The sequence below is a fragment of the Phycodurus eques genome, chromosome 9 (genome assembly GCF_024500275.1).
Source record: "Phycodurus eques isolate BA_2022a chromosome 9, UOR_Pequ_1.1, whole genome shotgun sequence".
Taxonomy (NCBI): domain Eukaryota; kingdom Metazoa; phylum Chordata; class Actinopteri; order Syngnathiformes; family Syngnathidae; genus Phycodurus; species Phycodurus eques.
In genome coordinates, this window is record NC_084533.1 from 24,643,421 (window position 1) to 24,787,599 (window position 144,179).

General features: G+C 41.0%; 5 protein-coding genes across 11 annotated transcripts; 4 read left to right on the top strand and 1 right to left on the bottom strand.

Annotated features, from left to right (window-relative positions):
- The first annotated feature begins 2,829 nt into the window (after window positions 1–2,829).
- On the top strand, window positions 2,830–20,749 carry tlx2 (T cell leukemia homeobox 2). 4 transcript variants are annotated; one of them, XM_061686659.1, is made up of 5 exons: window positions 2,831–3,749; window positions 10,916–11,149; window positions 13,030–13,267; window positions 18,682–18,862; window positions 19,103–20,749. In XM_061686659.1, exons 1-5 carry the CDS (start codon window positions 3,122–3,124, stop codon window positions 19,112–19,114), a joined length of 1,293 nt encoding a protein of 430 aa, XP_061542643.1. In that variant the 5' UTR covers window positions 2,831–3,121; the 3' UTR covers window positions 19,115–20,749. The 4 variants fall into 4 exon arrangements, 3 of the variants coding, with proteins under 3 accessions (XP_061542642.1, XP_061542645.1, XP_061542643.1); XR_009769241.1 differs by lacking the exon at window positions 19,103–20,749 and having other exon boundaries at window positions 2,830–3,749; window positions 13,030–13,328; window positions 18,682–18,761; XM_061686658.1 differs by lacking the exon at window positions 19,103–20,749 and having other exon boundaries at window positions 2,830–3,749; window positions 18,682–18,880.
- Window positions 20,750–27,062: 6,313 nt separating this feature from the next.
- Window positions 27,063–51,756, top strand: npm1b (nucleophosmin 1b). The gene is made up of 11 exons (XM_061686023.1): window positions 27,063–27,147; window positions 27,425–27,507; window positions 28,184–28,303; window positions 29,021–29,114; window positions 30,005–30,096; window positions 30,810–30,865; window positions 30,942–31,002; window positions 34,402–34,497; window positions 44,320–44,415; window positions 44,509–44,583; window positions 48,094–51,756. Exons 1-11 carry the CDS (start codon window positions 27,099–27,101, stop codon window positions 48,145–48,147), a joined length of 876 nt encoding a protein of 291 aa, XP_061542007.1. The 5' UTR covers window positions 27,063–27,098; the 3' UTR covers window positions 48,148–51,756.
- Window positions 51,757–70,906: 19,150 nt separating this feature from the next.
- fgf24 (fibroblast growth factor 24) lies at window positions 70,907–87,870 on the top strand. 2 transcript variants are annotated; one of them, XM_061685600.1, is made up of 5 exons: window positions 70,907–71,543; window positions 71,705–71,741; window positions 80,142–80,319; window positions 85,318–85,424; window positions 86,818–87,870. In XM_061685600.1, exons 1-5 carry the CDS (start codon window positions 71,512–71,514, stop codon window positions 87,088–87,090), a joined length of 627 nt encoding a protein of 208 aa, XP_061541584.1. In that variant the 5' UTR covers window positions 70,907–71,511; the 3' UTR covers window positions 87,091–87,870. The 2 variants fall into 2 exon arrangements, with proteins under 2 accessions (XP_061541584.1, XP_061541585.1); XM_061685601.1 differs by having other exon boundaries at window positions 80,142–80,310.
- Window positions 87,871–119,817: 31,947 nt separating this feature from the next.
- Window positions 119,818–128,067, top strand: pcgf1 (polycomb group ring finger 1). Of its 3 annotated transcripts, none has more exons than XM_061686142.1 (9): window positions 119,818–119,907; window positions 122,191–122,296; window positions 124,596–124,748; window positions 124,830–124,901; window positions 125,855–125,960; window positions 126,066–126,108; window positions 126,717–126,800; window positions 126,898–126,978; window positions 127,877–128,067. In XM_061686142.1, exons 1-9 carry the CDS (start codon window positions 119,821–119,823, stop codon window positions 127,925–127,927), a joined length of 783 nt encoding a protein of 260 aa, XP_061542126.1. In that variant the 5' UTR covers window positions 119,818–119,820; the 3' UTR covers window positions 127,928–128,067. The 3 variants fall into 3 exon arrangements, with proteins under 3 accessions (XP_061542126.1, XP_061542124.1, XP_061542125.1); XM_061686140.1 differs by having other exon boundaries at window positions 119,821–119,907; window positions 126,714–126,800; XM_061686141.1 differs by having other exon boundaries at window positions 119,829–119,907; window positions 122,194–122,296; window positions 126,714–126,800.
- A 4,732-nt stretch (window positions 128,068–132,799) lies between these two features.
- Window positions 132,800–135,090, bottom strand: lbx2 (ladybird homeobox 2). Its single transcript, XM_061686144.1, has 2 exons — window positions 134,530–135,090; window positions 132,800–133,541 (listed from the first exon to the last, which is right to left on the bottom strand). The coding sequence occupies exons 1-2, from the start codon at window positions 134,864–134,866 to the stop codon at window positions 133,060–133,062; spliced, it is 819 nt and encodes a 272-aa protein (XP_061542128.1). The 5' UTR covers window positions 134,867–135,090; the 3' UTR covers window positions 132,800–133,059.
- Window positions 135,091–144,179: the final 9,089 nt, after the last annotated feature.

The window sequence follows — 144,179 nt, forward strand, 5'->3', positions numbered from 1 at the left end:
AAAAAATCACAAAATATTTTTTATTTACTTCCTCTGATGAACAAAATAGTTTAAAAAAAGGCGAAATATTATTTTTTCAAACAAACAAAATATTGAGTTGGATTTTAGTCACGAAAAAAACACAATATACTTTTTAAAAACAATTATCAGAAAAATAAATATTTTACTCCCAAAAAGCACAAAATATTTTGAATTTTATATTGTTAGATATTGTTTGTTTTTATCAAAAAAAATATTATTTTTATATTAATATTTTTTTCTTTTTGTTTCAAATTTTAGAAAATATAACATCGATGTTTCTTGTTGTTGTTGTGCAGTTAAATTAATAGCTCAAGAAAAATGGCCAATGGCCTTCTTTAGAACCCCTTTGAAACGAGGTTACTAACCTCACATAATGACAGTGACTCCTCTCAGGCAAAAGCCAAATTTGGGTGTAAACTCTTAACTTAAAGCCAAATCTTAATTGTTTTATTTCATAATGCATATGCATGAAAACCATATCCGCCATGCTTTGAAATATGCTAACAATAAATGATGATAACTGATTTTTGGACTGAACTACCGAAATAGTATCTGCAGGGAAAAAAAAACCAAAAACCTTTTCTATGTTACATCCATCAATTCATTTATTACATTTGAAAGCACGTGTGCAAATGGAAATAAAGTGCAGGAGGCGGGGGGTGGGGGTGGGGGGGGGGGAGTGGATAGCACGAAAACTCACCTTTGCGCTTAAATAGCACACAAATATTGCACATGTGCCTCGTTTGTCTCGCTCAAATCGTGTTGATGCCCACAAAAGCGACACATGGCATATGATGTTTTCATTGAATTCATTTGCAGCATGTAAACAGCGCCCACCCCCATCATCATCATCATCCCCTTCCCCTTCGTCCTCATCATCAGCAGCAGCACCAGCATCATAACAATAACCATAGCAGTCACCAGTGTTATGGATATGGTCCGCAGCATGCACACAATTGATTTTTATGCTTCCCCTGCAGCCACCTCTTGCAGCGGAGACATATCTCCATTCGCGCCCAAAGTGAAATAAGTGCGTAATAAAACGCTGATATATTAAATTTGTTTACCCCTCACCCCCACCCACCCACCTCCTGTTTCTTCTCCTCCCTCACAGCGCGTGCCGTGCTTTTATTATGACTCATTTCTCATATTTATTGAATTGCACACGGCGCTTAGGGCATCTATCTATTTATCTATCTATCTATCTATCTATCTATCTATCTATCTATCTATCTATCTATCTATCTATCTATCTATCTATCTATCTACCCCCCAGCGTTGATGACGTCGCCACGCGCCGTAAACAAGATTCATTTAACAAAAAAACATTTGCAAACTTTAAGGAATATGTTCGCATTTCTGCATTTCTTAGATGATTTGACATCTTTTTACAATACAACATTTGAACAAGCAATAAAGATAGACAGATAAATAAATGCAAAAAAAAAATTTAAAAAATCACATTGCTGTGTATGTTTTTCCCACACAGAAACATTACATTTTGCCCATCTAGCTATCGATTGATGTCTTCCATCATAAATAATTGATTTCAAAGTTTAACACAATACAAATAAATTATTTACAGTCAATATTAGGGTTTAAATGCTGGTGAATTGCTATTTTGACAAGCTAAACTGTTTGTTTCTGTCGCTCATTTATGACGTCACAATCCATAATTGCTTACGTTTGCTCTGTTCGAATGCTTAATTTCAAACATTTTTTTTTTACTAACTTGTAGTTTCTTTAAAATACACAGTTCTGAACAAACAATATAATACGTTGTAGGAGAATATTTCATATTCATATTTTTGTATTGATCGAATTGGTCAAGTTCCAATCGTATGGCAAGGAAATGCCCCTTCTTCATGTAAAGATTGATTTATTTTGACGTTTGAATACATTGTAGTACTTTTATAATATATTTTTAAACTTAAAAACGAACTAGACACATTTTAAAATTAAATATATATATATATATATATATATATATATATATATATATATATATAATTCCAGTCCATTTTCTATATTAAAGATGTCATCCTGCTCGGTAATGCCTTCTACAAATAATGTTTTTTTTTTTTTTTTTTCCAACTCACAGTTTTTATGATTGAATGTTGACTCCAATTTATAAATCAGGCATTATTAGGCACAGGGGCGTGGCTACGTTTTGACGTTTGGGGTAGCGTATAAAATTAGGCCTTGCAACGCCACCGATTAGGTGGCTGTTTTTACATTACATTTTATATGCTGAAATTTGACACCCAATGACGTCACGCACCAATATACACCGGTAACATTTTTTGGGAGGGTGTGGGGGAGGGGGGGGGGGGTGGGGGTTTGGGGACTTTGTTGGTAATTTATGTAATTAAAAAAATATATAAAATAAAAATATTTTTTTATTTATAAAGTCAGTGTTTTACGTAAACCATATTTGTTAAGTTCAAACTGTATATTTGGAAGCTAAAAGTAGCTCTTTTTTTCGAAATCTACTTATAAAAATGGACAATGCACTTCATACGTTAATTCTAACTATTTTTTCCCGTTTGTTTTGTTTTGTTTTTTAAAGATCGTAACCTTTGTGTATTCCAAATGAAAGTCCCGAAAGGACGAATTGTGGCGTTCCATCGCGGCCTCGGGCATCATTTAAAGACACAAACGCCCCAGTTGAGCTTTTGAACGCCAGAAAAGCTGCTGTCTCTTTAAGAGACGCGAGCACCGTCCAACTAACGAGGAACGGAGAAGAGGAAGAGGAGGAGGATGAAGAAAAGGAGGAGGAGGAGGAAGGAGAGGGCTCGGCCGAATGGCAGCATTTACGCAGAGGCTGGTCTCACCTGCACGTGAACGCAACACGAGCGCTCGCCCCGATCCGGCCGGGCTTCGGCTCGCTTTTGTCGCACATGGATCCCCACCGGCAGCGGCATCCCCACCCGCGGGCCCTCGCAGGCTCTCCGGGGGCCCGACGCGCGGATTTGTGTCACTAAGTGATTTGTCACACTCCTGCCGTGCGCGCGTAAAATGGAATACGCTCTGGACGCAAACGATGGCACCATTTGGGTCGTTTTACGCACCGGATCTATTGTGATGACTATTATAATGGATGCTTGAAAGCAAACAGACTGAATATAGTGAGAGGACGGGGAAGAAGAAGAAGAAAAAGAAAGAAAAAAAACCCACTGTGGTGCGCGTTAATTGTAATTCTAAGAACAATATGGAGCACACGGGCATCGAGGAGGTGAGCCAAACTCACCAGCAGCAGCAGCAGCAGCAGCAGCAGCAGCACGAACCCATCAGTTTCGGCATCGACCAGATCCTCAACAGCTCGGAGCAGTCCCAAGCCGGCTGCATGCTGCCCAACCGGACCGGGGAGCCCGAGTACGCCGCGCTGGCCGCCGCCTCCAACGCCGTCTACGGCAACGGCTACGGCGGCGTGTACAACCCGGCCTGCTCGGTGGGCCTGCACGCCGGCTCCTACAACGTCAACATGAACATGAACGTCAGCATGAACATGAACGTCAACGTCAACTCGGCGGCGGCCGGAGCCGGCGGGGTCATCCGAGTCCCCGCGCACAGGCCCGTGCCGCCGCCGCCGCCCCCGCCGCCCAACACCGGCGCCGGCGGGGCCCATCAGCAGCCGCCCGGCCTCGGCCTGGGGCCGATGGGCAACGCCAACTTTACCTTCCCCTGGATGGAGAGCAGCAGGAGGTTTGCCAAGGACAGACTAACAGGTGAATGACATTTTGAAAATGTTTTCCATTTTTTTTAATTCCATGTCAATGACATTTCAAAGGCACAAAATGCTCATAAAATGTCTTTGCACATGATATTTTTACACCAATTTCGTATTCAAGTAAAGCCCACCCCAACAAAAAAAATATGCACACAAATACTCATAACATTTTATTTTAATCATTTCTAATTACATTTAGTATTCCATAAAAATGTAAATCCCAAGAGTAAGTCTCGTTCAATAGAAGGCCCCAAAATGTGCACAAAATTTTCTCTTTTATTTTATTTTTTTTTAACAGAAAAGAAATAAAAATTACCCTTGCATCATATTTTGGCATAAATTGAGTACATTATTTTAAAAAGCTGATGCAACAAGATGGGTTAAAAAGCCACGCAAATATGCACGAAAAATGCTTATAAAATGGGGTTTTGCGTCGTATCCTTGCTTAGTATCCTAAAAAGAAGTCAAACCCAAGAGGAACTGTTATTTAAAAGAAAAAGCCCCCCCCCCCCCCCAAAAAAAAGCACATATAAATACCATCTGTGTATCATATTTTTACAAAATATGACAACAAGTGAGACCCAACAGCAACTGTTAGTCCAAACAAATGTACGCCTCGTAAAATGTGTCTTGGCATCAAATTTGAGCGTAAATGTAATATTCTAGAAACAAGTCAAAGCCAAATATGATTTTGCGCTCATAATCACGTCTGCATCATGTTTTGCACCATTTCGGCGTTTTCAAAACCAGTCAAAGCCAATATGATCCGTTGTTCAAATAAGGCTGCCAAATATGCACAGAATGCACATGAAATGTGTTTTTGCAACACTGTTTTGCATAAATGCAGTGTGGCACGCAACTGCAAGAACAAGAAAAAGAAAACATGAAACAATTCAAAACATGCTGCGAATGAGGTCTCGTGTGCTTCTTGTGTATATTTCGTAAATGTCAAACTTCGATTTTTCGGTTTTGAATATTGCACGTTGCAACGTCTCAGTTCGCAACCACCCACGTGACATTGTTCTGTTGATACAGTAAAAAAAAAAAAAACTGCAATAACCCCAAAATATGCACACAAATGCTCATACAAATACGTTTTATTTGCGTCATATTGACGGCAAACATTGATTTCAAAGAAAAAGAGGCTTCGTGTGGTCGCTAAAGGCAAATAAATTATATTCATATTTACTTTTCTTACATGGAAAATTAGACCTGCCACGAATTCTGAGAGTGACTGAGCAATATAATTTCAAATACACTCATTTTATTTTATTTTTGCCAAATGTATTTGACCAAAAAGGAATATCAATGTCTTTATTATTTCTATAATTCTTATCAATATATGAGTATCTAACGAAATCAAGTGCATACTGCAAAACAGAAAAAAGCATAAAAAGCTTAAAAAGTAAACAAATATCTATCTAGCCATATTTTCACTTTATTCCCATTATTCCAAATTTATGAACTATTGCACATTATTTTATTCTCATGCCTTTTTAAATGTATTTTTTTTTTGTATGAAAAAACTGCAGCACCACTTTAAAAAAATATGTGGGTCATTTTTTTAGCATAATAGTGACAAATATGAATCCTTTCCATTATTGTATATGAATCATATCAATGGCTTTTGCACGCAGTGTATGAGGCCACATGACTGTATTACTTACATTAAAATGCATACTTTGATTACAGTTTGTATACATTATTCATATTCCAATACAGCTTGAACCAAAATGTTTGGTAATACATTTAAAAAAAGCATATTTAATAAGGGGGTGTAATGTGGGGAGGTGGGGGGGGGGGGGGGACATCATTCATATTTTGAACGTTTTTTAATGATGCTATTAATTAGTATTGTGTTTGTGTGTGTGTCACATAATCTCACAGTTAGAAGAGGAATATGGCCGCCCCCCATGTCCCCCCCCCCCACACACACACACTCCCCTCCCATTCGTTGTGATGAATTATTAATATAAAAATGGGAGGGGGGATGACGTCAGATGCAAAAGGCTCCACAGTGTAAAGAGTCAGTGATGATCAATAGGCCTCTCTCCCTTTTTAATTCCTCCATTTTGTCGCCGTAATCATGACGTGGCTCGTCGTATTGATCACAAAATGGCGTCCAATTGAAAAAAAAAAAAAAAGAAAAAAAAGGAAAAAGGCACAAAACGAATTATTATTATTATATTTTTGGGGGGGGGGGGGGGTTTGCAGAAAATGGAGTTTTGTCACGCACAACGTGTTTTTATGCGGAAAGGAAGTTGGTGAATGCATTTCAAGTGGCTCAGGATACTTTTGCAATCAGTCACGTGTTAAATGCTGCAAATGATGTCATCGTTTCAATGCATTTCGGCACGTTTTTCCTTTCACGTTTTAATACAACACGTTATTTTCTTCTATTTTTATTGTAACATGCAAATGTTATAGACACACGTTTTTAAATGTTAACGCCATCAATTGAGAAATACGTGATTTCTAAATGTCCACATATAAATTATTTAACGTTTGTTGCATTATTTTATTGTCATGTTTTACTACAACATGTTATTTTATTATTTTGGATGTTTTTAACATAGTCATTTTAAACCAAAATACTAGTTTTAGCTTCGTACAAATAACAAAAAGATACAATGATTTAAAATGATGTACCTTTTCTTGCATACTTTTTGTTTTCATGTTTTGATATATGATATGTTTTCTCGTGTCTCTTTAAAAAAACAAAACAAAACAAAAACATTGTATTGCAGTATTTGCTTGTTTATCAGTCATTTTAGACGAAAAAAAGAAATCAATATTAAAACAATATATACGTCACAAAATAATTTCAGGTCAGAATTTTAATTTATTTCACTTATTTTTGTTATTATGGCTGTGCTACAATTTTTTTTATGTTCCTCATATCGTAATTTTTATACATTATTATTATTATTATACATGATAACAAGTTCCCTTGTTTATTTAAAATACCCACATTATTGTCATGATATTTATTAAGCCTTGTATATAGCAATTATGAATGAGATTGTACACGCCGGGCTTGCAGTCCAAGCAAGACTCGTCGTCATAAAAAGACAAGCGACAATAAACAGAGCAGCCATCACGTCATTTTTCCTCGCCATAAATTAAAAGCAGAAAAAGACGAAGCAGCAGCCGTCGTCATAAACGCCATCCCCCTTTCTGCCTTTCGTCTCGCGCCTGAACGCCGCACGGTAATAAATTGCACCGTACAATATGTTCATGTTCTATTTCAATATCCCCGTTCGAATCCTTCACGGATTTATTTATTAGATTGCCGGAGAAAAGGTAATATCCGCAGTGGGGTGGGGGGGGGGGGGGGCCTGTCACCGAAAAGTGTTATTAAGTACACCACGCGTGCTTTTATTATACACGCCATATTCTCTGCGGTGGCATTTTGCTTTTAGTGATATGGTAAATTGTTGTAGCCAAAAAACACGCACGTTTTGTCTTATGGAAGAACAAGCTTTGATTTTTTTTTTTTCATGCAGCTGCATTTATTTATTTATTTATTTATTGGGGGGGGGGGGGGGATTAATTCATATTCCATATACTCTGCTTTGAGTGTTTTATCACAGCTTTAGTGAGGATTCTTAATATTTATAAGACAGTCATATGTATTGATTAGAGGGTTGTTTTCATCAGGCTGTGTAGTGACAATACAGTGCATCAATTCTGCAAATTATATTTTATGTGGGTGCGAAAATTTGGAGTTTGCAATTTTAAAAGTTGGTATAAATCCGGGGTGTGCGAAAACTACGGTTTGGCAATTGTCAAATTTTACATTTTTTTTCTTGGGCTGAAAATGTATACAAGTCTCCCATATTTCATTTCAAATACTTAGAATCCTACTAATTCTTCGGGGTGCGGCGCAGAGTTTTCCAATGTGTTGGACCCTTGCGTCGACCGTAATGGCATTGGAGGTAGGAAGTGCGAAAAGTTTTAGTTCGACATTTTAAAATTTGGTGGTGTGAAAACTTGGCCTTTTGCAAATTTTCAATGAAATGCTTCAATGGATATTAATGATCATTTCTTTTCCAATTCGATGACTTTTGTCAGGGATGCAAGGACATCTTAAAAGATTTATTGGGGTGGAGCACATGGAAAAGTTATTAATAGAATGATATTTGTGTGTGATTTATAACAGTGTTGGACCCCTGGATTCATCAGTTTTTATTTTTTGTCTGAAAATATCAGTTTTTATTTTTTGTCTGAAAATGTATCTTCAAATAATTCTGTATGGGGTGGAAAATATTGCTTTTTTAGGGGTGCGGCGCATAAAAAAAGGTAGCGACAGGATATGAGTTGGGGATTTTTTTTCAATCTGTCAGACCTTGCAATTATAATTTTGGGTCAAGTATAATTGCATTGGGATATTTAAGGGGATGCGTAAACTAGGATTTAGCTTTTTAAAAATATGGTATAAATTTGGGGTTGGTCATTTTCAACTGTAATTTGTAGCGCTGAACATGGCTATGTATTTCATATTTCTCTTGATGAGTAATGAGATCCGACTTTGTGGAGAATGCAAAAATATGAAATCGATTTTTGAGGGTGTGGCGCGTAGAAATGGAAAGGAATAATAGCGGTGTAATGGCACTGGAAATATGAAAGTGTGCAAGAACATAATAAGCAGTTTCTTGAGGGTGTTCAAACCTTAGGTGACTCTTTCATTGTTGCTCGGAGGTACGGCATTAAGCTCAGATTTTTGACACTGGGACTAAAGTATTAGCTGTTCCGCGTCTGTGGATCAGCAATGCATTTATCCGGTTGCATTTAAATTCCAGTCACCCATTCAAGCTTTTCCAGCAGCGGGGCTGAGGCTAATATTCCTTTCCGCGCGCCTGGTTCATAATTTAGCACGCAGATGAGCCGAAATAGCATCGAACGCCGGGCATTATGTGGGCAGACGCGCCGCTTGTGAGCCTCAACAGCTGTTCTGTGAAATTTAGGTTTGTAGACCACTGTAATGACTAAAATATCCCCGTAGATGGCGCCATGGCTTGCTTGGATTTCAGATCCGCACAGCTTTTGAGGACAAGATAAAGATTAGGGTTTAAGTCTTGGCTTGTTATGTCGATTGCGTGGGAGAGAAATGCCAACACGTTGGAAGTTAGACAAGTTTAGGTACCTCCCCCTCAAAGAATAATACAAATAAATAAAAAAAGGAGTATGTGCCGCGGCGGTTGGTAGAAAGTGTGTGTTGCAATCGCGAGAAGATTTTCGTGATAGCGGAGGTTCACTGGATGCGCAGATTGGCGCAAATAGCTGTTACGTTTTACAGGAAAATGTGCAAATAGCAATTCGCGAATCAAACTTGTGAGTCTCGCATGACGGTCGCAAATGTTAAAATGTGGATTTGAAACCCCAAAGTAGGTCACGGGTGAACATCTTGAGCATGACAGCATCAAGGCCGTTCACACTAATGATAAAAATCCCACCCCCAAAGAAATCTTTTAGCTCGGGATACAATTACCATTCTCAGAATTACGGACTGTGAAACCTGATGCCGATGTTCATATTAAAAAAGAAAAAAGTGCAGGAGATTAGGGAGAGTAATTACAAAGCAATATGCGTCCACATGTGCTAGTCATTTACACGACGGCCTTCAAATTGCGGCAATTGGTCTTTAAATCACAAAGCTCGGGAGCGCCTCGAATGCATCGCGCTGTTGCCAAATAGCATCCGTGACGCTCAGGGGGACGCCTGAACAGATGTTTACACTCATTTGGGCTCCAGGTGAGCTTTTTTCATTTCATTTTCTTTTTTCTTTTGGTGGCAAACATCAGCAAATAAACAGCAAAGGAAGCAGGTCATTTCAGATTCTGTTGCTTTCCGTCACAGTAAGAGTGTTGTCGTTGGGCGGGCAAGTGGATCTATGGCCAAAAACGATCTCCTTACACCCGTATTGATGGCGTGTTTACCCCACGCCTGACAAAATAGACAGGATTCACACATAATTTCATGATGCAGATGATAAGTGGTTATTAATACTCGGTCGGGACAGTGAAAGCGAACCCCTTTTTACTCATAAAATTCCACACAAACATCCGTTACTCTGTGGTGCTTAGATTATTATTATTATTTGTTTTTTTTTTAAGTTTTGCATACATCTGTGGGGGAGCAAAAACTTGGGTTTTGTCCATTTTAAAAGCGATTATAATATGATACTGTATACAATTTGTAGATAAATAAGTGTTTGTTTTACATGTAAAATGAATCCACATTTTATCAACCTGGACCCAAAAGTGGTTCGTGGACCCATGTTGGGTGGGTTTAATAGCTGTCTGCGACACGGAACATAGTAAGAAAGCGACAAACGTTTTTTTCCCATGTTCCCGAGCTACTACTAATTTACTCCGTAAACAAGTACAGTGCAGTTCAGCCGTTGGCTGGCGGACATCATGGCAAGCAGTACGCCTTTGGGGGTACAGCCAACTCATTCTTCTGATTTTAAAATGAAACTCAAAATACATTTTATTCTTTTTGACACTACAAAACCCCTGTAGAGAAAAACATTGTTTTGTTTTTTTATTTGAAAATGTTAGCGTTCCAATTTTGAGAAAAACGTCCATCAAAGCATAATTGCATAGTCGTACTTGAACGTTTTCAGACAAGAAAAACAAATTTTAGCAAGCACCCCAGTATTTTATTACCAACTTGATAACATTACATGTAGGCCATTATGGTTTTAATGGAACAATTTGTGCATGTACTTGCATGCATGATGTTAACTTTTCTACTTTGTATAATCCAATAATGTTTCAGGGTTGTTGTATTTATCTGCATTTATTGAGTGTAAATATGATTATTCACATCATTTTTTCTTTTTTTTTTAGCATTAAATCTTCTACGGTGATGTTTATTCGTTTACCTGCAACCCCCCCACCCCCTCTCCCGAGTATCATGATGCTGATTGGCTGGTTTGATTTATCATCCGCAGCAATGCTACCTGTCACTTGTGTTACTAAACAGCAGACGTGCCATGTTTCAAATTTAAAGCGTAAATGTCATTAAAGTAGCCGGTGTTCATCATTCAGGCTTCTGCCTCATGTGATTAGCCACCCTGGGTCGCCTCTGGCCGCGTGCCTGGCCGGCTGGCCGCTGCGCTCCAGATGTGGGACCTCACTGTGTCTCCCTTTGCTTTAGGGGAGCAGGCAGAAGAGAGCCGAGCACGAGAGGCCGCGGGGGGGCCGGGGGCCGGGGCGGCGGCGGCGGCGGCTGCCGGGCCCCTCTGCCCTCTCCCCAAGGGGGATATCGGCAGGGTCCCCGTCTGGAGCACGGTGGAGACCTTAGCTAAATGCTATTACCCCGAGCTCGCGCACCTGCGAGACGGCAATGGCCTCCTCGCAGACTATTCTTTCCCAAAGGGCGCTTGCTCAGGTGAGTCACCGCCTCGCCCAAATGCACAACAAATGGCGCACCCCACACAGCCTGAAAAAGGCATCGTGTCTCACACAAAAAAAAACATTTTGCCTTCACAAGCTTTTACGTCACAGAGCAGCGCACCCCCCTCACTTTTAGGCGCAACCTAAAACAAAAATTTGCATGATAAAATATTTGCGAACACAAGCTAGGCGCACAATGTCGTACTTTATTAGGTATCAATGTTTCATCTTGCAAACATAATCAAAATGTGAGAAAATAATTGACGAAAATAGTGACCGCAAGATAGACGGGGCACCATTTATCCCCTGTACCCAACTGTTAAAAAAAAGACAAAACGATACCGATTCTAAAGGCATTGTTTAATTGTGCCAACTTGATAAAACAAGTGAGAAAATCTTTGCAAAAATTTGCGACCACAAACTAGATGGCGCACCCCCTCTGCCTTGTACACAACCTCAAAAAAAGCAGAACAAAGTCCATTACAATGCATCAATGTGCTAAAATAAAAAGCGTCAGCTAACAGCGCATATAGCTACACTAAATGTACATTACAGCGAAAACGCACCACAGCTCCCCCGTGCACAACCTTGTAAAAAAAAGGTCAAATGAAGCACAGTTAAAAAGCATTGTGTTTAATCACGTAAACTTCATAAAACAAGTGACAAAATATGAGCATTTGCCTACACAAACTGGATGGTGCACTCCTTGTCCCCCGTAAACAAGCTCAAAAAAAAAAAGACAGCGCAAAGTCCATTTAAAGGCATCGACATGATAACCTAAGATCACATGAAAGATGGCGCACCACCGCTCCCCCTTAAACAACCTCAAAAAAAAAAAAAAAAAATCCAAGCAAAGCCCATTTAAAGGCATAAATGTTTAATCATATATGATTAAAACATGAGACAAAATCATTTCAAATAATAGCGACCACAAGCTAGATGGGGCATCTCTCTCCCCCATGCTCAACCTAAAAGAGTATGAAGATTATCATCATAATAGTAATATTGATAATAAATAACAAAACTATTAGCTACCACATGCTAGCCGCGCGTTTTGCGACGTTGCTTTTAGCTGACAGAGAAGGCACAGCCTCGATCTCTCAACCTTCCATCAAGGCAAGAAATACAAATCTGACCAAGTAACCATGACATTGATTTAGCTTGATTTATTTATTATTATTATTTTTTTTAAATCGCATATGGAGGGAGGATAAAAAGGCAAGTTTGTATTATATACTACGAGTACTATTGCAGTTTTAACATTGTGCACCACATTTTGGGAATCCTTGATTGAATTCACGATAAATCATGCCACAAACATGGCCGACACAATCTATTATGAAAGAAAACGATGTATTTTTTTATTGAATTGAATCGCATCGAAGGATCTCATTTCTGAATGTCCTTAACTTCTGTTTCCATGCTGCTCCCCACATTTGGCTCCACTTGTTTTTCTCCATCTCGATTTTTTTGAGCAATGTGATTTTATTGATTTCCTGACAATCGTAATTACAATCGCCCCCCTCAACTGGCAGCTCGCTCCGAGGTCCGAAATGTACCACAAAATTGGCAATCACTTCATCCAGCTAAAGACTGCAAAACAAACCAGATCTCCAGGGAAATCTTTTCTGTCTGGGTTTCGATGGTAATAAATGATCCAGGACATCAATCGCCAGAGGTGGGAGAAAGTCGAGTCTTTCATGAGTTTTAGCTAGGCAAGTCTTAAAACCGGCGACCCAAGTCTGACTCCAATCAAGTCGTGTGACTGCAGTAACTTACCTCTGTCAATCACCACAATGATTTGATCCGTTTTCCTTGTGTGTGATCACAAAGAAAACAAAACACCACCTGTTTCCGTGTTTTCCCGTTTTCCAGCCGCCCTATCGCCCTTCTCCGTGACCCGCCGCATCGGCCACCCGTACCAGAACCGCACGCCGCCCAAGAGGAAAAAGCCCCGCACGTCCTTCAGCCGGGTGCAGATCTGCGAGCTGGAGAAGCGCTTCCACCGGCAGAAGTACTTGGCGTCGGCCGAGCGTGCCACCCTGGCCAAGGCCCTCAAAATGACCGACGCCCAAGTCAAGACGTGGTTTCAGAACAGGCGGACAAAATGGCGGTAAGACTGGAAATTCTTCGCCGCTGACCTCGTACGAGATGCGGGCGTTCCCAGAACTGTGGTGCGTGAGATTAAAAGCATTATATTGTTTATGTGCCACTGTCGTTGCTACTGTTTTGGTTAACAAGAGAGCAAATAGTTGGAGAGGAGTGAACGGTGACTGATTTAAAAATAAATGATTGCCCATCCTGTCCACAATGGGAAAACGTTCAGAGCTCACTGGAAATGGAAAGAATGCACATTAAAGCACTTCAGGATGCCGGATGGCCTGTTATTTTCTTCGAGGTGGTCGCAAGTGATACAGTTGCAGGAGAATTCAGTTGGAAATTTGCCATTCCTATTAAGTTGGTAAAATGCAGAGAGCTCATTGAAAATTGAAAGAGTCTGCATCAAAGTCAAATCATAAGTCATATGATGACCAGTTTGAAAATGCAAACCAAAACCGAAGCAAAATGGTAAACTGTTGAGAGCTCACTGAAAATTGAAAGACACCGCATTAAAGCTGAATAGCCACTTATTATGTTTTATGAGATATGGTCATAAGGCATATGGTTAAAGGAGAATTCTGTTTGAAATTTCAAAATGGTAAAATGGCGACAGATCATTGAACGTGTGAAGACTCCGCATAAAAGCACTTCATGATGTTGGATCCTCCTCTTCTTTTTTTTTTTGTTGCTCACAAAAGTGGTCATAAGTCATACGGTTGACAGAGAATGCAGTTTAAAAGTTTTCATTCCTGTTCAAAATGGTAAAATGGCAAGTTGAAAATAGACAGAATCCGCATTAAAGCACTTCATGATGCTAGATGGTCTCTTATTGACATTTGCCAAGCACTGCATAGAATTATACTAGAACTAATGAAGGAGAGCCCTAAGGTGATCCATCAAAACAGCCTGTGCACTTTTATCCAGCCTAAATGGACACTTCTTGTTTTGCCCTCAGAGCCAAAGTAGCTTCTGATGTTGCACAAAATGGCCGTCGCGGTCGAAGCGTCGGAAGCGCCTCGCAACACGGCGTGCCTCTTTTTATTTTGCTTAGCTGGGCGGCCGGCGGAGGCCAGTTCGCTTGACCAAGCAGAATTACCGGAGCCCCCCTAAAAGGCTTTTTAGAAAGCTGCTGTCCGCAGCAATACTCAAACCCTCTCACTGGAGTGAGGCTCCCTGCACGCGTGCATTCCCCTGCACTCGATTCTCGCCGCTGCTGGCCATCGTTTGGCGGCGAACGTGATAAATCCAATTACACCACGCCTTTAAAGTGACAGCGCCTTTTCAAAGCATATTTGAAAGCACTTTTGTGTGTCTGTTTATATTTCACTGCCCCTAGTTGGCCAAAGTGCACACACAAGAAGGAGCAACATAATGTCCATTGAATCGAAGCAAAAAAAAATGCATTTAGCGACACGAGCTAGCCAGCTCCAGCTAGTAGTTAGCCGGAGTGGGTAAGATGTGTCGATTTCATTGTACTTATTTGTTAAATTTGTACTGGTCCAGTGGGGTCAGCGTCTATAAGGTACGTTGTGGCCAGACATTACGTCATACTGGCCCCGGCCGGGCCACCGAGTGCACGATACGTCTTCTCTGCAACATTTTGTTTATGTATACGTAATAGCGGAACATATAGCAACTGCCTGCAACAAATACGGAGAAATCGAAATACATACATACATATACATAGATACATACCTTATTTTAACACTACATCCCCATTCTAACACAAACGCTGGAGTCAAATTCTATGCAACAAACGTTTTTTTTTAATGCCTATAACTAAAATAAGCATTGACAAAATGTCGCGTCACAACAAATAAGCACCCAGGCCTTAAGCCGCTCCCTCGTTGGACCGAGATTGATGCCGCCGCCGTCGTCGTGGCAGTGCGCACCTGCTAGCCTCGACATGAGGGATGTGCTCGCGTGACGAGCACGCTAACTAACAAGATGCTGATCGAATAAGCAGGCAGCCAACCAAATTATGATAATGCTGTTAGCAATAACGTGTGGCTAATGGCTGCAGGTTGCTGCGCGCGCCTGAGTGAGGTCCATACCTGCGGTAATCATTTTCTTCTTGTTGCGACTAGCACAGCATTTCACGCAGGCCACATTTATGTTTTTTTTATATGGATATTGATCAAAGCATCCGATAGACTTAAATGGAGGGCACATTTGATATGTCTTAACTTTTATACAGTTCATGTTAAACCCTGTATTGATTTTAACTTAAATGTTTTATGTTTTGATTTAATAAGTTGTACATTTCAATTCAATCATTTGTACGATTTCACTTAATATATGTTACATTTAAAATTGTGTCGTACGCTTTGAGTTTAACCTAAATATGTTTTACATTTTAATTCAGGTTGGAACTCAAGTTTTACGTTTTTACCTCAGTAATAACTTTTGACTTGAGTTTTACATTTCTGAATCAAGTATGCACATGTAAGAAGATGAAATAGTCCATTCCATGACAGCACTTTCGACTGAGCGGTTGTGTGCTGCTGTTTTGGTGAGCAACAAACAGGTTCACGTGTTCAGGAGCGTGTAATTCCAGCACCTCCTGACGAGCTGTAGAAGATGCGCGTCTCCATGTTAACACGTGTAACGCTGTGCCGCCCACCTGCCTACCCGCCGGTCACGTTCCCCGCTCGCTAACACCTGCCACTCAGCCAGATCAGCTATCATCCCGGCAGCCCCCAATTCCCCGGCTCATCCACACAGGTGGCGAGGAAATATAAATGCTAATGTGCAGCTTTCTCGATATGGCGCGTCAGCTTCCAAACAATACTTTTCATTTCAACATGGCTGCCAGTGATTTCTCTCTTCACCTGTCATCTGCTGTTTGATGAGACCCTTACAAACAGTACTTTAGGTACATTACCACAACTGCGACTGCCTCGTAGGCCCCTTTCACACTGCCTGTGAAAACACCTCTTTCACCTTGTCGCCATTGTTCATGGAGGTAACTTGAGGTATTTTGTTGGCACCTGTCTGTGAGGTTATTTTACAATGCTGGGACCATCGCTGATGTCAATGAATTCATCTGATGGAAGGATGCCGTATCACTGTGTGAAAGCATACATACAGTAGTTGCGGGAATACTCACGTTTTGCTGAGCTCTGTATGAAACGCAAAGGCTGTTTCTGTCTACTGTTACCTGTGTGAATTAAACCCCTTTTCACACTGCCGACGAAAGTATCTTTTTGTGTCACTGCTCTGTGTGAAAGGTACTGACACAGAATGGGAATATCACAGTCATAACTGAGGTGGGACACCACGTGTGTGGGTATTTTGCAATGCTAGGATGCCATATTGCTCAGTTTACGTCACTGCAATATCCCACTTTGCTGGCTCGGCGGATACCGTTCCGATCTACTGTTACGGCTTGGATGCATCCATTTTGAGAGATCTCTGTGTGGAAGAGTTTACTTTTCTTCCCATATTTTCCTGTGTCGCTGTGTGAAGTGTGAAAGCTACTAACACAAAATTGTGGGGTGCGGGGGGTGACATTGGCCTGACAACTTTCAAACTTCAGAGTAGTATCAGAGCCATAACAGAGACTGAGCGCTGCCTGTGTGTAAGGGTATTCGGCATGCTGTGACAGGTGTGTGAAGTTTAACACATGACAGCTCACTTCTTACACCCTATCGTGTTGAAAATTCTTGTCACTGTCCAACGCGCTGATATGTTGCATATTTTTGGGTTTGTTTTCGAAATAGCAGTTGGAAGTGTATGCGCCCTGTGCAGGGGTGGGCGGGCGGGGGGCTCAGGTGGGTGCCGTCCCCCCACAGAATCCCGCCCTGGGCGGTTGCCCATATCACTCATATCAGAAACCGCCCCTGCGTTCACCTCTTTGTTAACAACTGCGTGACCAAATAGTCCAACAGTTTAAGATCTTTTCTCAATGTACAATTGTAAGGAATTTATTGATTTCATCATATGTGGTCAGTAATATCATCAAAGGATTCGGAGAATCTGCCCAATGATAGCCGGGAGAGGCTCCAACACTCCCGCGACCCTTGTGAGGATAAGCGGCTCAGAAAATGGATGGATGGATGGAGAACTCTCCGCATGTAAGCGGGAAAGCCGAAAACCAACATTGAATGCCCATGACCTTCGATCCCACAGGCGGCACTGCTTTAAAAACCGGCCTCATTGTTCTTTCAGTTCACCATTCACCAATTTCAGTGAACGCAATTTGTTGCTACATCTACAAATGCAAGTTAAAACTCTACCATGCAAAGCAAAAGCCATTGCTCAACAACACTCAGAAACGCCGCCGGCCATTTGAGATGGACTGACACAAAGTGGACAGATGTTCTGTGGTCTGATTTCAATTTCGTTTTGGAAATCATGGACCTCATGTCCTCCAGGTCAAAGAGGAAAAGTACCATCTGGATTGTTATTAGCACAAAGTTCAAAAGCCAGCATCTGTGATGGTATGAGGGTGTGTTAGTGCCCATGACATGGGTAACTTGCACATCTGTGACGGCACCATTATTGCTGAAAAGTACATCCAGGTTTTGGAGCAACATATGCTGCCATCCAAGCAACGTCTTTTTCAGGGACGTCCCTGCTTATTTCAGCAAGACAATGCCAAGCCACATTCTGCACCTGTTACAACAACGTGGCTTGTAGTCAGAGTGTGAGTACTTGACTGGCCTGCAACAAAATGCGCCTATAGCCCTGGCTAGTAAGAGAGTAGTAAGTGGTGTCAAGGAAGTATGTTTAAGTGATTACATCTCGACTGTTCTAAGATCTTTATATGTTGGGGAGGAGCTAAGTTTAGCCTAGGTTGTTAGCGGAAGACATTCTGGAAAGTTTCGCTGCTGAGTGGCTATAAACAGGGATGGCAAGTTAACAAATGACAGATGTCTCGTTACTGTTTGACAATTTGTTAGCTTGATAGCATAATAACCTAGTTCATTTTTAACTTACTTCATCAGTATGATTGCTAAAAAATGTTTTATTTATTTTGTAGTTTTTTTTTTTGTTTCTTAATGTGTGTGTAAATTCTCAGTCATCCAGGTCATGGTAATCTCCCAAAATTGAATCTAGGACAGGAATTTTTTGTTTTCCAAAAACATCATCTGCAAGCCATTTATTTTAAAGGGTAAAGTTAAGCTTAAAATAAAGTATTGCAGTTTTTGTTACATTGCACTCCTGCTCTTCATAAGGAAGAGAGACCGAGCCGTGCCCCGGCCGAATAGCCCAAAAAATGTGAGTGATTGGTGCCCAACTAAAAATACTTAGAACTGCTTATATTGATAGTACAATCTTTAAATATACCACAAACCGTGACTCCAAAACACTTAAATATAATGTTCCCATATTATCCAGTTTTTTGGTGCCATCCTGTGCTGTACCTTACCCAATATGGCTCCTAGCCTCTCTACCAACATCTGGTCTCTGCTACCCGACCAGGAGACAAACGGCGGAGGAGCGCGAGGCCGAGAGGCAGCAGGCCAACCGGCTCATGCTTCAGCTCCAGCAGGAAGCCTTCCAGAAGACCCTGAGCCAGCCCCTGCAGCCCGACCCGCTGTGCCTGCACAACTCCTCCCTGTACGCCCTGCAGAACCTGCAGCCCTGGGCGGATGACAATAAGGTGACGTCCGTCGTGTGAATGTGTGTGTTTGCGTGTGTGTGTGTGGGTAGGATTCTGGTACGTACAAGCCAATGACTCCTGAATGGACGCAGTATGGACAAAGTATGCACAGTGCACTACTCACAAAAAGTTCAGGATATTAGGCTTTCGGATGAAGGCGTATAGTACAGCCTTAACTTTTTGTGAGTAGTGTCTTGAGTCATTTTCCTGCCTTACACCACATTTCCGCTTTCCCTTCAGCTGACGGTCTAAAAAGGCAGAAGGGACCCCCCCACTAACTAACGGACACCTCTGTACATGCCTACCTATCAAGACTGATCCCCCTTCTATCTTCCATTTTTACTGCTGGAAACTTCAAGAGGATGCAGAGACTTTTCTGCCCATGTCTGCAAAAAAAAAAGCAAAAGATACACATGGATTATTCCTTTGACTTTGTACAATGTAGTAATTATAAAAAAAAAAAAAAAAAAAAAATGCATGTTTAAAGTCCTTTTCTGTATGCACTGGCTGGGAGTTCTTCTGATTGGCGGCGCTCCTCCTCGGTCCATTTAAAAGGGTGTTTTATATTAAATGATTGTCACTTGTTGGGGGGGGGGGGGGGAACGATGACAAAACTTCTCTTGTTTTTCTTCTATCTTTGTTTCCTGGGTCCCGGCAATTTGAGCTGAGCATTAAACGAAAAGGGTAACCATTACCGGGCAAGTAACTCAATTTGATTCAGAAGACAACTGAACACTGAAGATAATTGATAAACAATAAAACACGGAAAAAGTTCAAAACAAATAAGACACTAAAATAAGGGTGCAAGTAGAGGGTTAGGGTCCCTCGTATGTGTTGCAGTTAAAATGATAATTGATTGGTTCTCTGAATGTTCTGAACGGTTTCCTGCTTTTCTACAACGGATGTCATGTTGGCATATACACGTTTCAGTTTTTTACCATCTTACTTGATTTTTGAAATGTGAGCGATGCCACACATGATGATGAGAGGAAAAAAAAAATCTTAGTGAAAAATGTGTGTGTACCCTGCTTTTGTCAACAAACCGGTTGTGATTGAATGATCCTTTTATTTTTCCAAAATGTAAATCCTGAATTAACCAAATGCTTTACGACCAGTTACGATCATCCCTTCTGCAGTGATGACGGAGATATATTATGCATTTTTGTCACAATTTAAAATAGTTCCCAGATGTCTTCATAACATGTCTGATACGTGCCTTCGTCAACATACCCCAAGGATCAAGAATTACAGCATACTTCACCCATTATATTACGCCTTAGACTATTCTGAGAGGGCGGTCCCGTCTCATGCAAATAACCCACTGTTTACCCCACCCTCCATACTGCGGGGCCAATGCTGCTTTTGTTACCGTGCCAACTAGGGGCACGGCCAGAGGGTGGCAACTTGAGTGTTAAAAAAGCAAGCTGCGAACTGCTGAGCGCACGTGAGCCCCAATAAACGCGGACTCCACTATCTGAAACACGACATGCAAGCCGAAAGGTAAGCATAGCTGCACTGAGTTTTATTGGATGAGTGGCGCTTCTGGGGGTGGTATTTGCAGCTGCACTTATTGAGAAGTGTAATTAAGTAGTTTGGTGATGAAGTGCTGCCTCCGCGAGGGAAAATAAGAGTCCAGGCTGTCTTGTACGGGCTCGTGCGCGATTTGCAGTTTTTGTAAATTTCTAGATTCAGGGCCCTAAGTGCAGTCACCCTTCGCTCCAAATTCACTTGCGTGATGCAAAAATAGGGTGTGGAAAGTTTGCTATGATTCTTGATTCTAAGATATTTTGACGACAGAGACATTTAGACACCTGAAAACGTTTACATTGTGAAAAGAAAATGCATTATAGGCTGAAAACCTTTACATTGTGAAATAAAAAATGCATAATAGGTCTCCTTTAAGAAGACAGGGTTCAGCTTTTGGATGACTGTTATTATTAGCCTTCCGTCGTCGCCAAGGTAACCTAAAAAAAAAAGGACAGAGGTGAGCCGCAAACATTCCGTTATCAGCGCATCCACACTATCGGCCAAATGCTTTTTCAGCCGAGTCATAACAAAAGATTAGCGATCTGGAAGGTGCAGTAAACACCTCATTCAGGTTCCTTGCTCGTAAATGAGCCCTCGTCCTTGTGACATCACGCCAAACGGGCCACGCCTTGGCCTCCTCTTAACTAAACCTCAGGTTTACCTTTCTGTTTATGTTAGCGGACCAGAGGTTTTTGAACTGAAAATGGATTTGGATCCTGAATTGGGTCTTAAAGTGGACACATGTTTTTAATATGACACCTTTATCAAGGAACTTAATAGATAATTACAGTGCTCCTTCATAGAAAAAGGGAGTGTGTACTTGAGCGTTGCATTCAGTGTTTCTTTTAAAATGTGACATCACCAACTTCTGGTCTGGCATACACAGTAATAGTGCATTTTATTTTGGGTGCCCGTGGCAGCACGGTGCCGTAGCGGTTAGCACGTCAAGAGTTTCACCTCGTGCTTGCGCGGGTTTTCTCCGGGTACTCTGGTTTCCTCCCACATTCCAAAAACGTGCATGTTAAGTTCATCGGAGACTACAAAATTGTCCATAGGTGTGACTGTTTGTTTCGGCTACACTTTTTGCATAACCTGCTTTTTTTGACACATGAGTCGGCCAATACATTTCCTGGTTCAATTGGAATTGGTATTTCAACAGTACTCTTCATCATCCTGTTCATATTTTGGCATCATGAGACTCAGACGACGCCCGACGGATCAACAGTACAAATCTGACGAGAACAGGTGGGGACAAGAACCAAAATGAGCGCACGAGACGTGAACAACATGGGACACAGGAAAACATGAAACAAATATAAATGTAATCTAAACTAAAACAGAGACCATGACAGACCAACCTTTTTAAAACTTGAGTGCTGATACTTGGGTACTAATTTATGGAAACGGCTACCACTTTGATGCGCATTTCTGAAATGACAAATTTGCTCGAATGACCTTTAATTATGCTATTAATAATTAACGGTTAATCGAGACGCCAATCACGGTAATTAGTTCCCACAATTATTATCAACAATGATTTAACAGGGTAGGAAACAGATAAATATCAATATGCAACTTTTTTTCTATAAATTCCTGCAAGTGTTACCATTTTCAAATGATCACTTCTACAACAATCCGAGGAAATCACAATGTCCCATCACCGGATGTCCCGTCAAATTCGCGACAGGAACTGCAGTTCATCCATCCATTCGTGAACGAATCTGTTTGTATGATGACTTTTTAAAACACTGAGGAGAAAAACCGAAAACGTACCGGACAAAACCTGATGACACACCAGTTTGGAAACCTTTCGCAATAAACGTCAAATAGGTTTGGAAGAGACGTCAACGCTAATCTGTCAGCCAGCGACGTGCTCGCCAACAGCTGTCTGCAAATGCACCCAGCCCGACAGCCCCCGTGAGGGGGCGGGCCCGGCGTTTTGTCGTTATTTCGGCCGTCTCGCTCAGTCGGGATCCTGTCAGCGGCGGCCCGGTCTCCAGGTGACACCTCCCTCTGCCCCCATTTCCTCTGTCTCGGGCGCCTTGAAGACGTGACTTGGCTCATTTTGGAAAAATTCCTGCCTTGGCTGTTTTCATAAGCGTGCTTTGTGTTTTACTGCAGGTGCTTAAAGATTTTTTTTTCCCCTTTTTCACCCCCCCCGCCTCTGTCTTCTTTATGAACAAACAGTCGAGCCCCGGCCTGGTATCGGACTTCCTATCTTGTGTTTGCTGGGCAAGCAGACAACTGTTTCGGCACACACCGTGTGTCACGCTTGGTCTGCGACCGTCACTTGTCTCCATTCTTTGGAGACATTTAACTCACAATCACGAAGGCCATTGAAGCGGCCACGGTTCACTTAACAGAGCACAGTGGGGCCGCAGACGTCCCGACTGTAAACATTGATGCAAGCTGCCGGTATTGAATATTTAAGTAAGGCCAGACTCCCTGGCAGAAGATTTTTCCAAACATTTTAAGCCACGTGCCCTTGTTTCTACATCCCGACGGAGTTGGCGCACCCCCTTATAAAAACTATAAACGTCAAAACAAAACCTGTTGATGTACACTTGGGGGGGAGCGTCATAAAATTGCAGCCGCTTAGCACTGCTGCTTCAAATTGTATTTATCGTTACAACCGTAATTAGCATCTCGGAGAGTTGCAGTTGTCGTTTGACTTCTCCCATCTGGCGTGTGACACACCAGCAAACAAAACAGCACAAGAAGACGCAAACTGCCCAAAAACGAAAAAGGAGATGAAGACAAAGAAAAAGATGAAGAAAAAGAAACACTTTTCAATCATTAATTTTGGATTCAGCACATCAAAATTGCCCTAAATCAGCTAAAAAAAAACAACAATCGGACAAATTTGTTGTTGACCGATGTTATTGATTCAAATTTTGATTAGCACTCCAACTGTATTTTGCATCTCAGAGCGCAGTACTTGTCTTTTAGCTACTCCTATAAGAACCTGAACATGATATAAAACATGATAAAATTCCTCATGTTAATATTGACGTTCTAAATCTTAGCATTATTACCATATTTAGCATCTCAAAGAGTAGTTGAGTAGTTGTCTCTTGACTTCTATCTGGTGCGTGACAGCAGTATAAAAACATTAGGTCGACGCAAACAAGAGACAACATTTCAGACGGTTCGTATGACTGTTTAAAACTTTAGTTAAAAGTACAACAAACTACAAGCGATATTTGAATGTAGCCGCATTTCAGCCCCGCCACCTCGCGTCTCTGCACAAACAGCCGGTCCCCAGTTCACTAAATTTGGACACCAAAATACATAGAACCAGGAAGAGACCAGTGAGTCGCGCTCCCCTGGCCGCCTCAGAGTCGGCCACAAGCTCGTCGACGGCCCGCTGGAATGTTACTGTACAATCAATTTCCCATATTTGGGCTATTTAGACATTCATAGATTGACTCTCTAGCATAGACTAGTGTAAATGTGTCAATTTAATTTAAAAAAAACAACAACGCCTTGGTTGTGTGCAGAAAAGGCCCCTCTCATAGCTACTTCGGTTTGACCCAGTTTTGTATCCGCTTTGTCCATATTTGGCTAGGACCGTCCCCTTAAACGGAGAAATTGCAATGACCGGATTGCAGGCCTCTTGGCAGAAAAATGTCTGGAACTCAGGAATGCATGGACGATTTGACCAGTTGTAAAACAATAAGTAAGATAAAATTTGAGCCATAAAATGGGGCCAGAGCGAGGTGATTTTCCAAAATATCCTTTTGATAATATTTTACTGTCAGGCCATGCAGACAGTTTAAACATATATGAAAAAAATTGTGTTTGTGTGTTGTTGTTCTTTTAACAGCAAATTGTCCCTTTAACGTTACTGCTGTATTTAGCGTCTCTGAGAGTAGTACTTGTTACAGTTGGTACAGTTACTTACTGTAGAAGTAATAATATGACATAGATGTAATAATTGTGACCTTGTTTCAATCTCCAGTTGAATATTAATAGATTAAAAAAAAACAAAAAGCTCCTTGATACTTGATACTTGTTTTTTTAATGAGGGGTTGTTTATATAACATTTCCATAAAATAAATAATAATGTTTTGCATCGCTGTATAATCCATCCATTCATGCAAGTCAATATTTATTTAATTCAAACAACAATTGACTTGCTCGATACTCCTGCTTTCTACTAAATTAAGACATGTTTCTATAACGAATCCAAACAAGAACAAAAAAAAAACCTTGTACAAACTGTTTATCCCACACTAATCCACATGTAAAAGGTGGGCTGATGTGTTGCTCTCAGTGCAACATTTGCTACTTTATAGACAATGCAGAGCTTCATTGGGCTGTCTAAATAAAGCTGAGGCTTATCCTACATGTTTATTTAACTGCAGTTTGACCCGGCCCGCTGCCGCACCGCGTCACGCCATTCCCAGCTGTTGTGTGCAGCGACTGCCGTTTAGTCACGTATTAAAACTTCTGTCGGATTTCTTATTTATATACGCAATGTGTACGAGTTGTTGCACGCCAGCAGCGTCGCTGGTTTGATGAGGTTTCTAACAGCCCTTATTAAACCTTACTAAATGCACAGGCCATGTTTTAAGTCACATGTTAGCATTCCTAACTATCATAAGCCAACAAATGGCGTGTACGGTACCGTACAATAAAACCAAAATAAATGAAAGCTACTTTTTCGAGACGACATATAGTGGATATGGCCTTAAAAAAAGCTTCGATTCACACTTCAGCATCCTCAGATTCATCTATTTGCAGAGTTTTGAATGTGTATTTGTTTATGTATTTATTGATTTATGGATGTATTTATTTATTTTTGTTGGGGGAAGCCCTATCCCTGTTTTTCAGGGAAACCGCTAATTGGCAGTATTTTCCCGCTTATTCATGTTTTTTTCAGAAAATAATATTTTTCTCATGGCAATTACAACGGCCATCAATTATTCACTTATTTTCGCTATTTGCGGTCTCTATCCCCTGCGAATGATGGGGGTCCACTGTATACAGTAGAGAGTATCACTTCAACATACTTCCTTGACACCAATTATTACTTTCCTATTAGCCAGGGCTTTGGCACCATCTTGCGGCAGCTTGGAGCATTACAGAAAGAGTACCCAAAAAAAAACGCAAATATGCTAATTTTTTTAGGCGAATAGCTCGAGGTTAAGTTCCACAAAAAAACAACGCAAATAGGTGAATTTGGGAATAGACAACTGCAAACAGGCAGGGGTTCACTGTCCTTGAAATGTATCTCAATTTCAGCCATTTGCCCCCCCCCCCCCAAAAAAAAGGCGTTGAGTGAACTGCTGAAATGCAGATGTGCCTTCCCTTCAAAGTGTTCGGCCATGCGTGAAGACAAGTCATTCCTGTCAAGTCCAAATCGGCGCTTTTGGCCCCAGCATGTGAGTCAACACCTGCTGTGCAAACGCAGTGGCGTAAGGCTCGAAAGGTAACTGACAAAGCCGTTCAACTGGCTGGCGTGTCACAATTTCACTCGGAGTGGGCACGGTTCGACGCCAATTAAAACATAAGAGAGGTCAAGGTGATTTTTGCATGCTCTGTTTAAGCAGAGTAATACAAAGACGTACAGTATGAGGTGATGAATAAGACAAACTGAGCATAAAAAAAAAGAATTTGCACATGATTTATTTGCCATCTGGCTCTCAAGACAACAGAGCCCATGCCATATCATACAATTTAATCATAATTCATAATAATAATTTCTCCTCTTCTCATGTTTTAAAATGTGATGTATCTCATTTTATTGTCCGTGTTTTTTTTAATAACCACAGGAATGCCTATTTGATGCAGTCCATACAAGCCACCTGGTATTAGTGAAGCGCTATTTCAAAAATAAATGTTGCAATTTGGGAATACACCAGATCAAGGGTGCGCAAACATTTGTGCTCAGGGGTCACATTTGATTTGGAAAACAAACAGGTCATTTATAGTCCCTGTCTAATCTGAGGGAAAAAAAGAAAAAAAAAACACGCACACAAACAGAAGGTGTATTTTCTCAGTTGTTATCATTAGTTAATTTATCATGTTTTGCTATGTTGTTTTATTTTGATGATGCAGGAAGTCCCTTTTCCACCAAACAGCCCAGGAACTTTGAGTTCCTGCTAGCAAAAGGTTCTTATGGCTTAAGTGGTTTGCGTCTCCACTGCACGTATTAGTTCAGTGTAGCTTATCCAAATGAAAGAGTTGTTCATTACTTACACTTGCTTGATCTAAATAATAATAATAATAATAATAATAATAATTGCAGGCAAATCTAATTTTTCTTATTTTATCCATCCATCCATCCATCCATTCATTTTCTGTACCACTTATCCTCACTAACTTAATCGAAGTTTAAAATATATTTGATATCTTTAAACCCTAACCCTAATCCTTTAATTATCCAGGTAAGGCAAATTAGAAATGATTGTCATTTGCAATGCCAACCTCGTTGCAGATAGGGTCTCTGAACCACCGCCACCCCCACAATGGATGGAGTTGAATCAATACTATTTTGTCCATTTATTATTTATTTTTTCCCTCAATCCACTTTACGACAGCGCTCTCTAGCGTTTATCCAGAGGAAAATGTACAATTTCTTTTGTCCCGCCTCCTCTGCGGTTCTATTGGCTGGAGCGTTTGGCGCCTTTGTCGCCCTCTGCATCCTCTCCATTGGCTGGGCGACACGTCCGTCAGAGCGGCCTACGGAAGTACAGCAATAAAGATGGAGGGCGATATTTCAGACATGAACAGACCTCAAATGTATTTATTTGGTGAGCTCTAGCCTTTAACAAACAATTAGTTGTTACGCATTTTCGACTCACACACGTAATTCGTTTAGCTAAAAGACGCTGGCTGTGTAACAGGTTCATTTAACCGCCCCAATTGTGCTCTTTTGTTAGCTCGCCGGGGATAGAGGATACAAAAATGGCAAACAGGCGTAGCTCAAGTTGCTCCACGTCTTTGTCGACTATTTTTCATTTGATTATTATTATTATTATTTTGTATGCACACATGCATGTTCGTTACATGTCCCATGTCTTTGTCCAGGTTGCACCCTCAAATCGGACAAACGGGAGTACAAAGTTGACGTCGACGACGATGAAACGGAACAGCAGCTGTCCCTCAAAGCGGTGAGGTGTCCATTAAAAAGTCTGTGGAAAAAAAAAACGTTAAAAAAATTGCGTTTGTTCACAAATTGTTCCCAGCAGTACTGTACACTCACATCGTCAACTTCTCTGTATTGGACGTCAAGTGATCATGTTTAGCTCAGCTCTTGCTTATGCGCATTGGAAAATCAATGGGTAAAATTGCAATTATTATTTTTTTTTTTAATGAGACATGTTCGTGCTTCCATTCATCCATTTTCTACACCGCTTACCCTCATTGAGTGAGCTGGAATCTATCCTGGCTGACCTTTGGCGAGAAGCAAAATAGACTCCGTATAGACAAATAACCGTTCACACTCACGTTCAAGGATTCAAGGACTTTAAAGTGTCATACCAACACATATTTACACATGATATGGCATGAAATTTGATACCGGAGATCCAAGATTAGCCAATTAAGTCTCAATATTGTATTATCAATAAATCTGTTATGTGTTCAACATAACAACCAACATCAAATCAATCCCCAACATGCACAGATTTTAATTTCTCAGTCATCGGCGCCATCTGGTGGGGTTCACTGTCCATAAAGAAATGCAACTAACTTTAATCGTAATTCCACCGAACTGTATTAGTAGCATAGCTAGCTTGTTTTTACACTCTGAATTAAGTTGTACGCTGCACCCTGTTGCTGTTTCAGGCCTGCCTGGGAGCCGAGGCTGAGGACAAGTTCCACATGGTGGAGGTGGAGGCCCTCACTTACGATGGCAAGGCCACCAAAGTACCACTGGTTGTGCTGAAACCGTCCGTTCTGCCCTCTGTGAGTCAAAACCAGTCAGGAAATATACATTTGGAAGGCATTAAGCCTTTCTGCATGTTTGCCCTGTTGGGCCGCCATGAGTGAAGTTGTTGTCAGAACCGGTACTGGCCCAATATATGAATGATATAATATATTAAGTTTTAGTTATTATTTCAAATTTAGTGTCTTAATACTGTATTATTTAAGCCCCTTTAAGAAATGATTAATACAGTTGTATTTACTATGACTGACCTCACTAATATCAAGGCATTGCAATTGGAAAAATCAACAATGCTTAAAAAAAAAAATCAATTACAAAATTATTTACTTAGAACTGACGTTCCAATCATAGAGATAAATAACCGCGATATACGGTATATATGGTATCTATGATTTACACACATGGTTGTATGCCGATAAGTGTTACGACAGTAACGACACTCTGCTGTAAAGTGTGGTGTTTTGGTGCACTTTGGCCAGTTTGTTTCGGTGATAAATTTTGTGAGGTAGGAAACAGAAAACTTTTGGTAACTTAGGAATTTGTACTGGCCCATTCAGGCCAGCATGTATAGGTAGATGGTGGCCCCGACACACCGGTGTACCGGCCCCCGGCCATCAGGTCACCTTTAACGTTGACTCCTGCATTTGGCATACATTTGTACGTGTGTGTGTGTGTGTGTGCTGAATCCTATTATGGAAACTCAATATGAATGATTTTTTCCCCCCCCCATTTCCTAGATGGGTTTAGGTGGGTTCGAGATCACGCCGCCGGTTACATTACGTCTCCTGTCAGGTTCCGGACCAGTGCACATCAGTGGACAGCATTTTGTCAGTGAGTATTAACGAGCCAGCTCTTTTCATAATTCTATATCCAGTTTGAAAAATATGACTCAAGTGATGAAAATCAACTTGTTTGTTACTTCATGTCCTTTGATCAGACTGACTAAAAGGTGTGTATCTATCATGCGCCACATTTGTTCAGTGTTTAAAAGTTGAGTCTTTTTATGCTATTTTTGGGACTATTTTAACTCGCCATTCAGTTCTAAAAGTTGAAAAAACACACCAACAAATAGGGTCAGTGAACACAGCACATGAAATTCTTTCCAACGGCAAATACGAAGAGAAGCAATGTAGATGCAAAATGCTGCGTTTTATAGGAAACTTGGATAAAATGTATTGTTGAGGATGGGCAGCTCGATGGGTGTAGTGGTTAGCACATCTGTTTATAGTTTTGGGTTTGAGTGTCGGTTTCTCATTGTGCTTGTGTGGGTTTTCTGCGCATTCCAAAAACATGTTGGTTTCATTGACGTCTCTAAATTGTCCATAGCTTTGAATGTGAGTGCTGAGTGTGAATGGTTGTTTGTCTATATTAGGGCTGTCACGATCGATTGTCCCTGTGTCCGTGTGAAACATTGGTTCTGGCGGCGTAGACATGGTTCCAGCGGAACTTTTGTTTGTTTGTTTGTTGGTCCCGGCGGAGCTTGCGTCGACCTATTTTAGAAGTCGATTTAGCTGAGCCCCCAGTCCTAGTCTATATGTACCTTGTGATTGGCTGGCGACCAGTCTGGGGTGTACCCTGCCTCTCCCCCAAAATCAGCTGGTTTAGGCTCCAGCTCACCTGCGAACGTGAGGAGTACGGACGCAATGTTGAACATAGATGATGGATGGTCGAGGGTATAAATCTGAATATAACCTAACTTTTTTTTTTTTTTTTTTATAAAGGTGTAAAGGATTCAGACAATGAAGAGGAAGAACACAACACGTCGCCGGTGAAGCGTCCCGCTGGCCTGATGTTGGAGAAAAAGGCTTCACTGGTAGCTCTCTCAATGAATTTTTTTTTCAGTGGTTAATCTTCGAAAACAGGGTACAAACAATTATCCAGTCCAGTCTCCCCCCCCCAAATATTTCATTTTCATGAAAACTATTATTTACTACAAATAATGTGCCATTGTTCTATGTATTGATCTATGCCAGTGGCTTATTCGTGACAGGCAGAACAATGAAATGCTCTTCCACTAGATGGCAGAAGGTACAATTAATCTGTGTATCCACCTGTTGCCATGCACGTAAATGTGATCGTCGGTAAATAAGGATCGTCAGTGTTGAGCAGGTGTAACGTTTATGATTGTTGTTTTTTTTGGATGTATTATGTTTTCTGAGCAGATTGGGGAGGGAAAAAAATGCTCTTTACACACTCCACAACACAGGATAATCTTTGAGAGACAGTAATTGGGCCGTTGCTGACTTTAATCAGAAATGGGGAATCGGACTCAAAATCAGCCCGATGATGGCTGTGTGTGTACCCCGCTTAAACAGTTTGTTTTTATTTTTATTTGTTACATACAACTAAATGTTAGGCTATTTTCTCGCTGAAGTTTGTCGAATGTGTATTACAGTGAACATGCTTTGCCATGTGAGCTGTCCCAAATAAAATTGCTCGCTAATTATTGTACTATGCATATCAATATTTCAAGTCACGTGCAAAAACTCTAAATCTGTGTTTGCGTCATTTTAATTTGTTTTGCAGAAAAAGCTAAAGATGGACTCTGATGAAGACAGCGACGAGGATGACGACGACGACGAGTACGGTTGTCTGATTTCTATTTTTATCAGTCAGCCATCAGCCTCAAGCATACATTTTTTTTGTATTCATTTGTAGTGATGATGATGATGAAGACAGTGATGAAAATGAAGCCACACCCCAGAAGACCGTCAAAAAAGTAAGCCTGGTCTATTTGTTGAAGGTTTTTTTTTTTTTTTTTTTAATGAATAATCATTCATGATTTGTTGCATCAGGCCGTATCACGAACGCATCACAGCATGAATTAAACAAAGCTGCATGTGTCCAAATGGACTGTTAGTCCTTATTAGTCCACTGGGTGTCAGCATAGCCAGACGCTTTCACACAAATACATTTCTTCCCTCAAGTCCTTCTGTTTCCAGCATCGTTTAAACTCCCACAGACTGTATGTATCCCGTGGCAACATTTCATTTGCCTCCAGCACCACCTCCCACCCCTGCACCCAGTGACCGGCCACTTTTTTTCCCCCCCTGTGCAAGGCAAAAACATGGAACTTTTTCATCCTGTTCTCTCTTGCGCCCACCTGTTTTCGCCGTGTAAAACACAGGGTGTGTGGATTTCTCCTCTCTAATCTACGGGAATTCTCACTGTCTCAGCGGTGGGACGGCACTATTTCATGCCTTCAACGCAAACTTTACGCACACATGTATGCATTATTTTTACATACAGGTATTTGCAGTAAGTGCACATTAATCTATACCAGCAAGATGCAGTGGAACCAACAAAGCTGAACACCGATTGACTTCCAAGGTATTAAATTATGACTCACACTTGGATAAAAATATATATATTTTTTTGAGCCATCCACCTCTTTCTTATACAATGTCCCAAAAAGCCTGTTTTGTGTTTATAAATAGTCGTTTGTAACTGTATTTTTATATAAATCACACTTAAAAAAATGTTTAATCTACATACCTCCTAAAAATGCTAAATGTTTTAGTTGTTTTATATTTAATCATTCATTTATTATTTTTATGTAAATCACTCTTTGGTAAAAATAGTGTTGTTGTAGTGCCCAAAACCTTTAAGGACCACACCTCCAACATTGGTGCATCTCCTAGAAAAATGTTAAAAAGGCTGTTTTTGATTTAATTTATTTTTATTATTTTATTTTTAATGGTCATACTTAACCTTTTTATTATTTTTGTGTAATTAACCCTTTGGGAAAAAGGACACAATTTAACGTCATTGTGATGCGACGAAAGTCATGGTGAGATATAAAGCCATCATGATGAATTATAAAGTCATCATTATGAGTTTTAATCTTGTCACGATGAGATATCAAGTCATCAGAATGATGGTCATGAGAATGATGAGAATGAAACGAAATCTAAAGATGTCATGATTAGATTTAAAGTCAACAATTGACGTGAGGATCCCGGTTATAATAAAACTCAACAATTGACGAGAGCGTATCCTTGCGTAGCAACCGAATCCCGTGTGACTGACGGTCGTCAATTATTGACGTTTTACGTTAACTCTCCGTTAGCCGGGATCCTCTCATCAATTGTTGACTTGAAATCTCATCATAATGACTTTAAATTTCATCCTGACAACTTTATATCTCATCATGATGACTTAAAACGGCATCCTGTCGACTTTAAATGTCTTCATGACGACTTTAAATCACGTCTCAGCTTCCCCCCCCACCCCTCTCTCTCTCTCTCTCTCTCTCTCTCTCTATCTATATATATTAGGTGACCCTATCCTAATACGCCGTTGTACATTTTTAACTCTTTTACTTATTTTTCTAGAAATCAGAAGCCACGCACTGCCTTCAACGTGCCGACTCAGTTGGCGCACCCGGTCTGCCCTGTACGCACCCTTAATAAAGTCATATATTAAAGAAAAAAATAGTGTAAATGTGTAATTATTAGACCAAATGGTCATCACACTTGTCACAACGCAATCCCTGAAGGGCGCTCTCGCACCTCTTCCTCTCCGTTTCCTGAGCTGAAGTATCGTGAGATTTGCTGACGTCACACGCGATGATTTATTGAACTCGTTATGGTTTTTGCTGCATATTCTTTCTGAACGTTTTAGCTTTAACTCCAAATTGTTGCACTTTGTGGGTTCCACTGTTCATATTTGCATTGTCTTAACACGCGTAGGTTTACTTTTTACTTTGCGCGCACACATTTTTTTTGGGTGCAACCCTGCATATCTTTGTCCCTCTGTCATCCCACTGTTAATATGATTGCCCTTTTTTTTTTTTCTTTTTTTTTTTTCTTTTTTTAAAAATTGTCTCTCGTGCCATTTCAGCTCCGCACCTGGCCATCACCTTTGAACAAGTCTCACATATCTCCGTAATCACTTTCAAGTGTGTGTGCGTGTGTCTCAGCCCTATTTTGGTGTGTGAGTTCTCCTCGCTTTGACAAAAACACACGGGTCGAGTAAGAAACGGTGCCAGGGCGAGAGATCAAAGCGAGGCAGATGCGCATACCTGCGACGTGAGCGCCGATCCTCGCCTCGGGGTCAGATGACAGCTGAGCACGTCTGTCACCTGTTGATTTATTCCGTTGTCTTCTCCCTCCTCCATAATCTTAGCCCACATATTCACACTCCTTGTCCACATGACCATGGCGTGAGATGGAAGTGATTAGCGAGGAAGGCATTCTGATGTCTTTCTTTATGGGTGAAACTGCATGTAAGTGTTGACATTTATCAATCAGGGAGTCTGTTGATCCTTAAAAAGTTTGTTTTTCCAAAACATAGGCCTTATTCAAACTTAAAAATGACACTTAACTACAAGGAACTTAACAGGTCAAGTGTAAAAAGCACAATACGTTTACACAACAGAAACCTAATAAAAACTGGAGCCTTTTGGAAATGTTTAAGATACAGGCAGCAATGTTGTTGTCTAGAGTAGCGACACCCAAGATATAGCGCTATGTTAAGCATTATAAGCACAGAGGTCCGCCATTACCGTTTTGGTTGTGTTCTGACTGCTGTTAAAAGCTTTTTGACTCTTACCGCACGCATTGTTCCCTCGTCAATAGTGAAAGATGACAGGTCTGTTGTCATGACTGAAGCCTCTCTTGCGCTTCTCATCTCGTCATGTTCAAAACGTCTCGTAAACGCTGTCACTTGATCTTTCCAGAGGTATTGCTTCGGGAAATGACACGTGTAATGGTCTTGTAGTCGTTATGTCAAGACGGGCAATTACACTTGCAACCCGCTCCGAGGGGAGGAAAGGCTTGGTGTTCAGGAAATGTGAGTTATTAGATAATCGTGCAGGTGAAATCTATCAATAGAAACCTAATTGGAAGGCCTCCGGCATGTAGGGAGGCAACTGACGTGCCTATTATCGGACATTGTGCTAATTCGCTGTCTTTCCGCTTTTTAGAATATTTCTTAATTCAAAAATTAGATGCAAGATTAATTGATGCATTTTTTCTCATTTTTATGCACACATTTTAGTTCAAATATATTGAACGATCATTCTACAGCCTTCATGGTTTCTCCCGTGCGGTTATTGTGTGTGTGTGTGTGTGTATGTATGTATGTCCGGATGTATCAATTTTGACATTTTTCGTAGGGCCCAGAAACATCGAAGAAGGCCAACAAGAGTCTGATGAAACAAAACGGCCCTGCAGCGACCCCATCAGGATCCGGGGTTAGACAACAGATTAAGGTATAGCAAGTCTTGCTTGTTTAACAGTGTGCCCTTTTTAGATGTAGGGGTACACTACTCAGCTGCTACCTAATGAAACGGTGTAGGAGTATTAGTGTAGCGAGTAACAAGTAGGAGTATCACGGTGTATTACTGTATCGCAGCTTTGATTGATAACACATTAACTTAATGAGCAAAAACTCCTGCCCTAGTAGCAGCTCTACAACATGTCTGTTTTGTTTTGTTGATGTAAACCGATTGTTTTGGCCTCTGTTTTTCAATGACCAACTGCTTTCATAGATTTTGATTGATTCCAAATAGACTGGATGGAAATCAGTCTTGCCTTCCTTGTACTCTGGAATGTGATAAGCACATTGCAATTAGCTCTACCTGACAGTAAAATTCGATGGCGGAATGTCTTGGGCGGCCGCCTCTCAAAGCCCAAATCTTGAGCTCCGCTTCTCTCTTAAGCAAACACACCTGACCTCTAAAATGGTTTCCTGGGGCAAGGTTTAAACTCGTGACCCTGTGTCCCGACCTCGCCGGCTTGGGTTGCAGCCACCTTTTGATGCCCCCCGCCAGCCCACACGGCAACATGCAACACCAGGGGAATACAAATTGGCCTGCTTTTCCACACGTTTCACATAGCATTTGATCAAATGGCTTTGACAGGAACAAAGATAAGGCAGTACCACCACAAAGACAATACAACCAGGCCAATTGCTGCTTATCTGACCTCTTGCAAGATTGTGATTTGTGTGTAACGCTAAAAACACAACTCCCATGGTAAGGAAAATGGGGCTTTTGCACTGCAGGAACTAGGAATTCTGTTTATTTGGATTGCAGGAGCAAGAGAGTTTGCCCTATTGCTACTAAATTTTAACAACATATAGCAGACAGATGGGTGGCAGTTTTTGCAAACGCCATTTATCAACAACACCCAGAAACGCCACCGGCTTCTCTGGGCCCGAGCTCATCTAAGTTGGACTGATGCAAAGTGGAAAAGTGTTCTGTGGTCCGACAAGTCCACACTTCAGATTGTTTTTGGAAATTGTGGACGTCGTGTCCTCCGGGCCAAAGAGGAAAAGAAACATCCGGACTGTTATGGACGCAAAGTTCAAAAGCCAGCGTCTGTGATGGTATGGGGCTGTGTTAGTGCCAACGGCATGGGTAACATACACATCTGTGAAGGCACCATTCATCCTGAAAGGTACATACAGGTTTTGGAGAAACATGTGCTGCCATCCAAGCAACGTCTTTTTCATGGACGCCCATGCTTATTTCAACAAGACAATGCCAAACCACATTCTGCACGTGTTACAACAGGGTGGCTTCGTAGTGAAAGAGTGCGGCTACTAGACTGGCCTGCCTGCAGTCCAGACCTGTCTCCCATTGAAAATGTGTGGCGCATTATGAAGCGTAAAATACGACAACGGAGACCCCGGACTGTTGAACAGATGAAGCTGTACATCAAGCAAGAATGGGAAAGAATTCAACAATTAGTGTCCTCAGTTCCCAAACATTTATTGAATGTTGTTAAAAGAAAAGGTGATGTAACACAGTGGTAAACATGACCCTGTCCAAGCTTTTTTTGGAACGTGTTTTAGCCATAAAATTCTAAGTTAATGTTTATTTGCTAAAAACAATAAAGTTTATCATTTTGAACATTGAATATCTTGTCTTTGTAGTGTATTCAATGAAATAAAGGTTGAACATGATTTGCAAATCATTGTATTGTTTTTATTTGTTTAACACAACGTCTCAACTTCATTGGAATTGGGATTGTACCAAGAACTAAAAGTAATTTTGGTACAAAAGCGCCTAAATTGAATCTCCAAGGAAAGTTGGCAGTCTTGCTCTGTTGGAAAGTGCCACCTGGATTCTCCTTAAAGTTCAGCCCCTAAATCTAATTTCAGTTATGAACATGTAATTTAGTAGGCATGTCTGTTTTGAGTACACCTACCAAAATCTTTCAAGAACCCATGCCTGAAGAGAAATGGAATGTTCGCCATTTTGGTTTGAAGCAGCTATTTTAGGGTCGTTATTCATAAATCCTTTAAAAACGAATTAATCCATTCCAGCCCCCCCCCTCCAAAAAAAATATTTGTAACATTTATTAATGAGGAAAAAAAGCCCTCTTAATATTGTACATTATAAAAACATAATTAAGTTATTTCCATTTTCTAGACCGCTTCGCTTATCCTGACTAGGGTCGCGGGCGTGCTGGAGCCTATCCCAGCTATCTCCGGGCAAGAGGCGGGGTACACCCTGAACTGGTTGCCAGCCAGTCGCAGACTATTCACAACATAATTAAATAGGATGTGAAGAAATACACGTTTTGTGCATCATGATTAATTCACTGTGATTGTGCGGCTCCTTTTGTTGTGTGCTCCTTGACCACGAGGGAGCAGTGTAATAAAGACTTGTATATACTGTACACTGAGACAGAGGAGACGTCACAACTCCGCAGTCATCTGCAGTAGTATTTGTCATTTTCCGCAGAGGACATAGAGTCAATGCCTGTGACTATTGTTGTAGTGCCTATTGTCATGTGTTGCTCCACCATTTGTGTTCATATAGCTGTTGCTTCAAGGGTTTTCATTATACCACGCACCACACATTTGAAGACACTCTTCTTGAAATCCTCCAACGATGAGCTGACAGGTTGCCGAAACCGTCCGACCAGTTTGAATTTGTGTCTTGTGGAGCTTGGCCTGTTTCCGTCGCCTCTCTTGTACCCAACAACTGTTCCCTCTTGACAACCTCTTCACACCCCTCGCTTCCTGGACACACCTTCTCCCAATTGCTCTCATTACCAGTGTTTGATGTCTGGTGCAGCTTGCGCTTCCAGATGCCCCCGAGGAGCGAGGAAGAGGGCGTGGATGTCTGTTTTTTCTCTCCTAAACGCAGGTGACTGGTCATTAGATCGCCTCGTCAGATCTGCTGCCAGTACTGCAGTTCTCACCTCTCGCGGCCCAGCGTGTCGCTGCACCTTCTTGCGTAACTGGGCTTGTCATGAGACTCAACAAAGTCGCGCCGATCCAAAGTCAATTTATCTTCCAGCTGGTTTTCTTTAGATTGATGAGTTTGGAGAAGTTGTGCCTTAAAGCAGACGTCAGAGTTGTAAAGTTGTTAACCACTTTGCTCAGACTTATCCCAGAGGATGAGTCATTGTTTTTAGCAGCTGATTGACATGTGTTAAAACAGGTGCCTATCTGGATAGCATTAAGTATAAAGATATTTTTTTATGTGGGTATGACTCGTCAGATTGGAACTAATGTGCATGAGAACCTTCAAAAAGACCAACCCATTGAGTGACATACATGACCCCCGTATCCAGAAACATTACATGACGACATTAGGACAAAAAGACGAGTCGGCGCCTGCACTACCAAGGAATATTTGTAAGAGCCAACTTCTAAGTTGGTTTAGTGCGACATTTATACTGAAGACCTTAATGTATTAAACCACCACATCCTGACTGTTTAGTGGGACCTTGTTCTATGGGCACCGATAAGATCGGCAACCTGTTTATGTGTTTCCTTTTGAAGATTTTCACCCATGTTGCCCATACCTGTTTGAAGCATGAATCATTAAATACTACATTTTTAAATCCAAACAAGTCAGACCTGCGTCCCTGAATGGATTGGAGCAGAGGTTCCACTCCACTGTGTTTTGAAATGAACAGATCGTAAATCCACTAAATTATGTATTCACAGCTATTGATTGCCAGGTATGCTTTGTCTCTTGCTGGGGGTGCTTTTAGCCTTCTATTTGCGAATGATTGTGGGTTGTTCTTGTTGATTGAAGTCTATGTGAACATGCTCACAGCGAGATTAAGAGAACCAGGGTTGAGTTAACAGACTACTTATCGGTAATTGTGGTTGCTCGGTCATGTTGAGCCAGATCCCTTCAAGACGTCGTGTCTTTGCGGAGCTCTCATCATCGCGCAACCCCCCCTTCCTCCCCGGGGCAAACTTGATGAGCGAAGGTGTTGCAAAAACATGTGTTTGCTTTGGATTGAAGACGACAGATTGCGTCAAATGAGAGTGTGCTTGTGATTAAGTTTCATGTCTTGTGGCATCTGTAATCAGCGTCTGGGCCAGATGAAAAAGCTTGTGTGTTTATCAGCTGTTTCAGGTCCACAGCTGGCCTTTGGTGCTGGCTTATGCGGAGAGCTGCCTGTAAATAATAAATGTAGTGGATTTGGCTGGCCAGCAGCCAGCAGCATATGTGTTCTTTGTCTGTAGTAGTGGGGTGCATGTGCGCAAAGTTTTTCTTATTTTTTTTTATTTTTTTCTCCGACCTTTTGATGTTTGCTGTAAAATACATGGAGAAGGGCACAGATGACTTTATTTTTTAAACATTGACTAATCTCAAGAATATGATCTCTTATCATATTCCTAAGATTAGTCAATGTTTTCAACTATATAAATGTCTGTCCTTAATTCTCAAAGACAGACATTGCTGTCTTGGACAAATGACGTGACAGTTTTACACTATTCAGGAGAACCAAGTCTGACATTGGATCTCCCTTTTAAGCACCGATCGCTATCCTGCACACTTTGATCAAATTCAGCATATTTCTCTAAACAGTCCACGTGCCGTCAAGTGGGATGAGAATAATATCAGGTGTTTGCACTCTCCGCTCTGGCTCTTACAATGACAGAAAAAAACATATTGGACAGAGCAAGACAGCGGTATTACAGCCAGTCAGGGAGAGTTTTCTTCTCAACCAAAACTCAATAACAGTTCAAGACATACTATTTCTGAGTTATATACAATTCAAGCAAATAGTTACTTTATTATTAGGACTCATTTGTTCAACTTTACATGCAATGTTTTAAGTTTTGTTAAAAACAATTAGTAATTTTTCATGTATAATACACAGAGCTGTCAAGTACAAATACTTCGTTACCTTACTTGAGTAGAAATTTTGTGTATCCGTACTTTACTGGAGTATTTATTTTTCAGCCTACTTTTCACTTCTAACCCTTACATTTTCACGCAAATATCTGTACTTTCTACTCCTTAAACTTAAAAGAAAAAGCCTTGTTCTATTGCATGTTGGATTGTGTTCATTCCAGCTTTTCACTGTTCAAAAACACATCCAAAAAATCCTATATGGATGAAACATGCGAGGATTGTGATTTTGATGGTGGTCGGATGAGAAGTATAAAAATTCATTCCAACACCCTATTGGTTTGTACGTGATGCTTCGCACCTGCACATGGCAGGTCAGGTAACAAAGAAAAATCGTCACACTCGGACATAAAAAGCAGACGTATAGGCCTGAGATGTCAGTGGCACAGAACTCGACGTAAAAGTCCCAGCCGATTACCAGCAGCGAGGAGGGTGATACCCAGAAAAGCCAGCCAACCCTGGTACATACCTGGAAAAATTTTCAAAATCTGTAAAGACAAGTACCACCAGCTAATGGCTTTCAAAAACTCGCCATCTAATTTGAAAAAGCATATCGAGGTAAGCTGAAAGTTTGTCGAAAGGGTATGAGACTCTATATTCGACTTTTCGTTATGATCAGTTGGTTATTGACAAAATGTTGTAGTACATAAAAGTACATTTGCTATGGCTGTGATTCAACATTGCTAGTTCGTTTGGTGGACTATGTGTGCATATATTCAGCTGAAAGAGGTAGCCTTCAACGTAACTTTTTAATATAACATTATAGTCATTGTGGCCTTGAGATAAATGTTTGTTTTTTGGAGGAGGCGGGGTATTGCACAATAGGCCCCTGTGACGCGGCCTAAGCTTTTGTCCTTATTGGAATTTCTTTTCGCCTTGCTTTACTTTTACTTTTATACTTTTAATAACAACTGCATTCACCGTAATGATGAGTTGTAGTTTTAGTTTATTTTTATTTTTTTTGTTTCTGTGCTGCTCCATAGAAAAATGTGTTTTATGTGAAATCCGATCAGTGGCACAAAATGGTTGGGTACCGCTGTTCTGCGCTTGACTGGAGTCGTTAGCTTCAGCTCGTCCGATCGCTACTAGCCTTAGTATATTCATACCAGCAGCAGTGGGACCATGCAATGGCAGCAAGGAACAAGAGCAGCGGAAGTGAAGCTTCATCACCACATTATTATGTCCAATAATGTCAACAACTGTGTGCTAACGAGATCTTTATTCATCTTAAAAGGTGTAAGAAAACACGCACCAAAACAATGACAATGACCGTGTCGTTGCTGTTCGTGCACTTCCAGCCGGCATGCGTAATTAACCAAAAATGTCTTAACATGAAAAAAGTCAGTGGCAGTAAAAACATCTGGGATCGCTGCCTTTAATTAAAAAAAAATATTTGTACTATACATTATTGTTAATAATCTTGTAATATATTTATTCTTTGAAGCATTGATATTAATTAGTTTAGTTGTAATGTCTTGATTTTAGTAAGAATAGTACACAGTCAAAACCATGAATTATAACCATATATATAGACACAAACACACACACAGGTGTCACAATGGATGACTGGTTAGCACATCTGCCTCACGTTTCTGAGGACCTGGGTTCAAACCAGGCCTCGCCTGTGCGGAGTTTGCATGTTCTCCCCGTGCCAGCGTGGGTTTTCTCCCGGTGTCCTCCCACATCCCAAAAAAACATGCATGGTATTTTAATTGAAGACTTCGAAATTGCCCATAGGTTTGAATGTGAGTGTGAATGGTTGTTTGTTTCTACAGTATGTGTATGAGGGGCCATTAGGGACATTATTCAGGATTAGCTCTCACACTTACTATTCAAATGCTTTCACACACACACACACAAACTACTGAAAGGCTCTCATTAGAACTACTCAAACACTCTCATACGCACGAGTGCTGCTCTCATTAACACTACTCAAATGCTCTCATACGCACGAGTCTTGCTCTCATTAACACTACTCAAATGCTCTCATTGACACTACTCAAATGCTCTCATACACACAAGTCTTGCTCTCATTAACACTAGTCAAATGCACGAGTCTAGCTCTCATTAACACTACTCAAATGCTATCACGCGAGCACGTCAATCACATTCTCGCACACATCACTGGCATTCACGAGTTCATGTCAATCATGCTCACACATGAATAGTGTAAATCTTTTATTAGGTAGTTTAATTCAAAAAGTGAATTTATGGAGATGAACTGCACACTGCACACACTCAGAGTGAAGTATTTCATATTTAAAATATGTATTATTTTGATGATTGTAGCACATAGCAAATAAAAAAAAAATTCCCCATATTGAGAAACTAAAATATAACGTCAAACGAAATAGTGAATTAATTCAAGAAATAAAGTGATTTTTAATGTAGAAATTAGGCTGGAATTTGCCCTCTGAAAAGTAATTCAGTGTTTAATCACTCTATGAGTACTGAAGAAAAACTTTTCAACTATATTCTAATTTATTGAGATGTACCTATATTTTAAAAAGTCATGAAATATTTGACTCTGACTGTGTAGTCTGGAGTGCATATCTATCACACGAGTTTCACTACAACAATTAAATTCCTTCATTCCCTTTGGACACCTCATTAGGTACACCGGAGCTTGAACGCGACAATCCGGCCATCCTGCCTGCAACGAACCGTATACGTTTCAAATTGTAACGCAGCGGTGTTGAAACTCTGTCTTGAGTCCAGGAGTAAACACACGTCCATTGCGCTTTAGCCCGAAAGGCACATTTATTCGGCAGCTTCCGCGTCCGAATAATGCCGTCTCGCTCTTGATAGACGAGCCAGCCTAGCCCTACGTCATACACAACACGGTTTCTGATTGGCTGACCATTGCGTCATATCCTACAGCACTTACACATTAAAAGCAGACATTTTAAATCACTGAGGAAAAGCAACAATCAACAAGTATACGACACATATACATTAAAAATATATATGTATGTACTATACAGTATAATGCTATGTAACGCTACTGCTTAAGTTAGGCTTACGATGGTACTTTATGGCTGTTCGTTAATGCCATATTTTATTTTGAAACCACTTACTTTTCAACTCATATAAATACACGCTCACTTACATACGCCTCAAACGTTTGCACACATACAGGTCAAACACACTCGCATGAACATGTCAAATCTATGCACATACCATCCTCAAATCCATTCATAAAATATACTCAAATCCTTTCACATTTCCATCTCAAATGCTGACATACATTCTTGTGGAAAAAAAAAATCTTGGGAGATTTATTTTAAAATAGATAGAGATTATAGATACATTTTGACAAATAGTTATGATTGACATGAACTCTTGAATGCCAGTGATGTGGCCGAGAATGTGATTGACATGCTCGCGTGAACGCATTTGAGTAGTGTTAATGAGAGCATTTGAGCAGTCAATGAGAGCATTTGAGTTGTGTCAATGAGAGCATTTGAGTAGTGTTAATGAGAGCAGCACTCGTGCGTATGAGAGTGTTTGAGTAGTCCTTATGAGAGGCTTTCAGTAGTTTGTGTGTGTGTGAAAGCATTTGAATAGTAAGTGTGAGAGCTAATCCTGAATAATGTCCCGAACGGCCCCTCATATATGTGCCCTGCTATTGCCAGTTCAGGGTGTACCCCGCCTCTCGCCCAAAGATAGCTAGGATAGGCTCCAGCACGCCCGCGAGCCTAGTGAGGATAAGCGGTACGGAAAATGTGTGTGTGTGTGTGTTTATATATATATATATAATTTTAGGCAGAACAACTGACTACAGAGTAATACAGTAATATTTTCTTAAAGGCTCTAATAATACAGTATAAATATGCTAATATATCATGAATATACCGGGCCAAGACCGGTTCTGACAGGGTCACATAGCTTGGCTTTGGGGCACCATTCAAAAAGGCTTAATGTTGGACCCTATTGACCATGATCTCAATGGTGTCTTCCTCCAATCGTTAGCCAACCATTCACCTACTCAGGCACAGAAGTAGGAACTAAAGGACAACATGACCAGCCAGGACTGTACTTGCCATGCTTAGTCCCCTTCTATGAGTCCCTTCTTGCTTCATTCAAACATGTTTCTGGCTATCGATGAAACCCTGCAATTTCTTTGGATTCCACGCTGCCGTTGCATGCAGAGACAAGCTCTTGGCTTGTGTAACATCCACTCGCATCCAGAATGCCGTGTGTGTGTGTGTGTGTGTGTGTGTGTGTGTGTGCGTGTGCGTGTGTGTGTGCGTGCGTGCGTGCGTGCGTGCGCGCGCGTCTGTCTGTCTGACACATTCAGGCACACACGCTGGACGCACCTGTTGGACTGCGCATGCAGCAGTCTTCATTCCTTATAATTCCTATGAGATCACAAAAGATTCACGGTATTGAACAGAAACCTAGTCATATGTTTCATAAAAAGACACACTTAAACACACAAGTTGCTCTTTGGCACGTGTGTCTTTCAGTTCTGTGAATTTGCCATTGATGGAAATTTTAACAACTGGAATGACAGGGTTCGCCCTCTCCGCCTTGCAACTAATAATTTGTACCTGATGTATTGAAAGTAAAAAATAAAAAGATGTTGTAATTAGGGTACATTTTGTCGTCCCTTGTCATTCTTTTATCTCCATCCAGCTGCTTACTCATGCCAAGGCTATAAACACAGGCCAGACTAAATAGGTCACAATTGGGGCTGACGCTCAAGCTGGTCTGCGATGTTCATAATATCAATCCATGACTACTCAATCCACTTAGAAAATCCTCTATTTTATACGCCATAAAAAGGTCAGACGGCATTCAGATAGTACAGAAAGAAGAAATATTGCTCTCATATGTAATCTTTTGAATCTCCAGCTCTGTAAATCTCCATTTGACATCCCAATCAGCCTGTCTTATCTGGACAATATATTTTTCCAGACACTTGTTCCAGGAAAAGACAAAGCGCAGGCCGGCCCGTCTAAATCTCCATCTTTGGCTGAGATAAAGAACAAGTTGTCGACGGCAGCCAAAGAGGTACAGCCGCCATTCTCATCCTCGCAGATTGCCGCTCCTAATTGAGTGTCTGCCGCATGGCCGACTGCATGATTTACTGTCTTCCCGCACCAGGGAAAACCGCTGCCCAAGACGGAACAGAAGTTTGAGAACTTTGTCAAGAGTTCCTTTAAAATTTCAGACAAACAAGTAAGTAACTTTCACACATTTGATGTTTTTTCATTTCATTGTAAAAAATATTTGGTGACGTATTTACTGACTGCACATGGCCTCAGATCCCAGAGCCAACTGAGACAGCTCTTGCCTTGAGAGCCTCCATTTTTATTTATTTATTTATTTTACATTTTTAACCCCACGCCATGTGTTATGTGTTCTTTTTTTTTTCTTGTGATCAATGCATCACTGCAAAGGTTATGTCAGGTTTTGAGCCAGATTTTTATAGCCATCAGATGATTATATCAGTATATTAATATACAGCGGATAGACAATGTCTACGCCTGACTGATACCTTTTGAACAGTGATGCTGTGGAAGCTCTCTGCGGACCATAGCTTGTACTTTAATATACGGTATGAGGGCAAAAATGTGAGGAAAAGCATACTAGAAGATCAGAACTTTATTTGGGGTTAATCAGAGGCACTTGAAATGGTGGTGGGTCTGTGCTGACTCCCATTTAACATGAGTTTGGATGTGATTGGTTAATTCTAAACACAGCAACTTCCCCAGTTATAAGAGGGCGTGAACACTTATGCAACCGCATTACCAGTTGTTTATTTTTACTTCCCCTCTCAAAGATACTTTTTTAATTGAGTTGTACAGGTTATAGGTCACATTAATGGTGAGAAAAGTTTGGAAATGATAATATCACAAGGGTGTGTGGATTTAGTTTTATATCCACTATTTATTCTATTATTACAAAAAGTATGTATGTTCTGATGAATTGATTAGGTATGATAAATGTAACATCCTAAAAGGGACCAGTGGAAACATGATATTAATGGAAGTAGTCAGCTCGTAAAAATGGATAAATATATTTTATTTAAATAAAGTTAGTCAAGTTCCTCTCTACTAAACAGGTCATTAATATTTAGGTTGAAATGTTAAAAAAAAGAAACTACAATATTCCGTGGTATTTAGGGGTGTACATGATAGTTATGTTTAATTGGTGTGAGGATTACATCGGGGTCCTTGGAAAAAATTCTCCCTCGTAAGGGGTCCCTGTGCCCAAAAAGGGTTGTGGACCCCTGTTTCCGAAGCGCATCGAGCTAAAGTCTCGCGCGGTATGCTGAGGTCTTGCATTAAATCAGGCATGACAGTGGTTGAAGCTGCATTTTGCCAGGAAATGTTCGGAATCGTGTGACTTTAGGCTCATTCGACATTCAAGGTCCTGCTGCATCAACGTTGGTAGTTGGCCATTTTGCTCGGGATTTTGGCAGTTGTCAGGTCAAGAGCCCTTTCCCTTCGTTTTAAGCCTTAAGAGCTCTTCGCCATGATGGATTCACAGGAATGCGCCATTGTTCTTCACACGGTTGACATACATTATGCTCTCCAGTGGGCCTCACACACACACACACACACACACACACACACACACACACTCACACACTCACACACACCTCTCCAGGACGCCGTGTTCTCTTTGAACTATATCCATTTTGTGTCAGTGGGCCCGGCCCGCGTTGAGGCAGAATGGGAGTACACCTGCCAAGACCGACTCTTTCCCAGTGATTTAGTGGCATGTGTGTCTTTTGTAGCCTTAATTAAGGGACCGGTGGTATGCGGATGGTACCAGTCTCACATTAACATTCAAGGCCTTTAACCAGCCCAATGCAGAATCTAAATCTTTTTCGACTGCGTTCTTGTCGTTTTAGTGGCAAAACAACAGCCTCTTGCCTTTTATTTCATAGTGCGCAAATGTATCACTCATAAAGGCTTCTGCAGGGTGTCAGATAGTAGTAGTGGATTCTGGACTGTTAGGACATTTACTATTTACGGCCCTGAAATTGCTTTGTTTCATCATTGTTATTCTTTACAACAACAAAAAAAAAAAAAATACCATTTTGAGGGGTTTCCCAGACTCAAAAACTCCCAACTTGAAAATCCCACCCCTAAAGCCAGTTTCAGTTCATATGAAAATAAGTCAGTATGTCTATCATGAGTAGAGTGACAAAAAAAAAAAAAAGCCATGCCCAAAAATAAACCCAATGGAAATCAACCATTATGGTTTGAAGTGGCCATTTCTAGGGGTCCTTCAAAAACAAACTTGTCCTAGAGAATTTGTCCAATGGCTACCAAATTTCAACCATGTTTACTAGACAGATTTTAGTTTCCGTCTTTGCATGTGCTTAATGCGTAGTAGCAAATTTTAATGACTTGGCCGATTGTAAACAAATCTGAACCACAACTAGACAGCTGTGCGCTGCTAAATTGCGACAAGACAAAAAATAGTGTTTGACCACAGCATGGCAGCAAAGTTTGATGAGTCGCAAAAAGAGCAAAGGTTCACACCCAGTTCACTGCCATTTTCGTTTCAAGGGGATATTTTAGGGGAATGTTGGTCATTTCAATGTGTCTTTCAAAAATGTACTTTTTTTGTCCGACTGCTAGGAAATTTGAACCACATATACTGTACACTAAATTGCGAAAGATTTTAGTTTCTGTCATTACATGGCAGAAAAGTTTAATGAATTCTCCGATCGGAACAAAATTAGGACAGTGTACAGTGGTGCCTTGAGATACGAGTTGAATTTGCTCTTTTGTTACTCCAGTAGTACACGTGTATCCAAAATCCTCTTTCCTCATTGAAATGAGTAGAAATGCAATTAATCCGTTGCAGCCCCCCCAAAATGCAAAAATTTGGTTTTTCAATTTATATTTGTATTTTTCATAAGACAAAAATGCACTCAACTCTATTGCAATGTACAAAAACACACAGTAATACAATTTTTCCACTGTAAAGAAACCAATGTGAATTGATAGTGGTCGGATGTTGAGAAGTTTGCTGCAGCCGTTTAGTGGTGGGAGGGGTCTCTCTGGTCACGGCACTCGTATCTCAGTGCACCACTGTATACCCCCTAAATGGGCGTTGCTAAATTGCTTTAAAAAAAAAAAAAAAGGAAATATGTGTGGGCGAAGCATTGCAGTAAATTTTGATCACTTAGCATTAAATATGAAACAAACGCAGGAAAGCAACCATTTTGGTTTGGGACAGCCATTTTGGGCAATTTCCAGGGGTTCTTAAAAAACGAACTTGTACTTAAGATTTCATCCGATTGCGCCCGAATTTGAACCACGTACATTAGACAGATGGGTGACGATAAATGCGGTCTTTGCCATTATGTGTGGGTGGCGTTTAGCTGGAAAATGTTGGCCGTGCAGTGAAGAGAGCAGGTGAAAGCCCTTTCAAGTGAAGCTTGTAGTGGTGGTGAGGTGGGGAGAGTTCTTGTTGCTCCCACTGTGGAGAGAAACATCTGTGGAAATGCTTTGGTTTCAACAGCCTGGGCTGAGATTTGTCAGACCTGAAGCACCTACTCATATACTCTGGTATGTACTACTGCCCCCACCCAAGCCCTCGTCGCTCCCCGACAGCCCGGTCTCAAGTCCCGCCGCCGAGACGCACAAAAACATGTTAGGAAAAGTTAGTCACGTCTCTCATGCTTGTCCTTTTCTGTGTTTGTACTCTTCTTCCTTTCTACCACAGGTGGTCAAGGACCTGTGGGCTTTTGTGAAGACGCTGAAGATGGAGAAGAAGTAGACGGCCTCACACTTTGAACTCATTTCTCTGTTTTTGCATCTGTCGGGTGATTTAAAGGCACAGTCAGCGATATTTCCTACTTAACCTTGTTTTCCATAACGACGTCACTAATACCGTATGACTGGGACGCGTGGCAACACACTATTTCACTCGGCACACATTTAGTGAAAGAGTGGTTTCGCGCTATGCGGAATCCGCCCATCTCGTCAGTCTTCACCACCTGTAGCGAAGTAAAGTGACAGCGCGCCCTGTTCCGACCTGCAGACCTGCCGTTTCCCGCATTAAATAAACAGCTACAGTAACACGCGTGACACCTGCTGATTTTACACTTGGAGCAAGGACATTTAGTATGTTATCAGGACTTTTCAAGTAATAAAAGCTAATTCTTCATTTTATTTAGGGAAGGCTCTGTTAATAGTTTTGCCGTCCTTGTTTTTACCAATGTAAAACCAAAACAGAACCAAGTGTCACAAGATACTCATAATTACCGTACCATATATGCTCAAAAAGTGGCCGAGTGCAGTCTTAGAATAATATTAAACAAGGTTCACTGGTTTATTTCATTAAAACGTATGTCCCGTAAAAGTGCAGTTGAAACCAAAATAAATACAGTGTAATGGCTACAAATAACTCACGTGGCTCCCCAGAACGCTAATCGTCGTTCTCCACATAACGTAAGATAAGACCGCGTCGGGAACTACTTATTTACAACATCCGGTAACACTACACACTTTCTAAGCAACAGTTTACCTGTCTCAGTAGGTGCTGCTGTTTTGGTAAGCAACATAGTCCATATGGGTACCGCAGTTAACTCCTTAAAATCGGGTATGACCATCAGTATTTGCCTGGCCTTAAATGAACGAGGAACATCGTCTATTAGCGAGACTGCAACTATGTGAGGAAATACGGTAGTAATGACTCCTCTGAATCTATTTCTTACAATGATTTTATTTCCAGTAAATGTTTCTTTTACCACAAACTCGCATGTGACTCTCTTTTTTGAAGCATTTTCCAAGGAGGGGAAAAAAAACGCTTCGGAGTTTCAAGTCTACACAAAAGGGTAAAATCCTACAACAGTAGCTATAAAATGCAAAGCACCTGCAGATGTCACATTTATTGCGTTCAGGTGCTTCGAGATAGTTAATTGTGTGCATGCTGAGATTGGCATCTCACTTTGCTCGCGCGTTACGCCGAAAAGACTGCCTGCAGAAGCTCCGCATTTCCACGATGCCGCACGTCCTCATCAGACGCAATAATGATAATGCAATAGGAAATATTGCAGAATGTGCCTTTAAAAGTCGCCGCTCTATACTGAGATACGTCCCATTTTTCTGTGAATGACATTTTGTTTTACTTTACATTTTTATCCATGCTTGTATTGTTCGTGTGCTTTTAGGTCTTTTTTGCACCAAAGTTATGGTTCGTTTTCGTGCATTTAGTGAATTACTAAACCCCAGAATTACTTCATAGAAACAAACACGTTTTGCAGCAACTTTTACATATCTTTCCATCTTTTTCTTGTGTGTGTGAACCCAGTTTTGTTGTGCTTGAAGTTTTTCCAGGAACACACCTGGTGCTCATGTATCAGAATTATTTCTTCTTTTTCTCTCCTCGACACATTTGATGCAAATGTAGCTTTTATTTGCAGCCCATGTAAAGCTTCATAAAGCAGTGGTGTTCCAGTACTTTGATTTAAACGGTGTACACATATACTGATTTTTTAAATCTGAGAGACCCTGCAATCACGATAACAAAATAAATCGCTGTGTGTCCTTATTGCTCTTATTGCGTGTGTCATACTCGAGGTGAAAAACAGAGCAACACACACAATAACTGCCGTAGTACCAAAGCTGACCCGGGAGAGCCAGCTTGGTGCCACAGGGCATCCAGACTGCCGGAAAAAATACAAAAAAAGAGGAAAGGCTTTGTAGAAGAAATCGAAGAGCCTAAGCTAACTGCTAGCTTGCCTTGCAACAACATTGTACATAATATAAACACACGACAATGGCTGAAACGCAAACCCTATCTGAAAAGTTAACTTTTTGAGAAAACAAGAAAAAATATTTGTTGTTTCCTTGCAGAATGCTATTCGTCAAGATGAAACCCACCAGTCAGAAAATCCTGCATATAAAACCCTTTGCGTGTCAGCCATCGATAAGGATTTGCGATTGTAATTATTGAACAGATTTAATATTTATGATTGTCAGCCCCTGATGTCTTTCTGAGCAAATCGGGGAGGACAAATCACCATTTAACACAGGATAATTGGCTAAAATAATCTTCCAGAGACATTGTCATCTGATAGTCAGGCCTTTGCAAAGTTTAATTGGATGCGGAAAATCGCGCTCAAAATTGACCCGATTATCTTTGCGTGGTGAATGACTTGTGAGACGCAATATACAAACAGTCAATACAACCAGTTCCTCTATTGTGTCTGGCAAGTCGCTTCCTAATTGGCTGGTTTCCCGGTTTAACATTTACGATTGTTGGCCCTGACTGTTTTACGAACTCTTAACACACCCCATGCCACAGGATAATCGCTTAGGATAATCTTTCAAAGACAACCAAAAATCTGATTTTTGCTTACATTTGTCGATCTATTAATGAAGTGAGAGAAAATGCTCAAACTGGTCCAGATTGTCGGTATGCGTGTAACCCGCTTAAGAAGCAAAATCAATGAGCTCTATAAAACCAACACAGATGTTTAAAGATCAGTCGCAGCAGTGTATTTACAAGTTGTCCGCCGTATATTTTAACTTACCTGCTAATGGGAGAATCCTATGATTAAGCGAGATGTTTCTGTTTACTACCGCGCGATCATGATGTATTCATCAGAGAATGACACGAGAGCAAAAAAAAAAAAAAAAAAATGATGTCACCTCGACAGAAAGCGCATGAATTGTTTGCACTCTTGAATAGCTCAATGGCTACAAGCGTGTACTCAGTCTGCCCTGATGATGTGTTTATGGCGCCGTATAATGCCTTTTTACGAGATACTCTGATGCCATCTTTTATTATTCATGTCAATCCCTCCATCATTACGTTCTTCATCTGATCAAATAGGAATTGCTGACCTCTTAATTAACCTAATTCTTTATAGATTTAGTAGCAAAGTTTGACTTTAGGCTATTTTGCTATCGTGAATGAATGGGTAACGTAGTTGTTTTTATCAGTTTAATTAACTATTTTTCTTGAATGATTGTGTTTGTATGGCACCTGAACAAGTTTTCTTGTGTTTGATGATATAATGCTCAATCCGACCTTCTGTTGCAGCCTCAGATTTTTACTGTATGCTTTGGAGCCTGTACGCGATCAAATGAAATTGACATTTTACTGCAAAACACACTACTGTACCGTTATAAAGCTGACTTTGTTCGATATCATCATTTTAGTACCATAGAACTTTAGCATATAGTGTGATTTTTTTTAAATTCCATCATCAATGCATATGAAATTCATAATAGTTCAGTGGAAGCGCCAAAGTTGGAACACCCAAAAATGTCTTGTGCCGAAGATTTTTGGGAGAAAGTCCATCAAAATATCAACATGGTGCTGTGTTGTATTATCTCTTGCGATGCTTTGATTATTGATAAAACTGAATCAAATCAATGGCAATTTTGACTTTTTTAATATGTTGGCTATACCAGCTTTTAAATTATAGGGGACATATTAAGGGAAATTAACACCTTGTTTACAGATTGTTGTGTTTCTGAAGTACCTGCCCACCCATTAAGTGTAAAGTTAAATAACCCAGTAAATATTTTATTTTCTATTTCTGAAAATGGTTAAATTAGCCAGTGGTGGTGGCTTCACGCAAGCGCCATCCATTTGCAGTCATGAATTAGGGTGAGCATCTCTTTCCCTGGAAAAACACGCTAGATTTGTTACTCGTTGCTTTTTGTGAAGATAGATGCTAGAAGGGAAAGTTGTTCAACATTCCGAAAATTTGGCAACACTCAGTAGCCCTCGCGTCGTTGCACTGGCCTAGCGTTGTCCCTGGCCTAGCGTTGTCCCTGGTCGACAGACTTTTAGTTGTACTTTTACAAAACAAAACTAAATATCTTTACATTTTCATTCATCATTTGCTTATTGTGATTCTGTATATCATACATGATTTTCCTCCAATAAATTGATAATCGGGGAGATCGCTGATCGCATCATGAGTTAATCTGCGATTCCCACCACTAGTTAAATGGTGAGTATTAGTAATTAATTGTAGTCCAGTCTAGTTTTATTATACAGCAGTTAGGTTCTTTGGCAGCTTGGAATGTTAAAATGTTACTGGTGACATTTACATCTTAATTCAGTTATGTCCTATTGGGGGGGGGGGGGGGGGGGGAGTGAAATTAGAGCAACTTTGAAGTCCACCAGTTTTGGAGGTTCCACTGCAAAGTTTATGTGACAAAACCTGTGTCTTTGAAAATTGACGATCATTCTGTGCATGACTACCGGTGGTGGATGTCAATGGATTGGATCAGATGGACTTTTTTTTCATTAACTAATAAAAGGAAGTCTTCAGTAACCCAGAAAAAAAAAAAGTATTATTGAATTATTTTGTTGTCCCTCTGAGAATCCAACCATGTTCGTCTGCTTTTATCTTTTCTCAGAGGTATGAGCATTTGCCGATTTGACATATTTCATCAAGTGGTCAGTTTAAATTATTGTCTTCCACAAAGATAATCCAGGAGTGTTCATTGCTCCTCATGATTTGAAACCAGCTTTCTCCTCATTAGGCTCTCAAGCTTCACCACCACCACTGGATGGCACTGAAGCCCGGGCCTTTTTAATGAAACAAATTGATTACCTTTAAGTGTGAGTCAGCCATTACTTCACTTCTAGGCCCAGCTGAACCTCTTTTGCCCCCCAGCCATGAGGAAGTGATGCAGCCGCGGGATGACGCACGACGTCGCCCGCCAAAACGGAGACGGATCGTGCACGAGGCACGTGGAAATCCACCCGGCGCACGCTTCCCTTCTTGTGGTCGACTCGGAATTCAGCAGCCCGGAGGTACTGACACACGATTTGTGGTGTGGCGTGCAAAGGTTCATGAGCGGAAGCACTATTAGGCCGTGGTACAACAATAGCAACAGTAACGAGAAAATGTCGTGCGAATGTTTTGATTAATTTCCCGTGAGTTTCTTCAAATCTGATGCCTGGAATGGCTGAAATTCCCACAAGATGGCTGACTTCCTGGTCAGATTCAGGCTTAACGTTTTGTTAGCATGATAAACATGTCTGCTACTTTGGTGTGGATTGGCATTTATTTTATTTTTTTTTACTTCCAGGGCGTGTTAACAAGTCAGTCTTGGCCTTATTTCTACCATTTTTGCGTTTGCAAATTGCGAAGTTTATGAGTACAGCGCACCCCTTCCTGGTCGCAGTTTGCTATTCACAAATTCACGTTTTCTTTTCTGTGGAAACCACCCTCACAAAAATCGCATTTCAGTTTTTGTGCGCCTTGTGTAATTCCCTCAGCGGCCACAAAATGGAGCCAAAGCTTTGACTAAATGGCGAAGTAGTAATTAGTGTCCAGAATATACGTTGAAGTAATACATCTCAATTGGAGGAGGAGCCAAGTTTAGCCTGGGTTGTAAGTGGAAGTTGAGGAGAATCTCCACCAAATGTGCATGTACAGGCATACTTCTCGGCTATTCTTTCGAATTCAAATCATCAGTAAGCCATTTATTTTTTAGGGTAATGTGGTAAGATGTGTTTCAAATAATAGTCAACTGTTTTGGGGTCAGACTTTATGGTATATTTACGGTGGCATCAGTTACTCAGGCTTTTTCTCTACTTCTGTATCTTACTTACATTTTTAAAATGGTGTCCAAAAGCCGAACAAATCGGATGGTGACGACTGTCTTGTAATGTTAGAAGATCGTATGTAACCTCCACACTAACGGCTGACATTATCTTGTAAAATGTTATTTATTGGCGTCAGCTTTCACTCATGTCTTGAGTTACTGCATTAATGACGCAAGTCTCCACTTTGAACTTGTTTGAGCCTGGAATGGCTACTTGAATGAGTATTTGTTCACTTTATTGAAAGTGTATATATATATATATATATATATATATATATATATATATATATATATATATATATATATAAAAGAATTCAAGTGACGGGGAGGAGCTTGTACTGGAGCCCCACTTGACTGAACCTCATAACCTTACAATCTACCAAAATGTAGCGACTCAAAAGTGAGCCCGCTGGAACATTGGATTGAGGAGTCAAAGCACCTAGCCTCCATTGTTAGCACAGCTTGTAGCAACTAGTATCAATTAAGCTACAAATCACTGCTGCCAAGAACGTCACAGTACGCATGCTTCTCCTCAGACGTCCTGGATGTGTCAGCGTACGCTTTGCAAAAAGAGTAGGCATTCTTTTCCGTGAATCCAAGGTGCACATTATGCAACCTCATTCCACTCTGTTCTTTCAGAATCTCTTTTGGGAATGTGAGCAGCACTGTCAGAATGCCTCTACTCGCAAAAGCCCGGCCTGCATTTTTATAATTCCATCATTTTTGATACCTAAAAGCAGCTGGCTCTTGTAGCCCAATGTTACTTCACATCATGAGAGAATATGTGAAGACCGTTTATTAATTTAAAATACTTGCCATGTACAGTGCCGTCAAAAAGTATTTGCATATTTTTCACTCTTGCGTCAATGTTTTGGATCATCAAGTGCATCTTGATGACACTGCATCTCACAAATACAAGTAAATTAAAAAATGCAGCTTCTATATAATGCTTTTATGTATTATTATATGAGCAGCTGTATACTCCGCCTCATATATTACTTGACCAATGACGAGTCTGGGTTTTGTTACCATGACAACCGGGGGACTACTTCTTGGGTGGGTGTTTCGGAATGATAGATGCTTTCCATGATGAAGTTTCAGACAGCGTAGTAGCTTGAATATGGCTTTGGATCTTAGCTCAGCCTAGTTAGTCAAGTCATGGGCGGGAAACTTGATGTAAATTAGCCTCCCTGTTATGTGACCGAGGTGTAAGGGTTCGCTCAAAAATATTTTTTGAAATAGTCAGATAAAAGATTTACTTGGTTGAAATTCACACTTGATGGGTGGACAGGCAGACGAGCAATTGTTTGTCGAAGTATGTTATTGAAGTAAATTTTCTCACCTAAAGTCCCCTTTAGGTGAGAGATATATAACTTTTGTAGGCGTATGCTTTGCCGCCGTCTTTTTTGTTTACCTTAAGGGATAGTGGATTCTCTCTCTCTTCTTTTTTTTTTAAACACATCTGTGTGTCTCGTCTTTGAAAAACTGGCTGCACAACAACAGGTGTTGTCAACATGTTAACGCTAGCGTATTTGAATTCTGTAGCTCTGACATGTGGTCAGTGATACTGTAACGCTGTTAAGTGTTGTTATGATGATGCGGCGGACTGGAACGCAACTCGGCGTTTGCCCTTCAAACTGGGACGCACAGATGTGTTGGAATGGGGGGGGGGGGGGGGTAGCGGAGCATCCTTTTTTTGAATTGGCTGCCAAGTTTACACTTTGGCGGCCCCCAGTGGTAATGACGTCTTACTTTGATTTGCCTTGACAGTGGAAAGTCCGCAATCCAACACCGGGACGCTGATTCGCATTTCATTTGTTTGGTTTTTTTGATTTTTCACATGAGAATATTTTGTAAATAAATCCTTTAACAACCCTACAACCAATGTTATATTGTCAGAGAAGTGTAAAAAGAAGCTAACCGCTGCTAATATTTGAAGCTAAAAATGCTATAATGTAACTGATGACGTGACGTATGTGCAGCGGGAGAGGGGCAGCACGATGTATAAATGGTTAGCATGTCTGTCTTACAGTCCTGAGGTTCCAGGTTCGAATCTCGGCTCTGGCCTTCCTGTGTGGCGTTTTGTATGGTTAAAAAAAAGATATAATAAACCAGTTATTCCTACTTACTTTAGCTTTGGACCAATTAAAAGCTCTGATATGATCGTGACGTATCACATAAATGTGATATCAGCGCATATGCAGAGAATTTCTAGCACTTTTCTTTCTCTCATAAAGGGTTGTACAGGTTGAAGAAAATATTTACGGCTTGGAAGCACATACTGTACCTCGGAGTCAAAGGTTTCCAACATGTGGATAAATCCCTTCATTTGCAACATATAAATAAATGTCTTTGGCAATGTTCACCGCGAGTGACTTCATGATTGTCGTCCACCAGGATACTTTCTTACGCAAAACAATGTAAAAATAATTCCACTCGTGTTGTCTGTTTCTGGCACTTGTCATTTGAAAAAAAAAAAATAGTTACGAGATGGGTTGGAAAAGTTGCTAGATTGTCAACACTGTGCTTTTGTAAACTGGCTCCTCTCCTTTCGCAGGTATGTTGTTAGTAGAAGCAGTGCACATCAGCCGGCAACGATAGATAAATATATATATTTATATATATATATATATATAAACATAATAATTTATTTCTATTAAAAACAGGCCAGTAATATTTAGATAGAAACCCTTTTTTTAAAATGTCATTTAGGGGCGCACATGGTAATTGGCATTTATATTATAAGGGGTCCTTGCGAAAATGCCCCCCCCCATAAAAAACTAAACGTTTGAGAACCCCTGCCCTCATGGGGACTATAGAACACGTCTTGATGGTGGTTATTTTCTGCGTACCCCACAATTATATTGACATCCATAACTTGCAACTTCCAAATCTGCAGACACATTTACAGCACTATGCAGTGCGCAGCTTGACGTGTCACACTTCAAACTGACAAGTGTGGTCCGTAAAAACCCCCCGCCTTCCCGCCCGCACGCTCCCATCCCTCCCGTGTCGATTGTTTTGACCTTTGCTCAGAGGAAATAAGGCCGTCTGTACTTGATGTGACAGGCGGGCGCATCACCTGGATACCAGCAAAAATAAACCAGCGCAAGAGAAGGGAACATTTCAGGCTCTCACAGAAGGCTTTCAAAATTGAACAATGGCTTTGCCCCGAGGGGGAAAAAAGTGATCACGCTGGTATGTTTACATTAGCGCGAAGGGAAGCTGTCATTGTCCTTGCCAGCCATTTTCTTCTGTTTCTCACTGTATTGAACTCATTCCCTCCACGTACAGTGCGTCTGCAAAAAAAAAATTGCATGCAAATGAAAAGCTTTCAACGCACTATAACTTATTAAAACACACTTTTTCGTAACACATTGTAAACATATTTGAATAGCCTCAAAATATTGCAGGCATAAAAATAATAATAAAAATACAAACATTGTGAGTCGGTTCACTAGTATCTCCATGCACGACGATATTTACATGATTATAGTGATCAGTGATCAGTATAACAGCAGGGGAACACTGTAAGTAATATATATAATAATAATAATAATAATAATAATATAATAATATATGCGTAACAGGCAATCAAAGGGTAAGTACTGTACATTTGGGGGACAACCTGTTTATAAGGCACAGATGCTGTGCTTGTATAAAAATTGACGCCAGCCTGTCAGACAGTTGTGCACTTTGGCAAGGGTGTATTTGTTATTTACTTCTATTGGGAATATAATGGTGTGTTTGTGGAGGGGGGTGCAAGATTTGGGAGCACTTCAATGAAACAGGCATGTGGGGGGAATAGATGCAGGTGGGGGGGGGGGAACTTCATCATCACGTCTTCCCGTAAACTAAAAAAAAAAAAGTAATAATAATCCTGGCCCCGTAAAACACAGCCCAGTGGGTACAACAGCAATAGGACACACGCTTGCTTATTAATACAGAAGAGGCAGGCGCTTTCACCTCGACAAGCGGCAACATGCGAACGCATTACCTCGCCGGCTGCTATGGCAGAGATGTGAGCCGCATTCCTCAATGCACCTACTCGCAGCTTTTTCCCTTCTCTCTACAGAACTTTTCGAGGGTGACTCAAGTTTGGGGAAAGGCGGGGGGAGTTTTGACTATCAAGTCTGCAAAAGGAAGTTACAACTGCCAGCATGTCTTGTTCGTGTTTCACAAATGAAAAGTTGAGATTAAGAAGAGGATTTGTGTTTGGTTTTCACCTAATTGGTGAGCATTAAAACACAGCTAGATGTCATCGGTGCAGGAATACACATGCATCGCAATCCTATGCTCATGCGCTCATGCAGGGATGGAATGGGAACTAGTACTGGTACCTTTTATTTGTTTTTTTGTTGTTATTGTTTACCCAGATAACTGAGGGTAACAAAATATTGAATTGTAGTACAGTGGAACTTCGGTTCACAAACGGGTCTTGCATTGGTTCACACAGCACACGGAGTGCTCAGTTGTGCTTTCTCTCACACAGCGGTAACGCTGTTAGCCCGACACGTAACTGTATTACAGGTTTCTGTGATCCCACCCCCCAAGGCCATCCAGTTCTATGCCTTTCTGTGACTCTTCCAGTCTCGCAATGACAAGGAGCTGTTGATCAATTATTAGGTGTTGTCTTGGTCTCATATTGTCAAAATCACTGAGAACATCATGATGATGAGGACTGTTTGCATACCGATTCTGATTCAAACAGGACAATTATTGGTCCGTTCATGGATCCAACAGGTGTTGGGTAACGATACAAAGAGACTGGAAGAGTCACAGAAAGCCATAGAAGTCGACATCCTTAAAAATTGTCATGGATCAAGCACCTGCTTGGAATTTTACCATTCAGCTCCTTGTCAGAGAAGAGCAAGTGCGTTTTAGGTTCGTTCTGAAATTTCACCCAAAAGCCAAATATGCTGAACTTTTTGTGAGTAGTGTACAGTATATAGTTCCATGTTCTTTATTCAGCACAATTCACTGAATGTTTTCATAAAGCAGCAAAACACTGGGTTTGTCATCCCTCAAGTACGCTCACATTTAATTTACATTCGAAATTCAGCCACCAAAACACAGCTTTGTCTAAACCGAAAGCATATTCATCTCGTCTCAGTTTCCAAAGTCGCCTCGGGCGCCACTTTTACCAGATATTTGAAAGACATAGTTCACTCCAAGCAGTCCAGCGCAACAAGGTAATTTGTCAGTCGCTGAACTTCAAAAAGCTCAAATCTGTAATGACTTGAAGCCCCCGAGCTCTGTGGAGCTCTTGTGCTCGTTGCATGTGGTCCCCCTTGATTGGAGCCATGCGCTTAAGCTGATTAGATGAAGGTTCAAGCTCGCTTTTACACACACAAAATTGATATTTAGTCAGTTTGTGAAAGGAAGGCGCCATTCAGAAAACATTACAGTATATAGCAAATATCTAGTACAGACACAGTAAATGCAATTGTCTTATACCTTATGAAGGATGAATAAGGACAAAAAACAATACAAAGAATAGTTTTAAGTGCTTCTCTGGATTTAAGTACCCCAACACTGATAGTGTTTACTCCCATGGCTTTATGTCATCATGATTTAAAATGTAAAAATGGTTGCCGGAGAGGAGTGAACATGGAGGAGGGATGTCTTATAAATAGCCATGCAAAACAAGGCCACACGTCATAGTAATGCATTTCCTGACCGACTACAACACTCCATCGAGCTTTTGCTTGATTTACAGGCCCACTGTGTGCCTTAGCTACTCCTGCTTTGACCCTTCTAATGTGCCTTTTTTTTTTTTTGTACTTCTCGAAACATTACCATTCATTACATTGAAGACCATGTCCACCTGCTGTATCTCATAATCATCATCATCATGCCAACTTGCTGACATTGTGTGCATGCCATTTTCAGAAAAATGATCCAGATCACTATTTGAAAAAGTACTGCGTTTGTCCTTGGGTCACACCTAAGCTACACACCAGATTTCATCCAAATACAACTACAAACAAGCGTTTGTGTGCAATTGTGAAGTTATTTAATATCTAGAGTTGAGAACAGATCTCACCCAAGGCCGAAGAGAAAAAAAATACAGTTTTCACCCCAGCTATTGACACATTACGTACGAAAACTGATGATGATTTATTGAATTGTGTTCATTTTACAAAAAAATATTCTGTCGCTGGCATTGGGCCAAAACCTCGTATATCCAAATTTGGTCAATTTCATATATTTTCAAAAATCGATACTATTACTCATTCCCATGTGTTCCCAAAGTGTTGAAAATGGCTTGCTCTTTTTGCGGATGCATTGTTAATGGCTTAACAAACATGCTGCTTTTGATGATTTTGGAGATGTGAGGTTTCCACCTGATGCCAGCGGCATGATGAATGAAAATGAGTGCATTTGTCATTCTGATGTACCTGGCTTTACACCAAATATCATCGAAAAACTAATCCCATCATTCTGAATTACTTTTGTTGTGAAGTTGTTACATAGGAAAAAAATATGAATAATTGTGTTGTGATGTACTGAAGCTACACACCAAATGTTATCAAAAACTGTTACTTTTTGTCGAAAATACTGTATTTTTCAAATTGAGTTATTAAAATATGATACAACTGTCCTTGTTAACGTTTGACTTTGATATCAGATAACGACATTATCTTGGAAAAATACAACTTTAATCTCATAACATCACTTTTTTGCTCTCATCATAACATTATGACAGCCATTTCATTCCAAAGGCATTTAAGGGTTCATGTGGAAGTTATGTTAACTGGTGGTAGGATTAAGAGGGGGTCCTTTGAAATATTTCCCTAGCCCCCAAAAATGGGGAAACCCCTGATGTGGTTGGCAAAATGAGGTTTATCAAAGCAACCGGCCTTTCTTCCCCCTCATTGTTTGGAGATACCAGCCAACGTTCACGTTCACGTTGTAGATCTGGAGTGGCACAATATTCCTTCTTTTCCCAAATAACATCTGCTGCTAAAGCGCCAGACAGGTAGTTAGTCTCTTGGTCATGGATGGATTTTCTCTCTCTGTCTTTCCCTTTTTCTGTCTTGCTTTCTATCGTTTTCTTTTTTCTTCCCCTACTCTAAAAAGCCCCGCGGCTAGTATTTCACTGATTACAGAGTGCCTCCATTTGAATGGTCGTTTGTGTATTGTCAGAACAAAGGGGTCGAGCGGCCTCTGAAGAGGTGCTAGACAGGAGAATGGATTGGGCTCGGCGATTAGGATGAGTGGAAGTGCAGGTTCGGGCTAGCTTACTACGCCAGGAGAGGCGGCTCAAGGAGGGGACTCCACTCCAACCACTCTGGAACATTTTCTTGACCCAAGAGGTCCAATGGCAGCGCGGCCCATCAAGTGCTTTTTCTGACCATTAACGTTGTTCTGCACTTTGGCCATTCCTTTCTCATTATCAAGCTGCAAAGCCCTGGTTGAGGGCCAAGATTCAGGTCATATCATCTTCCAGGTCATAGGCATCATTTTGCATATTAAAACCTGTCACCCTGTGAAAACAAAATCGAGAATAGTGTTGTTGTACTCAGGCCCGGTGACGAAGCCACTTTTGGGCGGTCTGGTCTTCAGTGGCGCAGCCAGAGAGTATTCAACGGCAATGTTTTGGTGATGCCAACGGAGGCGGTGGGGCACATGGTGAAAATTTGCGACTAAAACACACACGATGGGGATAGCCATCAAGGTGGCCGGGTTTGTGTGTGCTGAATACTAAAGGAAACGACGCAACTCCTCAAAGTCTTAGTCTTGACTCCGTCTCATCCCCTCAAAACCCAGTCTTGACTTGTTTTTGGATCCCTAATGTCTCATCTTGACTTGGTCTTAACCACTCAAAGTCTGAGTCTTGACTCAGTTCAGCTCTTTAAAATCTTGGTCTTGACTGGATTTCACCTCCTCAGGATCTTGGTCGTGACTTAATCTCAGCTACTTTGACTTTGACTTAGTTTCAACTCCTCAAAGTGTTTGTTTTGACATAGCCTCAGTCAGAATCAGAATTAGAATCATCTTTATTTGCCAAGTATGTCCAAAAAACACACAAGGAATTTGTCTCCGGTAGTTGGAGCCGCTCTAGTACAACAACAGACAGTCAATTGACAGAGAACACTTTTGAGACATAAAGACATTGACAAAAAAAACAGTCACTGAGCAATAAAGGGTTGCTAGTTATCTGGTAATGGCGGTACATTTTTTTATTTTTTTGACAATTGTGAAAAAAGATGCAGAGTCCTCTAGCACTTAGAGCAGTTTGAATGACTAATATTGCAATAGTCCGGTGCAATAACCATTGTGCAAAGGGCGCCGAGACTTCAAGGAGTGTATGCGGTTTAGAGTGACGAGTAGTGCGATAATCTGGGACAATGTTGATTGTGCAAATGTTGCAGATACTCCTCAATCAGTGTGCAAATGGAGCAGATGCTGCTCTGGCATGGGCGGCCAGTCTTGGTCAACAACAGATATGGAAATAGTGCAGCGTGGCGAGACAACTACAGTGAGTGCGCGAGTAATATATAATTGGCCCCACAGAAATGTGACAACGAACTCAAGTCAAAAGATTGAGAACAATAGCACACTAGCCAATGACTCCCTCAGTATTGGTCTTGACTCAGTATCTATTCCTGTAAGTCTTGGCCTTAACTAAGTCACAACCGCTCAAAGTGTCAGTCTTGACTTGTTCTCTGCTGCCTAAAGTCTTGGTCTTGACTTAATCTTAAAATCTCAACGTCTTGGTCTTTACTCATCTTAAGCTCCTTATCATCTTTGTCTTGACTTAGTCTCAGCTCTTTAACGTCATGATTTGACCTCAATCCCCCAATCATGGTATTGACTTGGTCACTATTCTTTCAAGTCTTGGTCTTGCCTTGGTCAATATTCTTTCAAGTCTTGGTCTTGCCTTGGTCTGAGCGCCTTAACATCTTGGTCTTGACTTGATCTCAGCTCTGTAAAGTATTTGTCTTGACTTGGACAAAACCCCGAGACTACCTGTCTTTACTCCAAATAGATGGTGCTAATAAAAGCTGTACCAAATGTGTTAGCTTCACAGGTTGAAATTAATACCATCCTTTACCAAGGCAAGAACAACAGGCCCAGATGCACCTGATGACACGCCACTCAGACACACAATAAGCAGATAAACATTAGCGTGACAGGCTTCGTCTTTGAACACTCACTTAGTACTTCTCACCCCCAACATGAAGGTGGCGACTCACAATCAAAGTCCTCATCAAATTACGAGGGTGTTTTGGGGGTCACGCGCTCGGTGGGCTTCCACATCCTTTTGATTCCGAAGCATCACCTTTTCAAAGCTGTTTTCCAGCCGATTTTTAATTGACTCTGGGCTTTTGTGCCGTTAATGAGGCTTGTAAACCACCATCCATCAAGCCATTGAGGAGGAATACAGCGGGGCACCGAGGTGTTGTTTTTAGGGTTTGTCAAATAATCGCACGTTTTGTGAAAGCCAGGCCAATGTTTCTTTGCCAGCTTGTTGGGTCTCGTAACAATTTTGCACCGTGTCGCAAACAAAGCAGCAACCCTTGACTCCCCCCAGAAAAACAATCATGGGGTTTTCTAAATTCACAGACATTTAGGTCATTTTTTTCCTTCCTAAAAAGCATTGGTGGGAAGTATGAAGTACAAATACTTTGTTACTGTACTACTATTTGGTGTTCAGAGTAGTGGTGCTTCTCGACCAGTTTTACTGGGGGAGCTGGGCTTGGGCCAGGGGTTTTGTCAGAGGGGCACAGTTTTACACATGTGCGCACGCACACACACAAATGTTGCACTGGTCCAGAGAAGTTTTCTTTTTTTGTAATCAAGCTATCAAAACATGTATTGTATATGGTTGACAGTAAAAAAATATTTTTTCTTTTGTACTTAAGTACTTTTCCAAGTCAGTCCTTTTTTACTTTTACATTTGTAAAGGAGTTAGTTTAATGAGTACCAGTTCGTTTTCCTTTTTTGCCGTCGGGTTTCATACATGTATCTGTATTTCTACTTAAGTATATAGCGTGAGTTATTTCACTACCTCTGCCAAAAACTTTCACCAACACTCCACCCGGGCCTGTTATGTCATTGTACTATTGTTTCACGACCGTCTGAAAACAAGACACGACACATTTGCTCGTCCAAGGGTGGTGACATTTACAGTATCTGTCAAATAGGTGCCAAATATGGTCTGAGGCACGATTGTTGCGGCGTGACACATTTTGGAAGTGGCTTTGCATTATGCAATGACTAAACAATCCCAGCAAACGAGAAGAGTTTTGCTTGGTCCTCAAACCGGACGTTTGAAGTGAAACTAATGTTTTGGACAATGCTCGATTCTCCTCTGGACTGCGACTTAGCAGGGATGATTGTTACATTTGAAAGGGCAGCTGAACTTAACGGAAACATGAATGCCGTAATGAGAAAATTATTGCAATCTTTTCATTATTGGCGGCAAATGGTGGCGTATGACTGTAGATGTATTATGGTGCAAGCGAAAGACGAAGAGTTCATTAGCTTCCAAGCATATTTGCCTTGATAGTTTTTTTCAACAAACAAGTAGAGTCTATTTGCCTCGATTCAACGTTTGCGGGTTTACCATGACCTGGATGACTGAGAATGTACACAGACAAAGACAAAATGTAATTTTTAGCATGCACATTGGCAATTTTTAGCAAGCACAGTTATGCTATCAGGACGAGCTAACTAAATCAGGCCCTTAGTATTTTCTTTAAATGCCGCTTTCATCTGCTGGCAGACCGCGGCTTCGCTGGTGTCTCATCAGAATCAGAACCCGCTTTATTTGCCATGTTACAAGACACAAAAGGAATTTGTCTTCAGTATTTGGAGCCACACTAGTATGACAAGAAACAGCCACCATGACAAAATATACATTTCTGATTCTGATAACTGTAATTTTAAACAAGGTTATTCTTTCTTACCAAATGATCCTCGACCGGTTAACGGCCCTCGGGATACCGTCCAACCATGTGAGTGTGTCGTGAGAGATCATCAAGAGTGCCTTGGGAAATTATCCAGTTTCACTTAATTGGTCTGAAAATTATTATTTATTTACTACAAGTAAGATCGCTTTCACCTATCAATGGCAGCCATGTATAGTGACGGACAGAAGAAATAAATGCTCTTCCACTAAATGGCATAAAATACAATTATCCTGTGTGTCCACCTGGTGCCATTCATACAACAGAAAAATAGCTTTGTGTTCGATTAAACAGGCATAGGTTTTGAAAAGTCACTATACACTTCTTTTTTTCTTTTTTTGTTTCAGGCATCATTCGAACAGACCTGAGGCCATGATGACCAAATGACAAGTCAGGCCTTGCCGTATTCCTAAGTACACTCCTCCAATGCGTAGTAGACTTTAAGCTGTTCTTGGCAAGTTTTTCGAAACAGGATCGGTTCTGGACAAACCAGTCAGCGAAAGGCCTGCTGCTACCAACGCTGATGAAAACACTCAACTCTTAGAGGAGGCGTTTGCGCAAAGCCCAGTTCAATTCAGTGGATCCTTGCAAGAGCGATAAGGTTTAGCTGTACCGATTCAGGTTGTTGAGTTTCATAATCTTCCGCTTGAAGCCTTGAATGCAAATAAAAATCGGAAGTCAATGCAAACATGTTGAGCATGTGCCGCGGTGATTTGTTGGAGAGCGAGGCTTTTAATTTTCACCTTTCACTCCCCCTTCATCGAGCCCCCCAACTACCTTCAAGGGTGAAACCTAAATGGGCCTTAATGACTCCATGCAAACAACGTGTGACGGGGAACAAATTACTGAAACACTGAGCCCCCCCCCCCCCCCCCCCCCACTTCTCCTTCAGGTACTACTTGAAAGGTCGCTGAGGTAGCTGGTGAGCGGCGCCCCCCCTCTGGCTCCTCTCTCTGGCACCCTCGAAGTGTCGCGACCCCGCCGCTGGTGCTCAGTAGCCCACAGGAGCGCATGGCCGATGGTGTGAAAAGGGAAGTCAGGGCGGGGGTTATGTGGGGAGGGGGGCCCTGCGCTAATGGGGTGAGGCTGATTCCGGCGAGATCAGAGGAAGAAGGCCGTCCCGTGTGGGGCTTCACACGTCGGTGGCCTTTCCTTAAAGGTTTCTGGGTGGCTCGTCCGAGTCGCCTCACCTTGGGAGTTGAATGGGACTGCCCCCCTTCCCTTCCCCTTCCCTCGCCGCCCCTCCTTTCCTTTCAGTCAATATGTCCGTGTCAGAGATGAAAGTGCAAAGTGGGAGGGACGCGGAGGGGGTCCTGACACTAATGTACTACATTGGGCTTCACTTACTGATCTGCCAAGTTCTTTTGTCAGGCCTTAAATGCCTCCTCGGGGCCCTTTGAACCCGCCGAGCGCTCCAACCCGCCCGTACACCCGCCCGCCTTCGGACGCCTCCAATGAGACGTCCTCACCGCCATTCCCACAGTCCCCGTCGCCGTGGACAGACACGCATTGCTGCACGAGCGAGGTTCAAATTCAAAAGCTTGAAAGGCGAAAAATAACAGCCACGAAGCCCCCTTTTTGTGGCCCGTATCGCTTCCACCCAAAAGTACAAATGTGGATGCTGCACACATTCAAGCATTTGCATTGGCAGAGGTTGGAAAAGTACTCATACTCTGTACTTAAGTAGAAGTACAGATACTTGTGTAAAAAAAAAAAAAAAAACGGTAGAAGTGCTGATTTAACTCAGGACTTTGTTTAAAATGAAAAATTGCTTTTAATTGAAAACTTGATTGTTGTTTCTAGTATTAACTGTAAGTTGTTGCAATTGTGTTTTATATAGCTAGCGTTAACCTAATACCATTATCTTTTTTTCTTCTTCATGTTTTCGGAAATCAAAAAGAAACAAAAAATTTAAAAATGACTTAGGCAATAACAGTATATTATAAGACTAACGATATGTAGGCTTTATCTTAACTGTGTGAAGCACTTTGTGAGTGCTCCCTGTGAAAAGTGCTGTAGGAATAAAATGTACTTCCTCACTTACATTCGTTGAATTATGACTTTTTTCCCAATAAATATCTTTACTTCCACTGAAGTACAGCGTGAGAATATAAGTCCTATAGGAGTAAGTAGATTTTATTTATGTAGCATAGTTAACATAGTTAAACATAGATAAAATACAGTCATACATATAGAAAATACACAATCATAACATTTTACAGTTAATACTAAAATAACACTAATCAATTACATAAAAAAGACATCTTACAGGAGTTGAATCAGTATGTTCACTTTTTTTTTTTTTTTTTTTCCACACATATTTGTATACTCCTACTTCAGTACTACTGAGTGTGAGTGTAAATCAGATATTGGGAAGTGATTTAATTCCATTTTATTTATCCCACATTTTTTTCACATAGAGGACTCACGTGCTTCACATACTGTAGTTAAAATACAGTCATACCCGTGTATTGACACATATAAATGCAGGGAGTAAAAGGAAAAAGCGGTCAGCAAAATAAATACTCAAGCAAAGGACGGATACTTAATTAAAAAATAAAAATCCATTTAATGTGCTGTTCATTGGCATCCCAGGTAAACCAAAACCTTTGCTTTGCTTTATTGTTTTTCTTCCCGCTTGTGGGCTAATCTCAGCGGGGTAACTTTATCCCAACACTTGAGAGCCTGCCCCCTCCTCCCCCTCCTCCTCACCCCCCTCCTCACCCTCCTCCTCCTCCTCCTCCTCCTTCTCCTTCTCTTCTTGCTCCTCCAATTCCCAGACACTGCGAACCATTTCTCCCCATTCTTAAGTGTCCTCTTGGTACGCTCCACCGGCGACAACATGGATTTGACAGCGTTTTTAATCGTACAATTTAGACATGCTAATATCTCACACCGATGACTTTGACTGTCTGACACGAAGAAATATCGCACGTTATTAATCGGTTCGAACAACATCAATTCCAGGGCGCTGGTTGACCAATATTTTTAGATTTAGCAATCATTTTTTTCCCCAATGAAAAACAAAAAAAAAAGAGAAGAAAATATTACTTTAAGCAAAATATCTACCAATAGAACAGGACAACACTTACAGTGTATATAATCACTGAAAGTGCATTTGTCATGTGTAAAGTGGATAGAAAAGGTCTGCACACCCCTGTTCAAATGCCGTGTTTTTGTGATATAAATAAAGTGAGAGTAAGGTAAATCATTTCAAAACCTTTTCCACCATTAATGTGACGTATAAACTGTACAAATCAATTTAATTGAAAGGGGGGTGGGGGGAATCTTCAACAGCGGAAGTAAAAATTGGCAACTAAGATGTATTTGCACAAGTGTGCACACCCTCAGAACTGGCCAAATGAAACAATAACATTCAAACTTAAATGTTAAATGTGAATCAGCCCTAACCTGCCACCATTTTTAGCACCCCTAATTAACCCCAAATAAAGTTGAGATGTTCTAGTAGGCTTTTCCTGACATTGTTTTGCTTTCTAGCAGAAGCCTGAATATTGTGTGCTAACACCTCTTGAAATTAACGTGTAGCAATATAAATATGATGTTGTAATCACTAGCTTGACTCACATTTGTTTAATCTTAAAGCTATACAAAAACGTTGCCATGATTTATGGTCCCCTAATTATGAACAAAAAATTAGAATCGGTCATGGTCTTCAAATATAAATACTGTATCTGTTCTGATCACGTTTAGCGTTGTTTTGTGGGATCGTTTGAGCTCAAACTACGAGCACGGGTGAATGTATTGACCTTGATTTAGGGTCCCCTAATTATACCATAGGGCCTTACCTTCATTTAGAGCAGTGGTTCTTAACCTTGTTGGCGGTACTGAACCCTACAATTTTTATTTGCGCATTCACAGAACCGTTCAGAATTGGAAAAATAAAATATGGTCCATTTCAAACTCAAAACAGTTATATATTTAATGAGTGCACAAAATTAACAGTGTAGGTATGCTGAATATATGTATTTACCGTGATTTCGAATCACCAAATTATGCCATCATTTCTTTTTCATTTTCTAATTGCATACCTCACATTTATTTGATCGTAAAGGCATATAAACATACAAAAAAAAAACGTGAAGGTATTTTTTTTATTTATTGACCTTGATTTAGGGTCCCCTAATAGTGTCGCCAAAAGCTAAAAACTCACAATATAAATATTAACTCTGCTGACTAGCTCGACAAACATTTGTTTGATCTGACACCACGTTTAGCATTGATTTTGTACGTTATTAAGTGGTTCAAATCAAAAATTATGTTGAACGTATGCGCTCATCTTGATTTAAATTGCACTAATTGTTATGAAAAGTGTCTAAAAATATATTTGTAACGTGAGATTCAGTATATGCAGCTGCCTTAGTTTCTTTCTCAGCACACTCCTTTGAAATGGCCACATGGGAAGTGATGTATGTAATCATTTAGGATGATTTTGAATATGAATGGGGCAGGAATCCCAAGGATCCAGTTTTAATAGGACAATAAAGGCCAACCACAAAGCTTTTTTTTTTTCTGTTAATGGCAGCATGGGGATGTGCTGCGGGCTCACTTTTAGCGCTGCCAGCTCTGAAGCGCTTGTAAACACATTCACACCTCTCTTTCATTTAAATGTCGGATAAGTTATAGCACATTATTGAAATAAAGAGGGAAGGGGAGGGGGAGGCCTGCATTTGAATGCTGTCTGGCAAAGGTGCGCGCCAATCCACAAAGCAGCGAGTCTTTAAAAAGCTCAAAATAACAAGCAGACGAGTTAAGTTTCTGTCAGGCAAGTGGGCAATGGAATCGCGACAATATGACAAAGCGACAATATTGTTAAACGGGATAGTAACGTTGACGTAAACATGAACATGCATATCGCTAGAGATTAGAAAATACAATATTTTTAAAAATGCACGTGAACATATTTTACTATTAAAATAAAAATACGTTAAAAAAAACGCCCTGTTTGGCGGAAATCCAACATATGAAAATAAAATAAATGAAACGTTTTTTTTAAAAAAAAAAAACAGCAAAAAATTAGTTATAAAAGAAAACATTTATGTACGAATGGCATATTTCCTAGTTAAAATTATATAGTTTGAAAATGAACTCATAACATATTTGATGAATAAAAGCTATTTATTCAAATAAAAAATGGCATATTTTATGTTAAACTATAATTGAAAAAAATGCTAAACGTGTGTGTGTGTGTCATGAAAACAAAGTGCAACATGAATGCAATGCAAAAGTTCAATAAGACACACATTCACCAAGCTACGGGTAACATGAACGCACATGATTCATGTTTCGTTAATCCTTATCGTTCATGAACGTTAAGGATTTAAGTCGTTATTACGGTAAGAGCTCAACATTGCATGGCGCAATGCAGGCTGGGGACCACGTTGGCCTCTCCACTGTGCTCCTTTCAAACTTAGCTTAGCATTTGACGCCTCCACTAATCAATTGCGTTATGATTGAAAATTGGCTGGTGTACGATTTGATTGCGAAATAACACAGTAGGATGGTGATTTCACGATCAAATTCATGACATAGTACTCTACTGAATTTGTCCATGTCTACATAAAATCCTGCTTGATATACAATAGGTTACTGTATTTTTGCGGCGTTTTATTTTTAGTCTTTTTTTTTTAATACAGCAAACAACATCAATTTAAAAAACAAATTGTCTGAATGAAAGTCTGTGTGACGTCAATGAAAATCCCACGATGCAGTGGAAACTACAGTTAATTACTGTATAATCACTTTAAAGTATTTTACTGTGTGGTATGCGGTGAATAACTGTAGAGTTAACATGAATGTCTAACAGTGAGGCATTTAAATGAAATCCTTCCATTGCAGTGGGGTGGGGGGGAGTGACCCACCGAGAGAGGAGAGGGGTGGGGTGGGGTGGGGTGGGGGCTTGTTGTGCGTGAGGGGAAGCCCGTGCATGCTGATGGTCCCCGGGATTACCCTATCAGGTGCAAACCGCTGACATGTTTCCACCCACCAGCGAGCAAAAAGCCTCACAGTGGCCCAACGTGCAGCCGCAGACGCGCTGCTCAGCCCGCTGACAGCCGCTTCCATTCCTTTGGATTTCTTCATTATTATTATTATTACCTTTAAGGTGGAAGGACTTTTTTTTTGTTTGTTTGTTTGTTTTTTTTTTGTTTTTTAACAGCACTTGAGAATAATAATAATAGTAATAATAATAATAAAAAATGGACCGTGCAAGGTGTAGAACTGCCCTTCTTCAGGTACACTTTGGGAACTTGTGATTTTTTTTTGTTTCTTCTCGGAGAGGATATCATTCGGAGACTGGGATTGTTTTCTCTCTCTCTCTCTCTCTCTCTCTCTCTCTCTCTCTCTCTCTCTCTCTCTCTCTCTCTCTCTCTTTGAAATTGTTAATAATCTGGATAACTCGTCGACAAGGAAGCGCCTCATGTTGCCTTCGTTGAGCGTGTCACCGCCGGACTCCACCGCCGCCACGAGAAGCGTCTCCTCGCCGGAGCCGTGTGCGTAAAAGGCGCACGGGGGGGCCGCATAGGAGCTCCAGGAAGGTGGCGGCGGTGGTGGTGCTGGTGGTGCCCCCCTCCACCCACCCCCGCCTTCTTTCCTCTATCGGTCGAGCGGAAGCAGGTGTCAAGATGTCGCCGCTACCTTCCAGGTTCTTTTACGTGTAAGTGCACCCACCCTCCAAGCTCTAACCCCCCCACAAAAAATCAGACCAAAAAAAAACAAAAAAAAAAAACAATCTGCATTCTTTCCAATAGAAGTCGCTAAATCGCGTTCACATTGAAGAATTGCATTCAACTTCTCTTTTTGTGTGTTTCCTCTCAGGTGTTTACATTTCCTGGTCCTCTATTTTCAACTGCAGGTACGTGCGCGCACCTTTAATTGAACCAAGTGCCACCTATAAAATGCTGAGCTCTGCAAAATAGCAACATCGTCACCGACATTAAAATACACAAGTAGTGAACTGGAGAAAACAAACAACGCTGCACTTTGAAATAACGATTCCATTCAATTGTATTGCACATGAAAGTGACATAAAAATTCAATCAATGTTTTTTTTTTTCGGGAAGGGGGGGGGGGGGGCGGTTCTAAAAATAAATGTAATGTAAATGCATTGTACTTCATAGTTAAATACAACTGAACTGTGCTTAAAAAGTGCACCGTACTGGATTAAAACTAAAGTTGAAGCCACAGTCAAATGTAAGTCTTCTGCACTTAAAAGGGAAAAATCGTACCTAAATAAATCTTTGTAAACAAACAGTTTAAAAAGTTTCAATGCAAATGTATTGCACATAAGCGTTAAAGACAACTAATCTGTACATAACAAATGTACTGTACTGGATTGTCGTGTACCTTTAAGAATGACTAACTTTTGGGGTACAGGGATTTTTTGTTTTGTTTGTTTTATCAAGGACCCCCTCAAACGCCAATTAAACATAACTACCACGTGTAACCCTAAATGGCCCAGGAATTTAAAAGTTGCATATTTTAGAGGGAAATGTCTGCATGTTATGATAACGAGAATACAAGAAGAATAACATCACATTTTTGTTTTTATACATCACAATTTATTGTCGTAGCAATATCGATATATATCATGCATGGTCATAACATTGATGAGAACAATACCAATAGTTTCATGATTCAGCAATTGCGCAAAAAGTGTGATACGTCACAATTTCAAGCAATATTTTTCCAACACTACCAAGAGTATTACGATACAGCAGTTTACTGTAATCAATCCATTGGAAGAATACTACTGTATCTACAATTAGGATGATATCTAGCAATGATATTTCAAATGATGCCAACAGTATCGTGATACCGATAATCAATATATTGGAAGATGTCCGAAAGTCCCGTCAGAATTCCGTGAAAGAAAACAAACAAAGATGCATCACAATTACGAGCAATTTATTTTACAGTATTACGATTCCGCGATTGTGCAAAAACTCAACATATTGGAAGAAAAAAAACCTACAACGCTTCACGGTATCTGGCGATATTTTCCAAAAGATATCAATAGTATCATTGTTGAGTGATCGTGTGATAATCAATATATTAGAACAAAAGAATCTACTATTCATGATTTATGTGTAACTGACAATGGGAAAACTTCATATCAATGAAGGGATTGTCTCATAATTTAACAATGAAAATAAAGTCAAATGAAGAAAACTTGTATGTCCCATAGATAAATAAATAAATTGCGGAAATATTGACATGTGATCCAGTATTGCTAAGCCAAGCCAATGTTCGTCATCATATGATAAACAGTTGTGATAAATACATAATTTTTCAAGATAAATATTGATTTTAGACTCAACCTGCATCGGCCTTTTTTCAAAGTTTAAATAGCAAAAACTAAAAGAATTTTTAAAATGTAAAACAATCCCTATGTTAACAATCCCTTTGAATTACATGTTTTTATAACTATTTAAAAAATGTAAACTGTCAAGGACCTTGTTTTTTTTTTTGTGATGTATAAAATTATTTTAAAATATTTATACTGATTTCATGACTCAAGATACAACAGGCCACATTGTTCTCCTTTGAAAGTTAAAATATTTAAAGGGAAAAGTATTTTAAAAATGTAAAAAAAAAAAACATTCTTTTAATTGCATATGTATATCGTAAAAGAATTATAAATGTAAAATGAAAAATGCCCTTCTTTTGTTTGTCTCTTCTTTTGAGTACATGTGTACAATTTAATTTCTAAAGTTCAGATATCTAAAAGAAAAAGTATTTTAAAATGTAAAAAAAATGTAATTAGAAAATTAAATTTAAAATTATTTTAATATATATGCATACTTAAAAGATTTTTTTACTTTTTAAGTCTGTGTATATATTAAAATAATTTCAAATGTAAAAGAATGCCCTTTTTGTTGGTTTCTTCTTTTAAGTACGTGAATATATACAATAATTTAAAATATATATATAATTCATTTTAACACTAAACATGGAGTGGGTCACATTGGCCCCTTTCAAAAGTTTAAATTTCAAAAGTTTAAAAACAAGAAACATTTTGTATGTGTAAGAAATTTGTATATAAAAATATGTTTTATTTTCTTTTTTCTTTAAATGATATGTATATACCAGTATTATATTTTTGAAAATTAATATTGATTTTATGACCCATAATCCAATGGGTCACAAAGTTGAAATATCTCAAACAAACAAAACATTTTTTTAAAAAACTCCCCTTATGTATATATTACATTATTTTGGGGAATTCATATTTATTTTACGACTAATAATGCAGTGTTACAAGTTTAAATCCATTCAAAAAGCTTAAATATGTCAAAAAAGTATGTAAAAAAAAAAAAAAAGCACCACATTGTTCGTTGTTGGTTTTTTTCTTTAAAATCTATTTTTTTTTTTAAATTAATATTAATTATATGACTAAACATTAAGTGGATCACACTGACCCATGAACATTTGTTTGGCATACAAAAAGACAAACATAACAAAAGGTGAAGACTGCATACAGTAGCTGGCCTATTAAAAAACAAGCTTGGGCCACAAAATAGCCCGCGAGCCCCAATTTGGAGCCCCCGGTGTCCATACCTGCGGACATGACGGCCATGTATGATAATCATAATGATGTTGGGTGAGTTATAATCGGATGGCCACAGAGTAGACACAATTACGAGTGGCCATAAAATGAGCAGTGGTTGATGTGGAACACGCTTGCAAGTCGAGTTGAATGCGCGGGACAATTAAGCACAAGTGTGTCCTGGCTTGTACGTGCACTTCAATTAGCAGCATGCCTTGTGTTTTTACAGATACTCCAAACTGCGGGGTTAACTACTCCTCTTTGAACAAATGCTTTTCTTTTTTGGGGGGTGGCCGGGGGTTGCTTGTTTTTTTTTTTTTTTTCTTTACGAGCGGCGTCTTACTTTGAACCGTAAGCACTCGCCAGGCGTCTGCGCACCTAATTGACTCGCTCGGACCAGTGTACGACGACGCTTTTATTTGACCCCCCCTCCCCACTCTCCTTTCCCCACCCTGGTGGGCTTCTCCCACACCGAGTTATGACCTGTGACGTTCAAACAAACATGCCGAGACGCGTCACGATTTCATGTAAAACCCGCATTTACCGTAACATGCATCATCATGCGGGCGACCTGGTGGTTAACGTGTCTGCCTCGCATTTGTGAGGTTCTGGGTTTGAATCTCACTCTGGGCTTCCTGTGAGGCGTTGCCGTGGGTTTTTCTCCGGCAACCTCCTGCATTCTGTGGAAGACTGCAACAGAGTCTAATGGAAATAAATATTCATCGTATAAGATATATTACAGTAGTGACATTGTTACATTGACAACTTACCTTTACATTCAAGAAGGTGTCCATTGTCTAAGTCTAATTGGTGCTAACACTTGCAGCTCTGCTTACCTCTTGGCTTTGATGATCGTGTTGCCGTTACTTGAAAATGGCAGATCTTCTTCCAGCCTAGCTACCAAGTCAAATAAGTTGTAGGGGTGGTATGTAAATGAGCCAAATTGCGAGACCCCAACACGGCAAAATTCTGAACGTCAGATAAGAGAACATTTATTTGGTTGTACAGCTGAGCAATATCGTCTTAAAATACACAATTTATTTCCCCCAAAATCCGATTTAGAATTTTAATTGATTTTTGTTCCACCTACAATTAAAACAAAAAGACAATCACATTATCCCAAATTTTGAAAAAGTAGCCCTTTAAACACAAACCTTAATACATTTGATTAAAACATTTGAAATGTTCTACAACTTAATATCAATAAATTAACAAAAATATTCCCTTTGGGAATAGATTGGTGATCGGGCCTGGTCCCTACACCTTGCGAATAACGAAAAATCTGAATACCTAACACTCATTATGTTTGCTTTTCTCAAGTAAGCTTGGATTCAGGTTTCAAAAAAAAAAAAAAAAGCAAATAAGAGAGGAATTGGGTCTAAAAACGTGAATAAGTGGGGGTTTCCGTGAAGAACAGGGTAATATGCCCCGCGACCAAAAAAAAAATAAAAAATCTGCTCATGGTTGAATTTGGAAATGCCGAACTGCAAATATGTGGAGGTCCACTGTAATATGGAACAACAAAACAGCCAGTAAACATAACATGAATAATGGAGCCCATAATTTCTTTCCACTCGGCTCCTTTCTTGTCATACGTAAAACAATGTGAAATAATCCTAATGAATTGTCTGTCTGCTGTCGCAAGTTTTCCCTTCCTTGCCATTCACTTTGGTTTCAAAAGTCTTGAAGCATATTTTGCAGCAAACTGTTTGTTGCTCATTGCCTGACGCTGCAAACCTGCACCGATTCCAAATGACCGACGAAACGCTGCCTCTTTAGTAAGCTAGCTCCTCTGTTCGCCACCAGACTTCAGTGTCAATGTTGCACGTCAGCAGGCTACAGAAGCTGCTTATGGCGAGGATTTTTGGTTTGTTTTAATTGATGTGACCCCCTCCAAAACAACGATTTATTGATGAAATCAATTGCTTTTGTTGTTTAATTTCAATAAGAAAATTTGATGAGTGGTCAGACAATCCAGACACCCAACTAGCGTATTTGTATATAACGCGGGCGTCAGACGGAAACCTCGCATTTCCAAAAGCATCACTTTTCAGAAAACCAAAAAAACTAAAAAGTCACTTCTCCATAATGCAGCCCTAACAAAAAGTTTGGGATTCTGGGCTTTCGGGTGAAGATTGAGGATGAACCCATAATCTTTACAGGTGAACTTCATTTGACCTTCTCGAAGCTTTTTGAATGCACATGTCCAAATGTTTCAGTACTTTTTGAAGAACTTCAAAAGCTCTCGAACAAAATGACAACCTATATTGGCTCCACGTCTCTGCCTTTCTGTGACTCTTCTGGTATCAGGATGTTCTCCGAGGGAAGGCACCACTGAGCTTACAGTGTCATCTGCAGGTTGCAACAGAGATACTGGAGGAGTCACTGAAAATTATTATTGTTATGATTTTTTTTTTTTTTTTTGTAGCATTAAGCAACTTGAGCATCTTTTTCCCGTTGCCGTGCTCGTGACCCGGCGCGCACGCTGGTGTCAAAGTGTTAACGCGGAGATGGATGCGTCACTTCCACCTTTTGAAGTCACCGGAGTATCGGCTTTCAAGTCGTCTTTGAAGGCCGAGAGCGAGAGGGGAGGGGGACGACAGAGACGACGGAGACGATAAAAAGTGTCGCCGCTCAGCCGTGTTCGCCGCTTTTGCGTTTCCCGTGACAAGAAGTGCAACTTTGCACCAAAACACACCTTAGTGTTTGTTTGGATATGGACAGATGTGAGATAAATCCCTCAGCAGACTGCTTTTTTTTATTTTTATTTTTACTTTAAGAGGGTTGATGACAGATGATGCTGATCTTTGTCTTTGCTGAAGAGACTCTTTGATATGTTTAATATGCTTTATACCTGTGCTTCTCAAACTGGGGTCCAAGAGCCCGAGATTGGGGGTACGCAAAATAATTTGCATTATATAAATCTGTTGTATCATTAAAAAAAAAAAAAAAGTGCATATCTACATATAGGGACAGGTGTGCCAGTAAAAGAAACACACAAAACCAATTACTCCTCCCTACATCAGCTTTAGCCAATTTAAAGCTCTCATCACATAATTCGGACATCCCTGCATGAATTAAATCCTGTGGTACGTCTGCACCTGGTGAGTTGCTAATCTGCGGTGGATCCCGTCTAGCTTCCTTGTTTACCACCTTGAGCCCCGTTTCAGGGATCAACTTGTCGACTTGTGACGTGAAAGGGGGAAAGAAAAAAAATGGTGTCACGTCGTCTTTTCTCTAAACCCGTTGACTCACCCTGACATGTTTGCTTTAGCGATGCCAATTTCCCCCACCCACGAACAACTGAGACACGGCTTCTGGATCTTGACATTTAGGACGCACGGCAATCTGTAATGTTACCTTTGACCTGCGGGAATATGACGGCCATTGGGATTTTGCTGCGACATTGCGGATTTGTGTGCTTTCACGCAAAGACAGGGCAGCCAAAATAGTTGTCCGTCAGAGACAATTACTTTCAACACAACAGGGTGAGAGAAATGACCAAGTTTGTTACGGCTCCGATAATTACGGTCAGAAAATTGGCCAGTCGACTTCATCCCCTATTCACAGAAAAGGTGTAAAATTCCCAACAGGCAGTGTGCAAGGGGCTACAGGCTAGCTTTACTATAGCTTCTTTCACACAGAGATTGCGCAAAATTGCCGCATTAGCGTGCAACCAGGGTTGTTGGCGCCAGTGTCTGATGTGACGTATAAAATAATTTTCGGACAGTGACAATTGCTTTCGACCCAACATGAGGTGGAACGACACGTTCCTGTCCCGGCATCCTCGGAATAGCTCTGATACTACCTCCAAAGGTAGAAAAATTGCTCGTATGACTTCTTTATCCCCATTTTGTTTCTTTTTTTCTTTTTCTTTTTTTTTTACCCCAGTACAAATTGTAAGCATTTTGGTTCATCCTTCCATGTTGATAATTAATCTGTACAGGTTAGGATAGTAAATTGGGTACATTGGCAAATCAAAGTTTCACACAGATAGGTCAAAGCAAAAAAAAATTAAAAAAAGTTAACGCACCTGGGGGGGAAAAAAAAGACTAAAAATGGTATTCACATTGCCACCGCCTTGAGGTCTGGATAAGAAGCGTACCGACCACTACTTTTACCTTTACATTTCCAGTAAAAAAATAAATTTAAAAAAAAGTGCTATGTCACCAATTTTATCAGAAGAATGTGCAAAAAATAATGGAAACAGTTTTTAATGAAAAAAAAATAGCATGTATCGCCACATTTTGTGAGGTATATCTTTGATGTTGTGTGTTCGGCTATAAACTGATCAACTACGATGAGAATTTGGACGTACAGGAAACCCCCTTCCATCGTTACGTTTTTTTATTCTTTTTACTGGAAATTGTTTTAGGGTCTTCAAACAAACCTTTAAAACAATACACACGTTCTCCCTGGTTGACGTTCCGCCGTGTCGTTGTCGACACTGTTTTTACCGCGCTATAAGTCCCGAGGATCTTGCCCAATCAATGAAAATCTCAACCGCATTCGACATTTCGTGTCAATCATCCACGGAGGCTGAAAAAAGTAACGAGCCTAATTTGACAAACTAAGGAATAGACAAATATCTGTTCTCAAATGTAGGGAGTCTAAGTCCAAAGTCCTCAAAAAAGTAAGCTCAAGTAAAGTACAGATACCAGAAAAATCTACTTCAGCCAAAACGACATCACGTTTTCACAGGTTGTCGTTTTTAGTGTTTTTTTTTTTTTTAGCGTAGCCTCGTAAGAGTCTTACACTTCATTTTTTTCCGCCATTGCGACTTTTAAGGATTTGTTCTAGCGCGGCTGCCATCTTTCCCACGGCTTTCGCTGGATGTCATTAATTGTCCCGGGTTAGAATAACAAGAGCTCGGGGTATGTAATGCGTATGTAATTAGCCACCTGAGAGCCGCCGCGTAAAATTCATTACCGTGCAATTACCGCCGGCATACAGCTGTGGAAACCAGGTCCCGCCACAGATTCCAGGGCTTCCGAAAGTATACGTTTCCCCGCACGCTCCCGCTTGTGACGGTGCCGCCCCTCCGAAATAAGTCGGTAATTTCCTCGTTTTTACGCCGGGTTTAAGGCGACTCGTAAACATCAGACAGCGGAACCCTTGAGAGGCGGCTTTGCGTATTTTGGATGAAGAAAATGCCGCCCACTTCCACGCTGTTTTTGTTCCCTGCAGGATTCCGCAAATACAAATACTCGGTTACTGTGCTTAAGTAGCTATTTCAAGTTTCTGTACTTGAGTATTTATTTTTCTGACCACTTAACTTTTACTCCTTACATCTGTTTTCAATTTGTTACTTTGTACTTATGTACATTTCAAAGTCAGAACACTTTTCCTTATGTAAAGGAGTTGAACCAGTACTTGTTTATACACTGTACGTACATAATGTGAGTATTTTTTCCACCTCTGCACGCCGCTCCAATCTTCCCCCCCTGCTGCCGTTTGCTAATTTATGGAGGCCGCTGGGCCCCGCGGGCGGATATTTGATGATAGTGCCACTTCAGGTGTATAATTGCTAGTGGTGGAAATGCAGGTAAATCAACATGGCCCCCGGGCACACCATGAGGGTGCACTTGGTCTTAAAGATTTTTTATTTCTTCAACGTACTTATGATACATTATTTTTAGATACCGCTGTATATATTATCCTATTGTCATATTTGAATCACCTAATTCCTTCCTGTCTTTGCTTCAGGAGTCGCAGCAGAGCTCCGCCGACTTCCGCTTCTACATCGAGAACCACACGAGGAACCCGGACGACCTGAGCCGCAAGCAGGTCCGCATCTACCAGCTGTACAGCAGGACCACGAGCAAGCACGTGCAGATTCTCGGGAAGAAGGTCAACGCCAATGGAGATGATGGGGGCAAGTATGGTATGGGAGAATTCCTGTGCATCTCACACAAGTACAGTCTTTTTGGGTTCGCGTTCATGACCGTTCAAATGAGGTCATATTTGTGGTAAGACACCGAATTGCTTGACAATATTTTTAGCCCGAGTCAATTTCTATTTATCTTAATAACTACTGTAGGAATTATTTATTACTCCACTGGGGCAATGTAATTTTACACTTTTTTTTTTTAAATCATCTACAGCATCCACTTGCAATTGCTTTTATTTTAACCTCTTTTGCCAAGCTTGTAGCGTGAAGGCGGCAGTTACAGTCCGCTTGCATTAGGAACAAGTGGGGCAGCGACCCGCCAAATGCAGGAGAGGGAGCTGTGCTTAAAAAAACAAACTTGGGCTTCATTAACACGATGTTCTCACTGGCCACGGCAGCCCTATTTGCCGGAAACAGTGCAGCATGGGATTTCTCCCCCCCCCCCTCCGTATTCAAGTCTTGCTAAGTTCTCTCACAATCTCGTGGCTGCCGAGTCTCGGAGGCTCAAAGGCGCACTACGGTTCAGCCTTTGGTTTACCACAGACGCCAGTCGGTTCCCACCCAGCCTGTCACGTTCTGATGGGGTCACTCATGTTTCTCGTGTTCCGTCAAGGGTTTGTTCGCAGAGTCAAATGAAGTTTCCCTGGCTCTACAGTCGGCGTCAGCTCTTGGGGGTAGGGTGTGTGTGTGTATGTGTGTGTGGAGGGGGGGGGGGTGCATGTTCTGTCACTTGATAAATGCGTGATATTAGTTTTCAGTCAACAGCTAATTCAGTATTTCATATCTTGTAACAAAGCCTGCAATAAGAGCTGGTTAGTCACATAAACACTGCTCTCTCTTGCTCTCGTGCTCTCTCTCTCTCTCTCTTTTTCTCTCTCTCACTCACACACACACACACACACTCAATCATTCAACATAAAGTGTTACAAGCAATTACCCACCATGTGCAGCAGAGAGAATTGTAATTAAACATACAGTAGGTCCTGCTCTAGCCTGAATTCTAAATTCCATTCCATGTTTCGAAAAACACGTTAGGATTTTTGAAGGCTCTGAATAGCAACGAGCTTCCGTGCTATTTTAATCAGCACGCGATTATATTTTTAGAAAAAGTGATTACCCGAGTAAAGCACTTTATCGCCACCTACAGCACAGGGGTGGAACAGGATCACCCAAGTAGAAATCAGGTGCAGTGTTGGCTAGCAAATATTTTTACTCGGACGCTAAAAGGGTTAGCAGCTCACAACAACTGGTAAATTGCCACGTTCAAAATATGTTTCCTCTATGCTTGTTGGAGCTTGAGTGGAAGCAGATCCTGTTTTGTTTTTTTCTTTCCCTGCGAGGAAGCCTTGCCAGTTACGCCCCCCCCCCCTCCCCCCCTCCCCTTCTCCCGTCTGCCCGTCCAGCTGCAGTACCTGGCACCTGCAAACTCTGCACTTACGCCGCCCTTCGGTCGCCAAGAAGACGTATTCTGCGCAGTTCTTATCGCAAATTAGCGCATTCGTTATTTTTAGGAGGCCGTGCTTCTCGGCGGTAGTCTGTCTTCTGCGTCGCAGCGGCGGGCTTTTAAAGAGATAAAAGCCGCAATCTGGAACATTACGCTAGGTTTTTTGACAGTTGGGGTCAAAAGATGTCCGTGGCCCGGTGTCACATCGCTCACACGGCTACGCTACGCTCACATTTATCATCATTTTCAGTCTTTTTCCTTCCAAGATGGGTGTCTTAATGGAATCAAATTTGAGTAAATGGTGATTTGTATCACCTATTGCTTCGTAATTTAGAATGATCTTTTCTTTATACAACAATTCCTCTGAGGTATTATTTGGTTTTTTTTAATTGCATGTTGGAACGTAAATGTTGGTTGCGCACCCATGCTTTCCAACTATGGACAATAACAAAAACAAAAACAAAAATTCAAATGGCTTAAAAAATGTATATAGTACAACATACTCAGGTAATGTACTCCATTGCTGTTGTTTGTTAGCATGTCTTGTTCTTCATTTGGCTGGAGTGCTGTTTTTTGGTTGCCCACGGTCCTATCAGATAACATTTGTCTCCTTAGCGAGAAGTAAATACAAAAGACCCTTTTTCATCGTTTGTTAGCGTGCCAAATTTAGTCAAATTCTAAAGTGTAACTTGTAACTGCCGTAGCGTCATTTCAGTTTGTGACTCAGTAGTGCGTTATTATTATTGTTATTTTTTATTTTTTTTTAAACACGATATCAATAAAAGCACAGCATGCCCTCCTTTTGTCAACCTAATGCCGCTTGCTACGACGGCGTTAATTTGTTGCCAGATTACGCGTAATTAGCGCAACTCAGCGGACGACGACTCAAGACGATCCCGTGAAGTTTGGCCAAAGCTTCACTTTAACTCTTCTTTGTTTCTCAACAACAGAGAGAGAGAGAGAGAGAGAGAGAGAGAGACAGAGAAAGAAAGAGGGAGAGATTCATACAGAGTACTTTCGAGGGAAAAAAGCCCTAATGTTGTGAAAGTAAAGAAATATTTTGTCAAGATCAAAAGTCATAATCTTATAAGGAATTTGTAAAATTATGCAGTTAACGTTTAACGAGGGAAGAAAATCGCACTTTGTGCATTCAAGTGAATTTAAAAATTGAACTTTATTCGCACCTTTTATTCTGGAAAAGATGCAATACAAAATATACATTTTGTAAAAAAAATACGCATTTTGTTTAAAAAAACTAAAATAGGACTTTGTTCCTGTAGTAATACAAACACATTTTGTAATGTTATGCAAATAAAGAAAGAAAAATAGAAATGTGGTCAGTCATATTCTTGTAAAGTTGTAATTTTTTTAACGATAAAGTTGTAATTTGATATTTAAGTGAAAGTTGTATATTTTAATTTTATTCTCATTTTTATTACGGCGTTTTTTTTTTTTAATACGCCAATTCCCCCCCCCTCCCCCCAAATAAAAACTATTCATGGCGGGATGTATATGTATTCTTTATAATGTATGCACCATTTATTGCAAATCATTGGATCCCCAAACTTGGACTCGCGGAGCCCAGTTTGAGAACCAGTGCCCTAAAGAATCCAGACAGGATAAAAACACAGCAATCTAAACTTCCAGAGGCTTAAGTCTCATTTATTCCTCCCGCTTGTCCCCCTGTAGTCTAAGGATAGCGGGGTGGAGTAGGGGGTGGGGGGGGGGCATCCCATCCCCGGGGCCTATTCTTTTCTCAATGGACGCCCTGTGTGTTAAACAAATGGATCGTCTTAACTTTTTGATTGAGTGAGCACAGACTAAAGGCAAACTTGAAACCTAATCCGGCAGAGGGGGGTGGGTGGGGCACATAACCACTGCGCAAATGTTTGGCGGGCCTGCTTGGAGGGCCCCCGCGGCAGACAAAGGGCCACATCGCGGGGGTTAACGTCGGGGATACAAGGAGAGGGGGAACGGGTGGGTTGGGGTAATTTGAGGGTCCGGGGGGGGGGGGGGGGGTTCCCAAAAAATAAAACCTCCACCGACCGACCCTGATGCGTCCTGGGAGTGCATTTCTGCTGTGTCAGCTTAAAGCCAATGTTGGTTTTGAGCGTGCGTCCTTACTTTAAGCGTTGAGTTACTGCAAAACACACTATTGTCCTACCATCCTACAATCCTCCCAATACGTCTTCGAATTTGACTTATCATGTTAAAGTTATGAAAAAAAAATAATTATATATATATATATATATATATATATATATATATATATATATATATATATATAGTTGATTTGTGGGTTAATTTTTTTAAGTATGGACAGTAAAAAAAAAAAAATTCTTTATAAACAAACGTGTACATTATACCGAGATATTATGCTCTGCAGTCTCCACTTTTCTGCAGCCTTTTTTATTGCTGCCCTTAGTCTCCTTCTGGATAAAATCTGTCCCCTTGCCAAAAAGTAAATGGAGCAGACTTTCGTTTTCCTACTTTGTTGATGTTTGTTAAGCATGACTTGTTCTCCACTTAACTGCAGCAGCCTGTTTTCCCGCTGCCCTTCGTCTCCTTCCGGATAACATTTGTCTCCTTACCAAGAAGTAAATACGGGATGCCCTCATTACACGTCATTGTTGTTGTTTTTTAGTGTTTTGTTCTTCAGTTGATTGGAGCACTCCACTTTCTTGCTGCCCTTAGTTTCCTTCTGGATAAAATTTTTCCAAAAACTAAATACAGCAGATCTTCGTTCTCCTACTTTGTTGTTGTTTGTTAAGCAAGTCTCTTGCTTCATTTGGCTACAGCAGCCTGTTTTATAACTGCCCTTAGTCTCCTTCTGGATAACATGTGTCTCCTTACCAAGAAGTTAATACTGGAGACCTTTGTTGCCCTTCCTTGTTGTTGTTTTTTAGTGTCTTGTTCTTCAGTTGGCACTCCACGTTCTTCCTGTTCTTAGTCTCCTTCTGGATAACATTTTTGTCTCCTTACCAAGACGTAAATACAGGAGACCCTCATTCTCCTCCATTAATGTTGTTTGTAAGCATGCATCATACTTCCCTTGGTATACAGTGGCCCATTTTCTTGCTGCCCATATTCTCCTTTTGGATCAAATCCTCCTTCTTACAGAGAAGTAAATACAGGAGACCCTCGTTCTCCACTGTTGTTTGTCAGCGTGTCTCATTCTCCACTTGGCTTTAGTCCTCTGTTTTCTTGCTGCCATTACTCTCCTTTCAGATACAATTTATCTCCGTCCAGTCCAGAGAGTAGAGCAGAGCCTCGTTCTTCGCCATTAGTGCCTCATTGTCCACTTGGCTGAAGCGCTCCATTTCCTTGTTGACCTCAATCTTCGTTAGACTAAGAGGAGTAAAAATGAACAGGCACACCTGTACAACCACAATCGTAAACATATTCTTAACAATATCGATATCAATACGTCAAACTGAGCGTTATCATTGTAAAGGCAGACTGTGCATATTCCTATCATATTTTTGTGAAGATGTCCAAAATGATTTCATTCCTTGGCCCTAATGTGTTCTTCCCTCGTGTTTTTCCAGCTCTTCTCATCGTGGAGACGGAAACATTCGGCAGCCACATCCGAATAAAAGGAAAGGAGAGCGAACATTACATCTGCATGAACGAGAAAGGCAAAATCGTCGGAAGGGTGAGTTTGCCTGCGAGTTCTGTCGAATCGAAATGGACATTTCCCAGGGGGAGCTCTTAATCCGGCCGACTCGGATCAGCTTTCCCGCCTCTCGCTCTCCTCTCCTGCCCCCGCCCCCTCAAAACAAAACCCCTTTGATAACTCTGGGCCCGTTCCTCCATTACGTAACCGGATCGCTCAATTAGCCGCAATGCGCCCGCACGCCTCATGGTCACTTAGGAGGAATGCAATTATGTCACCTGCTCACGCCAGGTGGTCTCCGGGGGCGGGGTGTTGGACTCTGTGTGAGAAAAGACGCTAGCGGCCCACTGTTAATACTTTCGAATAAATGTATAAAAATCTGAAAGAAAAAAGAGATAATAACAATAACGGAGTATATTTCGAATAAATCGTCCAAAGCTATTTAATTACTACATTGAAGGATAGACAATGTGTCTTGTTTTAATGACAACTGCAATCAAAAGTAAATAGTAGATATATATTGCAGCCCTTTGTCTCCTTCTGGATAAAATGTATCTTGTTCCAGAGAAGTAAATACTAAAGAACTTCGCGCTCCCTGTGTCTTGTTCTCCATTTGGCCCAGCGCTCAGTTTTTTTCACTGCCCTTAGTCTCCTTCTGGATCAAATGTTTCTCCTTCCAGAGAAGCAAATACAAGGAGAACGTAGTTATCCTTCAATGTTGTTCTTTATTAGCATGACTAGTTCTCAATTTGGCTGATTTGTTCTGTTTTGTCACTGCCCATAGTCTCCTTGTGGATAAAATGTTTCGCCTTGGTAAAATGTAAATACAAGAGAACCTCGCTCTCGTTCATTTTCATTTTTTGGCAGACCGTAATTATCCTTCATTGTTGTCGTTTGTGAGCATGTCTTGTTCTCCACTTGACTGCAGCGCTGTTTTTTCCCCGCTGCCCTTAATCTCCCTTTGGATAAAATGTCCTTTCGGATCAAATCCTCCTCCTGACCAAGAATACAAGAGAACTACGTTCTTCTCTGTTGTTGTTTGTTAGTGTATCTCCTTCTCCATTTTGGCTGCAGCACTCCATTTTCTTACTTCCCTCAGTCTTCTGTTGGATAAATACAAAATAAATACAGGCCCATGTTGACTTGCCCAACTCTGGACACAGCAGTACTACACTCCGCAGACTCCACTTTGCTGCAGTACCCCATTTTCTTGCTGCCCACAGTCTCCTACTGGATAAAATGTGTCTTCTTAGCTTAGAGAAGTAAATAGAGGCCACTGTTGCTATTCCTAAACTCTGAATGCTGCAGTTACTACGTATTATATGTTCCTGCAGAAAAAGTCATGTCATCAATAAAAGCTCACCCACGCCGAGCGGAATATATTGTTTTTCTCTTTTATTAATTTCTCTTTTGTTTTGATTGTTTTCGGCAGCCCGACGGCAGGAAACAGGAGTGCGTGTTCGTGGAGGAGTTCCTGGAGAACAACTACACGGCGCTGGTGTCGGCCAAGTACAAAGGCTGGTACCTGGGCTTCAACCGCAAGGGCCAGCCCAAGAAGGGCTCGCGCACCACCCAGCGCCAGCAGGAGGTCCACTTCATGAAGCGGGACCCCAAGGGCCGCGAGGACCCACTGGAGGAGTTCCGCTTCACGCCCGTCACCAAACGCACGCGGCGAGCCCGCCGGCTAAAAGCCAGGAGGAACTGATTGATCGACAGACGGTTTGATGGACGGATGGATTGATCGACGGCACTCAGGACGGCGGACGCTCCACGAACAATGTCGTCTTGAAAGAAAAAAATAATATTTTTCTACTTGACGCATCCCGCCGTCTTATTTATATGTACGGATAACCCACAGGAAGCTTTTCGGGACACCGTCTTTGTTGACTGTCAAGCCAGGAGGTGACGCAACGCCGTAAAAATCAGCCAAGCGGGATTTATTGGAATCTTGTTTGTGTTGCCCCGCGATGACGAGGACGCCATACTTTCCACTGGAAGAGGACGCCATGGAGATGGGAGGAAGAAGGCGGGACGCCGCCACTGGAATGACTGTGTTGCTTTGAGTGCAATATTTCACACAGCATTCTATTATATATATTTGTTTTTTTACCCGATTCCATGTCTTCCGCCTTCATCGCAGACGTGCTACTAGACTTGTCCGAAAATAAAACTCCAGAGGTTTTTGTTTTTTTGTCAGTGATGAAGACTTCCTCTACCTCCTGGTTTCTTCTTTTCCACTCCCCCCCCCCCCCCCGAGTCATCAGTGAACTCTTCTTCTTGTGTTTTCTACTGGGATGCTCCATTAATGACTTCCCCGCTTTCTCCTCCTCCTCCTCTCTCCAGTAATGTGTACTCACCTGCCTACTGGCAACCTTACTAACAACGTGACACACATTTATGATCTTTTTTTTGTTTTAAATGTAAGCAAAAAAAATTATTTTATGATTATTATTAAGATATTTATTGCCTTCCCTTTGTAAATAAAATGTGATAAGTTTTATTTGGCCTCTGTTAATAAAATGAGGACTATATTTTAAATCAGTGACGTCAATGTCTTTATTGCAAGACAAGCGTCCTCGGGTTGTCTCTTAGCGCTAGATGAAGCAGTGCCATCTTTTCTTGCTGCCCGCTTTCGGCTCTTGGATAAGATTTGTCTCCATAGCTGAGAAAATTGTATACAGGTCTTGATGCCATGCTATTACGCTCCGCAGTCTCCACTTTGATGTAGTGCCCCGTTTACTTGCTGCCCGCAGTCTCCTCTTGTTATCGTGACGATTTCCCTTTATCTCAAAAGAAGTAAACAAAGGCCCCTGTCGCTGTGCCTTAACTCCGGATGCTCTAGTAATACACTCCTCAGTCTCCATTTTGATGCAGTGCCCCATTTTCTTACTGCCCGCAGTCTCCTCTGGGATAAAATTCCTAAATCCAGGAAACCCTAGTTCTACTCCGTTATTGTCGTTTGATAACGTGTCTCGTTACGACCGATAGATGCGTTTAAATGCACGTTTTGTTTTGCCAAACCGAGGCCAGGCGTAAAAAACGTTATCGCAACATTGCTGAAATATTTTGAGATCATACCGAGGAGCGGAAAAAGTGCAGAATCACTTTGCTAACCTTTGAACATTGCTAAAAATACCATCTCCCTTTTGTTGTAAACACAAACGGCGTGGACATTTTTCCATGTTTTATGAAAGGTACTGAAGGAATGCGCAGCGGCATGCTTTCCTGAACGCTGTTTACAGGAACCGTCAGACTGACTGATGATGCCACAGCGAGGCAGAAGAAGGATGAAAAAAAAAAAAAAAAGGTTTGGGTTTGAATTCCCAGCGATGCTTCCTTCCATTCGGACCCCCCCCCCCCACCCCCCCAGAGACCCCCCACCTCACCACACCACGTCGTCCCGCTTCCCTTCGCGGGTAAGTGTGGTCGACTTTTAACAGCGGATGATTCACTGTGAACATGATAGATCAGCGCTTGTCTCCGATGGCGGAGTTAAAGCAGAAAAGACTTTTAGGAATGTTTTATGTCCCCCTCGTAGCTTTTTCATCTCTTGCCCCCCCCCCCCCCACACACACACACACAACCTGTATGAGCTACTTTACCACTGTTTCCTAACCTTTATTGAACCAGAGCACACAACTTATATTAGAAACCTTTCACGGCACGCCGCCAAACAAAAATGTCACTCAAAGCATATACTGCATTCTAAAATAGTCAAAATCGCACCTCAACTTAGTCACAAATTGACTTAGTTATGAGATATCTGGGCCAGTTTAATGAATGATTTAGCTATTTGAGTGCTACGCTGACTTTTGCGCTACACGTATTCAACCAAACCCACAGAATTTTGTCTTGACGAAAAGTCTGTTAGCTTAATGGTAGCACACAATGCAAAAGTCAGTAGACGGGCTAGTGGAACTAGCATCGCCGTTGCCGTGGGGTAACCCCTTGAGCGATAGATATTTGAACACAAACGGTGCAGTAACACACGTAGACGGACAATATTAAAACACTCACAGGCCTATAAAAGGACGTTTGCACTGGTGTGGGTGTCACCACAGCCGGCTTAAATCCTGTCCAATCGAAGCGGGTTCTAGTATAACCTTTAAAAGCAGTGCAAATAGTCTCGCATGGCGCCATCATAGATGCGGAACAGGACTCAGTGACCCGTGTGTGAATGGAGCATTGAACGTTAGCGGTATTCCTTTATTAAACACTGAATGAGTTGGTGAAAAATCACCAGCGACGTAAATGTGTTCCCAAATCTCATTGAGCTATCCCTTCCCACGATCGTTCGTTTCCACTTGAGTCGCTTCGCCAGTCTTGGCAAATTGGCAAACGTGCAGCAAATCTTGCGCTTGCACACACACACCAAAACAAATCAAGACCCAAGAGTGTCACAGAGTGGCATCAGAAGGTTGCCACAGAAGAGACTGGAAGACTCACAGAAAGGCACAGACGTGGACATCCTTGTAAAGTTTCATGGATCAGTCAGCTCCTTAGAGAACAGCACACTGTGCAAAAAGTACTGAATCTGATGGATGTGTGCATTCAACTTCTGGTTCATTGGAAATTTTCACCGCCGAGTATCCCCGGATAACTTCTTGAAAGTAGTGTATGTCTCCTTTAGAGTCAGTCTGACACAAAGTGAAGTCAAACTCCCCCCCCCCCCCCCCCCCCCCGAAAAAGAAGCCCACAGAGAGAAACGCCTCTGATGCTTTTCTGTTTCCCATCCGCATACCTCAGATTTACCCAAGTGTGTCAAAAAGTGCATATTGACATTTAAACCAGTAAGGGGCAGATGCCGTTTTTTTTTTCTTCTTCTTTTTTTTTTTTGTGCATAAACCTCCCGCCAGGCTTTTCTCTGACTCCACCTTTGATCAGTGAGCCCAATCACTTCCAAATGAAACACCGAATGGACCCCTCTCCCTCTTTCAAGCTTTAAATGCAGCCTCGCTTGCCAACTGGTTGATATTCTATTATTAGTGTGTTCACAATGGATACAGTATGCGCTGTGGACGCAGCAAGTGAGAAAGAGGCGGTCGCTGCCACACACTTAACAATTAGCCGTGCCAACAGAAATGTTTTCGCTTTTAACAAGATTTGCCTATGCGAGTTTTAGCAGAGGTGAGCGAAAAAAAAAAAAAAAAAAAAAAAGGCGAGGAGAGACGTTCCAAAGCAAACAAAGCTCAGTTACGACTTTTCACGACTCGTCATTTACTGTCAAAACAGAAGCGCGGCCACTCGTGGCCTTACGCGACCGGTTGCCCTTTTTTTTTTTTTTTTTTTTTTTTACCGCCGTGGCATCGTCACGGAGGAGACAGGGTGTGATTGTAGGAGTGTTTTTACAGGATTACCAATGTGCTTACTGGACGTACTCGGTAGCGCTGGTGGAAAACACAGACCAATGCGGTGGACTTTGGAATAACAGCAATACTGTAAACCACAAAGTCGCTCGGTTCAAAAACACGCACGGTAGGTTCATTTAAGACTAAATTGTCCATTGGTGTGAAAGCTCGTCTATATGTGCCCAGCGATTGACTGCCCACCAGTCCGGGCTTTACCCCACCTCTTGGTTCGATCATTTTTTAAAACGACAAAAAGATGCAACCATTTTTAAGAGAGTTCTATTATGCATAAGGTGACAAGGTTCCAAGTGGTTAGCACGCCCGCCTCAGAGTCGAGAGGTCCTGGGGTTGAATCTCAGCCTTTCCTGTGCGGAGTTTCTACTGTTATGTGTTGTAAATTGCACACACCAAAGAGATTTGAAGGATTAAAAAATAATAATAATGATAAAATAAATCACCAAGTTCTGTTTTTCTCCCCTCCTGGCGCCTCCGCCTTTGTCACCGAGACGTGCGTGCACTCACAGCCCACAATGAGGCTCTCTAAAGCGGACGTGCCAGCCCAAATTCCCTGTCTTGTCTCGGACTCCACTCCCAAAAGTCTTGTTCTTGTCTCTTGTCTCCAACTGGCCGGACTCCGGATTTTCTGTCAAAACCGGTCAAGACCAGCACTGATCTGCTATTCTTCAACTTCATTGACACACTTGGCTCACACAAAGCGCAGCAAACAATCTATTTGAAAATCCACGACAAGGTTCTCAAGGCACTGAATCGATCGCAACTGGTCTGTTCTGACTTGTCTGAGAAGAAGCGCTTCATCATGAACTGAAGACGACCTAAGACTTCTTCTAATACGACCACAACAGTCCAGTTGCGATTCGATTCAGTGCCTTGAGAACCTTGTTGTGGTTTTTCAAATACATTTTTTGTGGTTTTGGTTTTGACTCGGTCTCGGTGCATTCTGGTCTGGGGCAAGTCTTGGTCTCGGATCACAGCGATTATCTTCAAACATGTGAAAAGTAGTTACAAAAAATGATCTCACATTATGTAGAGACAGCATCTTAAATGACAAAACCCTCAAAAGCACAGCGAGAACGCGCGAACTCCACGCCGGAAGGCCGGAGTCGAGATTCAACCCTGAACCTCAGTACTGTGAGGCGGGCGTGCAAACCGCTTGTTCGCCGTGATGCCCTTCATTTGCAATCACAGAATGTTATTCAAACATGATTTCACCGTCCTGATATTCGCACGAGTGGAAAAACAAACACCAGTTGAGAATGTGTCCTCCATTGAATCATGTGGCTGGTGTCCATTGGTGGGAAAGTGCTGATTAATTGTGTCATGGCCCTGTGAGAAAGTACGCCCAGCGCAAAGCACTAATTACGGGCCCGGGGGGTAGGGGGGGGGGCGGGGGAGGGGGGGGGGGTGGGGGGTTTAGCCGAGAGAAAAGAGGGGGGTGAAAAACAAAGGTGAACAAAGGCTCATGTCATATCTCAAGACAATGAGGAGGCCAAAGAATGGCAGGAAAGGAGAAGTTAATGAGCTGCGTCACCTGGCATGTGAGCGAGGACGCTCTTGTTCACGTCAACCGGTGTAAATTCACAATGACAAACACTTCCAATTGTCGTTGTCGCTATCGATGCCGGGGCTGCGTTTAAGGGGTCCGCATTCATAGTGGTCGGGGGGGGGGGGGCTTGGCCGACCATAAGTGTAGAATCGGTCGAGTTCAAGTCAAGTCAATTGATTTGGGTCCCGATCCAATACTTCGGCAATGCATTAAGAGGAAAAGGACTTTAAATCGGTAAGGGTAGTATGTCGAAAATCATTTCAGGTTGTTACGTACTTTGCTTTTTAGTGCGGCTTGGTTCAGTAAGGCAGGAAGCTCCCAAACGTTTTGGCTCCAGGGACCCCCTTACAAGGGAGAAAGAAATCTTTCCAAGGACCCCCTCATAATCCGAATGGCAATGAAAGACAACGATCGTGTTTAGCCATAAATGCCGTAGCAATTTCAAAGTTGTTCTTTTCCGGATAAAAGTCAGCATGTTAGAATAACAAATTCCTATTTTGGGGTGATGGGAATAAAGTTGTATTTTTCAAGAAAAGAAGAGATAGGAAAAAAACAAGTTGTAATTCTCTGAGAAAGTCGTAATATGATACTAAAGTCGGTTTAAGTACATTAAGTACATTTAAAAAGTACATTCATGAAGACGCCTTTATTCTCAAAAAAAATAAAAAATACACCTTTTGATTTCCAAAAATGGCAATTTATTAATGTAATAATACGCTTTTGGTTCTAAAAAAATGGGAATTTATTCATGAGGGGGTGTCTGATTTATGTGATGATACCCGTGAGGTTTTCATTGGCCCGACGCTAAGGTGGGGAGGAGCGCAGTCCCCCCCGTGGCCCCGCGCCACCTGCTATTCAAGGGGGTTAGGGACCAAGCAAGACCGCAAATTCCCCACATCCGCCAAAAAAAAAAAAAAAAAAAAAAAAAGACATTTCCTTATAACTGAAATGTTTTTTGTTTTTTTTTGTTTGTTTTTTAAACATGAAGAAGCAGGTTTTTTTTTTTTTTTTTTTTGTAAATCAAGATGATTAGCGGTCCATTAGCGTACACGGCGCCGCGCGAGCCACTCCACAATGTCGTGCGCCCTCGCCCTGTTTACGCTCGCGCCGACCTCTCTCGCCTGAGCTCTCTTCCCAGGTCCCCGCGCCGCTAATGCGACACGTTTTGGTGAGCCAGGACAAGCAAGCCCGCCATGGTGGCTGCTCGCCACAACTAATGATGTCAAGTGATTCCCGCTGCACCTAATCCCCTTTTTAAAAGCGGGATAAAAGAGGGGGTCAGGGTGGGGGGGCTGGAAAAGGGGGGAGAAGATGGAGGACAACTGCGCCATCATATCATCGGATGTTTTTTTCCCCCTAATTGTTGTGATGCTCATTGTGGCGATATTGCTTTCGATGGCTGCCCTGGATTTGGCAACTTTACAAAGTTTAATGGTGGATTTCCACCTATTGGAACATGTCGCCCCCCAACACCCTCGCGATAAACGGGGGCTCACCGTATCGTCTGAGACGATGACTCAAAGTAACGCAGCATAATAATGTCTTGGCGCGGTAGCGGCGGTGCTGGGGGTGGGGGCGGCGGGGGTGGAAGGGCCCCTGAAGCTCTCGGGTCAGGGGTTGGACAATGTGAACATTCAGCTACTTAGCTTCCTTTGCAACTTTGTGACAAAATGTGTTTGCCCAACACCAATTAAGATGCCTGTGTGCGCGCTCCGGTCAATGGGTTTGACGGGGAGGCCGCTCCAGCGACGTGACATGTCCCTGAGCACGAACAAGCCGGCCTGTGTCCTCGCCGCCGTAATTGGTGTCCCTTGCAACGCGCCGCTTCCCAGGGTCCCGGCCTTTGTGTGGCCATGGCACTGCTAAATGAGGGGAGTCAGGGCTTTAATGGAACTCCTGCGAGTTTTAAACAAATACACGGCAGCCCCGCCCCCTACGGCCCGGCGTGGCGCGCACAACATCTGGGAGTCGGGGGGTCGGACTCGGGAAGACCCCCCTGCCGTCCTCTCCCCCGTTGTGGCTTTGAGCGATGTCCCCCCGTGAGATCGGCTCCTCCGGGATGCTGGCGGAATGTATGTAGGCTATGGGCAGCACGGTGGACTAATGGTTAGCACGTCCGCCTCGCAGTTCCGAACAGCCGTTATGACTGTGAAACCGTATAAATGTTTAATCGCCTCATCGTATTAATACATACGCAGTACAAACTGATGGATAATTAGTAATTAGTTTTGAAATCAGAAGTCAAGGATAATAGTTTGTTCAACTATTGTTCATGTTACCATCAAAGGGTTTGCGAACAACAACAAAAATGCTTTCAATATCGTTATTATTTATTACGATGTGAAATTTCGGTCGAGATTTGATCAAGCATCACGGAAGTTGACGCGCATAATTTGCTTTCGCGGGCCGCATAAAATGATGCCGAGGGCCAGATCTGGCCCCAGGGCCTCGAGTTTGACACCAGTGATGTATACTATATATGACCTCGCCGAGGGAGAACTCGACAACACTTCTTCGCAGCAGACATTCAGGTTGCATTAGAACTGTCTCCTTGCGTGCAGGGTTTTATTAAATTGTATGTCTCATTATTATGTCCAGTCACTAATTATTATTATTATTATTATCCCCCCCCCCCCGACAGTACTGTAATGGCCTCGCATGCGGGCAAGTCAACTTGCCTCCACCTCCTGATGTCACTCACTTGGCCGCACCCCTTAAAGGAGCAATCACTGGAATACTACAGTACTTCTCTTTATGCAAAGCAGAGACACGCCAAATGTGGTAGTTTTTTGTTGTTGTTTTTTTTGGGGTGGGGGATTCATGGCGTGTACACAAACACATCGCACCTTTTGGAGCAATAAACGGAATCCAACAATGATTTCCGTTTGACTCCGAAGCTCCCTAATCGGCTGAGAAAATGAACGCGGCGGCTCCCCGGCGGGGAAATCTCTCTCCGATTTGTCAACGGGGGGCTCTTGAGCGGCGTGTTGATGTTGCGCGGCTAATGTGTTTGCGCCGGCTGCGATAGAGGGGATTAGCTTCCTTTGTGGTGGTCCCGCCGGCACCGCAGACTACTGGACTTTGAAAGCATACTTGCCAACTTACTCAGCGGACAAATCAAAGCCGCTTGAAAAATGGTTTCCCCGTCGGGCACCCGGTAGACGGCTTGACCCCTTTTGGGGTAAAGGGTACGACACGCGCACAAACGCACGCGCACGCACACACCGGCTGTGTTTGTATAGCGATTGTGGGTCAAGGTGACAAACGGCGAACACCAAATAAATCTTGTGTGAGCTAACCTCCCGTCAAGCATCCAGCCAACAATTAACCCAACTCCTCGTCTACTTACCAACATCGCATTTTTTTTGTTTTTTTGTTTTTGTTTACAGCCAGAAGAACAACAAGCCGAGGAACGAGGTTAAAGATGCTGGGTACAAATTCACGGAAAAGTCATCTGGCGTCGAAACACTTTCGAGCATAAGGCTATTTTCATACATATGGGGGGATATATGAAAGAGGAAAAAAAGAAAAAGAAAAAACTCAATTGCTAACCAAAACAGCAGCATGTCAACAATGTGTCAAATTCATGACTTCTTTACTTCTCACAAAATTAAATTGAATATTATTAAATCTTGTGAGTTTAAAATTGACTTTGTCATAATATTCTGATTTGTGTCTTTGTTTTCGTACTATTGTCTTTTCTCGTAAAGTTAAAAAGAAACTTTTTAAAATTACAAAAAGCTAATCATTATAATGAGTTTTAATAATTATTTTAACCAACAATTTGGTCATTTTCAGAGGTTTTCTTCCCCCGCATAGAATTTAAGTTAACCTTGTTTGAGTAATAATCCAACTTCTTTCTCATAACATTAAAATGAACATTACTTGTAAATATTATTATTAATAATATTATTAAATTTTACTTTATTTTCATAAAATTGTGGCTTTCCCCCCTCAATTAAAATCAAGCCTATTTTTGTACCATTATAACTTTTGCTCGTAAAGTTAAAAAGTAAGTTTTTGGAAATGAGCAAAATGTAATTATGACTCATGATTTTTAATAATTATTTTGTAAATTATTTATTGTACGAACAACATTTTGGTAATATGCCGACATTTTTTTTTCACAGAATTAAAGTTAACCTTATTTTCATAATATCCTGACTTTTTTTTTTTTCTCGCACAGCTAAAAAGAACTTTTTGGAAATCACCAAAAAGTAATTATTAATCTTTATTATTTTATTTTTTCCCAACATTTTGGTTATATGATTTTTACCCCCCAAATAATTAAATTTAACCCTTATTTCTACAATATATATATATATATATAATATTTTAATCATTTTACGACTTTTTTTCTGACTTATTTCCTTGTAAAATTGAAATTTGCATATGATTGTTCTTTATTTATGCAGCTGCATGTGCAAATGCATTACATTGCATTCCGTATGTAAAAAGGCATGCACGTGTTTGTTCTGATTTCTCCTCACTCCACAATTGATCCCAGCATTCCTATGTTTGTTCTTTTCCTATCGACACCTGCGTCGCGTATGATTAAATGACCCGAGTAAATTAATGATATATAATTTAAACTGAAGGATAAGCGGAACGGAAGATGAACGAATGAATGAATTCAAACTGAAAGGGCAGATTGCCGTGTCACTTAATCCAGTTAAGAGCGACTGACTACCTGACACCCGGCCTGAGCTGCGGATTAGCTACGACGCCTTCGCTGAGACTTGGGTTAAACGAGATTAATGTCAACGCGCTGACCCGCGCGAACGTCTCCATTAGCGACGGTATTTGAACACGGCACGGCCTCGGGCTGATCAGCTGCCGCTGCGCTGGCATGTGGACGCGGATATATAATTATAGCACATCCGACAAACAAGGATTTATCTGTTCTGCGTGCTCCTAATTATCCTCTGTAATGTTCTGGTTGGCGGGTTATGTTTCCTTTGTCTTTTATGCAGCGGACTGATTAAAATGCTCTGCGGGCAGCAAGTGGCCCCTGAGCCGGACGTTGGAGACCTCTGTTCAATTGTCCCGTAAACCTGCAGCAAAAAGAAAAGTAATTTATTGATGTATTTACTTTAAGTAGCTTTAAAATTGTTAAAGTGTTATATTTTGACTTTTTAGAATATTTTTAGATTTTTTTTATTTTTATTACAAATATCATCTTACTCTTATGCCTTTCCCCTCATAAAGTTAAGATGCTTCATGTAAAATTGGAACTTTTTCAAATCCTAATATTTCATCGCATTTTGTTTATTTTCATAATATTGCAACGCTATTCTTTTCTGTAAAAGTGAAACTTAATTCTCCTAATTAAACATTATCCATTCAATCGTAACTTTATTTTCATGACTTTTTCCCTGTAAAAACAAGATTTTGCATGTAAAATCTTATCCTAACATTACAATTTTATTTTAGTAATCATGTCATAATATTATGTAATTTTCACCTAAAAATAATTCTGGGGGTCTAATTTACAGGCTTTTTCATCCTAATATTTTTCAATTTATTACTAATATTATTAGGAATGATGTTAATGTTATGACATTAGTCTCAATAATAATTCTGACTTAGGTTTATTGACTGTCATTTTTTTAATTGTTTTTTTTAATTATTATTCAAGTGAAGCAGGATGATTTTTAATATCCATCACAATATGGGTGAGGCGACAAAGACATATATGTATATGTATTATAAAAAAAAAAAAAAAAAAAAAAAACAATTTTAAAAAAAATGTCTTTCTTGTCAGAGTTTGTATTTTTCCACGTCTGTTGTATTTTGTTATTGCGGGAACAAGCTGGAGAGCGTCTGGGTGTGCGGCGCTGTGTGGTCTGAGCGAGTGTCGGGGAAGAAAACGCCTGAAAGTATGACAGCTACGATAAACTTTTCCCTCAGTAAAACACAGCTTACAAACGTGTTGCTCCAGGTGACAAATAAAATAAACTTTTAGCGAACTGGAGGAGGCGAAGTCATGGTTACGATCACAGACAGCACAAATACCAACATTAACAAAAAGCTTTTGAAAATGGATTTGCAATAAATATACGTTGGGGTTTTTGGGGAATAAAAATGAGAAAATATTTGCAAATTTGTGTTGACAAATTGCAATATTTGGATTTTTAAAAAAGGTAGAATTTTATGGCGCAAAGACACATGCATGCTGTGGGGATCTTCTCCTCTTGTCCCTGTGTTTGCTGGTGGTGTGATGGTGACTCGCCCATGTTCCGCGGGCGCTGGGGCGGCCGGCACCCGCCTGGGTCCCCCGCTCTGGCCGCCGGTGGGGGCGGTGGGGCCCCCTGTCGCTGCTCGGGCTTGCTTCTTCCTCTTCTCTCCGTTTCTTGCGTCCTGCTGCGGACGCCTCTTCCCGTGGGGGAGCCGGGCGGTCCCCTGCGGGCCGTGGGGCCTGCTGTGGGGTTCTTTTCCCCCGCCTGGTTTGGGGGGGGGGGTCCACCTCCCACACTCAGGGGCGGGTAGTGGGTGCTGGCGGGTGTGTGTGTGGGTGGGGCTAAGTTGGTGCTACGGGTCTGGGAGGGATGGCCCTCTTCGTTGGTGGTTGTCCGGCCTAATGGGCCCGACCTGCGGGAGCCGTGCCTTTTAATCACTCACTTAGCACACACTCACACCATTCACTGTATATATTTCTCACTAATCACATCTGGGCACATATACATATCAAAGGGTTCCTGGGGGGATCCCGGTATGGGATCGGGAGGGTGTGGGCGTCGGATCGGGTTTCGGCACGTCTGTGCCGTTTCCCGGTCCGTGCGCCATGCCCCTCCGCCCTGCCTGCCCCCCTGGATTTTAAATGCATCACCAGTCGGGGACCTGGCAGTCATAGTAACAGGGGCGGTGGAGGTCACTTACTTGCATGGCGGCTGCTCACTGGTTTACCTGCCACCCCCTTTATCGTTCCCTTCTCAGGTGCCCCTATCCGCCCTCCTTTCCAACAAACGAGGGACACTCTCCCGCCCTCGGGCTGGGCAGGGACTGGCTGCATTGCAGGCCCTGCGGGTTGGGGGCGTCTTGCTCTCCTGGGGTTGGGGTGGGGTTTTGGGGCGTGTGGGGCGGTGGGTGGGGTGATGGGGTTGTCTGGGTGGGTGGCATTGGGTCCCTGCGGCCCCCACCGGGCTGCCGGTTGTCGGGGCGCCTCGGTGGGGCCGGCGGACCGCCGTGGGTCCCTCGGTGTGGGACGTGTCCCGTCCGCCGGGCTGCTCTCGGGTGGACCCCTGGGCCTGATCCCGCCCCTCGATTGATTGGGTGGGGTCCTCAGCCGCGGCGGTGCGGCCACAGCAATTACGGGACACTTCTGTCAGTCTTTGTGCATGTAAAACGGTATCAATTCACTCGCATGTATCCGCAGGCACACACCCCTCGGACTCTTTCACTGGGTGTGGGGTCACGCACTTACTGCTACAAATAACTCATGAATATGTAAATCGCTTGTGTATCCCCTCACTTATGCTCTCGTCCTGTAGACTTTTATAATTCACACAATGAATGCCACCACACTTCAGTTGTACAGTCGGGTTCACGACCCCGGTCCTGCGTGCTTCTTCTCCTGTCCTTGTCCTGTTCTATCTTGTCCTGTCCTTCCCTCACAGGGTGTAGCACTACAGCCCCGTGCAACACTCATATTGAACGTTTCATTGTTGTAGATAATGTAATGATTTACTTCTCTCATCCTGTTTCTTTTGTCTTTGTTTCTCTCTCCCTTCGAGAAACTTTGTTCTGTTCGACTGATCAAGTCTGAGTCTCAATAAACCTCAATTCTAACACCACAGCGGAAGCTTAAAAACTCCACTGTGACACAGTAAAACTGTTCCGGCATGAAAGGGATCCCGATTTTTCCATTCTGCTTGACCTAACAGCCGAACAGGACAAAAAAATGAATTTTACGGGAAAATAATTGTTTTGTGATGAGAATAAAGTGAAAATATCAGGTGAATAATTATGTTATTTGAAAAAAAATTTGAAAAGAATTGCAGTTTTAATTTTACACAAAAAATAGAATATATTGTTTTACCCCCCCAAAAAATCATTATGTATTACTGCTAAAGTTAAGTTGCAGTAGTAAAAGGATAACATTAATTTTATGAGAAAACAAAATACACTGTAAGTCAGGTTGTAATATTCCAGAAAAAATAAATGTGGAATTTTTGAAGGAAAAAACTTTAATATTTCGATTTTGTTGAAGTCAGACTTTTACACATTTATGACAATAGAATCAAAGTATTACAAAACTAGTGTTAATCTAATGTTACAAAAATGAAGTTATCATACTATGAGAAAAAAAAGTGATTTTTATGAATTTTAAAAAAATTGCATTTTAGGACAATAAAGACAATATTATGAGGAAATAGCTTTTGGAATGATAAAGTCATACTGTTAAAAGAAAATATTTGTTAATTTGTGAGAAAGAACACAATAATTAAGACATAATTCTAGGACAAGAAAAGTCACAATATGACAATATGCAGCTTTTATTTACAAGAAAAAATTGAAGTTGAAATGAAATTTGAATTTTACCCCCCAAACGTTAACAGACTAAAGTCGAAATATCACGACAATGAAGTTACAATATTACGATAATGACGTTTTTAATCGTGAAAAAGTAAATGAACTATGCGTCATGAGTCTTAAACTTTGGATTTCTTCTCCAAAATCCCGTTTCTGCCTCCCATCATGAGAAGGTACGTCGAGACGCTTTCCCAACGTGATCTTTGTCGAATTCAGATAAAAAGTATTAAAAGTGTCGTAAATTTCATCTCTGCCTTTTCTCCTTGTTGAGAAGGGAGGGGAAAGCGTCCCAGAAATGTGTTTTTTCCAAAGATTTGTGAGCCTTCACTTTGACCGTGCCCCCCCCCCCCCCCCCAAAAAAGCCCCCACCACCCCCTCTCGCCTTCTCGTCTTTTCCCACAGACCTTGTGAAGCTAAAATACGTCCAGTTTACATCTCAACTGTGCTGAGTTGCAGCAAAGCGTGAAATGTTTCCACTTGCTGGCGGAGCGTCTGCTTAATTTTAGCTCATTTTTATAGATGTCAGAATATTTGGCCTGGATTAAAAGAGCTAATCAGACGCTAGTGTTTCTAGTCGAGCTCAGCCTTTCCCAAATCTTTTAAACCCGACATAAACCTAACTTAACTCGAACCCCAATCCTGACCCAAACCCCTAACCCTAACTCGCAACCAAACCCTAAAAAAATAGGATGACCGTTGCCTGTCCCAAAATCACATTTTTTCTTCTCGTGGAGTTTAGTCCTTCACCTAATACCCAACTCTAACCTAACAACGAGCAACCAACCAACCCCAGCCCTAATCCTCAAACCCAATCCCAACTCGAACCCCTAAATCTGTATACCTAAACCAAGCACCCTCATCTAAAACCTAACACCTAATGACTATAACTCTTAATCCTAATGCAAATCTAACAAAGTAGCAAATAAACCTTAACCCTTATCCCAAAACCTATCACTCACAACTACCAACTAACCCAAATCCTAACTCCAACCCCTAAAATTTTATGTCCAACCCTAACCCCTAATATTTACATAAACCCCTAACCCTAATGGCTAGCGAGAACTACAACCCATAATACCTAAACCTAAGTAGCAACTAACCCTAGTTCTAATCCCTGTCTGCTAACCTGTCAACCTAATTTTACCACTAACCCAAACCCTAAATACCGAACAATCAACCTTTACTCAAACACAGACTCCTAACTAAGGTTTACCGGCGTGAATCCAGTCCAAATCCAGGATTCGGAGTATTCCCGACATCTTCCAAAGAACAAATCCTTTTCGGTCCAGTAAATTTGTGGACGTGTGCCAGTTCCAGCTAATCGTCTGGCTGATGTCATGTTTACACAATAGGCCGATATTTCACTGGCCTGTCAAAGCAGCCACTCACCTGCGTTTATTCAATACCAGAGGAATCCATCAGCTGTTTTACATGCAGACAAACACACACACGCACGTGCACACACATACAGACACACACACACACACACACACACACACACAATGATCCGTCTGTCACTGAGACAAGTCTTGTTGTTGTGCATCTAATGGAGCGTGTAAACATTACTTAGCTCTTAATTGCCAGCCTGCCGATGGTTGCTCGGTTTTGATTCACCGATAAATTACCGGCCAACTAACAATAGTTACGTTAATAGTTTGGAAGCGCTGTACCCTATGAACCCCAGTGGATGGGCGGTTGAACAACACTTCAAACTTCCCATCTCGTCCTCAGTTCCATTTCCTGTTTTGTGGTGATCATTGCACTTACTCTCTTCGCCACCACTGGTAAACTTCTGTAGGCTAGGTGATTATTCCGATTTGGAGTAAATAAAGGATACTTCTCAGACCAATTCAGTGAAATTGGATGATCGTCTACGCATGACGGCATTATTTTTGACCATACGTTGAGCACAAGGTCATGTATTGTATAGTAATGTTGTCCAAGTCCAAAAAAGTGGATGGATTGAGTCCAGCCTCCAGTTTTTAACATAGTGACCTTATCACGGCTCGATGTTATTCAGTGGGCACAGCGCGTCTCCAGGCACGCCCCGATTAGCTGAGAATGTGGGGGGACACCCTGGTAAACTCCCTTCATACCTTGTCAGTTTTAAGGACCGTATGTGACCGAAACGTCCATTCAATAAAAAAATTTTTTAAAAAGAAAAACAAAAACATTCTTAGAAATATAAATGAAAAATGTTTTAATAAAATGTGTTAATGATAGTCCTACTCATTTATTTAAATGCTAAAAAATAATCTCAATTGATTTGTCTATTCATTTGTCTTTTAATTAATTATTTTTGAATTATTGACTGTATTTCATGGGATTTATATTTATTGTGGCATAAGCTAGTAACAATTTTTCAAGTATGGAATTATTTATTTATTTTTATTTATATTGCAAATTTGTCTCATGCAGGTGTTTTTTTTTTTTTTAGTATCTTTCAGAGTGCCACCTTTCCTTGTCCTTTCCCTCCTGTGTGGGGCAGCATAGACTCCGCCCCAAATCAACAACAAAAAAGGTTTGTTACGCTTTGTTATGGAACAAATGTTTTTTTTTTTTCCTGAAAATGCTTCATATTCTGCCATTTTGGAGTCATTTTGTGAGTGTCTGTCTGACCACCGCCTCTCTCTATACTCTGTATGTGTACGTTGTGCAGTTACCCAAAAACATAGGATTTTTTAATTTAAAAAAAATAAAACCTATGTCCTGTTAATGTGAGCATAATTCTGTTCAATTGTGTTGCATCTGCTTGCTAGCTTACATTTGAGGGTTTTTGGAGTAGTTTTTGGATGAAAGGAAATCTGTTTTACTGCAACAAATGAAGACGAACCAAAGGGAATTTTACACTGACTTGATCTTCCAGCTGTGTCGAGCTCCTGGGTTGATTTCTCGTGTTTGTGTCATTCAGGTAGAGTTCAGGTATGGGCTGCATTAGCGGCCGGGGCGAGTGCGCACATCAAAGAGTGAGCGGTGAGGACGTCAAATTCGACTTCATTCAAACAAAGTCAAAAAAAAAAAAAAAAAAATACAATAAAAAAAACATAAAATCACGGCAGAAATATGTCAATATTTTCTTGAGCCAAGGTCAAATATTTCATCTATTTGAACTTATTTTTTTAATGTGACAGGTCGAGGTATGGCGTTACGCGGTGTCGGGTTTGCAACGTACAGATAAATGAAAACACATGCCGCTTTGTACAGCTTGTTTTTTGTTTTGTTTTTCAGCGCTCGTTGGTGAATTCCACATCCATCCAGCCGTTTTCTGTAGCCTCGTCCTCACCTCGTGGGCCAAGCTGACTTTGGGGATGAGAAGCGGGATACACCCCTAAACTGCTCGCCCGTCAATGACAGAGCGCATACAGGTATAGACAAATGAGCATTCCCACTCACATTCACACCTATGGACAGTTTGGAGTCTTCGCTATACCTGACATCAATATTTTTGGGAGGTGGGAGGAAGCGGAAATACGCAGAGAAAACCCACGCTACACAGATAACTGATGGAATTCTCATTTTTCAATGATGTGTCAACAGCGCCCCCCCCCCCCAAAAAAAGGGATTGATTGCATCAAATTGCACCTTAAACCCCAGTCCTGTAGGTGGCGGTAATGCCAGTTACACATCACTCACTGCAGCTCCGTTAGCTGGCTTTAGTGGCTCGCTGGCGCCACTTTGTATTTCAGATTTTAAAAAAAAGATCTTACTTTCTCAGTGAGTGAGTGACCGCCGAATCTCCCTGTCCTTTTTCTACTGTGTGGGGCAGCATAGCCTCTGCCCCAAGTTAGCACCTCACTACGGAATTTATGTTTTTTGAAAAATCGTCTTACCCTGCCTTTTTTCTGACGAGCAACCCTCCTTGTCCTTTCTCTGTGTATGCTATGCGGGTACCAATAACCAGCCGAGTAAACGGAGCCTGAGCATTGGCTACCGCACTTCTGTTTTGTACTGACTTCAAACATCCTTTTAAATGGAGTTATTCTCAGGTACAGCCAGTTTAGTGTAAGAAAGGAAAACACAACAAGTCCCAACATGCCCCAGAGCGAAAACAGCGCCGTCGACACAAATCCTCAAATAATCTTTCAAGGTGTTTCTCGTCTCTTCCTCCCCTGTCGCTGCCGACAGGTGATACAATGTCTGATTTAAAACCCAGCGGCCAATTAGCGCTGCACATGTCCCTGCGTCCCGCCGCTCGTAGATCAAGTCGGCTCGACGAGTGGGAGCTGTTTGGCCCCGAGCGGCGAGGGATGAATTACTGTTCGTTTGCACTTCTTCACTGGAGGCCCCCCGTGTTTGAGGATGAATCCGTTTCCGACGTTGCCAAATTCTACAGCTTGACTGATCGCCTTGAACTTGGCCTTGTGATCGCGTAAGATATACCGTCCCCACCAAAAAAATAATGAATCCGTCTGAGGTCGGACTACGACCTCGAAACCACGGCGATGGTCATGGTCCAGGACTTCTTAAGAAACACCAGCCAACCAATCTTTCACTGACAGACCCTTCCAGTAGGTAGTTTGATTTGTTCATCTGCAAATTAACGTAGGCCAAAAATCTTCATAATTCAGGGGCTTTGGTCAAATCGTCTTGTAGGATTTCGACCAGCGACGAGGCATGAAGTTCACCCAAAATGGCTGACTTCTCGTTCCTCATCAGGCTTAGGTCCTTGAGACGTTTTCGTGCGTCCTGTTATGATAGAAATGTTGTGTTGGCTGGACAAACCGATGTCTGGGATTTTGGAATTTAGTGTTGCTTTCCGAATTGATGAGTTTTCAGGCATAATGAGGAAAAGCCAAGAGACGATTCAATTGTCTGTCTAGGATCAACGCTTACGATTGGGGCTCATTCGGGCGAATTCCCTTGTAAGAGTTCATCAAAGTACTAGGCTTGGAATTCTCCCAAAATGGCCGACTTTCTTTTTCCTCCCGGACCTTGGCACCTTTTCATGTGTTGTGTTATTCTATTCTGTGAAACTGGTGTGGGGGCTACTTTCTAGGGGGCGCTAGTGAGTGAGCCCAAAATACATAGATTTTCATTTGAATGCACACATTGGTGAGTTTTGAGGGATCGTGAGGACCCCCCCCCAAAAAAGTGAGTGATTCGTTTCCCATCTGTCTTTGATAGCTGATCGTTTGGGGCGAATTCCCTAGCCTCGAATTCGCTTGAAATGGTTGCTTCGAACCAAAACGGACAACTTTCTGTTCAATTTCAGGCCCTAAGACCTGTTTGTGGGTTCTGACATCCATCACATTCGGTGTGGATCTGCGAAACTGGCGTTACGGAGTCAGATTTGGGGGCTTGTGTTCCGGTAGTAATTTTTCACAAGTATACTGTACGTGCAAACATTTATAAAATCGTCGACATTTTTAGGCCGCCCGACAAGGCGAGTCGCTTGTCACCTGGCGCTTGAGTGCTCCTAATAATCAGTGGACACGACACCATGATCCCACCTCACTTAACCCACTCACCAAGAGTCACTAATCAAAGTCTTTTGAATCAAGCATCCTGTCCCGATGAAAAAAAACAACAACTTTGCTCTCTGTCTTTGTTTGCCTTCTCCACACTATCTGCTAATGAGGACTCGGGGGTCGACGTAATTGTTACAGGAAAGCCGCACTGATCAGACGTGCAATTTGAGGGGGGGGGGGGGGGGGGGGGGGGGAAATGAGGTTTTGTTGGATGATCTCATCCCTTTTGGTCCAGCAGGCGGGCAGGCAGGCAAGCAGGGAAGCGCCTCAGGCAGGACTTTTCTGATTTGTCTTCTTGGGTCAGCAGCATCGCATGCGTGCAATGTGTTTTTGCGTGTCAAGTGAGGTCACGTCGGAGAAGCCGCGGCAGCCGTTGATGACGACTGTGACATGATTGGACCTCCTATGGATGATTCCGCTTTCCACTCAGGGAGATTTACTCCAGTCAGAGCGATCCGTCTTATCAAAAGTTCTCACAGCGGGACGCTGATTAAAGGCCGGCGATTAAATGGGAATGTGGAATTAAATCATTGTCATAAGTAGGAATTTGGAATTTGCCATTGCCGAGCAGTGAGGCAGGGAACTCCTGGATGTCACAGATGTCTTTTATTAGGCCGACATGATTTATTAATACAAATAATGTGATACATCGGTTAAAGATCAATTGTGTCCAGAGCCACATGATGTTCAAATCACACCAGACAACAGTCGTTGGTTCGTATAGCGTGCGTATCTCTACGTTTTGCTTTGACCTGCGAGCCGAAATTTGAGATAAGAGCGATGTATGGTAGCGGTGAACTCAACTCACTTAAGAACAAGCAGCAGTTTGGCACGTATTGGACAATTCTTCCAAAATAGAGGCTTCAAGCTGTTGAATGCCACTCCCAGTTGAAGTTTAGCATCAAACCTAAAAAGAGAATTACGCATTGTGTGTTTAAAACAACCACATAGCTTTGCCTTAGGAAACGCCACTTAGCTTGATGCTAACGAATAGCATCAGCGTCTCTGTTATAACCCCTCAAGCGAAGGATATTTGAACACAAACGGTGGCGCAGCACATGCAGACAGACCATGTTCAAATACTCACAAGTATATATTCTATTTCCTATGCACAAAAACGAGTAATATTACTGCATCTTATTGAGCTTGGGACAATCTCCATGTACAGCCATGTCTGCATTATACCACCCTGAGGTGGACAAGACGTGCACACCAGAATGAGCCGTACAGTCACAATGAATTATGAATTACGCAAACTGTTTCATTCTTTACATTGTCCCGAATCATGTTCTTACTACGATTTTATAAAGTGCAATATGATAGAGTGCTATTTTCCTTATTAAAAACGCAATTTTGGGGGAGGCTGGAACAGATCATTGGCACTTCTATTTATTTCAATTGGGAAAGGTGATTTGACAAGATACGTGTTTTGCCCCAAATGAAAAAAAAAAAAGGAAGAATCGTAACAGTGACAGGGCCGTTTCGAGCACATCAACACCGAGCAAACGTGCTAACCCGCTAGCGGCTGAGGACCGGATGCCTCTGGATCGCTCCGAACGCTTCACAAGCCCGCCGCTCAAACCACGCCGTAAAGCCAACGGCAAGCAAGAGATCACAGCCTCCGCCGCGGAGAGCAAACACAGCAGATCTTGTACTTCACAAAGCACTCTCTTTGTCACTTAAGACGAAAGCAAACAATCGCACTTCGTAGACACAGCGGTTGCCTTTTTATACAGTAAACAGGGAGTAAGACCATTATCAAAGAATGTCTTCCCTTCATCTTGGATCACTTAAGTGTTGGATTCCCTATAATTACATGCATGGAGTGGTTTTATGGCCTTTCATTTTATAGGAATTGCGGGGGGAAAAAACGCCAATTTGTACTTTGTCATACAAGGCAATGTTTTTGGTTGGTTTTGAAAGCTTTACACACTACAGGAAATAAGGCATCATAAAAATATCTATTAACTCTTGAGTTAAATTATTATTTTTTTTTCATACATCTTGACTCCTTATTGGAAAAGCACGGTAAAAAAAAAAAAAATGCAAGAAAAAGCTAAACTTTTATGAGCTTAGTTACAGTGGTAGTAATAAAGTCACAATAGCATTAGTAAAAATAGTAGTAGTGGTGGTAGTCATAGTAGTGATAGTTGCAGTAGTAGTAGCAGCAAAGGTAAGTAGTCGGTCGTTTCCCTTCACTGGGTTTTGTGTTAAATGCAAAAAGGCCTCTGCCAAATCTGCAGTGTGGTTATTTTTGCATAAAAGTGCACGTACCCTATACCAAAAACGTTCGGCGTGAACGACTCATCTGTTCCTAAGGATACCCACAATGCCTTCGCGCCACACTGACGACAACACCAGTGTCATTCAGCCGCGGGCGGCGAGGCACGGACAAATTGCGGACCCCCAAGAGTGTCCAGCAGGAAGCCTTGAGCGGCATCATTGTTCTGCAGCGGAGCAGAACTCTTGTTGATGGCGTCCCAGTAACCGTCCAGATAAATGCACATCAAAGCTTTACGTCATGTTTGTGTGTGTGTGTGTGTGTGTGCATGCTTGGCTGAGATAATAGCCAACCTTTGATGCACACCAGCGATTCACTTGCCATTATTTCCTTTCTGGGCCTCCTATGAAGAAGAAGAGGATGAAGATGAAGATGAAGATGCTGATGAAGAAGAAGAAGAGGACGACAACCCTTATTGCCTGCGCCTACTGTGTCAATAATGGAATTGTTTTGGAGACTTGCTGCGCATCTCTGGGCCTTCGTGCGGGCGTTCTTTCATGTGTCAGCCTATCTGGGCCTTCCATCTGCCTCTGTAGCATGCGAACGCTCACACGGTCGGGACGACCCACGCCGGCTCCAAGTCGCTGCGCACCGCTCGTCAACCAGTCTTCTACTACTCGCCATCGCTGCGTCACTCTTTTACACGCACACACAAGTTGCTAATTCGATATCCTCAGCGTATGATGTACTACTGCTCTTACTGTCACTGCTACGACAGTGGTGCTTGATGATAGGTGTTTCATTTGTTCCGTGACCACGCTTGTAACGCAAAACAAATGATCTGTGCCCATCGAAATGGACGGAAATGCCATTAATCGTTCCAGCGCCACAAAAAAAAAAAAAAAAAAACTTTTGTGAGAAAAACAACACTTTAAAGTTCAGTACTTTATTTAAACAAATGTACAGTAATAACGTAATTAAATCAAATGTAAATAATGAAACAGTTTGCGGATCATGATTTCACGCTTCATGCCCATTGACCTTGTGCCCCTTCTGGTGTGTGTGGTTTGTCCACCAGGTGGCAGTATAATAGAAACGTACATAATGTTCAGGGCATTGAATCGATCGCAACCGGACAGTTCTGGTAGTCATCACCTAACCTTGTTGTATGAACTGATGAACCCTGCTTGGAAGAGAGGCAAAACGTCTTCAATTGTGATCGATTCAAGACCCTGAGAATGAAATGACCTGGTTGAACGAGAATATTCGCAGGTAAATATACATAATACAAAAAAAAAAAAAAAAAGATGCATTTTACAATTAAGTGACTAAGTTGCTTACCTCGTTCACTGCCGTGGACGTTTATAGTCGTCGTCTGGAATTCAACCCTTCACTGCCACCGACGTCAAGTACGTTTGTCAGCGGGTAGGGGTGGGAGAAGGTCTGGCCCAGCTTGTCTGTGAAATTCTGGTTTGTAACCGATCCCTATAGATGGCGGCGCTGCATCACTTGAGATTTCAGGTCAGCACATCTTTTGAGTTGGAGATGAAGATTAGGCGGTGAATCTCAGCTTGTCGCGTCGATTATGAGGGAGAGAAATATCAACACATTGGAAGTCGGACAGGTTAAGGCGCCTCACACTCGAACAGAGTATACGGTGTAAACAGAGTACGTGTCTCGGTAGGCAGTAGAAAGCGTGTGTGTAAAAACGCCACTGACCCTCAACTCAAGCCATGCGGCGAGTCAGCGTGTTTCTTACTTGTATATCTTTAGTTCTCAGCCATGAAAATCCCTTTCCCAGTCTTGCTTTTGTTGTTTTAGTCGTTTGAGGTGTCACAAAAGCAAAAACGATCAAACGTCTGTTTGACATCCACTCATTTTCTGCGCTTTTTGTTTTTGGTGAAACCAACCCATGATCTACTGCTGATTACTAGAGAATGGAAAAAGCTTACAAACATACCTTTTTTCTGGTAGAAGAAGAGTCAATTATTTTTTTTTACAAGTGTCACCTCTTACGATGTCACACAACACATTATTCTGGCTGGCATTATGAGAAACGCCGCGAAATCGACCCGTTTCGTTAGCCCACCTATGGCATTTTACATTCTCATTAAACTAGTGGACTTTTCTAAGTAATGCAGTTCGGTTAAAGGCATAAACAATGTAAGTCTGACCCAAAAAAAATTAAAATCACTGAACTATGGCTGTATAAAGAAAAAAAGGCAGCTTTACAAATTATTAGGAGAAAGTCTTATTTTTTAGACAAAACTGACAGTATTACCAGATTTAGTTTTTTCAAATGCGAAAAGTAACTCAAGAAAAAGGCACATTTTCGAAGGAGTCACATGAGAAGACAAATTGCTAAATCACCGTCTTTTGTTTAGCCTATACAGCCCACGATACTTGTCAAGTGTTAAAAATGCAACTATGACTCAGGTTTAATAAATGCAGAAAGGTTAACTGAGCATTTTGTTTTGTGTTAAACTAAAAAGTAAAAGCCAATGCAATAGCACACCATGGACCACTTAAACAAAAGTACTTGGCATATTTTAAACAAGGACATTTCACACCTAGTTTTTTTCTCTCTACCAGCTTGTCTTCTTCTTGCATGTTACGGCCAAAAAGCTGTCAGCTGGTGGAAGAGCGTGAAAGAATGTGGAACGAACTCCACAAAGTCTTGGCAAAGTGCCTCCGAAATGAGAATAGACCAAAAAAAAAAAAAACAAAAAAAAAAAAAAAAGAATTTTTTTTTTCTTGCCTCATCATCTTGTCATCATGCTCATCAGGCACTCGCCCAGCCCGCATCCTTCTCCAAGGGAGTGGCACGACGCTTCCTTTCTGCTGACTTTTGTGGTGCCCTCACCCGCGTTCTCTTAAATGGCCGCGAAAATCAAGATGGCCGCGCGATAAGAGAGCGTGCACCGAAGGAAGATGGGGCCGGCGACAAGACGGGCGAGCGTGCCTCGGCCCTTTGCGGGTACTTAGATTTCAAAGAGGCTAGCGTGGAGAAGACAAGCTCGGCCGATCAAAGTGGACGTTTTTCTCACGATATAATACACCAGATGTTCTCCAAATTTCGACACAGAGGACCACCTCTAAAAATATTTCCTCTCCATCATTACCAACATTAAAACACAGTAGGTAGTAGGCCTAAGTGTTCATCAAAAAGGAGGCAGTGGCTTTGTTCCTAAAATGTATATTTAATATTATTGTAAGCCACTGTAACTATGCGCAGTTTGAACAGGAGCGCTGCACTTAAATACAGGGAAAAGAAAAAAACGACTAAAACAATAGATTCGATGAATTTCACCACAAGAAATGTTTGAAAATAAACTGTTCAAAAAGGTTAAAAGCAAATGTATTGTACATAAAAGTTAAATACAACTGAACTGTACCTAAAACAAATATTGTACTGGGATGTTTAAAAAAATTAATGCAATGTAACATTATAAACAATTAGAATTATTTTTTTTTTTTTTGCATAACACAAGTGGTACTAGTCCACGACCTGATCTGTGGTAACCATGACAACCAGCCCATTAGGTTTCTTGAGACTGAGGGTCTAGTTCACATGAACAAATAATACGGCCACACTAAAAAGAACAATTATACATTAATATATAAAATGGTACATTTTCAAGAAAGACGTCACCGGATTATGACAAAAAGAGGGTTATTTTTAAAAAGAGTCAAAGTCAGCATTTCATCATCAAAAAGTATTTTAGAGTAAAATGTCATGATATTTATTACATGAGCGTAATGAGAGAATTACTGGAAGCACAAGATTTTTTTTTCATAGGAAAGTCATATTACTTGAAGGGAAGGAATGTTTGTTTTTTAGGGGGGGGGGGGGGGAATTCTTAAGGGGAAAAAGAAAAAAAGTCAATGTATTAGTGGAAAAAGAAAAGTGTACAAAATCAAATGTGTCATGTGTTGTTTTGCCCTATGAATCTTTTCAAGACAAAAATGTATTCAACATTATTACCTCTGATGTGACGTATCAACAATTCAAGTCCTCCTTAATGCAATATTTAATCACTGTGTTCGTTTATCAGGTTAAAAGCTCAAGAGGTAAGTCATCCTGAAATAACTAATACACTGAACACACACACACACACACACACACACACACACACACACCTTAATGCTGAGCATTGAGTTAAACAAAGCACTATTGTGCCACATTAATAAGATTCAAGACGGGGCTTTTCTTTCTTGATTGCTTCTTCTTGGCAGCGGTTCTTATCGCAACATCTTATCTTTCTTCTTGCTATTTAACCTCCAGCTCATCTCAACGGGAGCTTCTTTGCCAAATGTGACAAATGTCATTTCATTACAATCACATCAATTGACGTTTCAATGCCGAACCAAGGACGAGGTGACTTACTTTATTGATTATTTCTATTTACATTAGTCTATTGGAAATCATAATGCTATGGGAGAAGTCCTATTTTTCAAATAAAACTGTAGCATTAAAAATGTAGCATTATGAGAAAAAAAACTAGGCCCCCTTTCCCCTAATTTATTACAAATCGCAAGTCATACATACATATTGCAAGAAAATATAGTTTTAAATTGCCAAATCAACCACTTTTTGATCCTTGAAGGCCATCGTACTTGTACGGCAGAGCTAGCCTATAAGAAGTTTCCATTTTTTGAAGAATATATTTTTTTGTATTTTTAGGAAATAAATCAGAATGCGTCGTAAAAAAAAAATTCTTTTTGTCCCAATTTTCAAGTTATAATTTTGCGAGAAAAAGTATTTTTAAGTTGCACAAATGACCATCATTCTGACCCTTTAAGGCCACCGTACTTATTGCCAGGGCTAGCCTAAAAAGTTATTCCATCCGTCCATTTTCTGAGCCGCTTTTAGGAAATAAATCATACTCCTATGTACAGAAAGTCATATATTTGCCAATAAAATGATCCTAATCTATCAAGAAGTATAACATTGCGAGAAAAAACGTTGATGGCCTTTTTTTCTGTCATTTATTGCAAGAAAAACGCATTTCAAGTTGCCAAATCACCATCTTTTTGACCCTTTAAGTCCACTGTATTTGTTGCCAAAGCTATCCTATGTTTCTATTTTTTGCGACTGACATAAATCCGAGCGTGACAAGAATTTTTGTTTTATTTTTTAAAGGGGGAAAAAAAAAAAATTATTCTTTTTTTTCTGTTAAAAGGTCCAAATGAATGAAGAAAAGGGTCATATTGAAAGTCTTTCATAAGGTCGTGTGTTTTACTGTACAAATGAAACAAAACAAAAAAAAAGATTTGGAAAACATCACGTCAGGATTTCTGTTTCACGCTTGTTCCATCAAAGAGCGACAGAGCGGCATGTTTGTTTTCTGGTCGCCCTCGATGACGAGGATTTACGCCGGTGTCAAGCGGCAAGGCACCAGAAGAAGACGGCGGTCGCATTTGGGCACTTCCCAAGCCTTAATAATAACGCCACGAACGAGCGTGCGGCCTCAGGAAACATCTCACTCATCAGCTCGTGCGGCTTGTGTACTTGGAAGCAGAGTTTATTCAATCAGCAGTTTACATTGTCTCCGCTGCTCTCGCTATTTGCTTTTGGCGCGGCATCGTGTCATTACATGTCATTTGGACTTCTTTTATGGATATATGTTTTTCAAACATTATTTTATGAGCATGAATCACGGTGGCGCTGTGCAGAGGAGCCCGTATAATTCTTTGTGCGGGCCGACCGGGCCTTGTTTGAACAGGTCCGCGTATTGGAATTACACGCGGAGGTCCGCTTGATCCCACCCCAGAGGGCATCCAAGCTGAAGACCACCCACAAGCCGACGTCAGTGGCGTGCGGTGAGGTTCATGCCTGGTGTGGCGCTAATATTAGAATCAGATTTACACATTTATGAGCCAAATTGACTGGCCTATCTGCCATTAAATTACTCACTTAAAAAGAACCTGTTTGACAAAATGAAGATAGCCACAAGATCTCAAAAATCTGCAACAGAATGCCACGATACAAAGAAATTCAACAACACGCAAGAAATAAAGTAAATGACTTTATGGAAAGGGTTTCAAAAGCCATTTCCAAAGCTGTAGGACTCCAGCGGACCACGGTGTGAGCCGTTATCCCCAAATGGAGAAAACATGGGACAGTGGTGAACCTTCCCAAGAGTGGGGGGGCCTACAAAAATTACCAAAGGAGCACAGAGACGACTCATTCAGGGGGTCACAAAAGAACCCCGGACAACATCTAAAGAACTGCAGTTAGGGTCAGTGTTCATGACTCAATATTAAGGACGAGATTGGTTAGAAATGGCATCCATGGCACATTTCCAATAAGAAAACTACTTCTGACCAAAAAGAACATAAAGACCGGTTCAACATTTTCAAAAATAAATAAATAAATAAACATCAGCATGATTCCCAAGACTTTTGGGAGAATATTCTATGGTGGTGTAAATGCAACACAGCATTTCAGAAAAAAACACCTATACTATATATGCATATCATAATTGAAAAAAATCATTTGAAAAAGTTGAAACTTTCAAGTGAGGGGGGGAAAATGTTATGTTGGTTTTTTGTTTTTTCCAACAACATTTCAAAGTCAGAACAGACAAGACAAAGGATGACCTAATGATCACGGCATCGTGTTTGGAAGACGAAGTGGTGTCGAGGGAGTGGGACGAAAATTGAAACATGACATGCATGTAGTGGCGTCGTGTCAGGAGATGTGGAACGGGGTGGAGGCTGCCCCAGGCGCAGCGTTTTAATAGAAGAAAAATAATCAATTGTAAATGACAAAAACGAAATCTGCATTTGAGTGTCACAATATATACTGTACCTTCAAAGTTGGGCGAAGTTTGGAACATATGACGTGCATGCAGATGGGTAGCATTCCGGGGCAGGGTGGCAGTTGCCCCGGGGCCAAATTTAAGGTGGCACAATTTTTTAAAGTGAAGGGCAAAATAGGAAAATATAGTGCATCTATCAACATGGACCAACAAATGCGATGTGACTGATACACAGGAGTAGGTGTCAAGTCTGATTTGTGTTGGCTCACTTCTGGGCACACAGCGGCATACGGTGGCCCTAAAGGGACAAAAGATCGCGCCACCATTTGCCTGAAAAACAAGCCAAATCAAACCCCGACAAATATTATTTTGACAGCATAAAGGTGGACTTAGGTGGAAATTGAGGAACCTCGTCGCGCCGCTTCACGGAGCCGCCACAGACGAGCCCTGCGTTTCCTCTCGCCACGTAATATTTCACCTTATCCGCGAGGTCACCGCCTATCTGATTGACACAACTCTGAATAAACTCTGGCAGCCTGGAGGTGCGGCAGCAATCGCATACAAGAGGCTCAGAAAAAAAGAAGAAAAAAATCAATCAATCAAATCTTCTTGTCTGTTGTTGTAATATCACATCTAAAGTTGGCTTGATTACCAAGGCGCCATTTTTTCTCTGCTGGTCTGCTTGGAACGCGCAAAACTTGACTCGGTGATTGATTTGATATGGGTGCTCAAAGGCACATCGGACTGTATCAGCACACCAAGGTTCCGCTACACAGTGAATCATTTATATGTGATTCGAATGATTTATAATTATCAAAAAATGTTGATACAAATATTCAAATGTTAAATTCAATACGATACTGTTTATCGTTGTAAAAATACAATCGTATTTTCGTAATCCCTTTTATTTGAAAATAAAATACGCCTTTTTGTTCAAATTAGAAAATATAAAACTGTATTCCCCTAATAATACGCCTTTTAGTTAAAAAATAATAATAATAATAATTACTTTTTCATGGATGCCAGATTTACGGTTGATTATGTTTGTTTCATTGGCATGCCAATCCCCATATGTAGGTCTGCACTTTTTAAAACGATACAACATAAATGATTACAAATTATTTTGCAGACCCCTGGTAGCCCACTTTGAGATCCCCTGCCATACAATATCCCCCCCCCTGCGCTGGCCGCGCCGCGCCAAAAGGCAGCAACGATGATGTGTGTGGCAAACAAGGAAGAAAAGCCCCCCCATCCTACCATAACCCCCCGTCTCCCACCCACCTTCTCTCAGAGCAATCAGAGCATGGAGGCCCGAGCAAGCGGTTTTTGTCTGTCGCTGCTCCAGCAATTGGCCCGCCGAGTGGCAAGCTAATGACCACGGCACCCTCGGAAGGACTCCAGACGCTCGCTCACTCGCTTCTACGAATGACGGACGGTTACACGTTGAGGTTTAGTCACATAGCAACATGGAGTGCTGCTGAGAACTAGAGTGGGCTCACGCCATTCCTGCCATTTCTTAAATGAAGAGAGAAAAAGGATTATCTTTTCATTTTGGCATATGTCTAGTATTGTACTGAGCACTTTTCCTGATTCATCAGTGCAACACTGGGCCATGCCCATGAAAGCAGGCCTCACCTCTTGCAAAAAACATCCCAGAAAGTGAGGCTCAGAAATGGAAAGAAGACTCAAATTAAGTAGATTCAATGTTATTTATCATCTTTCATGAACTATTAATTGATTTGGTAGATTTTGAGACTTAAAACACTTGTGTACTTAACTTTTTTGGGGGGGGGGGGGGGTTGTTTTTTTAAATCCCAGTTTGTTTATTTTCCTTCAGGCCATCTAGATGATCCAACCTATGAAACTGATTACTGCAACTCATTATAGCTCATCAAAATCTAAATCATTATAGTTGGCAAAATGCCCAAATTTGAGGAAACGCCCAATTTCTGTTGAAACGTGTATCCGTTTAGTAATCGTTCTCATATCGCCAGCCTATAAATTCCGCGGATTTTTTTTTTTTGCAGCTGAAAAATTTAACTCTCCTGCAAAGTAACCAAAGTGGAGTTAGCCCGCTCTTGTTCTCAGTGGCTTAAATTTGGTGGTTACGTCTGTGATAAGAACAAGAAAATCTCCAGAAGCCATGCCCGAAAAGACACAGGAAGTTGGCCATTTTGCTTTGAAGCGGCCATTTTTAGGTTATTTTGGACATTTCCGGGGGTCATTGGATTCAAACGACAAGGCGGTCGACCACATAGCTTGATCCGGAGCCTGCATTAATCTGGGTTGGTTTCGGTTTTTTTTAAGTCATCCAACTGACCACATATCTTTATTCAGACAAATATCTGGATTAGTTTTGATTTTGGTTGCTTTTTAAAGGGATTCAACTGACTTATAAAGCCACGTAACTCCATCCAAAGCCAGCATTATGGAGTTTGTTTCAATTTTTGAGGAAATCAAGCGACGATGATGGCGGTCACATAACTGCATCAAGAGCTCGCATTAATATCTGGGTCCATTTTGATGTTTTTTTTTTTAAGGATTCATTTGACTATGCAGATGATCACATAGCTTTATCCAGACTCTGCATTCATCTGGACGCGTTTCGACTTTTGTTCTTTTGTTATGTTGTCGACCTTTATGACCGAATTCATTGAAGTCCATTTTGGTTTCGGTTGATTTTTGAGGGTCACTACTGACTATGCGAACTGCCGTACAGTTTTATCCAGGGCTTGCATTTAATGTTTTTTTTTTTATTTTTTTATTATTATTATTATTTCTGATGTATTAAACTGACTATCCGGCCACCTGCATAGCTTTTTCCAGAGCCTGCATTTATTTAGTTTTGTTTTTATTTTTGAGAGACTCTACTGACTATGTGGATGACCGCATAGCTTTATCCATCTGGCTTCATTTTAACGATTATAAAACACCGCAAAACAGTTTCTTGTTGTTGCATTATATTTTGGCCTAGATTTAGCATGGCCCTTGGAGGACTTCATGAAAAGTGAAATGGCCAATGCTAGGAACCCCCCCCTCCCACCACCACCACCACCACCTGACTCCCCTTTAAAAAAAAAAAAATAAAGTTTCAAAAAAAGTTCGTTTTAAATAGCGTTGGGGCCTCTATATGCCCACTTTAACGTGTCAGGAAAACACCTGGAGGTGTGGCGTTATCACATTCCTCCCTTTGGTAGGTACATAGCTGGAATAGCAGCAACACCTACATCACAACCCACAGTAATCTAATCTGGGCCTCGGCCAAATATATTTACACACCATCAGCACGACCTTCTAGCATAGCAACAAGCCTCTGTCTTCAAAAGGCAGATTTTATATTTCAAAATGGGTGTAGCGTTTGGTTGAAGGTGTGTCTTGTCTGTTCACTGAATGACTCATGTGACGTTCAGTAATGTAGACCAGCAGGGCTGCAAACAATTACTGTGTGCTTATAGCGCCCTCTATTGTCTAAACTGATCAAAGCAGGCCATCTTAAAGTGAGACTGTCTTTGAAACAAGGCCAATGTGTGATACTTCCATCTCTGAAATACTTAACAACGAGCTTGGCAGACTCTCTGCGGAGCACAAATAGTGAACTAAATATGAGATAAATGCATTTTGTTTTGGATTTGTGAATTTAAAAAAAAAAAAATAATAATTATGAACAAATGTACTATTTTAAGTGTAACTAACATTGCTAATGTCACTGATGGTTTAGTGGTACACCCGCCTGACTTTGGTGCAGGCAGCGTGGGTTCAGTTGCCACTCAGTGACGGTGTGAACGTGAGTGCGAATGGTTGTCTGTGTCAATATGTGCCCTGCGACCGACTGGCGACCAGTTCAGGGTGTAGTCCGCCCTTCGCCCGAAGCCAGCTGGGATAGGCTCCAGCGTCCCGCGACCCTAACCAGGATAAGCGGTGTTGAAATGGATGGATGAATATTGCCAATTACTGATTTGGCTATATCAGGTGCCCGCTAGCACCAGGTAACCCTCAAGCACCGCATGAGTATCCTGCAAGCCTCTCCTGAAAAAGGATCACCAGTGATGGGACATTGTGATTTCCTAGGAATGTTGTAGAAGCGATTAATGAAAAACACTGGCAGAGATTTATGGAAATAGTGTCGCATATTGACATATATCTGTTTTCTAACTATTATTAAAGATTAATAATAAAATAATAACTTATTGTGAAAGGTAATTTGAGCAAATGTGTGATTTCAGAAGTGTGTATCAAACTGGTAGCGCTTTGCATTAATCGATACCAAAGAAGTAGCTCTCAGTTTCAAAAAGGTTGGCGATCCCTGGCCTACAGCAATAATTGTCCATTCCCCAGCTCTGCCACTTAAATAAATATTAATGAAATAACTAACAACAATATATAATTTGATTTCTATACTAAATATAATTCCCCTCTGTATTTCTTTCATAAATGTAAATAACTAACAACAGTAGTTTACGCGCCTTCTTCTTCTTCTTCTACGGGGGCCCACCAAATGATACTTCCGGTTTAACCGGAAGTCATCGTAATTCCCAAACATGGCGGAACAAGGTCCGATGGCCATAGCGATGCGGCTGCGAAACCAGCTGCAGACCGTCTACAAGCTGGACCCGCTGAGGAACGAGGTGAGCGGAACGTGCTTCTCGGGGGCGACCGCTTGGGAGCAGCCGCGGGCGGCCGGTTGGAGGAAGCGGACCCCTCGCTCGCTCGTTGTCGCGGAGCTGATGGGGAAGAGCGGAGAGGGTGTCGAGGGGGAAGGACTTGAGATGCTGCGGGGAGAGGGAGCGTGTGTTACGGTGCTCGTGAGAGGCAAACCCCCGCGATGTACTCCTCTCTCTGTGGAGTGAGGGGTAGGGGATGGGGGTGGGGGGGGGCAGTGGCCAGTGGCCAGTTCGTGACCCGGTGAGGCTTCGCTTTTGTCGGCTTTGGAGAATGTCAACACTTTCACGGAGCTCCTGCTGCTAGCTGAACACAAACGCCCGCCTCGTCCGTCACAGGCTAGCCGCACGCGCTTGTTCGCGGTGCCGCAAAAAAAAAAAAAGTGCAAAATGTCGTTCTCTCGTTCAGACACTTTATTTGATTTTTTTTTTTTTTTTTTTACACGTTAAGTGCAGTAGGGAAAGTAATTCGCCTCCCCCAGTCCCAATGTTCTTCCTTGCTTGCACGAGGAGGTCGAAGTTCACGCTCATTTACACAGCAGTGCTGCTCTGTCACAGGGGAGGTCCACCGGTGACATAAGGGACCCGCACGGCCACAACAACATCATTCGCCAACATTTTTAATTGGTGGCGAGGCTTGGTCCATGTACTTCTGTACTTCTATACGTCATACTGTGGTACTTACTGATTTTGACTCATAAATTGGAGAAATATTTGACCATGCTCGTAACTTGAAACACTTTTCCCCCATTAAATGAATGGTAATGTCATTCATCTGTTCCAGCCCCCCGAAATAAAACAATAATAATAATTAATGTGTATAATAATGAGGAGAAAAGGCATTCAATAATATTGTACTTGATAAGAACATCAATGACAATTAAATAGAATTATTATTATTATTTTTTCATTTATTCTCTGTGCATCTAAATGCTGCTCCTCCTGGTGTGCCCACCTTGGGCCAGTATAGGACAGACCGATATACTGTTCATTGAGGCATTATTCTGAATCCCAATAGAACTCTCGGCAGTCTTTGCCTCTTTGCGGCAGCCAGTCATATTGCAGTGAGGTATGTCCTGCCTAAAACTCAAGTGGAATTCAGAATAACTTCTCAACTTTTCTCTGACCTCATCGGTACGCCACTAATATTAGTCTTTCTATGATATGACCGTGAGTACTATAATATTGTCTGCCTACTTGTTGTTGCTGAACCATTTGTGATCGATCCATTGCTTACAGGGTTAAAGTATTGCAGTATAGATGCCAGTTAGCATTAGCATTAAGATAGCGGGGCCTTCCTCGGGCAGTTTGGTTGTTTTAAATACACAAGGTAAATGTCTGTTTGTTTTATGTTATCGTTGACAAGTAAACTTCAGCTGAGAGTGGCTTGAAGACTTTTTTTGAGGAACTGTTCACATTTGCCAAACTGCCACTCATTGTAAAGCGTGTTGAGTTGAGTTCAACCGCCGGCAGCGTGCTCATATCTCGAGCCTTTGCTCGTAAGGCAAACCCGCCAAAAAACTCGCAATTTGGGTCACTGGTATCTCATGGCACCACTCTAGTAATAACATCATTCAGTAGTAAATGTACAAAAAAATGTAAAGAAACAGTTTGTGCATCATGGTTTCATGCTTCAATTCAATGGACAATGCGATGCTCTTCTGCTTTGCGTGCCTTGGCCAACAGGGGGCAGTATAATACATGAACAGACATCCTACAGGTAGATTTGATGATGAAAAAGAGAAAACGGTCCTAAGTCGTTTATTTTTTTTTTTTTTGCTGTTTCAAAATGTATGCCTGTGATTATTGTGATATACTCTGTCTGCATGTGTTGTATTCAAATATCCGCTGTTTAAAAGTGCATAAACCGCCGCGATATCAATGCTAGTTTCATTAGCTCCTCTATGGCGTTTCATATTATGTGTTGGCGTTAAGCTAGCGGAGTGGAGCGCGGCTGGCTCGGCTAGAGCGGGCGACATGACTTGAAATTGATGTGTAACTAGTTTAAGTGTTTAGCTTTTTCTTTGGCTTTTGTTGTGTTTTGGGCAGAATGCCGCCACTGACGCGCGGTCGAACATAGAACAGGAAGTGGAACTTACTGTGACATACCGTCATCCTCACGCTGTGTCTCAGCAAATCTCGTGAGACAGACTTGAGCCCAGTTGAACTTTGGGTGTTCAACTGATGTGATAATAAAAGTGTTCTGTAAATGAAACAGTTCCTCTATTAATTCGATATCCATGTCGACAGGAGGAGGTGAAGTTAAAGATCAAGGACCTGAACGAACACATCGTGTGCTACCTTTGTGCCGGCTACTTCATCGACGCTACCACCATCACGGAGTGTCTGCACACATGTGAGTCGCCCGACATTTTGTTTTTGTAAATAACACTCCCAACCGTTGTGTGTTTGGACCTCAGGAACTGTCCGTTTTTTTTGATTGTCATTATACACAAGTACAAAGAGATTGAGATGAGACGCGATGTATAAATCTACTTTATTGTGCAATCAATACTTTACTATTTTTTTCTTATTAAACTTGAATAAGCCACAGGTTCACATGTTTTTATTTTATAATATATAACAATATCAGAACGGATGATCATTCACGTTAATGTTTATTTAAAGACATTTGAGTTTGTCGCTGGGCAAAGATTGCCATGGTGGAAGGAAGTGTTGGTGCAGAGCGAGCTGCCAGACGAATACGAAGAATGAATGAATGAATACGAAGGAGGGCGTTGATATTAATTCCATTTGTAGATGATCCAATTTATTGTCCAGTGAGCGAATGTCGGAAAGGGAGATGCATGGCAGCGGCGTTCTGCAGGGGTTCGCGTTGACCTTAGCTGTTAGTCCACCGCGACAAGCGTGCTTTTGCTTGCGGCCAAACCGCCGCCGCTCACTCCTCCGTCGACTTGAGCTGCTCAGCGGGTCCGCTGCGTCGTAGGCCGCCGGGTCTTGCCGAGAACTGCGCTCCGAAGGATGTAAACGGTCCCCCAGCTATTGGCAGGGATAGGAATCGACTTTTTGGCTCAGGGGCCACATTGACTTTTAAAATTTGAAAGGCGGGCCAAGACAGAATCAGATTGTTACATATCCCCCCCAAAAAAGGCATTGTAGTGTTAATATTTAGATTTACTTGTAATGGGAACAGTGTTGTTTTGTTGATCACCTTTTTTTTTTTTTTTTTTTTTTTCCCCCCGGTGCATCAAAGTCTGGTGTTAGTTTTGTTGTGGCAATTCTCAGAACACATCTAACACATCACTCAGCTGGGATCTGTCAGATATTTTTTTGGTGTTCGTCACACTAAAAGTTTGTTCACACACATATGTCGTGCCAAACACCCCTAAGCATCCTCTGGGCCATCTTCTGTTATTTTTGGAAAATGTGTCTGCGCTTCATGAAGCGTAAAACTCATGCAGTTTGAGCGTTGAACTTCTCTTTTTAGACAGTATCACATTAGAGATCAATCAGTTCCATCTGCAGCTCCCGTGGCGCAGTTTCAGGGTCTTGTGTGACTGAATCTTGGATGGCAGTTTGTCAGATAAAGGTGTTTTTCTTAGCCTGCAAGCTTGATTTTAACCGCTGAGCCGTAGCCATCAGTTCCGGCGTTGCTTGGCTGTTAGCATAATCAGCATGCTTGGTAGAAAAGTGACGGCTGATGTTATAATCCTCTAAAACTGCAATGGTTTCTGAACAAATTAGACATACAGCCTTTGACCGGGCTTCAGTGAAAAAGTATTTTGTAGTCCATTCTATATTAAACACTCGGCACTCACTGTCGACTTTTCATTTCTTTGGCCCACTCGTGGTTGAAGAAGGGTTCAGAGCAGTAGCAGAGTAAAAACAGAACAGCCAAAATCAAGTCAATGTATCACTGTACCTACTGCGCTACCTGGTGGAACCACTGGGCATTACAGGACAAGGTCAAATAAATGGAGTCATGATTTTGATATGATTTGGTCAATTCTGTACCAATCTTTGGCGGGCGGGATTGAAATCATCAACAGGCCGGACGTGGCCCGCGGGCCGTGGTTTGTCCACCCCTGATCTAGCATGAATCACAATCATCAACCCACGTTACATACAGTAGTTAAATGATTCAACACAAACAAGCCACCTTCACATGCGGCTCATTAATAGTATTAGCTAGCATACTAGCGCCAATAACAAGCTAATGGTAAAGCAAATGGTCTTATGTCAATAAACTCACCCTATGGCATTCACACGCAAATAACGAATGTTAGGGAATACAGGCAAGTTGTAACGGCAAAGTAGACTACGCAGGCTATAAGTAGTTGCATCGGGAAAGAAGCGGGAAATATACTAAGGACCGCGAACAAAAGAAAAACAAAACGGCACTATCAATGAATTAAAGCTAACAAGAAGACCAAGAGTCCACCGAATGATGCCAAAGTAATACGTGTATTTCTTTGGCCTGAACACAAAAACTGCGAAGTAACGGGATTTTCTGCAATATGTGGATTTACAGATGCTGAACCACGGGCGTTCATTGTATAAGGGATTACATTTAAATGGATAAAATTGGATTAAATTCTAACTTCAATTAAAAGTGCTGCCGTTTCCTGGAACCTTTCGCTGAAACTTCATCACATAACGACTGTCCTCTGTCTCTTACTGTGCGTACGTTCTAGTCTGTAAGAGTTGTATCGTGAAATACCTTCAGACCAGCAAGTACTGCCCAATGTGCAACATCAAAATCCACGAGACGCAGCCGCTGCTCAACCTCAAGCTGGACCGCGTCATGCAGGACATCGTCTACAAGCTGGTGCCCGGCCTCCAAGAAAGTACGCGGACCCGTTCCCGTTGGCTCCTCTTTGAGCGTCAAAAGAATGAAAAGAACACTAATCTTGCTTGTGTTTGAATAGGTGAAGACAAAAGAATAAAGGAGTTTTATCAGTCGCGGGGGTTGGAGAGAGTTATTCAGCCTGCAGGAGACGGTGAGGACGATAATACCCGTAGTTAATGATACATTTGTTAGCTATGTGGCGCATTTTGCCTTCCTTAATTGCCCCACAGGAATAAATAACATTCTCGGAATTTTAGTTTGAAAGTAACTGCAAGAGGTTTTGATGCCATGTTCAAACATCACTTACAGCCCAGAAGTGAACACGTTCAGTTGTATATTCGAGGGGCAAAAAAGGTAGAGTCCTACTCTTAAGATTTAAAAAAAAAAAAAAAAAAAAAAAGTCGGGCATTATCGAGGAAAGAGTCATAACTTTGAGGGGGAAAAAATCATAGAGAAAAAAATGGTGGTGTTACGCGAATCAGTCATATAGTTTATAGAGTAGAATCATATTATTCAGACGGATTAAAAAGGTTGTTTTGGAAGAAAATTGTAATCTTGTGGTATATTTTCAAGGGGGGGAAAAAAAATCTTGTTTGAGGAAACTGGCTATTTATACTCCTGAAAAAAAAAAAAAAAAAAAAGTCATATTTGAGAGGAAAGTTGTCTGTTTCTGACGGGGGGGGGGGGACTCAGTTTTACCAAAATAATATATTTTTAAGAATAAAATCTCATATACTTGAGGGAATAAAATTTTATATTTTCAAGAAAAAAATTGATATATTTCATGGAAGAAGTTGTCATAACTTCTAAATCCTACCCTACCCTCATCTTACCCTTCCAAGTCATAAACGTACGAAGGTAATCGTAAATTGCCACCAAAAAAATATATATACATTTTAGGAAAGAAAAAATATGGAATATTTTGAAAGAAAAACATTTCATATGTTGTTAGCCTAATAGCATAATTGCCTAAGTCATTTTTAACTTATCGTTACAATATTAATAAGAGAATATCAATGTTCTTGTTAAAAATTTGGCTTTATTTATTTATTGTATTTTTTTTTTTCAAGGACATTCAAAAATGACGTATTTGTTGTGTTCCAGATTATGTATCAGACGCGTCAGGTTTACCGTACACCAGCTTCGACCACTCCAAAGCACACTTCTACAGATACGACGAGCAGGTGTCGTTGTGTTTAGAACGACTGAGGTGAGCCGTGCACTTTCAAAATATGTCATGACTGATTGTTATTATTATGATGATGATGATGATGATGATGAGTTATTATCAATTACGTGTGTTTTCATTGTGCAGTTCGTCACTCGCTGGGAAAGAAAAGACCAAACTTGCTTTGCAGGTCAGTCACATACACCAAATTCATTCCTCTATACTTTGGATTGAATAAGTCTACACACCCCTGTGTAAAAAATGAGACCAAACTAAATAATTTCAAAGGCTTCCTAGAACAACTTTAGTTGGGGTTAATCTGAGGAGATAAATCATTTCACAATTTTTCCCACCATTAATATAACCTGTACAACTCAATCATTTAAAAGAGAAAAACGTTTTGAGAGGAGAGGTATTAAAAAAAAAACAAAAAAAAAACTGAAATAATAAGGTTTCATAAGTGTGCACACCCTTTTTCAACTGGGGTTGTGGCCGTGTTCAAAATCAACCAATCGCAATCAAACTCATGTTAAATGGGAGTCAGGACTCACCTTGCCACCATTTAAATGGTCTTTGATTAACCTCAAATAAGGTTCAGATGTTCTAGTAGGCTTTTGATATGATTTACTCGGTCTCCTTTTTTTCATATCACAGAAACCTGCCATTTGTGTGTCGAGTTTTTATATCCATCGTACATTTTATTTAACAGTCGACATTCGTGAAAATATTTGCTCGCTTTAAACAACTTCCTGTGTTTGTGTGTGTGTGTGTGTGTGTGTGCGTGTGCGTACGCAGCAGAAGTTTGTGCGCTGTTCTGTACGAGCGGAGGTGCGACATTTACGCAAAGTGCTTTGTCATCGACTCAACGTGGAAAAACATCAGGTAGGTGGCACGCGCTCACTCACTTCGTTTGACATTGAATTTATTCTTGTTTTTTTTTTTTTTTTTAATGATTTTTGTTGTTGCATTTGTGTTGCAGGTTCAGATGTTGTTCAACAACGAGTTTTTACCCGATCACATGACCATGAAGCGTTTATGGTTATCACATTGGTTTGGAAAGGTGACATGACACATCAATTTATATATATATATATATATATTTTTTTTTTTTTGTTTTTTTTTTGTTTTTGTTTTTTTTAATTAATTTACCACCACTATACTATTACCTAACAATATATTTATTACAGCAATGATGTATAGCGATTCTTTATTTGCAGTTTTCTTATTTTCATCATGCATCGGGTGTCGATAACTAATTTAATGAATCAATAATAAATACATTATACATTTTTGGCATCTGATTGTTCTGTTGAACAGCATGAAATGAAACATAAAAATACATAAATTGTATCAAATAAATGCAAACAACAATAAGTCACATTTGAAACAAAATACGATAGAATAAATAGAATAAAAACATTGAAATTAAATATACATGTGAAATGAATGGACTTAAAAATGAAATGCTCAAATCAAGTGTAAGTGTAAAAACAAATATTAAAATAAAAGTACAAAAAAATTATTTAATAATGAACAATAATAGAATAAGAAATAAACAAAATAATAAAAGCCAAGTACATAAAATAAAGGAATATGAAAACAATGCAAATAAGTCAACAAAAATAACTAAAATACAAATAACTAAAATACAAATACATTAAAATAAAATGAATAAAAATAAATTTTTAATTTACAAAATTTAAAAGACCTGCATCAACGTGAACAGTTGATGAACAAATAATACAATATTGTGTTGATTTACTTTGCATTTATTTTGAGTGATATTCCAAGGACTGTCAAACGGGTGCTTTTTTTGTGAGATTTAATGAAAATGTATTTCAAAGATATGATAACAAACGTGAAATATACAATTCATTTCTAATGTTTTTTTTTTTTTTTTTTTTTAAATGTACTGAAATATGTAATTGATGTTCGGCCGCCTTTGTTTTTTGTCGCAGGCTCAGCCGCTAGTGCTTCACTACACCATCAAGGACAAACGTAGCAGATAGGACTCCATTGATTGGACTTTGGCCTTCACCAACACAGCTGTACATATTTTGTACAATACATAATTCTATTTTAATAATAGTGTTTGTGTACACAAGCGTATTTTCCCTCCTTTTTGTATTTTTGAAGATAAATTAAAAATGTCAAGCTATCAAAGCCTTTCTTCGCTCTTCTTTCATTCAAACAAAAAACAACAACAAAAAATGCTTATGCTATGGTTGCACAGCTTTAGCGCATCTGCAAGAGAGCGAAAGGAAGTCCTAAATAAGGCCCGCTACACAAGGATTTTTTTTTTTAATCTTAAAAGATTTTTCATACCCACACGTGCAGATAAAAAAAAAAAAAAGCACCACCCACACACGAAGAGTTTGACCCGTAAATATTGAACACGTTCATCATTTGAGATTGTCGGTGAACGGGTGCCGATCCGCGAGTATGCGGGGGTCCACTGTATATGGCTAAATGATGACGTAACTTAAAAGTCAGTTTCACATTGTTGGTACACAGAACGCATCTATGACATCACTACAAGAGGGCTTTGGGCTTGAAATAAGCAGCTATCGGTTGATTGAGCAATCAATCTACAGTATGGATATGCGTTTTATTTTGTTTGTTGTCCCCCAATTTTTAAAATAATGTCATATTTTTTAAGTTGATTATTTTAAAATATTTTTTGATTGTTTTTAAATTGTTTTAAAAAATTAATTCATGTTTTGCATTTTGTTTTTGTTCCGAGCTTTTTCTTTTATTTTTGTTAGTTTATTTTCTAATGTATAGCTTTTTTTTTTTCATTTTTCATTTAATATTTTAATGTTATATGTAGTTTATTGTACATATTTTAACGTAAGAATTTTTAATAATACTTTCATACTGGTGGTAATACTATGATATATGTTTGAAGTAGATTTTAAAAAATATATTTTTTGATCTTTTTTGGGGATGTTTTTGTTCCCAGCTTTTTTTTTTTTTTTTTTTGTTGATTTATTTTCTAATTATAGTTTATTAAATATACAGTTTAAATTTTTTATTTAATATTTGAATGTATATAGTTTTTATGGTGTATATATTTTATATGTATTTTTAAAATACTATGGTATATTAAATATAATTGTATTCATATATATTTTTGATTTTTTTCAACTACCTTTTAATGATGACGTTTTAAGTTATATATAGAGTTTTATTAATTGGGTTTTGTACATATTTTAAATTCGAGGATTTAGAATTTATAAAGGTCGTATAAAGTTTTTACTTTTAAGATAATTGCATTTTAATTCTTTATATAGTAACACACCTTTTAGAAAAAGAAAACTTGTTTTAAGAACGTTTTGAGAGCAGCCGCTTCCTTGCAAAGCTCTCCCTTCTCCACTAGATGGCGTCCCTGCGCTTTTTTGTATCCTGATCCGAGCTCCCCCGTGGCCACGTGATCATGCGAAACTCATATTACCACATTTTAATAGTTGAAATGTTCTATGCGGATGGTCAGGATCGCCGTGGCACAATATACTACTTGCATTTAATTTATATACACATAAAAGTGTCACATGGTCGTAAATAAACATCCTGTTAATGTGGCTTCCATTACCCAGCAAAACATAAACGTTTCTCCTTCCGAAACACTGCACGCTGACAAGCTACAAAATAGAAACAATAATAACAGCCCCCTACAAGCACAATAAATAAATAAAAATAAAGAAATATTAAATTACTAGCTCTATTCAAACGGTGCATTGAAATCTGGACATCATTTGATTGTGCTGCAGGTGTTCCTAATGAAGTGGCCAGTGAGCAAATACATTTATCCCCCCCCACAAATAATTTGCTTATTGCCATAAAATAATAATAATAATAATAATAATAATACACATGTAGGAATCACACACTCAAACAATACACAAAAAGATATACAAACGCATAACAAACAAGCGTACATTATACACACAATGACACTTATTTAATACACGTGCATATACATAAAGTAAATAAATAATAATCACAATGGCACTGATATATATATATATATATATATATACACACACACACACACACACAGACATATATACAAGCATTCTTAAGACACACGTACGTAACACAAACACACAAAATTACACAATCCACACTAATACACACGCTCAAAGTTCACTCAACAATACACTCACACACGCGCATAGCACATCCTTCATATTCATACACACAGAAATACGTGCACGTAAATAATAATCACTGATACACACGCTCACTATAAAACACACACCACCAGCACGACATATTCGAAATGTACACACACGTCAACAAAGCACACGGTCGTCTCGTCGAGTTTAACAGTGTGCACAGTCAAAAGAAAAATAACATTAATTATTATAATCATAACTCACACTGGAAGTACCTTCTGTATATTATCTTTAATGTTGTTGTCTGTCACACGATAAAAAGATGCGATTGTGGCACTTGCTTCCGTCCACGTGACTTGTCCCCCCCAACAGGACCCTTTTTTTTTTGGGGGGGGGGGGTGTTACTTGTTGTGAGTTGGTGCCTAATAAAATGGGGGTGGCCACTTGACCTTTGAACCCGTGCGCTCACACAGCCCATGACCTCCTTTTGCGCGGCGGCGCGCACGCAGCCTGCAGCCGAGCTCGCACGTCATATGGCCTCCATCCAGCACGAGTCAACGACACAAAATACATCTTTGTATTCTATTTTCACTTTCAAAAAAAATAATAATATATATATATATATATATATATATATATATATGTATATAAAACATAATAAAATCGAATATCGTCCCAGTCACCAAATATTGCCTTTATAATAAAATCGAATATTGTCCCAGTCACCAAATATTGCCTTTATATATATATATATATATATATATATATATATATATATATATATATATATATATATTCTAAATATCCTTTAAATAAAAATGAAAACAGGAGAGTATATTTTTTTTTTTTTTGCGTTAGACATATTTAATATGTAACTAAAACCGCACACAAAAGCCAATGTAGCTCAATTGTGTTTAAAATGTGAAGGAAAAAAAATTCCATTTTTTTCTGAAATCAAGAATCATGTCTTTTTTTGTTTTTGTCGTTTTCGACAAAAACGAAATGGAGATACCGCACATACTTTATGTTTTTGTTGTTTTGGGGGAATGGAAATAATAAATAAAACACGCTTCTTTTGTGTGTGTTTGTTTTGCAGATGACTTCTTGAATCACAAACTCGGTATAGCACAGGCGTTTTGTTTTTGCTGGTTTTGAAAATATTTTTCTTCAATCACAAAGTTTGAAAAATGTGTTTTTGCTGTTTTTCCACTTTTTTTTTTTGGTAATCATAAATCTGGATCTCCTGCACACGATTTTAGTTATTTTTTTAAATGTGATTTTTTGTTTTTTTTCTGGATTAGAAAAATTCGCAACGTTTGGCGATACATGCTTTTTATTGTTGGTGTTCAGATGACATTTTATTTTAATCCCCAAAAATGTGGACACAGCGCACGTTTTTAGTTTCTGGATCTAGATGCACTTCGTCTGCTTCCCCTTGTTGTGGTTTTTCCTGATAGAAAACCAACATATTGGAGACTTGTTATTGTTGAAGGTTGGAAGATGGAAGCCCGCAAGGGAGCATATGGCGCAAAGATGCCAGCTTGTGGCAAATTGCGCAAAGAAAGAAAAGAAAAGGACGCTCATTGACGTCATGCCACCGCACTCAAAACAGCAGCTTCATTGTTCCGAGTTTTTTTTTTCTTTTTCCTCTTTTTTTCCCTCCTCAACCAGGCGACTGTTTAACAAGGGTTGTGCGAAACAAGCGTAAAGAATTTTGTCACTGGGGTTTGCACTGTAATATGATTTGACATCTTTGGAAAACTCTGCTTAAACCTCATTTGTTTAATCCACTAAATTGAAAGATCATCAGACTGGTATGTGGTATATTATTCATACGCTACCATAGACGTTTTATTTTACATTTAGAAAAAAAGAAGAAGAAAAAAAACAAATAACAAAACTCAACATTTAGAGGCACATGCTATTTTTTTTTCTTTGGGGGGGGGGGGGGGCATTTAAAAAAGAATCAATAAGTTTAAACGTCACCTGAAACATTTAACACTGCTAATTAATAAACACTTGCTCATTCTTATGATAATATTTTTTTCAGTCATTTTGCATGGAGGTAGACAAATATTTCGCACAACGCCAATATTATTCTGTATTTAAATTTAATAATACATAAGTTCATCTGTATATATAATACAGATATATTCGTTTAATTTAATAAAAAACAGATTAAAAACGACTCCAGTGTCCAGTCATTTTGTTTATATATATATATATATATATATATATATATATATATATATATATATATATATATATATATATATATATATATACGGAAATCTGAGCAGTGGTCCTTTTTATACAATCTAAAAAAAAAATTCCAGTTAATATCAGAATTTATTTATAAAAAGTGGTGCAAATCGATCTTTTTATTCTATTGGCTAATTTCTTATGATTATTATTAAAAACGATTCGATTTTTACTCAATTCATTTTTTAAAACTGTTCAATCTTAAAAAAAAAAAATCAAAAATCTTTTTTTTTGTTTTGAAATATCAGATAGCCTTTATTTACATGATGCTGATTAAATACATTAAAATTCTCATGTTGACCTTTTTATATATATTTCTATATTTACTGCATGTATATACAGTATATACAGAGAAGGAGAAAGAGTATAAAAGGCTGCAGTGGCTCATCATCGTCATCATCATCATCATCATCATCTTGATAATGACCTTTTAATACCTCCTGTCAATCATCCGAACTGGTGTGAAAATAAAAAAAAACCAAAATAATGAAAGGTGATGAACTATTAAACTGTTTATTAAAAGAGTAAGTCCTCTTTCAAAGTCCCATAATAAATTAAATCGAAGGAAAGAAGAAGAAGAAGAAGAAGAAGACAAAGAAGAAGAAGTAGAAGAAGAAGAAGAAGAAGAAGAAAAACACTCCTTTTTTTGTCAATATCCGTGCAAAAGTTTGGGAATTGGAAATGCCCTTTTCTAAATGTCTTTTGTTTTGTTTGTTTTTGTTCTTTTCAAAAAATAAAAAATAAAAATAAAAGGGAGGCTGTCAATCGTCCACTTCGATCTCCTCGTCGTCCTCCGAGAACTCGTCGGTGGTCCGGCCGCGGGACGAGGACGGCGACTGGGGGAAGATCCGGTGCGAGGAGGACGGGGTCCCCCTGGCCGGGGATCCGCCCGGAGAGCCCCCTTCTCCGGGCTCCCCTCCCGCCGGAGCCTCGTCCGCGTTGTCCATGGCGACGAGCTTGTGGAGCGTCTGCGGCGTGATCTTCTTCAGAGACTCCACGTCGGCCTTCATCTCCTCCAGGTCGCGCTTGAGCTTGGCGCGCCGGTTCTGGAACCAGGTGATGACCTGCGCGTTGGACAGGCCCAGCTGGCCCGCGATCTGGTCCCGGTCGGCCGGGGACAAGTATTTCTGATACAGAAAGCGCTTCTCCAGCTCGTAGATTTGATGGTTGGTGAAGGCCGTGCGCGACTTTCGGCGCTTTTTCGACGCTTGCCTCTGGCCGAACGCGTTCAGGTGCTCCCGACCTGCGCGCACGCAAGCAAAAAAAAAAACAAAACAAAAAAATATGATCAACATAAACATGTCTCTCCAACAGGCCTGAATCCAAACACGAGGTTGCTAACATTTGCATGAAAATTACTTTTTTCTTTTTTTAATCCCCCCCCCCCCCTCCCCAACCCCACCTCAAGCCAATATGACAGCTAAATTCATTATTATTTTTTTAAATGCCCTCAAATATCATCTGTGAGCATCTTTCATGAGGGGAATATTACAAATAATTATTGTCCACACAAGTGCAATATAAAAGGAAACGATGGTCTCATAAGTTTATTATATGGCATCACGCCTCCAAATGCGTAATTACGCACAGAAATGATCACATGCATCCGCAATATAAGGAATGCAAATTAATTTTCGTCTATAGACTATCGTCTATCTATCTTAACTTCACATTGTGTGTGCGTCATATTTATTTACGGCATAGAGTGACGCCAGTGTGCAGTTACGCACAAAAGGATCCCCTTGTCAATCACATTCCGAAGCAAACGCCTATGAATTTTAAAATACGTAATGTTAGTATGTCTAACTTGACATTTTCGCCTACTTTCTAGTGCACTGCTGTGCCTCCAGTGTGCAAACAGACGCGCAGAATTGTCCGCCTTGGCGGCTTGATACGCAATTTAAGCACAAATCGCCCAATGACGTCAACAGAGATTCCTAATACATGTCTCCCATATGTACAAGTCTTCTCCTATAGAGCACATGCACTCAGCATACATGTGCACCAGTTACACCTATTATCACTGTTGTTATTCAAGGCCAAATATGTCACCATCTCTTATGCGTAATTACGCACGAAATTGGCTCTACGATCTAATCTATCTCATCTATGTACAGTCACAATATGATCACATAACAGGCCCGAAATGAACTCCTGAACTTATGTACACACGCATGCAAACTATTTCCGATAGTTATGAAAGAATGAAGCAAGTTTTTTTTTTTTGGTACCTTCCGCCGCCTGTATGACGTTGACCTCCAGGCCCTTGAACGTCTTGCTGGCCAGCTCCTCCAGGGCGCACAGCGGCGACGACGGCGTGCTGATGCCGTTCCTGGCGGCGTTGGCGGCGGCCACCTTCTCCAGGACCCTCGGCCTTCCCGGACACACGGCGGACGACGCGGCGGACTTCTTGACCGAGGGCTTGCTGAGGATGTCCTCGATGCTGAACGGCGTGAGCGGCTTGTTGGAGTTGGCCGGCGGCGGCAGCTGGTCCCGGGGGGCCCGCATCCTGTCCTCGCCGGCGGACTGCAACACGGAGCCCGCTTTCATGTCTTTGCTGGAGGTCATCGCCCGGAAGAAGAAGAAAAAAAAAAAAAAAAAAAAAAAAAAAAAAACCTAGGGTGTAGAAAGTCGGCTAGTTCATTCGCGAGGCACCGTGAAGTGTCCACAAGTGGTTCCGGGGGGGACTTTTTTTATTTTTATTTTATTTTTTTGCTAAAAAAGTGTCCGCGTTTGAGCTCGCATGCTGCCGCGGCGCTCGCTCGCTCGCTCGCGGCCCCCTCCCCCGTCAAAAGTGCACCTTTTAGTCCGCCGAGCTCCATGCAAATGCTGGCCAAGTAGCAGAGCGGAATTGGGAGCTTGGAGACGAAAAAAAAAAAAAAAAAAAAAAAAAAAAGGAGGAGAAAGAGGCGGAGGAAGAGGGAGAAAGTGTCCCGGAGCAGGAGGCGGAAGCAGAAGGGGGCTTGCTAACGAGTTGTTGTTGATTGGCCGAGGCTCAATTAGAGCGAGGCGACGCCATGGCCCCGCGCGTCTTAAAGGGCCGCGCCCCCCCCAAAAAACGCACACCGAGTCCGGCTACAAAGGGGGAGAGGGGGGAGAAGGAGGTGGGGGGGGGGGGGGGGGGGGGAGGAGTCTGCTCCTCCTGATCATAATCAGGAGGACGATGAGGGGCTTTCAAAATGTTTACTCGTACTACGCATTCTTGTACAGAAAGAATCACACACACACACACGCCCCCCGCCCCCCCCCAAAAGAAAAACAAAAACAACACATTAATTGGTAAAGCGTGATTACGTTTGTAACAAAAAAAAATTCTTGATTAGGGAAAAAAATAGAAAGTAGGCTTCAACGTTTTGTGCTGGAAAAATAAAAATAAAATTTTTAAAAATAAAAAAAGTATGTTTTGTCCTGAAAAGGGACAATGAAAATACATTTTGAACAAAAGAATACAAAATAGTAACCGTCGCGAGTAGTATAGCGAAATAGTACATTCAGAGGAAAATTTTTTGCTATATAGCTAATGTAAATGAAAATGTTTATATAGATACGGTTTACATATACTACTGCACAGTAAAATAAATTAAGAGGATTTAAAAAATATATATTTATATAGATATGGGTTGCATCGTTATAAAAGAAATGAAGAGGGACATTTATCGACAATTATTTTAAGATGTCTTACATTTCTAATTTTTCAAATATTATTTCTATACAGCTATACGGGTTGCACATACAGTATGGTGAATAAATATTTGAATATTTCTTTCTGATATGGGTCTCATTTAGCTATATATTGAATGAAAGATGGGCATTCTATTATTTTATTAATTCTCGGAAATAGTCGCACTTTTTGCAGCAACTATATTTAAACAACTTATATGGCTAGCGCACAAATATAAACAAATAACTTTGAAAGTTCCCCCCCCCCCCCCCCCCCCCAATGTGCAGTTTTGCTACAAAGCGTGTTGTCTTTAAACGAGACCGCATGTTAATTCCGCGTCAACGTGGGCCTTGCAGCTCCAGTACGCGTCGTGCATTCAAATGATGCGAATCGCAACATAACACAGCGACGCGCCGGAGTTCCGTGCAGGTACGACACGTGCACGTGCAGGACAAATTTCCTTTCTCTGAGTACAAGTTCCATTCGGAAATAAGAACTGAAGCCCCAACTCTGACATGCAAATTCTGCTTTTTTGTTTTGTTTTTTTTGTCTTAAATCATCTGTGAGCACGTGTGCGACGCTTTTGACGCATCAGCATGTTGTTCCTCACTGTGTGTGTGTGTGTTTTGTTTGAGATCACTCACTGGCTGGTGGGCCATTTGGATGGCAGGAAGATGTTTGTTGTGTGCCAACATGACCATATGGTGACACGACTGCAGGGACTGGGGGGGGGGGCGGCGGCGTCTTTTTATTACTTATTATTTTAAGGATGGGAGGGGCTCCGTTTTGTTAATACACAACACTTGTTTGGAAATTTAGAAAAAAAAACAAAAAAAAACTGCCAATTGGTGAACTCTCATTTCTAACACGGTGTCAAAATGTTGTTGAACGATTTGTTTTTAATACGCAGACGTCGACGAATCAGCTCCTTAATAATCTTCAAATTATTATTATTATTATTTAAAAAAAAATGTTCCCATTGAAACTTAATTATTTGACCCCCATCCATCATCGACTCTTTTAATTGGATGACTCCGGTTTGGCGTTTTCGTTGCAGTCGGCACATGCCAATGTGTGTGTGTGTGTGTGTGTGTGTGTTTGGGGGGGGGGTTGCAGTAAAACACATTAAAACGTGCGTGTAAAAATGTGTTACAAGTCGGAATATTTTTGATTTTCCTCCTAATATTATAATAAAGTTACAGAGGGCTAAATGCGTGATGTGGGATAATTAGTCTCTACTAATTAAATGAGACGACGTTTTAAATGGACGAATTACGAATTGACACATAATTAATGTCTAAAATGTGAGGCCAAACGGCGCATGTGCCAAAAAATTAAAAATAATAAAAAAAGACTTATTAATGCATACGACACGTCACGTTTAGTCATATTAATTATATTGGGATGAATTGGAAGGTATTTTTTTTTTGATTGGGTTTAATACAGGCGGCACGGTGTATGTGACGTTCCCTTGCGCGTCAGTTCTTTTGTCTTTTTAAAAAAAAATGTTTTGAATGAAAAGTAAAAAACAACAATCAAACGAACTATAAAGGCCCCGTCACACCTGTTCCGTAGCGTGAGACGCTCTTGTTTCCAAGCCGTCCCCGAACGCATCCTTGTCGCTGTGACAACGGATGGCAGGTGTTCGTTTGGGCAGCGCGCTCGGCGCCGCTGGATGGGGCGGTGACGTGTTCTTCACCGGTCGAGTTGCCGCCTCAGGGACACTCGGTGAATCTCACCCGCTTCATGACCGATTATTTTGTTTCACGAACCGCCAAGATGGCTGGAGGACATCAAATCGGAAGTGTTAACGTTTGTTGTTGTTTTGATTGATAATAGCACAGACACAATTGGACGTGCCTTGCATTAAAAAAAAAAAAAAGATTTAAAAAAAGTTAGATCCAGCAATTACGTAGTTAGCTAGCTAGCTAACTAATGACGTCACGTTGACAGGTGGAAATACAGTATGCAACAGGGACCTTTTTTAATTAGTAATTTCATGATTGGTACACTGTAAATGCTCCTCATGACATTGAAATGTTAGAAAAATCACTTCGAATTTTTCCGTGCCTTGGCAACATTATTCATAGCTGAGATGACGAGATCTAAGAGATCACAAAGACAACATAAAAACAATACTGTACTGAAAGAAAATGCAGCAATAAAAATGTGAAACATTTTTCAGATTGAAAGCAACGAGATAAAAAAACCTGAACGAGTTTAATGTGTATGTGCTGAAGAAATAAAAAGAAGTAAAACCTTGTACAGTCAAATATGTCTGAACTGATACAAATGTTTTGTGCTGGAGGGGGTTGGGGGGGAGAAAAGCATGATTTTTTCTGTACTGAAAAAAAAAAAAAAAAAATACAAGGAAAAAATATTTAAAAATAATGCCAATAAATGATTCAAATGTGGAAAGAGAACGAAAATAAAACAAAATTGAAAATATAAATAAAATAGTTGGATATAAATATAAACCATCTACCTATATAAATATAAACCACCTACAACAATTACACTGGTGAAAAAAAAACACCATCCCTGAAAGGCACTGTATAAATAAAGCTATTCATTATTAAATGACTTTTTAAATTTATGTGTGTGTGGGTTTTTGTGTGTGTGTTTGTTTTGATTTTTTGCTCTTGGGAGCCACTCAAGTTAACTATAACTTGTTAACTATACGTTGATGAAAAATTGCACTGCACTGCAATGCCATCCTGAATTGTTGTACTTTAAAGTCACAAATCAATGAAATACATCTACATTTCATTACATTTACAAGTATCATTTATTATACTTTTTTTTTTTTTTTTTAGCATCGCATTAACGTTACGAACAGTCTGTCATGTGTGTGTGTAAGAAAAACCCATCTTTCTGTTTTTGTTTCCAAGAAAAAGAAAAGCTGGCCTCCATTCAGGACTATTAAGGCCTATCTTCTCATGTCACTGGCCATATCTTGGCAAATGAAGACAAATGTTGGTGTGAGAAATCTGCGTTTCAGGGGATCCCTGGACAAATTAATCACCGCAATTCTATCCTCCGCCGCTGGGGCAGTGCCCCACCCCTCCAGCGGGTCCCCAATGCGACGTGGGCCGAGGTAATGAGGCCGGCGCGATGAGCAGGTCTTTCGAGAATTGCCGTGGACGCCACCACCTCGGAGATTCGCCTCCTTCCACGCTTGCGCTGAGTCCTCCTCAGCCTTCTTGACATCAGGATTTCATTACGACACCCCCGCCCCAATTCAGTCCATTCCATCACCACCACCACCGCATATTCCCCTTTTCTCCCCACCTCTCTCTTTGCTCCACTTTGCTCCCAAACCAAATGAGGAAATAGCTGGTCTGCTCGTTGACAGTCTCCCAGTTTGGGCCGTAAAGATAAATGATCCCAAGTATTAAAGTTTAACACATTGACAAAACCCACCTGATCTGTGGGACTCTTGAAACAAACAAAAAAAAATCCATCTGTGTGTGTGTGGGGGGGGGGGGGGGGGGGGGGGGGGGCACCCCCCAAAGAGGAAGGGTGATGAAATACACAGGAAGGTCAAACAATAACCTCAACTCTCCATATGGAGTTTGGGGTTTGGGTTCTGAACGACTAAAGATTTTGCTAGTCGATTATAATGTGATGAAAGCTGATCAATTGATGATATCATTGTTTATTTTTTTTCGGTATGGTGATGACACGATCGTTTGAACAAAATGTATTTGAGCAAGTTCAGGTTCAAACGATCATGTCAGAAACCCGCAGGATAGGCAGGGAGTCTGCGATCGTGTTTTCGGTCACGTGACGTACGCAATGATTGCGAAGGTAGTTGTGACGGTAATTTTCAGCAGAGGATGACGTTCCCCAAAATGGCGGCCCCCTTAGATTGATGGAAATTGATTAATTATGCAGAGCAATTCGTTTTCCACAAATGCAATATTAATCACGAATACTATGTTTTGATTCGTGTTGGCACATACAGCACAACGTATTGCCCCCCCCCCCCCAAAAAAGGGTTTACTTCCCCTTGAATAAAAAGAAAACAAACTATTGATGTTAAACTTTCCTAAAAAGAAAAAAAAAACATTCACCAGAAGCGTGTGGACCTTTGAGACTCCTGTGGTGTCCAAGTACTTTTGTCCAGTGTTGGGTTCAGAGTTAAAGGCAACACCTGCAAAAAATAAAATATGACCATTAATTCATATTATTTTGCTATCAGAGACTGCCTGGGTTGCGTTCATGTAATGATGACTTGTCTTCATTGTTCCTTTCTTAAAAAGAAGACAAACTATTGAGTTGCCTTTTACAAATAAAAGATTATTTGACAATTTTTCTTAACTGGAGAATTTAGTCCTCGCAGTTTTTTGTATTTTTAAAAAAAGGTTTCATGTCATCAAATCTGTTCCTGTTTACACAAAAGGAAATCACTTTTACAATGTTAAGTGCACCATGATCTGAAAACCAAGGTCGGTACCGAAATGTAATTTTTGGCATACCTTGACACACCGAAATTAATAAAAAATTGACTAAATCTACGAATTGAATAAAATTGGTAATATCTATTCCTTTCGGATTGCTTGTAGTTTCTCCCGTTTCTAACAGCTTTAATGGAACATGGAAATAACATTAAAAACACATGTGAGAAACTTAAATATCGGGAGTGTGAAAATGGCAAGAAAAGGTCTTTTGGCCAGATCCCCGCCATAACTTACACTGTCACTGCAGTTCGTAAATATTAAGAGTGGGCTCTCAATCCAAGGAGAAAAAACCCTACGGACTCCATGAAGTTTTATTTTTCTTTCCTGGGTTAAACATCAGCATCAGGGCAGTGCGTGATGGAAAGTTGTTTCGTATTTCGAGCTGAAGGGGGTTTTGCATAGTGTTAGCAGTTTTGCTAATTAATGACAATGAATGTTGTGGTAATCAGTCAGCTGCGAGGCCAATTATCAGATACAAATGGGGACTGATTACCCTTCCCGCAATAATACACCACGTATACACAAGGCACTTCTGCCACATACCAAAGGGTCGATTAAAATATTACAGTAACCATTACCCATCTTAATAATAAATAATGGTGAATTAAGGTCACAGAAATGTGGTAAATCTGATGACATCAATACTTATGGACAAAGCCCATGTTAAGAGTTTAAGTAGAGGATGATTATGCAATAAAATATTTGGACTTTTAACTTAGATTTTTTTGATGGATTCTTCATTTGGGAACTAACAATGTCCCAGTTGCAAGTTGAGACCATGTGAGAGGCTTTTAGTGTTGTTGTAGCTCCAGAGGCCTTCATATATGCAGTCAGGGTTTGCTCCAAAGACCAGAGATTTTCGGGTTGGGTGGGTCCTTCAAGCTTCCATGGCGTTAGGGCTGATTGCAGAAGCCATGATCAAAGGAACACTGGGTTAAATTGGGCTAGGTCCCGTGTCCTGATCTTCTGTAGTTCGGCATCCAGAGGCCTTCACCAATGGAATTAGGGTGAGTTACAGACCCTTACTTAAAAAGTAAGGGTTTGTCTGAGTGAATTAAGTTGGGTTGGTCTGTGATGCTTTCTAATGGGGATCATTTATTTCCATGGGCCTGAGTCAGTACAGTTGGGCTAAGTCCAGAGGCATGATCTAGTCAAATTAGGGTTTGTGACTTCAAGAAGCCTCCACTAATGAATTTATGGATAGGGCCTTAGCTAATAGAGTTGGGTTAGTTACAGATGCCTATACTTATGGAGTTACCTTTGTTCCAGAGACCAGAGTGATTTCAGTTGAGTTGGATCTAGAGGCCTCTTCCCTCTGCGTAAAACTTGGTTCTAGATGACATCATCAGTAGAGTTATGGTGATTTCCAGAGGCGTACGCTCACAGAATTAGGGTTTCTTCAGAAGACCTGGCTTATATTGGAGAGTTGCTCTTATGGAGTTAGAATGACTTTCAAAAGCCTTCACAAATAGATTTAGCGTTGGCTACAAAGGCCTGGGCCTTTAGAGTTGGACTTGTTCCAGAGGCCTCCCTCAATGGAATTAGGGTGAGATCTACAGGGCTGTCATTGAGGAGTCGGGTTTAGTTCCAGAGTTTCTCTTACGGTGGAACGCTTGTTCCAAAGACCTGGGCGAAATAACTTGGAGACTTGGGTCCAGACGCGTTCATTAGTCCATTAAGGGCAAGTTCTCAAGGCCCGGGAAAATAGAATTGGATTCGTTCAATTGACTGCTCCTTTGTCCTTGTCAAATGTAGATTGGTTGGTATTTCCAGGGGCCTTCTCCAATGGAATTTGGGTGAGATGGACAGGCCTAGTTCGTTCGAGGTAGGCTAACTTAGCTTTTAGAGTTTGGGTTTCTCTCAGAGACCTGCGCAAAATGTGTTAGAGTAGTCCAAGGGTCTTTTTTCAATGGAGACAGCAGTAGTTCCACAAACCTTGACCAATGAAGCAATGGTGAGCCCTACCACATGTCTACAAAAGGGTGTTAGAACTACTTCCAAAGGGCTTATTGAGCTAGCTTTCGTTCTCTGGGAGATATTGTGGTTCTGCCTCTTTCCTTAGGTGCTTACTTAATGGATCCTGGTAGATCCATGTCACCTGTTGGGAAAAGTCAAAGTCAAAGACTGTCCTCACATAGATTTAAGTGTCAAGTATGAGCAGGAGCTTAAAGTCAGCCTATACTGTAAGCGTGCAGCAGGACAGTCCATTTCCAAACGCACCTATTGACTTAAAAAAAAAAAAAAAAGCACTTGAACACACAATTCAATCTAGTGTTTCCTAGCGGCGGGACTGGCACAGCCCTTTGGTGGCCACATGGGCCGTAAGCAGCCGGAGATGAAACGATATGGAGATTATTGGGACAAAAAGCCTCCCAGCTTGTCACGGGGATGCAGAGCGTATTGTACATCCAACATGTATTGAACACAAACCTGTCACCGTGTGTGACAGCCCCATTCATCACGCACAAAGCCAAAGCTGTCAGGGGCACAAAGCGTTCTATCTGGGCCAACTCCCCTTCCCCCGTTTTCTAAGTGACAGCACTGAAATGAACACCCGAGTATGTATTCAAATGATTTGTTTTCCTGCCTCCCATGAAGCCAATTTCCAGAGGCTAATAAACCCGGCAAATATTTCACGTCAGGAAAGGGACAGGCTTTTTCTCGCTAAGGCATCATGAAGTCCCGTGGGTGGTTGCCACGGGAGACGGCGATTTGGTAATTTAATTTCAACTGAGGCAGGATTCTCCACTCAATGATTTCTCCAAGGCAGAGCTGCGAAGGAGAAAGCCATCGCGAAATTCAGTGTTACACGGGGAGAGTTCAGAGGTCAAAACAAAGGGCAGTTGGGCAAAAAGGCTAGGAACTGAACCTCCATTTCAGACTAAAGTCTTCAAATATCTGTGTGTTTTTTGCCATCTTCCACAAGCAAACATTATTTAAGGTCACTGTAAACACTTTTTACGACAACTCCGTCACCGGTGCAATCGTTCCACGTCGGTTTTCACATTGGGAAAACAGCTGTTTTTGGCCCCTCTCCGGGATAGTCTGAAATGCTCAACATAAAAAACCTTAACGTCACTTGATGTTCGAAAACTGTGATCAATCATCACCAAAATTTAAGAGGTCATCTCTCCTTAGGTCCACTTCAACCTCTGAAAATCTCAGAACAATAACCCCATATTACAGATGCTGTCCACGTTAAGCTCTTTCCTATAGAGGCTCACGATAGAGAAAAGGTTTTACGTGACTTAATGTTTGAAAACTGTGATCAATCATCACCAAAATTTAAGTGGACATCTCTCCTTATGTTTCCGCCAACCTCTGAAAATCTTAGAACTATATCCCCAACATTACAGATGCTGTTCACGTTAAGCTCTTTCCTATTGACACTCACGATAGAGAAAAAGCTTTGTGGCTTAATGTTTAAAAAATGTGATCAATGATCACCAAAATTCATGTGGACATCTCTACTTATGCCCACTTCCACCTCCACTGTATAAAAGCTGAAATGTTTTCTTTTTAGAAAAACGCGACATGAATAGTTTGTCTGCTTTTTAGGAAATGAACGATACAGACGAGTACAACAGAAACAATTCGAAGAGTCTGAATTATTATGCGATAAAAACACCAATGGCATTTGTTATTGCTTTGGCTCCATCTGAGGCGCTCGGAAGAGGCTGTGAAAATGCAGCTGGAAGTTGCGTTTGCACTGCGCTAGCTTTATTTCCCCGTGCTGCTCTGTTATTCATGTTTGTGT

What these genes read in the sequence shown, in the direction of transcription:
- tlx2 (XM_061686658.1), top strand. Translation starts at nt 3,122, where the DNA reads ATGCTTGAAAGCAAACAGACTGAATATAGTGAGAGGACGGGGAAGAAG. An exon ending in TGCCAAGGACAGACTAACAG is followed by an intron (nt 3,750 to 10,915) that starts GTGAATGACATT and finishes CCTTTGCTTTAG; the next exon opens with GGGAGCAGGCAGAAGAGAGC. An exon ending in CCCAAAGGGCGCTTGCTCAG is followed by an intron (nt 11,150 to 13,029) that starts GTGAGTCACCGC and finishes CCCGTTTTCCAG; the next exon opens with CCGCCCTATCGCCCTTCTCC.
- npm1b (XM_061686023.1), top strand. Translation starts at nt 27,099, where the DNA reads ATGGAGGGCGATATTTCAGACATGAACAGACCTCAAATGTATTTATTT. An exon ending in CCCAGAAGACCGTCAAAAAA is followed by an intron (nt 31,003 to 34,401) that starts GTAAGCCTGGTC and finishes CATTTTTCGTAG; the next exon opens with GGCCCAGAAACATCGAAGAA. An exon ending in GGGTTAGACAACAGATTAAG is followed by an intron (nt 34,498 to 44,319) that starts GTATAGCAAGTC and finishes ATATTTTTCCAG; the next exon opens with ACACTTGTTCCAGGAAAAGA.
- fgf24 (XM_061685600.1), top strand. Translation starts at nt 71,512, where the DNA reads ATGTCGCCGCTACCTTCCAGGTTCTTTTACGT. An exon ending in AGATGATGGGGGCAAGTATG is followed by an intron (nt 80,320 to 85,317) that starts GTATGGGAGAAT and finishes GTGTTTTTCCAG; the next exon opens with CTCTTCTCATCGTGGAGACG. An exon ending in AAGGCAAAATCGTCGGAAGG is followed by an intron (nt 85,425 to 86,817) that starts GTGAGTTTGCCT and finishes TGTTTTCGGCAG; the next exon opens with CCCGACGGCAGGAAACAGGA.
- pcgf1 (XM_061686140.1), top strand. Translation starts at nt 119,821, where the DNA reads ATGGCGGAACAAGGTCCGATGGCCATAGCGATGCGGCTGCGAAACCAG. An exon ending in TATTCAGCCTGCAGGAGACG is followed by an intron (nt 124,902 to 125,854) that starts GTGAGGACGATA and finishes GTTGTGTTCCAG; the next exon opens with ATTATGTATCAGACGCGTCA. An exon ending in AGACCAAACTTGCTTTGCAG is followed by an intron (nt 126,109 to 126,713) that starts GTCAGTCACATA and finishes GTGCGTACGCAG; the next exon opens with CAGAAGTTTGTGCGCTGTTC.
- lbx2 (XM_061686144.1), bottom strand. Translation starts at nt 134,866, where the DNA reads ATGACCTCCAGCAAAGACATGAAAGCGGGCTCCGTGTTGCAGTCCGCC. An exon ending in CGTCATACAGGCGGCGGAAG is followed by an intron (nt 133,542 to 134,529) that starts GTACCAAAAAAA and finishes GCGTGCGCGCAG; the next exon opens with GTCGGGAGCACCTGAACGCG.